The 144,179-nt window shown below is 40.9% G+C and overlaps 1 protein-coding gene and 1 long non-coding RNA gene across 7 annotated transcripts; one reads left to right on the top strand and one right to left on the bottom strand.

The window, feature by feature from the left end:
* Positions 1-38,615: 38,615 nt before the first annotated feature.
* Positions 38,616-57,031, bottom strand: SALL1 (spalt like transcription factor 1). 6 transcript variants are annotated; one of them, XM_043526250.1, is made up of 4 exons: positions 56,882-57,031; positions 55,529-55,621; positions 42,510-45,922; positions 38,616-41,446 (listed from the first exon to the last, which is right to left on the bottom strand). In XM_043526250.1, exons 2-4 carry the CDS (start codon positions 55,602-55,604, stop codon positions 41,006-41,008), a joined length of 3,930 nt encoding a protein of 1,309 aa, XP_043382185.1. In that variant the 5' UTR covers positions 55,605-55,621; positions 56,882-57,031; the 3' UTR covers positions 38,616-41,005. The 6 variants fall into 6 exon arrangements, with proteins under 6 accessions (XP_043382185.1, XP_037734064.1, XP_007059723.1 ...); XM_037878136.2 differs by lacking the exon at positions 56,882-57,031 and adding an exon at positions 56,329-56,567; XM_007059661.4 differs by lacking the exon at positions 56,882-57,031 and having other exon boundaries at positions 55,529-55,964.
* LOC122462561 lies at positions 55,403-126,656 on the top strand. Its single transcript, XR_006285190.1, has 4 exons — positions 55,403-55,455; positions 118,988-119,230; positions 122,268-122,346; positions 123,092-126,656. It is a non-coding gene; the product is annotated as an uncharacterized LOC122462561 (long non-coding RNA).
* The last annotated feature ends 17,523 nt before the right edge of the window (positions 126,657-144,179 follow it).

Raw genomic sequence — 144,179 nt, 5'->3', positions numbered from 1 at the left:
GAAGGCAGGCACGTTCCAATTGTGATCCATGGAGGCTCTGTAAACTTCTCAGTTATGTTTTGATTCACACAAGCCTGGCCACAAGAGAATTTATGGATGTTGGGGACATAGTGTGCCCTTTTGCCCTATCTAGTCATAAATCACACATACCTATATGTATTACACACTGCATATATAATTTACTAGAGCTTCCAAGAGTTACTTGCAACATTGACTCTATGCTCTCCTGCTGTGTTGCTTGATTTATGTACACAAATAAGTATAAAAGCACAATGTGTCACAGCAAGTAAAGCTACTCAAAAATATTTAACGCAGATATTTCCTCTCACCCATGTAGAGGCCAAGAAATACTAACAATCATTTTTTAAAAAGGTGTTCTTTGTAAGTGATTCATTTTACTCAAGCAACTTACAATAAATATACACAAAGGTGACCATTAATAGCGGATATTTCGAAGCTACAATGGGTGTCCTCATTTTGCCCAGTTTAAAATCCATTCCAAAATTATGAGGTCATGACTCACTAGGGGAGACTGTGAAAAATTCAACTAAGAGAAAAAAAATCTTGGAGGGAAAAAGAAAGACTGGTCAACAGGTAGAGTGATAGGTAGATAACCTTGTCCTCACTGAAGTCAGTAGCAAAACTTCCATTGACTTCTCTAGGGCCAAGATTTCACCCTGCAAGTTTGAAATAATGAGGGGAAGTGACACAAGTAGAGGACTTCATCAATTTCTACAAGCCTAGCTTTTCAGGGATGATTGATCTATCCCTAAGATATAGCAGAGGCTTCCCTTAGCTAGATAAACATTAATTCAATTTTCTTATATTTTTAAAGTTTACATGATATCTGCTGGACGGGATGCTTAGTGGTGTAAAGATCAGCTTTAAAATATTTAGACTCCTTCAACTCACATATTCAAATCTAGACAGCACTTATACCACCTTTCATCTTCACGGGCAATAGATTGAGTTCACTGTAATTTACTGTGTGGATTTTTCAAACAAAACCTGGCCTAAAATTAAAGGAGCTGAAACACGCTCCTATATGTATTGTAAATGCTCTCAAATGAAGCGCTTGCTGTAACCCAGAGCTGGCAAGAACTAGAGTACTTGATGGTCACATACTTGATGTTGAATGACTCAATCTAGAACTTTGTAAAGTACATTCAAAATGTTTTCCATTGAGAGTTTGTCCAAATCTGCTGATGTTGGAGAGAGCATGGAGATAAAACAACATTATTCCATATCATGTGAATATGTTCCCAAACTGATTCATGGTCAAAGGTAAAACAATTCATGACTGAAACAACAGGTATTCTGGTTCTAATACCTGAGAGAGAGAGAGAGTGTGTGTGTGTGTGTGTATTGGGCACACATCCCTCTCCCACCTATACATAACTGATACTGATCAACTTGATTACGCCACTGCATTTAACCACCAAATGTGCACTTGTCTTACACTGTCTCACTCATATCTGGCTATTAATATGGTCCCCTCTGAAAATGGTACTGAGTGTTTTGGTCATAAAAGGACAACGTGCACAAATGCTACAAAATCTGGAGTCCAATTTGGGACATGCGCAGTTTAATGTTAGATATTGAAAACATAGGAACCCATATTATATGGCACTCAGTAGAAAATTCTTTGCATAAAGTATACTTAATACATTTACACCTGAAAATTATATCACTCTTACAATTTGCCATTTCCATTTTGTTTTAGTTTGTTTCTTTCAGCTGTTGATTTAACCAAAAGAGCGTGTTTCCATGCATGAGTCATAATGTATATAGCTATTATTTAGGCAAAAGGTATTTCACTAGTTATTACCGAAGTTATAAATTAAGGGTGTCTTTCTGGTCACTTTAATCAAAGCACAGCGTCTCTCACAGCCTGTAATTCGGAAACCCTCCAGGATGGGAATACATAGTAGAACTAAAGTAACTAGTGCCACCATTGAGCTTTTGGGTTCCAGTTTTGTCACTGAATTTCCTTTCTGCTGTTTAAACTTTTAGGAGCTACATTGTGCCTGGTTCAGCACAGCCCAGCCCTAGAACCAAAATGCCTCCCAGAGCTTTCAAGTTTGCAGGTGCAAACAAACTGCTACACTCACTTAAAGGGTGCAACGCACCCCCTCTTCTAGCTGGCATGCAATAGGAAGGGAGAAGCAGAACTTTGATTCAACCTACTCCCTGACCCCGGGACAATATTACCATAGCAGGATTGCATTCTGCTAAGCACAGAGGCTGCAATTCTGACCAACCCTTAGCTGGGTCATTCAAGAGTGGAAAGATTCCTTATCCTTTCCCACACTGTGTAAGGCGGGGTAGTCAAGAGACAGACCGCGGGCCAAATCCAGACCTCCAGATGCTTTTGAATGGACCCTGAAATCTTTTTCTTTACTTATTATCATTGTAGTTATTTTTTAATTATTTTCTCTGGAGTCTGGACCTTGACCAAAAATCTGGACCTTGACAAAAACTCATTGACTACCCCTGGTGTAAGGCATGGGTAGAATTGGGAAAAGGGACACAGAAATACCCATCAGCTGATCTCCAAAGCCTCAGTAATGTCTGCCTGAGTTTGCAGAGAACTGAAACAATCACTCTGCTCTGTAAAATGCCCCATTTATTTCCATGGATACGAACTCAGATGCGATGACAATACTTTAATATAACACTATGGTTACATATTTCACTGCTCATCAATGCATGTAAGAAGAGAGGAAGTATCGGATTATGAAGATCTACATCAGCATTTCTCAAAATGTGGAAGCTTCGGGAAATGTAGAAATTAAGATAAATTGTCCCTTACCAACACATGGCAGAATTAACAGATGAACATTTGTTTTCATTTTCCTGAAGTGAGGGGTTCAGTTCTCAAAAGTCCGGAAAACGCTTGCTCAGAGAACCAATTTGAAGAAAAAGGAGGAAAAAAGGATTTTCCCCACTCCCCAAACCTTTACTAGGCTCAAACTTGAACCAAATCTTTTCTCATGTAGTGTAGTGTCAGATAACTTTTCTATTTTCCCCTTTGTTTTTTGACACCTTAGCCATACAGAACAAAAAGCAGAAGTGCTAAAATAAAGGTTTTGTGAGATTTCTTGATCCATTTTGCAGGCTTAATTGGCCAAGCATCTGAAATCGGGATGGTTATCCAACGAAAACATGAACTCAAACTTTTGAGGTATATTCATCTCTGTATATAAGGAAGCTGAAAAAGTCCAAACACTGATTGTGTACATTACACAGCATGCACTAGAGTGTCTTCATCCATGAATAATGTGGAGAAAATGGTTGGTTTCACTCTCCAGAGGAGGAGGAGGAGGAAGCCTGTTAATCAGCCTGTTAATATTTTTGATGCCACCACTTTCAATGCTTTAAAATCAGATGCCACCACAGCATCTCCCTACATGCTACTGCACACGGTGAGCCGATAGGGTAGGAGACACAATATGAATTTTCTTGAGTTGAGACAAGGATACTGTAATAATCATTCATTTTATCATTATTTATAAAGGTGATCAGTAAATGTTAATGCAGTTCTTCTATCTCCTCCACATTATCTTGCCAAAGCCCAATTGATTTAACCTAATGAGGACAGATAGAAGAAATTACCCAGTCAGTAGATGCTGCAGAGACTAACACCATCCAGGAAGGAAAGATAAGCAAAATGTGAGACCTTCATAAAGATACAATCATGTCAAATGACTTTTTAGCCTAAAAGAAATCCAAAACAGCAACAAAACTACAACAAAAAACATTCAACTTCCAGAGTAGTTGTTTGCTAACTCATATAACTAACAACAGTGCAATTCTAAAACTAAACACAGATAACATTAATACAGTGGAATCAAAATTAGAATGAGTAATATTGTATGCCAAAATTCAAAAAGTGGCCAAATTCGGACACCCTTACTCACATTGAGTAACACCGTACTACTCAATCAATCCCATAGAAATCAATGGAACTAGTCATTTGTGGCCATGTTAGTCATGCTAGGTAGTACCTTATTCTACAAGTAGCCCCGCTCAGTAAAACTGCTCATGTGAGTACGGTTATCCGAATATGGTCCATTTTAAGGTATTACTCACAGCGGCAGAGTTGTGCCTATAGAAAGCAGTCAAGAACCACAATTTAAGAACAACAACACTGTGATGCTAATAAACAACTTCTTTTTACTTATATTTGCCAATAATATCCCTAAAGTCCTATAAGAATTCAAAGTGAATAAGAATAATAAAAGGATAATTCATTGTTAAGAAGAAAAAATAAAAATATAAAAACCAAAATAAAACAAAAAGCCCCACATCCAAAAAATCTAGGGCCAGATTGTGAAGTTCATACTCTCACTGGTGAGGAGTTTACTCATCTGAGTAGTCAGTGGGACTATGCAGGTGATTAACTCTTCATCAATGTGAGTGAGAGGTTCACAATCCAGCCCACAAAAATTAAGGGCACACAACGGTGGAAATTGCAAACAGCATGTGATTTTTTTTTTTTTTGCTAATTCCACCTGTCACTGAGAATGCAGAATTACAAATGATCCTTGCTAAATAGCACAATACTAAAGAAGGGTATGATGGGGAAAATAGCCAGTGGTTATTTCTGCTGTTTGTGTTAATTATTTCAAGCTAAAAGATGTCAAACTTTGTTCTTACCCAAGTGTAAATCCAGAGTTATTCCCCAACTGTTTCTAAATATGAAATTCTATGATGACATCTTATATTTGGATTTTATTTTGTATTAATGAGTAAATATTACATAAGTATCCCAAAGTTCCTTTAGAAATCAATTAATATATAAAATCTTACATTTGGTTAGGAACGGGAAAACGGTCAGGTATTTTTAAAGGCTGACGTGCAACAAGTTAGCCTTATGGCTCTACCCAGCTCAAACCTGTGTGTCTCATTGCTACAAAAAACACACTTTTTTTTTTTTTTTTTTTTTTTGCCACTTCTTCATGATTTTCAGGTGCCCCTACCTGGAATTCTGTTGGCTGAGATTTTTTAACCAGCGTGGCTAAGGTTAGGTTTCCAAACAGGTGGCCTGAGCACCCAGTAGTTCTCACGTGCTTGAAGCTCAGTCCAGGTAAGTCAGAGGTGATTTGTTGAGGCAGGGGAAACGGTGAGAGGAAACAGAAAAGATCTCTTATGTTGGCTGATGGGTTGGGCCAGTTTTTGTTACTATACAGGGGTTCTACTGGAACCTTAGCTACCTCTGGATATCCAGATAGGAGGATCCATCATCATTTCGCAAAGAGGCTATACCCTTTCCTTCACAATTATCCATATTTTTGTGACCTCCAGACTGAATCATTGCAGCAAGCTCTATGTAGGGTTTCCCTGGAAAGCACGTGGAAACTTCAGTTAGTGCAAAATATAGCTGCCCACTTACTTTGGGGTGTTTCTAGTATAGAGCAATTATACCTATGCTATAGAGACTCCACTGATTTCCAGATTGCTTCAGGGGCATTTCAAGATATCGGCATAAGTCTGATCAACCAACAAATTTCTTAAAATTACTGGTGATTTCACTGCCTACCCTGAAACTCCTTAAAGGGATTCTGCTTTCAGAGGGTGGATGATCAGCACTTATTCAAAATCAGGCCCATCTAACTTGCTGCTCAAGTTAGACACCCAAAAATTGAGGTGCCCAAAATCACTGGTCACTTTTTAAAATCTTGGCCTAAAACCGCTTTTTGGCTGGGGTCCTATTTATACAAAAGTAGTTTTTATATTATACATATATTACACCCAGAGAGGAACAAACAAAGTGAAATCTCTTTTATTCTCACCGAATCACTGCACTATTAATGGTGTTTCGCTATATCTGAGTTCCTGTAAGTAGGTTCCTATGTATAGTCAGTTTGATCTATTCCTGTTTTTGTAGGTGAACTGTTTAGCCTTGCAAATGTTGCATTTCAGATAGGCACTGGTTGATTCCTCATGTTCAGTGACTGCTTATAAATTTTGATAAAAAAAATCTACTGCATTTTTAACTAAGAAAAACAAAAAGTTTAAAATCATCATATCAGGTGAAAGTGATCATTCTCTGAACAGTGGCCATAAACAAAAGGAAAATCTCTCTTACTTATGCAACCGGTGATTGACATTGATCTTTTTAGGTTGACATGAAAAGAGGCTTTGGGGGTCTGGAGAGAATAGCATTTTAATTAAGATTCACAAGGGTTTGCAGTCACACAGGAGATGTAAGCATGAACTATTACATATAGAATAATCATTTAGAACAGTACTTTCCCCCCAAACAAACAGATGATTCCTCTAAAGGAAAGAGGACAAGTTTGTCTAACTTTTCAGGTGTATACATTTTAAAAATACTGAGAAAAACCTCACAATTCAGAAAAGCAATATCCGTCAAGGACAACAATGTGCAAACCCTAAATACATCTAAACAAGATAGTGAAAACAAGACAGTGCATTACACTTACATGGATTTAAGTTAACTGAAGAAGATAGAACAAGAAAGAAGAGTTCTTGCCACTGATGTGTGGCCTTTTTGAATGAAGGGGCTTTTCATTAACAAAGTAACAGGAGATATCATCTTTCCCTGAGTAGGAATCATTCACTATTAGCACAATGTGTTATTATTGGGTTTCTTAATTGAAATGTAAATTTTGGGAACACTCTGACCCAATTTACTCCCAGGGAAAAAAAAAAGGGCAAAAATCTCATTTTCAAAGCTCTACATAGGCACTTCAGTATTATTAATGATTCAGCTGTGTTGCTACATGGACCAGACCAGTACTCTGCTGACAATATTTTCCAGCATTCAAAAGAGAGTACACACTCATACAACACTGTCAATTGTTACATGAAGTAGCACCCTCCACACACACCCAATCTATTTCTTAGACTGAAATCATCACCATTCAAACAACAAATTTTGTCATTTTATTTGAAAAACATAATGGTGCCTCCTCTCATACAGAAATAACCCAGCTTTTCTCTTGGTGAATCTATTTGCAAAATATAAATGCCCTTTTCTTTCCCTCCCTCCAACTGCGGCTCAACCTAGAACTATATGAGATAACTCACATCCAGGTTGTCCAAAAAGTACATCACTGAGTTGCCGAAATTAAGAGTGCATTTGCTACCTTGCAGGATGACCACTGAGGCCTGGAACACTGTACTGTGCCCTGGCTGAACTCCCTGTAATGGAGGTATGAACAAAGCCTTGAGTTTTTACACCTGGAAAGAAGGCATAGCCCTTGACTCTCAAGTTGAGGTTTTCTGGGGAAAGGTAGTTCAGGAATAAGGTAGTCATTTTTTCCCTGGTGATCATGCGTTATCTGGTCAGTCGACTTTTAAAAAAAAATGAAAAGGAATCTTTTGATTTCTTTAGCTGAGAGATAAGGGGTATAGGCCATTTCTAAAACCAGACACAATGAACAGCCAGGAGTGCCTGATCATTCCAGTGGGAGCAGGAAAAAGTTTGGCAGGGAACATGAGCTCTGGTCTATAACCTTCTATTCTCCTCTGTAATGCAATAGATAAAACAGTAGTTAAATGAACTTCTGGCTATTTGTCTTCTGTATTTAACTAAAATTGTTTTGGAATTCTTTCGCTAAAAAGAGGCTTTTTAAAGATATCGTCATTGAGATTGAAATATCTCAACCTTTCACTGAAGCAGACTGTGAAGCATGGCATTCACATAGATCCACAGTATTAATAATCCCAAGCATTCAAAAACCAGGTCAGTCCCCCCAAAATCAAGAGATTGACTTAAAGATTATTGTTATTTTAATAAATAAATAAATAAATCTGGGGGTTTCAACCCAGGTTTTTTCTATTTGTTTTCTGCTTTTTGAGCCTTCAGGAATCACGTTTTCAAGCTTTTCCTCACAAATCACGAAGGCTAGAAATGTATTTTTTTTTAATGAAAGCTGATTTAATTATGTAATCACACAACTCCAGGAAATGAGATTTCAAGAAAAACACCAAATACCATCAGAATCGCCATAAAATTATGAGAGCTGGCAACATTGTGTCCTTCCCTTTCAGTTATTATAAAAAGCTCTAATAAATCTCTCCTACCTAAAAGCCAGAAATGCAAACTTGGCCCTTAGAGATGCCCTTAGGGACAAAAGAAGAGGATGAGCAGGTTGGGAATTTTTTGGTGTGTGTCCCCTAGTAGTCAGTGTGTACTCACCCTGGATGTGGGAGGCCTGGTTTCATGTCCCTGCTCTGCCAGGTTATTGGGTATTCTGGGTGAGCCTCTCTCAATCTCTCCTACTAAAGTTGTTCCACTTTGTACAAATAATAAATACTCATGGGGGGAAGAGAGCAAGTGATAGGCTATAGCCTGGCTCAGGTACTCACCTGGGATTTGGAGACCTAGGATCAAGTCCCTGATTCACCAATAATCACCCACCAACAGACAAAGCGGGGGTGGGAGGGAAGATGGGCTTTACAGCAATCCATGCAGGCTAATTAATCCAGGCCTCAGTATGCCAAGGGAAGAAATGAGGGGCCCTCCCAGAGAACATCCTACCTAGTGCTCAAACTGAGGGAGCACCAGCCTGAAAACTTGCTCGGCTTCCCACTGTGGCATTAGTCTATGGGCAGCAAGGGGTACCCTTGTAGCAATTTAGGTGTTTACCCCTAGTTACCCAAGTTAATGGGATACAAACATGCTGCGGACTGAGAAAGAAAGAAAAAGAATGGATAGACTCCAGAGAGATGTGACATGCTTGTGCAAAGGAGAAAGCATGAGAGGATTCTCACCAATCCTGTGAAATGAGACCGCTACAAAAAGGGACAAGAACCACTGATCTATCTCCTCTTTGTGCATCAGCCACAAGTAGGTGGCATAGCCCACAAACAACTGAGGACAACCAACATCCTGAGCATATGCGTGCAAGCCCACAGTAACCAATACATTATGTAAGGCCCTGCTTAAGTGTACAACTGTCAGTTTGGGAGCGTCGGAAGGGAATCTTAGCCTTCCCTTGGAACCCCCAGGCTCTTGCGGGTTTAAATCAGGCCATAAATGTTACTTAAAACCAAATTATGTGAGTTTTGGGGTTGAAATCTAAATAAAAAGAGAGAAAAAGATTTTGAGGGTCGTCAGAAGCTGAGGAGGGAAGTTTGATTCATAATGCGTTGAGTCACACTTCTTTAAGATTTAGTCTCAGGAGAGTCTTTTTTAAAAGCAGTTTAATATTCCAGAGCAAGAGCTGAAGGCTAGCATGAATATTATTATTTGCTATTGGATGATATGTAGTGAAATCCGAGATTTTTTTTCCCAGCAAACTTGGCATTTCTGTATTTCTCCTATAGAAAGAATGATCAAGCACTCATAACAAGAATGCACGAGGGAAAGAAAGAAGTGATGGATGGCAGGCCAGGGAGAAATAAAGCCATAAAAATAGTAAATACCTAAATGGGATTTGCTCTTTCAGTGACTCAAGCACCAAAGTTATATTTTTACAAACCATGGCCTCATTAAACTAAAAATATGTCTGGCTCCTGCACTGTGTAAGGCCATGGAAGTCCCAAAACAAAATCAATTTATTGTTATACATTTCCCCCTTCAATTTTGCCTTTTGCTTCTGACTATGGGCCAAATTCCATCTTCTGTCCTTGGAGAGAAAGAGAGAGACCCCCACACACACACACCCCTCCTTGAAGACAACAGGAGTTCCAAGAATGGATTTTAGGAAAGAATTTTGTCTTATAGTTTTATATTTTCAAGTTTAAAAATTGGTCTGTTTTTCAATTGTAGTTTTTTTTAAAAGGGAAATTGAAATAGACTTGTATTTTTGTGACAGGGGCTCAAACTCAAAACCTTTGCTGTACAGTAACTTGAAGACATAAAAGCCAACAACCAGGCATGATACTGGGTGTTCATATTATCTCCAAAGTCCAAATACAAGTAAAACAGAAAAAACACATACAGTGAAACTGTGGTCTCCTATGTCTCAATAATGGTATATCTGGATCTGCCCATAATGAGAACTGATATAAATGAATTAAAACAGACAAAATGTAACCCTCACTCCTCTGAGCTATGTGGGGGAAGAGAAGTGTAATAGTAGCTGCTGATTGGAGGGTCCCAGAACAATTCTCTCTCATTTACCAGGGTAGGATGGCTCAGGGAAGACTGTGCTTAGTAGGGGCTTAATCTTAAAAGGGCCTGAATACTCTGGCTCTGATCCAGTAACGCATTTTAAGAACCTACTTAACTTTAAGCAAGTGAGTATTCCCATTGGTTTCAAAGTTACTACTCATGTGCTTAAAAGTTAAGCAGGTGCTAAGGGTGCTCCTGGATCAGGGCCATCCCCTTGGAGTATCAGTCACTATGTACATTTATTATAGCGATGAGTTGCTATAAATATCCAGATAAATGCTGCAGGAAAGTAAACAGAGGGTGTGATGCAATGCTTATTGAAGTCAATGGGAGTCTTTCCACGGACTTAAGTGAGCTTTGGGTCAAACCCACACAGTAGTGCTCCTTGCTGCGGCAAAATGCAAGAGGTAAACACCAGAATCTCAGCTTTCATTTAAAAAAAAAAAAAAAAAAAGTAACCCCCTAGCTGTTATGGTTGCAAATAAAATCTGAAAAATGTGAACTGACTCAACCAATGCAGCATTGCCGCATTCATCTCTGGGTTAACTCAGATACCCAGTGAAGAGAATTTAAATGTCCACATTATTAACTACTGTCAATAGTTCAATTAATAGTGAAATTCTTCATGTAAGGCAGGATATGGAGAGTCACACATCTGTACAGTTTACCACTTTGGTTCTACTTCCTTCTTTTGCCCCAGTCAAGAAGCAACCAAGCAAAGTCCATGGGCATACTGAATCCCGCCCAGAGGGTGAGCAATGCTCAAAAAGCCCAGCAGAGCTCAGAAAGAACATCTTACTCTTCTGAACATACGTACAATCTACAGTGAGTGGTGGCTCCTTCTAGTGCACAGCTTATTTTAGGGTCAGAGCTTAAGACATTACCACCAGCTTTTTTCCTAAGTCTCACTCCCGTGAGAGGAAGGGGAGGGTAGGAGCAGCATGTGCTTCTTCTACAACCCGACAACTTTGTATAGAGCAGTGGTTCTCAACCAGGGGTATGCGTACCCCTGGGGGTATGCAGAGGCCTTCCAGGAGGTACATCAACAGGACTATAACAGGGTTTAAAAGAGAACTGGATAAATTCATGGAGGTTAAGTCCATTAATGGCTATTATCCAGGATGCGTAAGGAACGGGATCCCTAGCCTCTGTTTGTCAGAGGGTGGAGATGGATGGCAGGAGAGAGAGATCACTTGATCATTATCTGTTAGGTTCACTCCCTCTGGGGCACCTGGCATTGGCCACTGTCAGTAGACAGGATATTGGGCTGGATGGACCTTTGGTCTGACCCACTATGGCCATTCTTATGTTCTTATCAACTCATCTAGACATTTGCCTAGTTTTACAACCGGCTACATAAAAAGCACTAGCAAAGTCAGTACAAACTACAATTTCATACAGACAATGAGAAAGTAAGCAATTTTTGACGAATAGTGTGGTGTGACACATTTGAATTTTTATCTCTGATTTTGTAAACAAGTAGTTTTTAAGTGGAGGTGAAACTTGGAGTATGCAAGACAAATCAGACTCCTGAAAGGGGTACAGTAGTCTGGGAAGCTTGAGAACCGCTGGTACAGAGGGGCCGGAGACATGGACATGGGCCCAGGCCATCTGGCTATGTCCCACTGGGTCCTGTAGCACTGAAAGACACAGGCTGAGCCCTCAGCATTATGCATTCATTCCTACCCTATCCTTTTCCTGCACAGGTATACTGGAAGAAGGTTCCTGCACTTCTTCCCTCACTAATTCATTCACACAAGCCAGGGCAGATTTTTCCCCAAGAAACACTTGGGACCAGATTGTGAATCTCTTACTTCAACTAGTGAGCATTTACCTACACAAACAGTACCCCTGACTTCAATATAAGTAACTGCTCACTAAAGGATGTAAGGGATTCATATTCTGACCCTTGGAAGGTCTCTCTCCTAGATTTAAAAAACTTGTAAAACTAGTCAAACAAATAAGGTAACAAGTCTATTACTTCTGTATATGAATATGCCAGCATTGGTGTTAATTAAAGCAAAACCATATTGCTATTTTTCCAAAGAAACTTCTGTACTTCAATAGATTCTAATAGATAATGTGACACAAATTAACTATTCCTGTCAGCAGGGAAGTTCAGTAAAAAGCACAACAATAATAACTAAAAAAAAAAAAAAAAGGCTCAGCAAGCTTGGAAATCCATAGAGCAGGAATTAAATGCTATAATCAGGTTGTTTGTGCAACCATTTAGCATCTCATTTTCTTGCTGTGCAAGCTGAGGGACCGCTTGAGACAGGCCATCTTGGAGAGTAACAAAGTGCACCAATAACTAACATGGGATTAAAAGAATATTGATGGTCCATGACAAGCTGCTTCCTGAGAAATGTTTCTTGGTCAAATAGCAGCAATCATTAAATATATGAGGGTCAGTCAATTTAATCTGCTCTTTTTATATGGATTGATTAGTTTAGTAAAGTAACAGAGCTAGGAGACAATTAATGTGACCATAGTTTTTCATGCCATGATGGTAGCCCGTCATTTTTAAAGTGACTACTTAAAAGATGATCTTCTACACTAATACATACAAGTCATACACATTTTAGTAACTGTGTACAGCACTGGTAGGGACTGAGACTATTAAGAGTGCTACATAAATATACTATAATGATTTTCTGGATTGTATAAGAGCATCTTTTACCCAGAGGGTCCCAACGTGCTTTATAAACTTGACTTAAATAGTTAAAATTTACAAATTGTAGTCCAAATCCTGCAATTGGCTCCACACATCTGTGCCCTTGTGCAGCTCATTACAGGGTCATGCTTAGATCTAGAAACTAGTACACACCACTAAAATGTATCCATCACTTGCAAGAAATGTGGCTACTCTTCAAAAGTGCACAGCAACATTACACAAAAGTTCAGGGCATGAAGGGAAGAAGAATTCTCATTATATCCTATGGAAAACTCTTACAGAATTTAAGACTGGTGAAACAAATTGGGTTCAATAGAAACTGTTTTTAAAAGAGAACGGGATCCTTCCTATAGAATTTTCAAACCCACATGAAGAATTTAATAAAGCATTATATCATGCCTAATGAATACTATAGGCTGGTTTACAACTTCTATTCAAAACTCAAAGAACTTTTCCGTAAAGAATAATCATTTGAAACACCAGGAAGAATTGTAGGTAGGTAAACTGTAATCAGAACTGGGCCATGACGCCAGAGCTAACGCTTCCATTCTTGGTGGAAAATGCCATGAAACCTCAAGTCAAGTCTCGGGGCTGCTCTAAGCCATATTCAGTTGTCCATGGCCACAACAGACCACTCCAGCAGCCGGGGAAATGGATTCAAGATCTCCAAGACTTCCTATTTCCAGACTGGCTAGAAATACCATAGGAATGGACTTTCCAGGGTTTGCTCAAATAGCTGCTCATACTGGAGCCAGCATTTTCCTGTAAAGATCTTTCAGCACTGCACTATTCTCAGGTGTTCACCTCTTGGCCCTCTCTGACAGTTGTTTGACAGATGATGCAAATTGTCTGGCACACGTTTTAAAGTTGGACATTTAAGAAAACAAATTACAGCCAATGTCTTTGACGTAATGCTTTGTGACACCAATAGTTAGGGAGAGTGACATTGTCGGAAAATAATTTAGGTTGAAAGCTTTTGGAACAGTTCATGTTCCAAGGTGACTTTGCACTATAGTTTGCTACTTTTGTAAGTGATTCGTGATATGCTTTCTGGGTGAGATGCAAAGCCCATGCAGGTCAATAACTGTTTCCATAGACTTCCAGGCATTTTGGAGCAAGCCGTCAACGAGAAGTGAGCTGTAGCTCACGAAAGCTTATACTCAAATAAATTGGTTAGTCTCTAAGGTGCCACACGTACTCCTTTTCTTTTTGCAATCTCACAACGTAGACCATTCAGCAAAAGTTCTTACAGAATCTGATCTCACAATTAGTCCCTCAGTATTTCTTTCTCTAGTATTGGTAGCTGACCCTATATTTCCAGTTTCCTTCTTTGACTTTAAAGAAGGAGAGACAGGCCTGCCGACAGCAATTCCGGGCCCCAGGGCAGAACAGCCAATGGGTGCTCTTTTGGCATGGCCAGGGCTTCCACATGCCCGGCCGGCTGCCTTCACTGCCTGCAGTACCACCCTAGGCCCACCTAGGAGCCTTGCAGCCTGCCTGGGTGATTTAAAAGGGCCCGGGGCTCCTGACCACTGCCACTGTGGTCAAGAGCCCCAGGCCCTTTTAAATCGCCTTTTAAATTGCCTGGACAATTGCCCCCGTCAGCTGGCCTGAGGAGAAAGCTTTTCGTTGGGCTGCAACTAGAGAGACATATGCCACCCATCTGCCTCAATGGGCTGGGGAACTTGATAGGGCCAGCTGTGAAGGGGGGCAGTCCCAGCAGCAAGGGATATACTGAGGGACACCAAGTAGATTCTCCCCTCAGGTGTTTCTGGCACCGATTGGCCTCCAGGGTGAGGGGAAAAGGGTACTGATTGGCCAGGAATTCCCAGCTCCCAGGATTTAATCTGGAGTAGGGGCCATGTAGAGCCTCTTTTGGCTCCGTTCCAGCATCCCCACCCTAGCCACCCTGAACTAGGAATGGGAATCCAGTGAAAGAGATGCTATGGGTCTAGCCAATCACCCCTTTGGAGGTCAGGAAGGAATTTGTTCTCCCATGGGCCAATTGGCAGAGGACTAGGGAGTTTTTCACGTCCCTCACAACACCTTCAAGGCACAGTGGGTTAAATAGGGACGTGTTTAGTGCCTAACACATGCACTTGGGTTGAGTTGTTAATTTGTCACAACTTGCAGCGGCCCATAAAAGGGTAAAATGAACAGTTCCCAGAGATAAAAGACCTGGGATTTTGGTGATGGGCCTTGGGCTCATGAGATAGGGTGAGACCGGGTGGCCTGCTATTGGAGAGTGTAGGTGATGGGCAGGTAGCACAACCCTCCCTCCATCCCCACCCCCCATGTTAAAGTTTAACAAAAGTTGCAGCCTGACACTTGATTCCATACATGTGTTTGTCCTTATTTTGCCACTGTTTCTATGTCAGGTACACCACCAACCATCATGCCTCATCTTTTAAACCTGCAAGAAATTTTTTTAACTTTCTCGTATCTCTACAAGTCCTGATCTTTTTCCAGTCAGTTCGGTAGGGAAGGAGAAGGTGAGAGAGAAAGCAAAGATGGATCCTTGATGTTGTTCGGGTTGGCAGCAATTGAGATTATGCTATTCTTCTGGAGGCACTCTTTTGATGTGCAATACCTTGCCCCAAAGACATTGGACAACACAGCTGCAGAGCTGGTAATATGGTCCTCAGGTTTCGTCAATGAAGCAAAAATCTGGAAGAATGAGACCAGAGTAGTATCTATGAACCTAATATCTCACTACAGATTCTCCAGGTTTTTTGAGATTATAATTGAGTTTTGTCTCAGAACAGAAGCCAATTATAATGAGGTTAGGGAATGTAAAGTATCCAAACACATATGTAGCCTACGTATATTAGCTGTGGCTCAGTTAAAACACTGCATGAAATGAGAAGGTCTTCAATAGTGGAAGAGAAAATGACATCAGAGGACCTGACTGTCATTTACTCTATGCCCCTTTACGCTGTTGTTATATGGAACTATAAATTACTCCCACCTTAAGCCCCTTTTACACTATCAATGTGGTCTGAAGTGTAAATGATAATCAGGTTCAGTGAGTTTTTGCAGAAGTAATCAGAGAGTCTTAAGGGACAATAGTGCTCTTCTGCAACACATTACTAATATTTGACGTCTGGAGACAAACCTATTTTATATAAAGCACATTCTGGAACAATTTAATGACAGAACCACACGGGGTTCAGTTTGTGCCCTTTACTCAATCAAAACCTAAGTGAAAAACATAGTTAATGCAAACTTACGGCTGCACTGTTAAAAATGACAAAGTGTGAAAATGCAAAACTTAAGATTCCGAGACCTAACTCAGATAAATGGCACATCATGTATGTAATGTAGCGATGGGACAGACCCACAAAATTTAGAACCTGATTTGGATGTGATGCTGAACTTCCCTAAAATTCAAAGTGTCTGGATTCAGTGTTCCAGTTCTAGTCCATATTTATCTTATGGTATGCCATTAACATCATAAACAGTGTGAGGAATGGAGGCAGAATATGGCTCCATATTACTGAGTAATAACTCACTCCATGGTGAGAGGTTCTATTGAAAGCAAGGAGACTGCACATAGTGTAAGGTATTACTCAATGTGAGGAAAGTTTGGAAGAACCTGGTCCAGAGTAAGGAGTGCAGTTTACTGGGGGGAGAGGGAGGGGAAGTAATATACAATGTGGCTGAGTTAACATTGATATTGGAACCTTCACTTTGGTATCCTTGGCTGTTTGTGGTTTACATTGCATTAAATTGTTTAATTATTTATTATTTCCGAAGAGCATATAACTTTCTGTAACAGCTTATTTAAACAGCAATATGCAAAGATTTCACATCAGATGGTTTAGGATTCTTCAAGCTAGCAATTTAGCTCAGATTGCACTGGGATTGCTGTCTTCTATTAAACATGAAGCCATTGTCCCTGACATGAAATGAGAAACACATACCGGAACCAACCACAGACGCAACCATCCTCCAGTGGTCATTTTGAGTCATTACACTCCAGCAGCAACTCTGCCCACAGCATCACCCCCTCACCCCACATAAAAGAGATTTAGCCAACCCAGCAGACTAAGGCAGATTGTCCCTTCCACTGAGGTGGAAGGGACAGTCACCAGAACGCGTTGGGGAAGTGGAAGAGAAAAATAGTAAGATCGTAGTTATGTCCCCAACTTCACCAAAAAACGTGCAAAAAGTAAATTGACTGAGCTATTGTCAGTAACTATGTCTTGGATGCATGTCAAGGTAGCTGATGTAGCCCGATGACCAAACCTCGTTGTACAGGAAAGAAACATGTCTTCATATCTGTTCACCCTCCTTCTGCCAACTTACTAAGGATGTTCAATACAAAAATCTTTGCCTGGTTTTCATTTTAGTTTTGCAGTTCACCTTAAGGGTATTTAAAGTAGGTCTTCAGAAGAGTAAATATATCATGCACAAAAATAAAAAACCAATTGTAACCCATTAATTCTGCCTTTTAATTTCTTGTTTTTCTAGACCCTTCTTATTTTACTTTTGTTTAATTTTACACCGAACCTAACCACACAGTCCTTGCTCAGGCAAAACTTCCATTGTTTTCAGAGGAAGTTTTGCTTGAGGAGTGACTGCATAATTGGATCTCTTATGTGACCTAAATGTTTCCCAGCATTGTTCTTGGGACAGGTTTTCCCATTGCTCATAAATGAGATTTTATTTAATAAAGAAATAAACAAATGTGGAAACATTTTTAGGTTTTGAATTTCAAAGACAGAAGTCATCATTCTTTTAGGCAGGTGTGCCTTTCTTGGCAGCTGCTAAAGATTAGCAAATTACAAGTTCAGGATTTTTTTTTTTTAAATATGGCTAAAGAATAAAATCTTTAGTCTGGCAATTTGAAGTCAAACTGCCACAATGAGCACCTGTTGAGAAAGCCCATTATTAGAAGCTGGGAGTTCTGGGTGAAAAGATCACTGTGAATTAATTTTGATTGCTTCACAAAACTCTGCATAACAAATGGTCTCTGATGGGGGTATCAAGGGACTTCCATTTGAAGGGTGGGGAGATTTTGTTTCTAGGAAGGTAATATAATCTCTGCAGTGACATTAAAACACATCAGTGGCTGCACTTGCCTGAGTCCCTCTCCTGAAACAGATTGTATGCGCTTAGGTTACCAGGTATTATGCTTTGGGAGGGAAAAAGAGAAACAACTGATATCAAAATCTTTTCTAAAGGATTAGCTAAAAAGCATATGGTCAGAGATCCATGACTCCTGGATTGTTAAAGCAGTTATCTACTTATATGTTTCATCCACAGGCATATTTCTCTATGTGCTGGACTGTTACATTAATTGCTAAAGTGAAGGGGAAAAAAATCAAACCATAAATTAACCAAATAATGCAGCAAGTAAATATTTTGCTAGAAAGTAACATATATTCTAATAGGTGTCAGAGTAACAGCCGTGTTAGTCTGTATTCGTAAAAAGAAAAGGAGTACTTGTGGCACCTTAGAGACTAACTATTCTAATAGGGATACTAGCAATGATACAAAGAGAATGGATATCTAGCAAATATTTATCTCTACTGGGGTAGAGGCTACTGAATATTAAGCAGCAATTTCCTCTCTCTCCGAAAAGAGTCTGCATCTGAATTATGCAAAAATGCTACCTGTCTGTCATTTCCTGATTAAATGTAAAGCCAAGCTTCCCATCTGTTTGTGCGAATGAAAAGAGTAATATTCTATCAACTACTTTGTATGATCACTTTATTTAAGAGTTTCCTGCAGAATGATCTCCAAAATGATCTCATTCTTTCTAGAACAAAAAGAATTACCTAGCCAGCTCTATGCTCTTAGCTAATAATCATGATTTGATCAACTTTATGCTTCAGTTGTCAACACTTGACCATTAATACTACACAAGTTACAAGGTTCACTAATCCTCTTGCCAAAAGGAAGCAAAGCCGACTTCCAAAATGCAAAAGCTGCAAAAGTTATTTGCATATAAAGATGGAAAAAATGCCCCAGATGTGTCATATCCTGCCGTCATTTTATATAAGTGATTCCACTTTTAAAGTTGGATCATACTTTAGGTCCTGTCTACACTGGGGATTTTAACTGCATCTATGCAAGACCTTTGATAGGTTTGGATTCCATATCGCTACAATGGGCCTGCATCATCCTCACTGAAGCCAGATAGTGCCACTATCGTAAGAGCAGGATTGGGCCCAGTATTTCTGTTCACTAAACATATCAATTAATCCTAACCATGGGTCAGATCCTGCATTTCACTCACTCCTGATATCAGTGGGGAATTCTGCATGAGTGAGGACCATGGTTTTGAACTGAATAGCAAAGGTCTCATCCTCCAAGCTATTAAGGCACCTCTCTGTTGCTTTGCTAAGGCAGAGGAGCACAAAAGCCTGGACACGTGAACAGAGAAACCCTGAGCCTGCTCTAATGCATACCAGAGGCCAGCCCAGCAGCAGGAAAGCCCCAGGATAGGAAGACAGAAAAGTGGCTTAACGCCACTATTGCAGTCCTCAACCCTTCCTGAGCTGCGCCAGAGCAGGGAGAAAGGTGGAAACCTAATTCAAGACCAATAGGGAAGGGATGAACTCAAGGATCTGCACAATGGAGTTTTCCCTGGCCTGATCCTTTCCTCGCCCCATCCAGCTTTCCCCTCGGCGCTGATGCAGAGGGAGCCTTACAGAGATGGACCCAAGGCCATGCAGGGGCATATATACCCAACCCCTTATGCAGAAGAACAGCACCCATCCTGCTGTTTATGGAGCCTCCACCTCTACAAATGTGGGAAATGGGTATGCCACATACGGCTTCTGTAAACACTAGAAGTACAGAAAGATACAGAAAAACCTATAACCAAAACATGATTTTTCTCTCGCCTCATTTGAACGCTTGTTTTTGTTTTAAGTTATGCAAATAATAAAGTAAGACAAGTGCCGACATACAAATGTTGGGAAAATGCCTGGCCCCTGGCAATATAAAGTGACTATGGATGCATTATCAGTGAAAACTACGGGAGAAACTTTGCAAGGAACAGACTCCAAACTCGGAAAGGTTACAAGGTTCATATGACTCAATAACATTAACTCAAGTGAAGGGTATGCACTAGACACACAAAGTTACATAAAGGGCCAAAGTCTGCCTTGCACCCCTGTATCGAGATCATTGGTACTGCACAGTGATAGCCAGAGCATAATTCTCCCCAGCGTGATGATTTGAACATTTATCAAATTTTGAAGTCTATCAAATGTCTTTTTTTAAGTAGCATATATATTTATTCCCTCGCTGTTTCAAAGTCTCTTCATCAATATCTAATGAAAGCCACAGAGCAATGAAAACAAGTGACCAGGAAAATAGTCCAAACAACTTGTTTTAATTAAAAAAAAATAAAATAAAAGAAACATACTCCCAATAAATGCCCCTCCAATTTTATTACAAAATTATTTTAAAAAGCAGAGCATTTAAGGCTCTATTAGAAAAATAAGAACAGTGGGAAATATGTAAACACGTCCCTCTGTTTCTTTTTCACACGACTACAAAACAAACTACAAATCTCCGATGTTGAAAAGTTCTTCCTTAAGTTAATAAAATCTGTCAGCTTCCATAATGGTTGATTGGAAGAAAGTCCACAGGTGCAGTATTCTGTTGTTCACAGCTTGGGAAGTCAAAGCTTATAATAAAAAGCCCTCTGCGTTATGGTCCTCCTTCCCCATCAATTCACATCAAGTATTATTAGAATCATCTGCCACCTCAGTGCTGCTTCCTCTGTGCTCAAACTGCAGAAGCAACAGTGACATTTTACTGCTCTGCAGGTGCTGCTGTGTGTGGTCATGAACACAGAAGTGTGGCCTGCTATTGTTCTCCAGTAGCACTTTGATCTCAAGCACAAAAAGCTGCATAGCTGGATGCCCTATTCATTTTTATGCTGGGCTTCTATGGGTAAGAGAAAGAAGAGGTGACAAGAGATGGGCAATCCATAATATTTATTTCAACAACTGCTTCAAATCTTTTTAAACGTCATAAGAACATGGCTCATTAAACTACAACAGCCTTGAAATTGTGTTATAAAACCGCAAAACAAAAATCAATACATCTGCTAGAAAGGAGGTAATGAAATATATCGAGTTGGCTGAAAAGTGGTGTGTATGAATCATAATACTATTATGTACACATCACTTCTATTTCCAATACTTAAAGTTAACAAACTAGGGAGTGCTTTCTTCTCCATCACTTAAACAGGTGCTACAAGGTAAGGTTTATCAAAGTTATTTTCCAAAGCCATTCGTTCTGCTATAAATAACACTGGGGAGGGAGCGGGTTTAGTAAAGGGAGATCAATTCAACACATATTTGCTATCTGAGCTTCAGCTGTTGTCGTATTACTTCACAGTCTAATCAATACTCTCCTCCATAAGGGCAACGGAAAAAGCCGCAACATCACCCTGATGAGTCGCTGTAGGTTTATTACTGGACTAAAAGCATGTAGTGTTTCTAATCTTAATAAAGATTATTTTTGGTAGCAGCATCTCGGCCACTCTTAAATACTGTAACCCTCCTTCTAACATCTTGTGTGATGACTTCAATTGTTTTCCATCTGCTTTTCAACTGTGTTGTATGAACGCTTCTAAAAACAACCCCCCAAATAATCACCCAGGAAATTATTCAGAATTATTTTTCATTGACTTTAAATTGAAGTTATCGCTCTCCTGGTGAATTCAAACAAAGATGATGTTTTTATGTTTTAACACATAGAGAAGTAGGGATATTGCTATAAAACCCAATCACTGGGAGGCTTGGGGATGGAGGTAGGGGAGAGGAGTCTGATGATTAAATCATCCAGATCCCCAGATGGAAATGTTGCTTTATCACCCATGCATTATACTGTATAATCTCAGATTTCAGAGTAGCAGCCGTGTTAGTCTGTATCCACAAAAAGAACAGGAGTACTTGTGGCACCTTAGAGACTAACCAATTTATTTGAGCATAAGCTTTCGTGAGCTACAGTGGATCTGCATGCATCCGATGAAGTCAGCTGTAGCTCACGAAAGCTTATGCTGAAATAAATTGGTTAGTCTCTAAGGTACCACAAGTCCTCCTTTTCTTTTTACTATATATCTCTAGTTTTTAAGTGAAGTGAAACTTGGGGTACGCAAGACAAATCAGCCTCCTGAAAGGGGTACAGTACTCTGGAAAGGTTGACAACCACTGCACTAATACATCTTCTCCGGGACTTATTCTAACATTCCAAATGGCTACGCAGCTCACACAGCCAACTCGCCCCCCCGGCTCCAAACAACCTGCCAGTGTACTGATTTCTATTTCCTCTAACTGTGGAATTTACCCGTAAAGATATACTGGCTTCTGGTGAAAGGGAGAAAATATTCAGTCTCTGACTAGTGATATGTTTATAGTTCACTACCTCACAACCCAAGAGGACTAGAAATGGGAGATTTATACCTCGGATCCTTTGCACTTAATTCAAGCCCTGGTAGGTCCTGTGGTACCATGACATCATTATTTACAGAAAATACATTTTAGGTCGATTGTAGAGATTCCTGAACCGTGTTAGTAATAAAGTTCCTCTTTCTCAAAGTTCTGTACAGTTGGATTTAAGCTACCAAGACCCTTGGCTATTACATAAAAATACATACTTTAAGCCTCTCTAAAACATTTGTAGAATAGTTTGCTATCGCCTTTACGGCAAGTACAGGATACGTAATGGTGAAGGGTGGTACGAAGACTGTTTTGATTCACAGATGCATTACCACAACCAAGACTCATACTGGTAAAAGAAATGATAAAACTTTGTCTCTGATGATCTTAAAGTACTTTGCATGAACATAACAGGGCGAGGTCAACAATATTAGGGTCCCCTTCTGGACCCATCCAGTACCCATGGTTCCCGCCCTGGCAAGTAATACAAGCCTGGAGAAAGCCCTTTGCTGGAGCACCATCGCTACTAGGGATGATCACCTCTGTGTATGTGTGCATGTGTGTGTGGAGGGAAGCCTCAAGGAAGCTTCACACTAGCAAATCACCATCCACAGCGGTAGAGAAGGGCATAAGGAAGCCTCCCTTATGGGTGACATTAGCTATACGGCTGGGAGAAAATGCTAAGAAGCACCCACACTTAGAGGCAGCATCAGTCACATAGGCCCCCAAATCCCCTCATGTTCTGTGGAGGGGGTGGGAAGAAAGCAGCCATTTACACACTGACTAAGGACCTGCACTGCACACTCAAAGAGGCCTCCCTCCTGCATGAGGCTCAGCAACTCAATCCTTCTCCTAGCATGTGGAATGAGGAACTGCCTATGGGCCTGTTCAGACGAGACAGTACACGGCCACCTGCCGGCACAGTTTGTAAGGGACAAACAGCTACCACTTAACCTCCTGAAACCCTCCCACCCCGGAGCAGAATCCAATAGCTGTTTAAAAGTACAGAGCAATACCCACAAAAATGTTCTGGACAGGAAGCAAAGAACACTGTATCCAAATACAACTGGAGGGGGCGGGGGGTTAAAGTGGAATTCAGATTTGCTAGAAAACCAGGATTAACTGCTTTAACACACACACACACACACGGAGGGGCCCTGAATCTCAGCTACAGCTAAACTGAATTTGGACTGGGCGCTGTAGGGAACAGACTGGGCTTTATGCCATCTTTGTACCTCTCTGATTTGTAGACCACCAGAGTGGCCCAGATGCAAGCTAGAGTAGTTCTATATGCTTCTCTAACAGCTGTTGCAGCAGCCTAGTGTACTCCTGTCACATCCCTCCTGTTATACTCCTTCCACCCAGCTGCACCCTTGGCATGCCCTGTGCTGGGGACTGCAAGGAGGAAAGCGGGCGGCCATTCTGCTGTCCTATGCCACCCAAGATACCCCTATGCTGGGGGGCCTGTTCCATCTGCAATGTGGCCTTTTTATGCTGGGGGGTCATGGCAGACCCTAGATTCAGGACCAGGATCTTTAATGACCTTAACTGGTCAGAGCTTCATTTTTTACATCTCATCTGAAAGACAGCACCTCCGGCAGCCACGATCACCACCATGCTAGAGCATTGGTTCAGCAGAGACTTAAGGGAAAGGTCAGCTTCTGAATCACCAGCATGGCTATCTGCAGCATACAGATATGCTTTGGAGGTCTCCGATCCATGTACTGACCCCTTCCAACCCTACTTAGCTTTTACTATGTAATGATATAGAGAGTAGATGCTACAGCTGCAGGCTATTGATATTTAATCTTTAATTTATTGTTACTTTATTGTTTCCTATAAATTCTCATGTCTTTCACATGCTGCTGCTAAGACCTCTGCCATTAATTGTTAGCCTTGCATAGAGCAATAATTCCACTCCAGACAAAGAAAACTCACGCCTAGTCACCGAGAAAGAGAGAGAGAGAGAGAGAGACATCACATCACCATAGGATTCCCTTCTCATACCAAGCCTTTTACAGTTAATAATTATACAGCAACTTTGTCTGCTTAAGTTCAAATACCCTCCCCCACTGAAGACTGCCATGTCAACATACAATAGCCTTCACTGGAACATTAAGGGCCAAGAGTCCATTACACAGAGCTTCCTGCGGTTACATTATCTGACTCTGCTTGAATAAATCATGACTCTCAAAATCAGCTGCATCTCACCCACCCCTGCATATATGCAAACCCTAGTCCTACAGCAAGTTGAATCACTCTACTAGTATTTACTAATAATTTTTAATATCAGAGTCACAGGACTGAGCTGTCACTAAGCTATCCATTGCTATGGAATTTGGGGCTGACATTTTCAAAGCTGACTGATATTCAGTGTCCCATTTGTGGGTGACTAACAGGAAATACTCTTAAAGGGGCCTGAATTTTACACAGCAAGTGTTCAGTGCTTTCTAAAATTAGGGCCCCTTTCTGGTTTCCCAAGATGAGCACCCAAAAACAGAAATGCTAAAAGTCACTAGTCACTCTTGAAAATTTAGGCCAAGGGCTTTTTGTTGCCCAGGTTCTTAATTTTGTTTTATTCTTGTTGTTATTGTTCTCAACATCTGATTTTTCAGATATGAAAAAAGCACTTTGAGATAAGTACCTCATAAAACCAGGACTTTATGCTTTTAGCTGACGATTACTTCAGACTCCTGATGAAATTAAACCCATTCAGCTTTGTTTCTCTTTGTTTCAGGAGGGCAGCGGGGAGAAGAAAAAGCAGCAGCAAATACCTACAATCAGGCAGAAGTGGCCGGCGTTTCAATGGCTAGCTACACCAAAAGAAAAGGAGGACTTGTGGCACCTCAGAGAAGAACAAATTTATTTGAGCATAAGCTTTCGTGAGCTACAGCTCACTTCATCACGAAAGCTTATGCTCAAATAAATTTGTTAGTCTCTAAGGTGCCACAAGTCCTCCTTTTCTTTTTGCGGATACAGACTAACACAGCTGCTACTCTGAAACCTGTCATAGCTACACAAAGTTATCCTTTCAAACCAGGCAAGGCTGGCACTGCCATGGAAGCGATAAGGATGGGCAAAGAGTTCAGTAAAACTGAGAGAAGCCCCGACCCTAACAAAGCATTTTAATGGTTCTGAAATACTAAGCATTAATTTTCCCTACTGCTAGTTTCCAACACTGAGAAGGGAATAGGCATAACCTTGGCTGCATTCCCACAATGCACCAGCCAACACAGCTTCACCAGTGCAGTATCATAATTTGCTGCTGGTATAATAGTAGTAATACCTGTCTCTTATATAGCACTTTGTAATCAATAAATCTCAAAGCAAGGTCAGTATCATTATCCCCATTATATAGATGGAGAAACTGAGGCCCAGAATGGGAAATGGTTTGCCCAAAGTCACCCAGTGACGGAGCCGGGAATAGAACCCAGTTCATCGCACTGCAACTCCAGTGCACCATCTACTCCAAAACACTGCCTCCAGTAAATTACTACTTCTGTTATTCCCCCTGCCCCAGAACAATCTGGGGAGGAATTGTGACCACAATTCTAGTTCTGCGTTGTCTTACTACACATTCTAACCCAGACTTTTTGATAACCCAAATATTTTGCCTCCCAATTAGATATTAAAATTCCATCTGCTTAGTTTTACTGTTACATTCACCAAATAATAAATCTGTGGGGAATAAAGTGAAACCATACACATGCAAAAATCACCTGTAGTCCAGACTAAAACTCATTTGTGATAAACATCACTTAAACTGACAATGAACTATATTCCTGTTCTTGTCAAGGCACAGAGTGCAATAAATATTGCCCCTGCGTTGGGTCTGAGCGAGTGGTATTTGTATTATCCACAAGGAGAATTTTGTATCAGATTGTGGTTACATCCAATATCTCAGTGAAAGGTACAGTAATCTCTCGAGACGCTTCACAGAAATAGATGGTAAAACTGGTTCTCACAAATGCAACAACAAATTTAAATGCACATAAAACTACTTTGGCTTTTCAACAGCATTCATCATAGTTACTTTCCCTGATAACTTACAAACATGGGGAGCTCGCAGGCAGAATGCTGCCAGTTCTGAGTGAGACTTTAGGAGGGTGAGAGTGAGACTTTAGGAGGGTTGTTTTTAGGCACTGCTATAACTATTTAGATTCCAATATACAGTAGCTGCTTACTATACAAACACACAGAAAGAGAGCCCCTTCCCTGAAGAGCTTCCAATTTCAATACACAAGACAGACAAAGAGTGGGAGCTGAGAAAGTATCATTAGCCCCATTTCATAGTGGTACAGAGATATTGAGTGACTTGGCCAAGGTCACATATGGGCAAAGCTAGGAATTCAACTCGGATTTCCTTAGTCACAGGGTATGTCTACACTACAGAAAAAGTCTGCTCTGAACTCATGTGAGCTAACCTGTATTAACTAACATGGACTGAAATAGCAGTAAAGATACAGTGGTGTTCAGTGATCACACAGCATTTAAAGTGTTTGCAAGAGCTCTGCTTTATTCTGCGTCCTGTTCTAACTGCCAGTGCCAGTGCATAACAACAAGAGCTTCACAACCTCGCCCAGACGGTCTGGGAAGCTCGGCCCTTAAAGGCACTAATACCACTTCTTCCCTCCCAAGAAAAAAAACTAAGAACAACAAGAGCTTCACACATACCTCCCAACATTTTAAGTAGCTAAAACAGCCTGGGTCCTGGCCCGCCTGTGGGTGAGAGGCCAGGGGAGGGGGGAGAAAGGGAGCCGCAGACCAAGCCTTCCTGCACTCACCCCACACTAGCGGCTCCTACATCTCCTGTCCTGCAGGGCTGGCTGGGCTCAGTTCCCGCACCAGGTGTTGCAACCTGGTACACAGGGTCCATGTCACAGTACCACTAAAGTCTGGCCCAGCCCCCCTGACTGGGGCAACTGAACCAAGCGAGTGGCATTGTAACCTGGTGCATGGGGTCACAATGTCACTCAAAATTTGGCCCAGCTGTCCCCCCAGCAAGGGGCAGGCCACACCTGAGCAGCAGGTTGCAAGGCCCAGAGCGGGAAGCTGAGCCCCACCAGCCAGTCTTGCAGGACAGCAGGTTTTGTGGGTCAGCAAAACCCTGCACTGTTCACTGCGACCTGCCCAGGCTTTCTGTTTGGGAAGCTCAGTCTTTAAGGCACAGACCCCGACTAGGTATGTCTATACAGCAATCATGGGTGGCAGAAAGCCTGAGCAACTACTCATGTGCCTAGCCCGCACGGAATCCACTGCTGCAGCATGTGAGCTAGGGGGATTAAAACTAGTACGGGTGTGTCTACATGAACTGCAATTATACCGTAGGATTGCAGTGTAGATACACCCAATACCATAATGGTCACTTGCTTTTAATTTGGGTTAGCAGCTTGATTACAGCCTGCAAGGCTATGTCTCCACTACAGCTGGGGGAGATCCTCCCAGCCCGGGTAGTCAGACTCACACTAGCTCAGATAGTGTGGACACTGCTGCTCGGGTGAAAGTTCAGGTTCTCAAGCCCACCCAACCACCTGGGTCTGAGCTCAGGTGGCTAGCCTGAGCCTCTGCCCATGTCACAACATCAATGCTGCTATTTTTAGCACGTTAGCCCAAGCACTGGCTAGTGCTGCAATGTCTACACTAGCGGCAAAGAGTCCTGTGGCACCTTATGGACTAACAGACGTATTGGAGCATAAGCTTTCGTGGGTGAATACCCACTTTTTCAGATGCATGGAGTGGAAATTTCCAGAGGCAGGTATAAATATGCAAGCAAGAATCAGGCTAGGGATAATGAGGTCTACACTGACATACTAGTGTGCTAGCTCAACCTGAGCTACCATGAGTCTGTCTATCCGGGCTGGGAAGCATGCTCCCAGCTGCAGCCTAAGGGAGCCTGGGGCTGAATGCAAACTGCTAACCCAAATTAAAACCAAAGTAGCTGTGTCTTCACTGCTATTTTAACCCAGCTTAGCTAACCCAAGTTAAGAGCACACCTTTTATTTTTTCAGTACAGTGTAGACATACCAAAAGTCTAGTGCTTTACCACAAGACCAACCTTCCTTTAGACATATTCATGCAAACTTTCAGGGCTCCAAAGCACAGTTATGCACAATTAACATGTTAGTAAACTCAATTCAAACATGTTGTATATATTTATAATCAAAAATATATATACACACCAAACCAACCGGGCAACATAACAGTCTTAAAGAAAAAAAATATCTAAATAGCGCCAACAGAAACTCAGTTTAAGATTAAATTATTTGAATATCTGCTGCTATCCTCTCTTCATCTGCCCTGTTTTAAGAGCTTTTACAAAAGCTGGACACTTTTCCCCCAACCCATTTTACCTTTTTTTCCATTTGACAAATACTGATTTATTTCCTCCATGTTTAAATGCATTGTAATCCACTCCAACTGTTTTGTTTGCTTTCTTGTTTGTGCTTTACTGTTGATGTCAACATGCATATGCGTAGTTCTGGGAATAGAGGATTGGATAATTAACTGCTTTTGCAAAGCCAACAGAGAGAACACAAGAGCACAACCCATTGTTTTGTATGGGTCACACCCTAGAAAGGCTGCTTGCAAGTATCTCACGCAGCAGGGGGCTGAAAAAAACTAATAGATACTAGGGAGCCGATGGAAGCTAAACTGATTTAAGCAAGGGTTAAACCAGTTTCATTGTATCTACGTTACGGGTTTGCCCTGGTATAAATGGATTGACTTCAAATTGATTTAGTTAAAGCAATGCCGTTTTTCTAGTATTGACAAGCCACAGCACAAGGAGGTGAGCTGTGCTTGTGTTATCTCCTTGGCATTAGTTACACACGGGTGAATCCTAGTTTAGCAGTATTGTATTGTGTGTGTCAGTATCTTGTCAGCATGCAGTAAAAAGAAAACCCAAGAGTATATAGTTTGCAGTGGCTTTTCCTGGAGTAATCAGGATCAGGTGAGATCTTTGCAGTCTTTCATCCACTGCATTCATTCTAGGCCCATAGAGACAGTAGCAGTAGTTAGCTGTGCTTAAAAAGTCACAAAACTCCCACGTATATACTCTTTAAAAATGCTTAAACTTTGATTATTATCCATAGAAAATGGATTCCAAAAAGTAAGCAAACTAACTAGAAGCCTAACCAGCTCAGAAGACAGCACAATTCTCATTAGCAGCTCTCTCATGGCTCTTCAAATTGAACGCTGTATCCAGATTAGTCAACTAAACAAAGCTGCAGACTACTTGCAAAACTATATCACTTTTTTACTTCTCTTAGGCTCTTCTAACTAACAGGAAGACATCAGCTCACGTGAACTCCAGTTTGGGGTATGTTAGGGTACACGTGTGCAAATTCCTTGTGCTGTAGTGGACCGGTATTGAACTCTTTTTCAGTTGGTGCGGCAGCCCCCTACCTTTGTCCCCCTGCTGTCTGAGTGCCTGTGAGAACCCTGCACAGACAATGGGTGGCAGAGCACATTTAGGGCCATTGCATCAACTTTGTGCACACAATTACACACATTCTATTCATTCTATTTTGGGGGGGGTCGCCCAAGTACCTTTTTCTTTCTCTATTTTAAAATATCCTTTCTAGTTGTATCATTCTATCCTAACACATTTTGTTCACATCTTTGATATTGTTTCCAGTCAAAGTGTTAGTTTTCCCCTCATCCCATCAACCTCCACAAGGGGTATGTCAAGGGGCACTTCACTGCCTCACAGCAGGGAGTCAGACACAGCTGGTGTAACTAATATGGCTAATGAGGACATGCTATGCTACAGCAAACCTCTTAAGGTACAACTCAGCACCACCAAGGACACCACAAGTCAGAGGGAAGCACCAAAGGTGCTTCCGCTGCTAGGCTCCATAGGCACTAGGATCTTGTAGGTCCCTGAGAAACACGAAAATGAAAGGATAGTTTACTAGGGCTGACAGAAAAGGCAAGGATGCAAATACCCCAGGTACAGTGACTTAGGCCGTTCAAATACTAGGTAAAACAACAGCTCCCAGACTGGCCCCAGGGGGGCAAACCCACAGAGTTACGGCTCCCCAGGCTGTCTCCAGCCCCTCCTCTAACATGCAGCTTCCTGGCCAGGATCGGTCCCTGGTGTAGCTCTTTGGGGACAATCCTACGTTGCTACCTGCTACTGTGACAGCATTTCCCACAACAGCAGGCTGCCCCAAATTTGGGCAACAATTGGTTTACAAGCCACCCACCACCACACACACGAGTCCCTGTTCTACCTAGCTGCCCTGTGCAAGGATGGAAACCCTGTCTTTGGGGCCAACACCCAGTAAAAGCACAATGACCATTTCAAGGCTAATCCCCAGGATTTAAGGCATTTGAGGCTGCACTAGCCTTCTCCAGGCTCCTGTCTCTCTGAGTGCCTGAGCTAGCTATTGACTCTGGGAACTTGAAAGTCCCTGGCTACTCTTCCCCTAAGGTCCTTCCCCACCCTCTGCTGCTTCTCCACAAGTTCTTTGCCAGACCTGTTCCGCTCGTGGTTCTCCAGCTCCTGCTGCAGTCTGCTCCTCAGCTCAGCTTCCTGCCCTGCTCACCTGCAGCTCTCCAGGCATCCCCAGGAGTCTTTTCCTGCATCAGCCTTTTCCTTTCAAAGCGTTTCCACCTGCTCCCCGTATTGGCCAGGTAGGGCAATGGGCTCTTCCAACCCCAGAGCTTCATAAATCCAGCAGGAAGAAAATAGTTGGTGTTAGAGACCCATGGCTAAGGCCCCAGCTCCCGGAATTCTGTGATTACATCATCCTCTCAGGATCCATGAAAGGAAGTAAGTCTCTAGCCCTCCTGAGTACAAAGAAACACTTGAAAACGTGAGGCAAATGTAACCAAAGCACTGGTGGGTCTGCCTGAGGCTGCAGAGAGCCGGAGATGATAGTTCTGGATGCGAGAACTGCCCTATTCCTCTCCATGGGCTGTCAGCTCCATGACCCATTGCTCAGGGGAGAGAGCGAGAGCAGCGACAGCACATAGCAGAGGACTCTTGTGTATGACAGCAGGAGGACGAGAGTGCAGTCCACCCACCGTAGCATACACACCCCAGCTGATGTGGTAAATACTGGGGGCTCCCCTGCTGCCATCTCTGCCTCTCTGGGGAGAAGAAGGGGACCTCATGTGCTGCCCCTGCTTCCCTGGGAGGGGGCTCCTGGCCACTGCCACACCAAGTAGCGTTCTAGGCAACATTGCAGGGGCAGGGCTGTTGGGACAGACCATTGTGGGGGGAGACAACATGTGATGGTGGGCCTATGATCCTGGATTGCCTTAATCCAACCTCAGGACTAGGGATATTCCATGCTTTCACCTCCCCTCTTCTTTTCACCTCTTCTGCACTTTCATTCATTCTCGGGGCACCTCTTGTGATTGAACCAACAGTCCTGTGCTTTCAAAGAGCTGCAAAATGGCACTGTGAAACTGCCACAAAGGGCATGAAAGCCTGATGCATCTTGACCTTTTCCATCTCACCCTAAGGCTGGGGACTTAACTACTCTAACCTTTTATGAGTATTATTTTTAAAGTGCTAGTCATGGTGGGAGATCCAGTGCAGACAAAGCGCAGGAGGTAGCAATTGGTTCCATTGGTGATTGCAACAGTGGGACATTTTAAGAAAACAAGCTGGTATATACAAGACCAAAGGAGCCTTCATAGCCTTGTCTTCACTAGGAAAAAAAGGTTTATTTTAAACAGGTATTAGCTGTTGTAATAATTAATCTGTTAAATTTTTAGTAGCATAGCCAAGGCACGCGGTAGTCTTAACACGCGAGCTGGTCAAGGTAAATCATCCCCTCTCAGGGATACTCACTGTCAAAGATAGTTTTTCAGCATGGCCTTTGCTTTCCTTATATTCGTTAACCAATTAGTCTAGTCCCACTGGCTCAACTTTGAAGCATTTTTTAAAATATATGTAACCGTGGGAAAAGGACATGACAGGGAGTGAAGGTGGTGGGCAGTAGGGATCAATTGGCTATATTGTGTCACAACACTCCACTGTTTCTCTTTTGAATTTTTCTCACAGATGCCTCTCTAGTTGCAACACCTGATGCCAGACTTCTAAAGTAGCTGTAGGGTTTATGCTAAACACAATTGACATGCTGCATTTTTAAGAACTTTCAAGAACAAAAATAAATCTTTGTGCTTGGGTGCCGGCCTGCTCTTTAGACCTGTTTGCACACATGATAAGTGCACAGGATAATGTGGAGACATTTCCCATTTCAAAGCTAAACTGATACCGGAAGTTTCAGGACTAATCACTGCATTTAGGACCTATCTGTAGTAGTGCTTATGACTATGTGTGAGACTAATATGGTGGCAACATGTTTCTTGTCCCCAACTAGCCTCTTAGAGAACGTATTTCAACCATGTCTGGAAATTCCAGTGAGTAAGGAGAGTCTGTAACATGGTTTAGATTAGCATGACTGCAAAAGAAAAAACAAAACAAAAAACTTTTTGTCACTGGACAGGGAAACCATACTAGCGACAACTGTGTTGGAAAGCAGTTGACAACACAGTTCTAAACTCTGGCACTGATAGTCCCACATTCCTACCATGCCCCCAGAGTCTTCCCTGTATGCCACTGTCCTTTGGGTTGGCTACACGCACGCAGCTGTGGCCATACCCCATCAGCTGCTTTCTGAGCACACCTCACTCACCAGCTTCCCTCCCTCTGTGCCCACTCACTGGTGCTTTCCCACTGCTATTGTGGGCCCTGAACCTACTCTGCTTACCTGCAGCCTTTGCCTCCGGCTGCTCTGAGAGGGAGAAGGACATAGGAGGTAGAGCAAACAAAGGAAGGGGAAGAAAGGGGGGACAAAGATGGTAATGGAGGGAGAGTCGGACTGTGGAAAGAAGCTGTATTAGGGTGATGGAAACATCCTGGGAGCAATCTAGGGTCACAACAGAGCAAACTTACCTTCCATATAATTGTAATTAACGTCAAGCACCCTGCTTACTGATCAGCTTGTATTTACCTACACGTGTACGTTACCTGTAAACTAAAATGTAAAACTATATAAGTGCCCAAAGTGTATGTTTAAATACGTGTGGGAAGCTTTACACAGCATAGTAATAGCAGCTATAACCCTATTCAGTTTAAGTTACTCTCTCCTTACTGTTCTTTCCATTGCTTCCTCTGCCTGTTCCCAAACATCTACTGCTTCTGAACACTTTGCCTGGAGGCAAAGAGCCACAGGTTTCACTGTATTTGAAACCTTTCATCATTCTATTTTAGACTCAGCTGCTAACTCAAATACAAATTGCTTCCGGCTTGTACAGCTACTTTACCAGCAGTTTGCAACACATTATTTCAACTCCTGTCTCTGGCCCTGTGGAAGAGGGAAAACAGATGGAGCATGATATTGGGGGAGGGGGGCTTTCAAAACCGAGCACATATCGAAGAGGGGCAGAAAACGGGATGGCGCATGGCGCCCTGCAAACAGGTGCACCTTCCATTCAACAAAACAGGACTTCACCAAGGCAGGTAGCGCAGGATTTCATCACCGGCATGGCGCTGCATTCAGTTACCCCCCCGCCCTGATCGCTGCCTTGCCCAGCTGCGGGGATCCTGGAAGAGATTCCCTATGCAAGCTAACTCGTGTCCCTGTCTCTGGAGTGACACCGTTCCCCCTGGCCGGCTGCTTTCCTTTAGCTGATCTGTTGATCTGAGCTGCGCTTGGGGAGATCGCCTCCCTCCCCTCCCCATCACTGCTCCAGCATTGTCTGCCTCCAGCTCCTTCCTTTGCGGCCGGGGGACACGGGGGAGGCACTGAATACAGATCTGCTCTAGTCGAGTCCTTAACTTTGTTGTGAATATCACCTGCCAGTTGTAAACCCTCCCCTGCAAGCCAAGATTTGAGAAAGAATTCAGCCCCCCGCCCAGTACCCGCCTGCCAACCAATGGAGCAGCTGTTAATGCCTGTCCCGCAGCTAGACTGGGTGCAACGGGGAAAAGGGGGGACTTACATGGGGGCTGTGCGCAGGCATCTTGGTGGCCCTTTTCCTTACATCCCCGTCCTCTCATTGGCTCCTTTCCCCTCTGCTATGACAGGGCGCACAATGGGATTTGTACCGGACACTCACCGGTTTACACTCCCCGCCATGTTCCTTTGAAACACCCCCCGGGCCTTAAGGATCGGGGTTCATCGACAGACGTGCTCTGCAGAAACAATTCCCAACCCATCTCTTACCAAAAACACACATTTAGTGATGGGTTCCCTCCCCCGACCCAGTAATTAACAGCCGGGCTCAGCCAGCAGCCAGAGAATTGGTGCGGGCAGCGTTGATGGAAGAGCTCAGGACAAGCGACCTAGCCAGTTCGTACTTTACAAACAGGTTTGGGTTCAACAACGTGCGTGCGAACAGACACCGCGTGTAGACATTTGGCTGGTGTTTTTGTCTCTTCGTTTGGGGGAGGAGGGAGGCTTTTCAAAAAATGCCCCTTTCCCAGACGTTGAGATCCAAACTTTGAAAGGCATACATTATCTTTCAGGATCAAAAAACTCCCGCTAATGCAATTAATGTGGAGTGTGTATAACTATGTCGTTTTAAAATAGCTCATAAAAACTGTGGTGGAAAGGGGAAAGAGGAGGGGGAACCGGGTCTAATGAGGAGAATCCGGGGCGAAAGCCACACTGATTCTTGTGACAGTTGTGACTCAGGATTAATCTAATGCTCACGCATGAGAAATCCTGGCCCAAGGCCCCGCACTAGGGTGGACGCTCCCAGCTGAGCAGGGACTCAGGATATGCTTTCAACTTGCCCGAGGACCCCTGGGGGGAACAGGGTTCGTTTCATTCCCGTGCCTGTCTCTCTAAGAGCTGGTGTCAAATAATGCCCGATTTAACAGTTTGCATTTAAAGAAGGCAGAAAAATCTGCTCCATCCCCTTCCACTGGTCCCTGCGCAAAACTCGGAGGCAGCTGGCCCTGGGAGAGAGAAACGGGGACGATGTCGGCCTAGGGGTAGGTGGCATGAGGCAGTAGGACAAGGGGGGGGGTGTGCAAGTCGGGTTCCTGCACAAACGCGGGGCAGCTGATGTGGTGCAAGGGGCCTCTGGAAAGACCAGGCAGGTGGCACTGGGAGCTGGCAACTGGGTGCGGGGCGCTCGGCCCCCCTGGTCGGCGACACGCTGCGCTGGAGAATTGGAGCCCAGCTGTGAGGCCGCAGAGGGAGGCCAGGTGTGAACCTGACTTGCAGGGAGCGGCAGGAGCTGTGCAACTGAAGGCAAGGGGAAGAGTGTGTGTGTGTGTGTGGGGGGGGGGGGGGGGGCCGGTAAGACCTTCCAGGAAAAATGGGGCAGTGTATTTCGGACCCAGGAAGGGAAGGCTCCCGGTGCAAAGCCATGCCCCGCTCTCTGGGAGGCTTGCGGCCAGTCATCAACCCCGCCACGCAAAGCGACTTCAGCAGGAGACTTCCCTCCAGCCGGTGTAAAAGCAGCTTCTGCCCTGCGCTCGGTTAACACGGATACATCATGATCTCCTCCCGCTCGGGGCGCAGCCCCGTGGTGGGAGTCTCTCCCCCCAGCTCTGGGATCAGAAACACACCGCTGAATGTGTCAGGTGTGGGCAGCGAAGACACCGCCTTCAGGTGGTCTCGCCTTTCGGGCTCATTACGGAAAATCTCCCCCTTCCCCTTGAGTTACAGTCAGTCACTTCGGATCGGGAGGGCGGCGAGCCAGGCAGCCCTACCTCCGCAAGAGCCTGCAGTGGGGAATAGAGGAAAGCCCCCCCCCCACCCACCCACCCACCCACCCACACACATACCCCCCTACACATGCCTCCCCTCCTTCCCCATCAGCGGGGGGCTCGTTGCGGGGCCTGGGGAAGGGGGCGAACCCCAGCCCAAAGAAAGGTCCCTGTCTCCCCACTGCAGTGCCCCTTGCACCCAGACCTGCCCGCACCCAGCTGACACGTGCTCCAGCGTCTCCTGCAGCCTCGCGTCGCGCTTGGGCTGGTTACACCGGGGAGGGAGGAGACACAATTAAAGGGAGCCTGGGTCTGGAGATTTCGGAGCGAGCCGCAGAGTCCGCTCACCCGCGCCCCAAGAACCAAACCCCGGGGCTTTGCTTGGGGGGAGGGAGGGAGAGAAATCTCATCTAGAGCCCGCCTACGTGATTAATGCCCCTGCGGGGCTCAGGTCCCCAGGCAGAGGGAAAAGCCGCCCCTCCAAATGACAGACAGGAATCGGATTTTAACGTAAAGGCTGCCCTCGGGGGAGATAAGCACTCCGGCGTGCAGCCAGCCCCGGTGACCGCGGAGAGGGGGCGTTCACACGGGAGCGCGGAACAGAGTCACTGCCCTAGATATACAGAGAGGGGGCAAACATGAAGAGGGTGTAGCTCTTTTTAAAAAATCCAGGCAAGAGAGAGTTTACACCTCTCCAGCTGCATGCGCCTACCCCCCCCGCAAGAACCCGCCGCTGCACTGGTTCTCCGGGGGGCCAGGGACAAGCAGCGGGGCTGGGGACGGCAGTCACGGGGGACTGTCCTGTGTAGACCGGTTTTAAATGATCGGGGGGAGAAGAGCCCAAGCCCGGCAACCCAGCTGCGCGCGTTCTCCGCCCAACCCCTCTAGGGCCCGGCGGTGGGTGTGTCACATCTTCCACCACGCCCCTTGTTTCCCAAAGGGACAGCGCCCCGCACTCCCAGGGGATTTCTTTCTCCCGCACCCTGAAACTCAGGAAAGAGGGATCTAATTCACCTCCTCTTTGCCCTCCAGGGGGAGGGGGAAAAGACAGTTGGGACATTCCCAGGCACCCCTCCCTTTTTTGAGAAAACGAGCTGGGATATTTCTTGTACTGCCCTTGCCTAAGCCCCGCTGGGGCAGTTAGCAGCTAAATCTTGCTGTAAAATAAAATCTTCCCTAATATCCCCCCTTCCCCCTACAACGTCCCTGCTCTCCTCCCCTTCACTGTTTCCACCCTTGCTTCGACAGGCCTCTGCCTACATTGGTCCAGACCTCTTCTGCTCCTTCCTCTGGGATCTTTAGACACAAGGCACCAAAGGCTAGCTCTGAGTTTTCATGGTGTTAAATAAACCAGCCAAATGCGAAGGGACAGGATCCGGGGCTGGGGTCCTCCCACGTCCACCTGGTGCTGAAGGCCAGAACGAATCTGAACCCATCACTAATAAGAAACTGATCTATTGTTAACGTTCCTGGGCAGTATGTCTTAGGGCAGAAATATTTAGGTCGGGAGGCAAAAAAACAACAACAAAAAAAACCCCACCAAACTGGTTTATGGGTGAAAAGGGTGGAAGAAAAGGAGGCCATTGTACGTCTATGTACCTAGCTATGAGCCCCCCTGTACAGAGCCATGCACTTGTTGTGTAGGAATATAGGGGAAGCTGCCCGGCAGAGCCAAACCTCTTCTAGAAGGATAAAGCAGCAGGTGGATAATCTCAGTAACTCACACCTGCTGATGCTTCTGGAAGCAGAGGAGGGAGAAGTGTACGCCCAGTCTCTCGTGATTGAAATCAATGGAGTAACTCCGTTAGGGAGAGAATTATGCCTTACATTTATAATTCCCTTCTCTTTAAAAGAATACCCCCCTTTCAATATAGGGTCTGATCCTTCCTCCTCTACCCAATCACTGGGAGTTGTGCTCAGACTAATCACACACGCACAGACTCTATTTCCAGTACCGCAGGAGCCAGCCCGCACCAACTACAGAAGAAAAAAAAAAAAAATCCACCCTTAGATAGTATTTAAAGCACAGTCCTGTATAGCTCAGTCTAGTAAAGCTTAGCATTACAGCTCAACAAGCAGTTACCCTGTGTTGCAGTGGCTGCTCCAGCTGCTGCCCTAGAGGGGGGTCAAACATGTTAACTTCTTCCCCAGTGCCCAGCTGAGCAGGAAAGGGGAAGCAAAAGGAGTATGACAAGGACCAAGCAGCTACTCTACTCTACCTCTTAGCATCCTAAACCAGCTGTTAAGCAGCCAATTAGGAGTTGAGGGTTACCTTACATCAGAAGAAGAATAAAAAGGACCATATGCAGTTAGTTCCGATGTATTCCAGAAAAGCATTACAGCTAAAAGCTTTAGAGCCTTTCCCAACACATCCCATAACAGTTTTGTATTTGTGATTATTTTCTAGACCAAATGCTAAAAAGACATTATAGACAACACGCTACTCATAGCTGAGTGCTACCCCCTGCTGTGGAGTTTGTCATTAATCACAAAGTTTACCACACCCTGACAAGAGTTCATCTATACTGGCTGGAAGCAGTGCATAGCTCTTCCCACAGAGAAGTTTGCAAGTGTAGGGCCAAATTCTTTTCAGCAGTCACCGCAGCAGAGAACTGACCTGTTTGCTATCTCACCCTTTTCTTCCCCAAGAGGTCAAAGGTATTAACCGTGCCTTAATGGTTTTCCCTCTGCATGGCAGTAGGGACCCCCCCCCCTTTATTATTATTATTATTATTTTTAAAAGGAGGACTGAGTTTTACATGGCTGAATACTGCCCCCAGTGAAAGTCACAGGTAAAGCTCCAATGAACAGGTTAGGTTCTAAAGATGAACAACCCCCCTGCCCATTTAAAGTTCAAAGTCTGCTAGAACTTTTTTTCTGCCACTTGGTGACACAAAAGTAAAGGTATTCTAAAAAGGTAATTCATATTTAATGTCATTAATTAAATCATTAGTCTGTTTAATTTGTCTTTTTGAGGCTAAAATGACTCAAAATGCTTAGATACTCACATTGATGATACACACTACCTCTAGTGTACATTTACATGTTAACAAATCTGCATATTTATGTACCAGATGAGTCACATAGAAACTACCAGTAAAAGACATACATTTTTCTAAAGGCATTAGTGTTTATAGTGTATTTAGGATGCATAGTCATTAAAATGAAAAAGAAAATTCCCTATGAAAAATAGTTACTGCACAGGAGATAATTTTCAAGTTAAGTCTCAGCATTATACTGTACATTCTCCCCTACCTCCAACTCAAGATAACAGAAGTAATTAGGCTACAAGGGCCTACATTCTCTGTCAAAATGACATTAAAAAAATAAAAATATTTGAATTATTGGCATGCAAAAATACACAATATACATAAAACTAGAGATTCTCATTTGTTTTAAACCTGTATAATTTAAAAACTGCCAAAATGATTGTTTTACTTCAAAGTTTAAAAAAAAAAATCAAAAAACCCTCTCCTAGACAAAAATTGTGGACCCCAATCTTGCGTCCCAAAACTCCCATTAAAGTCAATGATAGCTGTGGGTGCATAAGGAATACTGGATCAAACCTGTAGGGAGCAGGGCCATACTGATTCCTCCTCCCTGCCCCCAATAAATACATGAAGGTTTTTAGTGTACATTTTAAATCTGACAAAGCAGCATAAACATGCCTCAATCATACAGTCTCACAGAATAAAGTAAATATCAAATATAAAACATTTGAACCAAGTGAAGCCTTAAATCCAATATAAAATTTCCTTCAAAGGAAACTTACCTAGTCTCGATAAGGCCCTTGTTAGCAGCATTTTTTATAAAGAGATGAAGAATGCCAAAATATCTACAATTTGATGATTGGGAGTAGTGACATCACTGAATAGTTAAAGGACAAGGTTCCCATTCTTAGTGGATATGCAAATATATACTAACCATTAATAGGCAATACACATATGTATACCACACATACATATAGATACACACACATATACATACCTGGATAGTCCTCTAATACCCAGGGGTAAGGTTAAATAATACATTCAGAGACATTACTAAATACAAATACACTTTAAAAACACAGAGACAACATTTTATCTGTTGCAAAAATGTATTTGATTACTCAAGTAAAATTACAGTATCTCTGTTGTTAGTATTAAATGTTAAAGAAACTGGACCTCTTTTCCTTTCAACTTTCCAAGAAAGTGCATGTAACAGTCCAAAGTTGTGTTTTCCCCGCCCCCATATCTAATACAAAATAAACAAACACTATCCTTGTTCCCTTGGTCAAGAAGTAGGGCTTGGTCTTGCAAGGAACATATGTACATTTTAATGAAAGTGATATTTCTTATTGTATATACAGGAGCATCTACAATTGTCCATGGAAGGTTGTTCAAGATGCTATACTTAGCAGCATTGTGAAAGTCCAGCACATTTTCCGTAATGAATATACCTACAAGGCAAAATGTTACGTCTCAGTTTCAACTACCAAAACAACACTTTTGTATCTTCTCTAATAATCTGCGTGCTTATTACTGTACAGAAACTTATGAACATTTAAGACGACTCAAGTAAAAAGCACAATACAAACAGTTCAAAACGAAAAATGTTAAATCTAAAAAAATTAAAGCAGTTTTAATTTTATAATAAAAATCAAAAACTGAGCTTGTAAAGGACTCACACTGTTCAGTCTATATTCTCAGCTTTCAGTCCTTTTCTTAATTCTGTTTGGAAAATTAAACAATGTGTTGCTGATAAAATTTCCAGCGAGATCAAAGTATACATTTATATACAGACTTTTATTAGAGATCTAATGCATCACTGAGGCGGTGCATCAATACCAGAGTTCATGTTAAACTGGATATAGAAAATAAGTTAATGCCAGAAAAAGATCACCTAGCAGAACAGACTTGCAACTGCCATAAATGTTACAGCAAGTTTACAGCACTCTAGTCGATTAGTATTTAGTTCAAAATACAGGAGACCAAAGTTAATGCTTGCATTTGTTTGCAAAGCAAGGTTATATCACTAATAAATAAGCTCTCTTAGAACTCTAGAAGTAGAACATGGTACAAAAGAATGTCTTTATAACTCGTAGTTTGTAGACTTGTAGAAAGCAACCCTAGGTTGCACTATTTGCAGGAATGTTATTGATAAGGTTTATTCTAATTTGTTACAATTTCTTTGTTGTCTTCCACAAAACGTGTAAAACGGAAGTTTGTCCCATTTTCATTGCTTGCCATTTTCTCCAGACCAGCTAGAGGTGCATTAGGTTCAGAATTCTGGAGCTTCTCCAGGCTTCCAGTCAACCCACTAATAGGTGAACTGCCACCATTGCCCAGGCTTCCAGGAATTGGAGGGATGCCACCATTCTGAATAACTGAGATCTCATTGGTCTTCATAGCCAAGCCATTGGAGAGTGCAGCTGCATACTGATTCCAGAAGCTGGAAGGGTCTCCGTTTCCTGACCTTGCAGCCAAATCTTTCTGAAACATTTCTGGGAATTTTACAGGATTGCCTCCTAGAAATGTCATGGGACCGTCCACGGAAAGTCGTCTGCCTCGTCTCGCAGGAGTGCTGTTCCACATGTGAGTGCCCATGTGAACCTGCAAGAAGGGAGTGGGTGGGGGAAGGAAGATGGTTAGCAGTGGAATTCATTCTGCCTGATCAAATATACCTTAACACAAAACAAAGAAGACAGTCCATGTGTCTATTCTTATTTATGTAAAGAACACCACTGAAGGTAAAGGATGTAATATTCCAGTTCAGATCAGTAACAACAAATAAGATTCATCTGCACCTAGCTACCAGCATTATGCAGAATGCCCAGCTTTTCCCTCCTGAACAATACATTGCTTATTACTCTTTTTCATTACATGTATTTAGTTTATAATAGCCTTATATTATTCAGTCAATTGCAGCTAGCTACTTTCAGGATTAAAATTGCTATGTCCACTTTCATTGCAGTGGTAAGTATTGTATTTGACACACTTTACCCTATAAATGTCCTTTTCAGACAGGAAGAAAGTATCCTTTACAGATTGCTCATCGGAGAGCCTTGTGTATAGACAGAATAGCCTGAAAGTAATTATTCATCTCACATTACTGGCAGAAATCTCTAGAGAAATACTCTGTCAACAGAAACATGTACACAGTAAAGTGCTCAACTAGTGTTCTAGAACTTAAGTATATTTGCTTTTTCAACACATCAGTAGGAAATGTTAGTTATATAATCAATTAAAATAATGCCTAATAGTTCAAGAATTATTAGTTAGAAAAGTCTGTTGTGCAGGATAGTTATGAAAATAGTATATTTAAGATGAAATGCTTAATAAGTAATGTACATTGTACAGTTCATGTATATCTTTAAACAAACACCCCCTAGCAACATTCGGCTATCCTGTTTCACAGGCTACATGGTGAGTTTGGTGCGTTTTAATCAAACCAGAAATAGCTTGCTACATTTTACTCTTCAATCCTGTTCAAAACACCAGGCACTCAGCATGAGACAATCTACTGGTGCCAAAGCTAACCATTTAAAACCATTTTCCATACCCCAGATATCTAAAAGTAGCATAGTTTACAACACTGCAGATGTAAATGTAAAAAAAACCCAACCAACCAACCCCAAACCATGCAACAGCATAACAGCAGCAAGAAGGAAAGTACCTTAAGATTGCCTTTTGTCGTGAAAGCTCTTCCACATATAGTGCAGGCAAAAGGCTTTTCGCCAGTGTGTGTCCTTTCATGAATCTGCAAAGCACTAGAAGATGAAAATGTTTTCCCACATGTGTTGCAGTAGTGCTGTTTGGGAGTTCTTCGGGGTAGAGCTGGAAGCAGAACTGGTGATGTGGCAGAAGATGGCAAAGGCCCCAGAGGAACAAGACCAGGCGGTGTTTCTTTGCTATCCTGAGGAGAGCCATGCAGAAAGCCATTAACCTCAGTCTTTATGAGAGATGACAATGAATTAGCAGGTATAACTGAAGAGTTCTGATTAGGGCCAATATTGGAACTGGGCTCAAAAAGCTGTGATGGCAGATCTCGCATTTGATGTGTCAACATATGCTGCTTCAAATTACCCTTTGTGGAAAAGCCACGATTGCAAACTGTGCAAATAAATGGTCTCTCTTTGGTATGACTTCTGTAATGAATGTCCAAGGCACTCTGACAAGCAAATGTTTTGCCACAAATGTCACACGCTGTGTTTTTAAATTTACCTCTATCTCTGAACGGAAAGAGCATACTCAAAGATTCTTCTTTAATTATTTTATCTGTGTTACTAGATGTCAAGTCCAAAGCACCACCATTAGCAGGGGTTGGAGACAAACCATTGGCAAACTCACTTGGTAAAGCTCTCACTTGTTTCTCTTCAATACATGGTGATTTGTGGTAATCATTAGTGCTGTTGGATGGGGACAAGGCCTGCATAGAAGAGGTAGACTCTGAGAGAGCAGGACTTCCAGCACTTTGGCTTTCCATATCACCACCAATAGATGACGAATCATTTGTCGTAACATCCCCTTCCACTGACCCATTTTCAACTGATTTTAAGCTAGCTTGAAGTTGTTCAGCAAGTCCTGCGTTGATCATCTTCATCTGATTTTCTAAAGCAGCAATACTTGACATTTCCAGTGGCAGAGGGGAAGAAGATAAGCTGTCTTGGGACACATCAACAGACTTCGGGGTATCTGGCACGCTGCTGTCAGGACAGTCTTCCATGTTCTCATCTGAGAAGTTGTCTAGATCATCAAAATTCTTCTCATCGAAAGATCCTGTGTCAGATTCCATTGACTCTGGATAGTTTTCTGCAATAGGCGTATTGGGAATCTGTCCTCCCATATGCATTCTGATATGCTGCTGTAGCACGACAGCATTGGTGAACTTTTTCTGACAGATCGGGCATGAATGTTGTACTCTCAGCGGGGGCATGGCACGATGAACACTGTAATGAGTCTTTAAATTTCCTTTAGTAGTGAAAGCACGACCACAAATTTTACATTTAAATGGCCGTTCACCAGTATGTGTGCGATAATGCATCTTTAATGCACTCTGGCAACTGAGAACTCGATGGCAAATAATACACTCATTAGGATCGGTTGCCTTTTTGTCAATATTTTCTACCAGCTGCTGCAATTTTGATGTTTCTGATGCTGACGTTGAATCTAGTAGTCCTCCAAATGGAAACTTTGCCTTGAATTGCTCTGACATTAGAGGCATCAGTGGATTTGTAAAAGTGACAATAGTGTTGGAGCCGGTGTCTGCTGCCGGTGAGCTCACCGAGCTGTTAATATTGGTGAAGGAGTTTGACGTATGAGTGTTTTCTTCTGTTTTACCATTTGCGATAGGCAAAGCAGCCACCTCTGCCTCATCTGAATGTCCATTTGAACTTTTTGCAGCAGGATCAGCTACTCCCGAGTCGCTTTTGACAGAACATGGAGGGCTAGCCGAATGATGGCTAATGGGAATAGGTTGAGGCTCCTCAGTTTTGATAAATGGTGTCAAGCTTGGAATTGTTGGTGGGAGTGGCAGGCCAACAGAAGTAGTCAAAGTAGACAAAACTGGCTTGCTGTCCAGCCAGCTGGTTACAGGTTTCTCTGGTGGGATAGACATCCCATAAGGAATACCTGTGCTTGTAGGAATATTGTCCAAATGCTCTGGCACTGGGTATGGATTCATTTGAATATGAGGGTATTTTTCTTTATGACGCTGAAAGTGGACTTTTAAGTTTCCCTTTGTGGAGAATCTGTTTCCACATATGTTGCATTTGAAGGGCCTCTCGCCAGTGTGAGAACGTAAGTGAATCTGCAAGGCACTGTCACTCCCAAAGACTTTCGCACAGAACCTGCATTTATGTTTAAAGAATGCCTCATCAGAAGTACTTTTTGCTTCAAAAGCAGTTACATTTGGTGGCTTGCTTTTTCTTTGCTGTGCCAAGGCAGTCAAGGAGTTTAAATCCTCTGCAGGTGTTCCAAGATTGGACAAGGGGTTGGAGAAAACCGAGTTATTAGGGGCGGATTGAGGTAGAAGTGGATTAGATGCAGGACTTAATAAACTGCTTATTGCAAAAGCTGGTGAAGATGATGCTGATACTGGTGGGTTGCTGAGCTGTGAACCACCAACATTTGAAGCCACTTTTTCTGAGGACGGTGTTGTAACTGCTGCTGTCAGTATGTTAATATTTGGAGAAGAGCCACTACTGGATGGAATTATAATATTGCCAGAGTTGCTCTGAGGTAGCTGTATAGGGGGTAGTTGTTTCAAACCACTGATGCTGGCAGATTGACTAGCAAGGCTTTGTGCTAATCCAGCTGCCGCAGCCAGCTGCTGGGATAAATGGGAACTTAATGTGGACAAGGGGTTGGCAGATGTTCGTAAAGTACCTTGAGAAGGGCTAGAAGATGTTGACATGTCTGTGTTTTGGGAAGCCAACAATAATATTTGGTGACGAATTTGTTCAATCAGTTGCAACTGGTGGATCTGCTGTTGCTGTAAAGCCAACAGTTGCTCCATTAGGGCAGGTACAGCAAGCTTATTATTTGACGCACCATTACATCTTGCTTCCTGTGAGAACTGTGCTACTGCCACTTTTGTACTTTGAAGATTTTCTATGATGACATTGCTATTTATCACTGAAAAGTTGCCTACTGCGGTCAGATCCCCTATGTGAGGTAGAGAGGTTGTTATAGCTGAGGTACCCATTGTGGAGCTGTTACTGCTTGTAATACTATTGTTGACGCTCTTGGAACTGCTACTGCTATTGTTAATGCTGGAAGCCTCCACATCCATGGATTCTTCCTTGTCAAGTTTGTTATGCTCTGAAAGGTCACTGCAGTCGACTTGATCTGTGTTATTAACTAGGTCATTCATCTGTTCATCAGGATTATCAGAAGGGGAACGAGGAGGGAAGGTTTCAGAAGGAGAAGCTGGATTTTCATTCACAATTAAAACTAATTGATTTTTAGTACAGTTCTTCTTGTGTTGCAGGAGATCTGATAATTCAAAGAACTCAGCACAGCACCTGCCACAGACATGGGCATCCTTGTTCTTAGTGGTTCGATTTGCGTGACCCTTTTCTGTGTCTCCTAAAACATCAAAAGATGATGGATTAGAAACTGAGCAGAAACACAGAAATTTCTCTGGGACATTTTTATTTTAATCTACTGTTTTTAACTCTCAGACTACAACACGCAAAGATTGTATGTGAAAACAAATCAATACTAATGCTTCACAAATATTGCTCATGACGGATTTTTAAGACTGTGCACAGGTGTTGTAACAATCCCTATGTCTTAGATGATCATTTCCTTCAGATAATCCATCAAAATATAAAATACTATAAACTGAAAACATTCGAGTATAATGAAATTCCATAGCAAAGTATTGATTTCCAATATTTCATACTGCTTATTGTCTAGTTGTCCACTAAGCACAAATCAACCATTTGAAGGACCCATTAGACTCAAGTTCCTGTCAACCTTGTTCATTTTCAACGGATTCAAAGATATCTGTGACAGTTGCCCCTGTCACTAAACTAATTTGTAGTCATTCAAGGTCCCAATCAGTTGTTGACAAGAAAAAAGTGCATATCACTAAGCTACAGACTGACAACTCAAAAAAAAAAAAAAAAATCATCATTTTTGAGTTTCTACACAAGACCTAAGCTAACTTGGATTGTATAGCAAAGATTAGCTTTCATATCAAAAGTTAATTCCACTGCAACTGGAGACCTGGAGCTGCATAAAAAAGAAAAATCCTCAATAAAAGGAGAAATATTAATATTTCATGAATAAAGTTTTTTTTTCTAAACCCATTTATTATGCTTTGACACATGTTTGGATTTAAATCTGCTACTCTTCATCAAAAGAGCTCCTTTTGGGATAGATTCAGAATTCCGTTACTGGAACTACTCCAGATTTACGCTAGTATAATTAAGGAAATACTGTGGATTTATACTAGCCAAACTGAGATCAGGATCTGACCTCAAATCTATAAGCCCTGCATAAGTTTTATATTTCTGAACAAACATCAAGAAAGATGATCAGTTAAAAGGAAATGTTCACATAGAATAAGAAATAAGCCTTTATTCTAAGTTTGATAATTCTGTGCAATTTTACTTGTCTAAATGCATTTAAAAACCTATTTGCTCTTAACTGTTGTCAATTGTTTAACAGATTGTACTGAACCTCTCATTATAAAATCCTTTCATTTCATGTTTGTTTCCACTAGTTGCTCACATTTCTTATCACTAGGATCCATTTGTAAATTAAACATTAAAAAATCTCTGACTCTAAACTAGCTGATCCTATTCAAAGACAGGATGGCTCCCTATTGTTTGCTCAGCATGAGGACACCAACTTCTGTTGTACAAATGGTGTGTGGTCATCTTGGAAGGCTGTGAAAAAAAAAACTGTTTAATTCAAGGATTACCTCCCTGCATGTTTCTCTCCAGTACTAAAATCAGATAATAGGCGGTTTCCATTACTTCCAAATTAAATATCAAAGAAAAGTAAAATAAAAGTTCCCGTAAAAAGTTGAGAAACAAACTAATGATTTGTCTTAACAAATGAGAATTTGAAAATAAAGAGCCATTTCTTTTATAATGCAGACAAAGTGAGATGTGATGCAGATTATTAGCATTATTTTTTGTTTAAGATTTTGTTCCCTCTCTCTTTACCCAAGTATATATTGTATGTACTATGATGTAGAGCTTAGCATGAACACCAAAAAATTGCATGATATCTGTTGCAATTGATAGTTTAATGAACTAGTTGGTTCCATATTTTATAGATTTTTACTGATGCATATCTCAAAAGAGTTAAATCTAGGTGTGAAAATATGTTTATATATACACACACACACACACCTGTATTAACAAGCTATACGGTATGAGAAGAAAGCAACAATTATGATTCACTTTTTAAGTTAAAGTTCACTCATACTAATTAGTGTTGGATTCCAATACACATTTTATGTACTTTTAGAAATATGTTATTGTTTAGTGTGCAAAAATGAAGCAAAATATTAAATGAAATTTATTAAAGTTGTGTACTTTTCTTTAGTCATTGTGCAATTTAACTCCGGATAAAAATAATATGACAAACATTCCACTTAAGGCTTTTTATTTTGACAACCTATTTCAAATGATGCATCCATTTCAGAAGCTTATTTTAAACTAGGAAATGCAATTCCTAATATATTCAACAGAAATGTTATTTCTTTCTCTTTGCCATTTCCATATGTAATGGTTATGTTTCCATCTACTTTTACAGCCAATTATGAAGGAACAAAAGCTATTCTGTTTGTTCACACATTTTCAACAAAATGCATTAAAACTATTATGTCAGCATGTTCTATTAAGCTCTGCATTCAGTGGAAAATACTTTTCAACCAGATCACATTTATCAAAACATAAAGCCACTTTAAAACACAGTTTTGCTTGGTCAGCTGTGCTTAGATAAATAATGGCAGATTCAGAACTAAATAACTAGCAAGGGAAATCAGAAAACTGACTTAATCAATTAAACACATTATAACAATTTGCTTCAAATATTTAGCACTTCTGCATGGAGATTAAAGAATATTTTACTTCTTTAGTTATTCTTAGTTCTTTTTTACTTGCAAAGTATCTGATACTCTTGCTATACAAAGAAAGGTATGTGTACAAAATAACCTAACTGCTACTTTTCCATATCAGAAACTTACTAGTGTTCTAGTACAATACAATACATATTAAAACGTGAAAAAGTATGTGTATATATTTATATTTTAAAATAGGTTAAGCACGTGAATACTGCGGAAGTTAAGATGTCTGTCATATCATAAGAACAACAATAAACTACATCGATAGATCAAGCAAAAATAATATTGGGGGCTTAAATTTTTGTAACATTTTTCCATCTTGATATTTGATCATGAATTGTATTCACTGGGTTAAATTTTTGTTTTCTTAAATGCAAAAAATAGGCTTCTCTATATTAAAATAGATCTTAATTTTACAGTTACCTGTAGATTATAATGACTTTCACGGGGGACGAGGTGGGGGCGGGGGGGAGAAGAGATGTGGCACTATTAAGTAATAATAGAGGTTTAAAATGACAGATCTTGAAAAGTAGATTTTGTAAAATTGATAGACATACAGCATGCTTTCTACTGTATATTTAATCTTTACTGTATTCTAATCACATCTGTTAGCTTTCTAAGTATTTCCTTGAATGATCTGTTCTAAATAATAGTAATTGGTGACTTGACTAAATAAAGTTTCTTTGTTGTGCCTATCATGGTGAAGAAACCTTCCATCTTGCTTTTATGTATCCTGTAGAGAATTAACAGTAAAATTAAATCTATATAGCTACCCACTGCAGAAAATTCAAACCACAGTAATTATGAAAAAAGTCCACAACTTTTTAAAAGACATTAGTGACACTTTGTATTGCAAGTCCCTTGTCAGATGTTGATTTTTCAGTTTACAGGTTTCTTAAGGATCATGAAGAATTTCTGGTGTTCAATCTAGATTATTCATCTCAAACATTACTCATTTCAAACCTGGGAATTTTGAACCACTTGAGATGCATATTCTAGAATGAGAACCAAAACATTCCATAATCCTTAAATTTGTAAAATGAAAAGGGGGGGGCGGGGGAGATCTGCCTTGCATAGCGAGATGACTGAACAAGGACTTACAGTTCAAAACCTTCTATATTTTGTTTTAAGTGTATTTATGTTTTCAAAATGATTTCTCACCAAAATTTCGATAATAATGACATGCTTCTGTGTCTATAAAGTTTTAGCAACCCTCTTTCTCAGTTAAGCAACTCAAAAATGCACTCTTAATCCCAGTTTGCATGAATATTTTAAAATGTCCCTGGTGAATAAAAATATTTTAATTAACTGCCCCCTTAATTGATCTACTAAGTGGGAAATTTAAAATCATGAGATGTTATTCTGAAGAAAAAACAATTTATAATATATTGAGGGGGGGGGTGTTCACATTCAATTCAGTTTCTTAACTTTTCTGTGTTGTAACTTGTAATTTGCTCAAACTATGTGTTCATATATTAAATTCATTCAAACAAGGATTCTACAATTTAATAATCAAAAACAAACCAAAAAAGATTACCAAGCTATCTTAAAACTAAGAACAAATCCATCTAATGAACACAATTAAAAAATGTCTTCCCTACGGATGAATCAAAATGAACACTAGATGGGGTTCCAGTTGCAATAGTTTCTTCAAAAAGTTGAGTGTAGTTTCACTGTTCCAGTGACACGTAAAAGAAAGGCTCCTTAAGGCTATATCTAAACTTTGGCTACATAAACATTGGCAAAAGGACAAGAAACCAAATCCCTGTTGTTTGGAGGGTAAAACGGAGCTATGGGAACTACCTGTCAATCTCCTCTTCGGGGGTCTGGCATCTAAGGGGACAGGGGAATAGGGTTAGCTAAAGAAGCAAAGCTGATAAGGCAAAGCTAAAATAAACTACTAACTTCCTGCTATGCGACCAGTAAGACTCAATTCGGGGGTCACTGGCAAGATATTGAAGTACATATTGTGATCTGAACCCTGTCACCTTTCAATGGAAGGAAGCTAGCAAAGGTTAAAACAGCTAACACTTAAGTTTCTCCTAGCACCACTCATACGAACTTTCTTGACTATATGGTCATGTAGCAACCACTTCAGTTGTATATTCCAATTTTTAATTCTTAAAGAAGATTTTACGGGATATAAGTTGTCATGCACCTTAAACGGTTAGAAAAAAAACAGCAATCGGTGCATTCTTGGATGATTCTTCACTAGCAAATGTCTGTTTTGCTTTTTACTAACAATTTCAATAAGCTTAATTGTATTTTTCCCCTAATAAGATTGCTTCAGTAAAAATGACTGTTTCCACATATGGTTAAAACTGACTTGCACAGAAAACTTGAAGATGGTTAAATATATGAAAAGCACACTTTGTAGATACCTAGTTGTGACTTATCACCACAAGTTATAATAGGTGCATGATAAACACACAAAAAATATGGGAGAGTTGGAGAGAAAGAGTGAGCGTGAAGGGAACCCCACACAACATGGGCCTGATTTCATACTTTGTATGCCAATTTATCCCCACTGACTTCAGTAGAACTGCTCCCGACTTACATCAGCGTAAGCAATATCTGATAAGGCCCACTACATCTAGTGCGCTGCTTTGCAAAAATGTAAGAAATATATATAAATTGTAATCAAGACTGATCAAATACAGTTCTCTCACAGATTATGTAATATGCTAAAAGAAGTCTGACTAAACATGTACTACTTCCAAGCATTCTGTCTTGCAAGTGTTATTAAATAAACAACAAAATAACCATAGTTTTTAATAGCTGCCTGGGCCCACAGGTCATTCTGGGAACCATCCTACTGCTACAGTGAATAATGAAATTCTATTATTTACTATCATCAGATGAACTGGTTCCTCTATATGGAAGAGAAGCAAGTATTATATCTGCAGCAAATGCTAGCTGTACTGCTCTTCTGATAGAACCTTTGCCTGGAAAAGTTATGCTCCAAAATAATATTCTGTTGTATGATTAGGCCAGGAAGCTCCTACAATCTTAAAAAACCCCAAAACACAAAAAACATAAACCAACCCCCAGCAACAACAACAACAACAAAAACAAAGAAAAAAAGCAGCCCAAAATGTAAGAAGAAAAGATCACACAATCTCAGTTATTAACCAAAAGAAATAATCCAACTGCCTTTTGTACATTTTCCACCAGTAATTAGTTACTTGTTGAATATCATTTATGTCAAAAGTCGCTTCTATTAGTCTGATTTCTGTCCTGCTTATGCCAGTACAAAGGTATTATGCGTGCACATTCACAGGATATAATGAAGCCAAGCTTCCTTATTCAATGACTGCACCAAAATTCATTTGAAATATTTAATCTTCAGAGTAAGGATGTACTATATTTACCCTAAACTTTTTCAGAACACTTTCTTTCAATCAAATGTATGTAGTTTCTTTTCAAACTACTTTCTATTGACCCTTAACTGTGAATACATGTCAGAGAGTTTCCTAAACTAGAACTCAAAACAGATAAGACAAATTCGACAGAAACATGATTTTTCATTTATTCTCTTAAATATTCCTTCATTTCACATTATTGCAAGTGTTGTTAAAGTAGCAGTGATGCCAAACTTGTCTGATTCCTGAAATTGTAACTGAGCTAACAAGCCTGAATTCACTGCATCAAAAAAGAGGAATGGGGGATTTTTGTTTGTTTTGTTTTTCGCAATTTTGAGGCATATCGTGAAAAAATGTTTTACACCTTATCTCAAATGTATCCACTATAAATTTAAGAACTTCTCAAACGCATAAAGCATTCCTTTAATTCACTAACAGGGTTAGTTTTATACGAATATTGCAACAGCATTCTAAATCCTGTAACACTATTACAAAACATACCCTCCAGGCAACGTAGACAAAACTTATTGTCCAAGCATGTAAAACAGTCATAACCTAAAACAATTACTACTGAAAGGAGGGAAAAGGCTCCTAACAGGGTTTCTAATAGTCTACTGCTTTTTCTAGAGAATGAGCCAACATTTTAAAAAAATATATATAGATACAAAAAAAAGATATTTACTTATTTAACTTAAGTTACTAGCCAGCAAAAACCAAATGAAAGATTATCTAAATGCCATCATTTTAGGCGAAATCCAACTATTCTAAGTACATCATTTAGTAACAGGCAAGAAAGCTCCACAGTTAACATTCCTTTCTCACACCCCCAGTGTCTTGCATCTGAAAACGTGCAAAATCAGATCAAAAGACTAAAAATAGGAAAGAAAGAAAGGGGAGGGAGTGCAGGCGCGATTTTATTAAGATACTTGAAGGTGCTTTTATCAGTGTCCTTTAGCAAAAATTAAAAAAATAAAAATAAAGACTTTATCAAGAGATGCAATTAAACAAATGGAAGATGTGAAAAATAGCCCTTTGATTCTCCAGCGAGATAAGTTAACTTCCATCTATGCTCTCCCTCTCTGCTTACTTTGTAAAGTTCAAAGTTCTTTTTAGGACACCAGTGAAAGGATAAATAAAACCTAACCTTTCCCCAGCTCATGCTTGAAATTTCAAAGCTGAAGGGGGGGAAAAAAAACCATTTAAAGATAAAATAAATGTCTTAAAGTGAAATTAAATGAATTGAACCCCGTGGCAAAATAGCAATGCATCCAAACAAATGAAAATTCACCACCACCACCCCCCCAAAAAAAATCAAACGTTTCCTTCCAGAAAACAAACTACTTCACAGAAACGTTTAAACAGTTAAAAGAAATGGGTGCTATTTATTTATTATGATAATGATGATGCCAAGAAAGGTGTCTCAATATTTAAAAAAACTGAATGATAACAAAGCTACCATAGCATCCTTCCAGCTTTCCCAGGGAGACCCGATTTACTCTGCAGATCTTGGTATCTTATGTTAAATTTGTTCCCAAACTCCTCAGCAGCCCCCGTGCAATTTGTGGGGAGGGAAGGGAAAGGGGGAGCTGATAAATGGAAAATGAATTAGAAGGACAGTTCAGAGATCACAGCTCCCATGTCCCCAAACCTACCTCAGTGGCGACCCTGATATGCATGGTGCTGAAAAGGGGGGTGGGGGGGTTGTTTCCTGGCTGCTGCTTTAATGACTAATGCAGGGGGTTAATGGGGCTGAGGGAGAGCAGCTCCGGGCTCCTCTCCATGACTCACATCGCACACTGGCACGTCAGCTTCTGGCCAAGTCCCTCCGCAGCCAGCAATGCGTTCGCGTTAGAAGCGTGGAGAGTTTGAAAAGGGGGAAGAGTTAGAGCTTTGCTCGGAAACGAAAAGGAACCCAACACCCCGAGCGGCTCTGGAAGTCAAAGGTGCTGCCTAGCCTCGGGGCTGAGGAGTGCCATCATGCCCAGCCCCAGCCCGGCCAAGGAAAAGGAAACGAGTTATTTATTCAGGGCCAACGCTCTTCATCCCCCTCCGATTTGCCCAGAGCACCGCATTACCCCCCCACCCCGGCCCAGGACAGAGAGAATCGCTCCGGAGATGACCCCTCCAGCTTCTTCTTCCAACAAGAGACTTTGTTGCCGAGATCTCAGCCACACTCTCCTACCCACCAAAACCGGCCACAATTTCCAGAGCGTCAGGAAGTGCCCTGCAGAAATGCAAGGACCCCCCCCCACCCCCTTTCCAACTTTCCATCTCGTCCTCCCTCGCCTGGCATTATCCACATCTACAGCCAGCCTCTCGAACGGACACCCGGTAACAGTTTTCATGTAACTTCCTGAACGGCCTGTTTATTTATGGCCCCCCCTTTCCCATTTCAAAATCTGCCCCAAGCGGCCCCCCAAGGTGTGAGTCCCGCTGGTCGGCAGGAGCAGAACTGCCCGGCCGGGGAGAAGATCCAGAGGGAGCCAAACGGGGGGCAGGATTCCCCTCCCGTGCCCTCCGGCGGCTCATCCTTCCTCGGGCTCCCTCGCCCCCGGCTCGGAAACCAACGCACCCGCCGAGGTGCGCTGTGCAGGGCAGGGCAGGGGAGCGGGCCTGCCTTTGGGACACGGAGAACCTCCGCCACCTCCACCCCGGGCCCTCGAGCCTCAGTGATCAGCCAGGCGCTTCCCAATCGCCCACTTTCTTACTTGGAGTTTCCCCAGACCACTTGCCCCCGGCCCCCCCATTCAGCCGGTTTATAAAGTGCAAGCAGACACAGGTACAAGAACCCCCCCTGCTTCAATAAAACTGCCTTTCCCAGCACCAACGCAGGGCTTCTGGACCCCCCCTTTAAAAAAAAAATCACAGGCTCTCCAGAGCCAGCCACCCTGGTTCCTCCCTTACCGGCTTCACACTTAAAAAAAAAAAAAAAAAAAAAAAAAGCCCCAAAGGAAGAAAGGAAACAAGCAGCCACCCCACAACTAAAGGCCAGCTGCAAAGCCGCCCTCGCCGGAGCCGCTGCGAGCCCGGATCCCGCAGATGCCAGGCAGCCAAAGCGAAGAGGGAGAAAAGTTACCAGGGGCAGGGAGGGAGCTCAGCCAGCGCGTCAGTGTGCGAGAAAGACTTTTATCTCCAGCCCGCAAACTTTTCCCCCCTTTAAAAGAGGGGTTTCAAATGCTCCAGAGGCGAGGGCTGCCTGGCAGCGCAGGTTTCCCAGCCATACCGGGACTCCAGGGGGAAAAGGGGGCACGCAGGAAAAAGTAGGAAAGGGGCTTTTTCCCTTTTTATGGGGGGGGGGGGGAGAGAGAGAGAAAGTAAGTGCGGTCAGGTCGGTGCATCCTTAGGAAACACACACCCCAACCCAAACCTGACTTCTGTCCCGCTCCTCACCAGCCTCCGGGGTGTGGGCTACAGAGGGGGTGTGGGGGAGAAATTCATCTCTTCTGGGGTCAGACTGCCAGATCATCAAAAAAAAAAGGGGGGGGGGAGGAGAGAGAGAGAGAGACACACACAAAAATGCAACACATACAGGAAACAGAAGGTTAATAAAATCATACCAACCCATCCTCAACCAGGGCAAAAATAGTAATTAAAAAAAAAAATACAACCAAAAAACTCCGGCAGCTCCAGCGCTCTCTCCCCTCGCCCGGTGCAGTTTCCTAGCGGTCTCTAAGGTAAGTTGATCTATTTTGCGGGTGCGTGTTTGTGTTAAAATGCGTGCGAGAGAGAGAGATGGGAAGAACTCACCATTTCGCTGGGATAATAAGGCCAGCTCGGGGTCGGACTGGAAATGCTGAGGCTTCGCCTGCTTCCTCCGCGACATGCTGGCTCAAACATCAGCTGGGGCAGAATAAAAAATTACTAAAAAAAAATCTTCTCAAAATTACGGAAATCGAGCCTCCCCCCTCCCCAAGCCACGCCGCACCGCGCATGTGTCCTGCTATAATTATGATTATCAATAATGCATTGCGATTAATCATAGAGGGGCTCTTTGAAAGGCGATTGGCACATGGCCAGCTCTATTCAAACCCGCTCGCCTTAATCAATTAGGCGCTGATTTGCTGGAGACCCTTGTCTCTCCGCCGCTCCCACCCAATGAGTCGATCCATGTGGCAGGGGAGGGGGCTGGCTTTCCCCAAAGCTGTTTGGATACAGTTTAACCCGCTTAGCAACCAGCTGGGACTGTTTCACGCCATCCCTGTTACTATAGGAATGTGTCGAAAGCCTCTGCCCGCCCCCCCTCGCTGCTGTCCCGAGCTCCCGGGCTGCGGGTTGTTTTTGTTTCTCGTTACAAAGGGGGCCAGGAGGAAAATGAAATCATGTCTTCCCCGAGCGCACCGGCAGCAAGAGTCGCGGCTGGTCGCTCCCCCAAGAAGCCCAGGCAGCGAGAGAAAGGACCCCCCCCCCCCGCCCCGGGAGCGGATCGCCCAGCTGCCGGGCAGCTCTCGGTCTCTGCCCGTGCACCAGGGACAGCGGGGCCGGGGCCGGGGGTGGGTGGGTGTGTGTGTGTTGGGCCGGGCGGGCAGGCCGGGCTTTCCCCCAGCTACCTTGCCCCGCTCTCCGTCAGCGCCACCGCCTCTGCCGGGGACCGTCCCAGCCCGGCTCCGCGGCCAAGTTTTGTGTCTTGTTTTAACCTCGGCCCCCATCCCAGATGCACCTTCCAGCGTCTCCCCGGCCCCTCGGGGGAGGGCTGGGGGGGCGGAGATGCCGGCAATGGGGCGCGGGGGTGGGGGGGTCGGGGCAGCGGCCGACGGGCTGGTGGCCACCGCACACGTTTCCCAGGACAATTACTGCAAAGTTTGTGCCCGGCTACGTCACGAGCCCGGCCGGGGGCGGCTCCGCCCCTGGCGGCGGTTGGCGCAGGCCGACGTCAATCTCCGGGAGAGGGCGGCCGGAGCAGGCGGGCGGCGGAAACCCGCCGATTCATCTCCCCGGCGGAGTCCGGGGCACTGGGGGGGCGGAGTCCGGAGGGGACGGGGCCGCTCGACACGTTCCCAGGCTGGGGGCACGTCGGCTCTGCCCCCTCCCCACGGGGCTGTGAATTCGGATGGACACCCACACACACACACACACACACCCCCCAGCCCGAAGCGAACTCACTCCTGACTTTCGTTTTCTTCTCGGGCTGCCGAGAGTCCGAGGCTGAGCCGCGCCGGGCTTCCAGCCCCAGCTCCCGGGCAGCCGCCTGCAGCCTGGGGACGCGAGCCCCGCTGCTGGGCGCAGCCTCCCCGCCAGAGCCCCGGGAGGTCGGTGCCTCGCCCGCCTCGGTGTGGGGCCAGACCCGGGTGGCCAGCGAGGCGGGCTCCGGGGTAGGCAGCTGTGCAGGGTGTGTGTCGTCTAACTCCGGAGGCGTACTTTGAACTCCAGGAGTCCGAACTGGGCTCATGACAGAGCAGCGCTTCTGGTGGGCCAACACGTTTCAGAATGGACCCCCCCTGCTCCCCCCGCCCCCAGGTGGATGGACGTTTGTGTGTCTGTCTGCCTCCTTCATATGCCCGCGTCCGGGCGCGCGCCCGCCCGCTCGTAGGTTGTAACAATAGATTAGCCACATCCGTGGTGTCTGCTGGACGTGTAGCAATTGCAAACATCCTGCTCAAATGGCGCTCGGGCAGCCCGCATGCAATCGTCAACCCATGGCACCATCATCGCGGAATAAAAAAGTTCCGTTCCCAAGTTAGGAAGGGTCTAGCCAGCCCCAGGATTGATACATTGCACCCCCACAAATGCACCTACAGTACAACGCGGACCGAGCATGTTGGGTTTATAGGTAGCTATGGAGCCCTTTGTATTCCTCGTTCCTCTCTGCACGTCAAATTCCTCCGTACTGTATACGAAAAGTTGATGTGCAGGGTTATCTCGGTCTGAAGACGAGCGAGCGAGCTGCTGCTGTAGTCAGTTTCTGTTTCTGGGCCATTCACAGCACCCTCCTCCCACCCTCCCCTCTGGATTATTTACTCTGTGATTGAAACTACTCCTTTCCCCCGGTATCAATATTAACAAACTCTGTAAAAGCAAGAGGCTGATCAGATACAACTCATTTCAATTTCAAATGAGCCGGTGAAACCTAGAGAGCGAGAATCTCTCTCTCCAGTCGAGGAACCGGCTCACTCGGATTTTCTTCTCCCTATTATTAAACGAACTAGACTTTAAAATGTTTACCAAGGTGGGTGACAAAACATCAGTAACCCCCTCTCCCCCCCAAGTGCCAACCAAATATTTAGTCAGCTTTAGCAAACCGGACACGGAATGTGCTTTTCGCTTCTGTATAGGATGGGTCTCCCCCCCGCCCCCCTTTCCTCTCCCCGCAGTATTTGGTACAGTAGATTTTGATAAAAAGACAAACGAAGCTGTCAGTGGGGATGATGTTGAAGAATGAAGATAATAATGTTGCTATAGGTGGTATTTCAGATGCCATTATTTTTCACTGAATATTTAAAGAGATCTTTCGGCAGAGATGGATATATTCAGTGGTAGGTGTCAGCCTCCTTACCCTCACACACTGGGAAATATACCGAATATAACCATATAGAAACTTACATGATACATGTATACATACGTATACACGTATCTGCATATAACACCCACATAAGCCCTACTCACGAGAATGTCTGCATTTAGAATTATATCAATCACTCGATTAGCTCCCTACGCCTTTAAATCCAGTTACTGTCTGAAAATTATTCGCATTTACAATTTCATTATATATTTGTTGATTAAATTGGGTTGTTTTAAAGCACTTTCCCATAGCGCTATGCATTTGGTGTCTGTACGTGCCCATTGTGAGCCTGCAATTAAAAAACAACAACAAGGGTTTGGCGAAAGACTAATTTGGAGAGATAAAGTTTAATAACTTTTTTTTTTCGTTTCTCTGCTCCCTCGCCATTGTAAAAACAGACGCTTAGTGTTTAATTTAGGGTCACTTGATTATTTATTGTTTGTTTTCTTCCCCTTTGCTGGGGGCCGGAGATATGGGGGGCGGGGGGGCCGGCGGCAGAGTGATGTTTGCAGGGAGAGAAGAATTGGTCTTTATTGTTGTTGATAGCAATACATCAATTAAATGTCATTGCCGTGAACAGAAGTTGTGAGTGTTCACAAACGTAAATACTGTGATTTTGTTGTTGCTGTTCCCCCCCCTTGAAGGTCCAGATGACAGCGACAGAATTCCCCCCCAGCACCCACAGATCTTGGAGATTTTTCTTAGGTTATTTTTTTTAAAAAAATTGGGGTGGGGGGAACCCATCAATGCAAATCAGCCCTTGGTTGGAAAACAACCGTGCTGGGGATCGATTTCCAGTTCATTGAGATGAGCACTGAAGGGAGATTGTAAACAGGGGATAATTTGCAGTTCATTCGGGTGAGAGACGATTTCAATGAGATGCAGCACACTGGACTGGATTATTGTTATTAAGGGTTGCGATCAGACATAACAACCTTAGCACTCAGGGGTTAAAAGCTACACAATACCCATATACTTATAATGCATCGTTAATAACGATCTGGAAGAAAATCCAATTGATTTCATATTTTCTGCAAATTTGCACCACCGGTGCAGCTTGTAAAGCGGCATTTACTTAGATACAGATCGGTCTCTTCGCAGAGCCAACCCCGAACAATCAACCTTTAACCTGTGGAAACATTGTCTCTGCCCTAAAAATTAATACACTTTAAGGGAAACACCGTCAGGGGAAAATTCATTCGTTCACGCTCTCAGACGGCAAAAATACCTGCTTTTACTGAGCAAGGGTGGTTTTCTGTTTATTGAGAAAAGATACCGTGCAAACCAGATTTTAAATATTGCTGTATGTGACCGCTAAACTGCTAATACCAAGCCGTCCCACAGCTAACACTGCTCACATGCATTTTAGAAATGTGGGTAATTAGGGGCTTCCAGATGCTGCTGTCAGATGGGAACTTGGCTTTGTGCGCCGGTATATAATAAACTTTTGAGACAATCCTGGGGCGCAGCTATCCAGGAGCAGCTAGGAACTGCTCTCTGGAATTGTTTTATTGTCAATAGCCTGGAATCCCGCTATTCAATACGCGCATTTCAACCCTTGTGACCGTGTGGGTTTAGGTAGGACTACTTTTGTGGACAATGCTGTCAACAACCCTTCCCCCTCCCTTTTTTTTTTTTTTTTGATTTATTTTCTAATGATCATTCCTTAAGAAAAAGAAAAAGGGCCAGAATGGAATCCTTCTCCATTATTACTGACAACTAATAATTGATCATTGCTCACAAGCGCAAGCTTTTAGCCAGATAATTGAATCGTAAGCAATACGGGTTGAGCTAAAGGCAGGGGGGTGGGAAAGGAAAAAAACAACAAACAAACCCCAACCCCAAAACAAAACAAATATAAGAGCACCAAAGTGAAGGGGTGATTTATTTATTTATTTTTGCCAAGATAAGAGATGAAAATGATGAATGCCACATTACCAGCCAAGGTGGAATTATTTAATTCAATTCTTTCTTTGCCCATTTGCTGCCTTTTGTTTGACCCGCTGGCCAGCAAAATTTTACACCTAGCCATCCCTTTTGAGCTTATTGATGAAGGTGCTTCTGAAATGATTATCAAGAGATTTACAGCTATCACTCCCCACCTACGGGAGAAGTAATAAAATCAATCCCTCAATCAATCAGACCCACCCCGCCCCCCGTGCATATCTTTTTAATCTATTCTTTTAGCTGTTTTATTACAATGCAATCATTAAATATATTTGTTTCAAATTTAACAAAAATGCCCTTGAAGGACACTGCCAATTTAGATATATTAATAACTAAGTAAACAGGCTAGATGAAACTAGAGAGCTAGTAAACAGACTAGGGAAAGTGTTTTTCCAGGAAGATGGTTGGAAGCTGAGAAAAATAAAATGCATAGATAGAGGAATGAAACTATCAGCAATGTTCAATATAACTGCACAAAGGAGGTTTTTGTATGTTCAGTCCCCAAGAAGGAGGTGGGGGAAGAAAAAGAAACATTGCAGGAGTTTCATGCATATTTCTTTTGTTTCTCTGTACATTTATTTTATAAAAGAGTTTTGGCAAAACTATACCCACCATAAATCCTATCCTATTATACTAGATATAATACCTTTGTGTGATATTATGTCTTAATTTCTGTGTTAAGAATAAACCTGGAATTTTTTTGCCATGTAATAAATTCTTTTTTTAGTCAATTCCTTTAGTTTGACATTATAACTGATTTATTGCAAGGGCACAATTGTATTCTTTTATATAGTATGTTCTACATTAATAATAAAATGCTACTTAGATTAGTAACAATGAATTAAAGAATATTTTAGGTAGGTTGTAAAAGTGTAAAAAATCATTGAAATAGCTTGGAATTCAGTGGTCACTGCCAGTATGGACAAAATTAGTAGGGAATCTCTAGGGAACTGAGAATTATCTTTGATGCCAAAGGGGATTTTTTTTTCACAAGCCACATCCCCTTATAGCCCAGTTTAATTTGTGTATCAAAGCCACATAAAGCTACAGTGTACCTCCAGCAGAAACAGAGAAGTTTAGAAATGAAATGACACATAGTTCTCCAACCTTATATAAACTGGTTGAAATCCCACATCGGGAATCAAAGACATATTCCACTTTCATGAGCTGTACCATACCACAAAAGTAACTTTGTATGGAATAAAAAAGTATGACGCAAATAGGTACACATCAAGAAAATAGCCTTAAATAAACCCTGATATCAGTTTATGAGGTGGCCATTCGCTAAGTATGGCCTCCCAGGCGTTCTTCTTTGAGAACAGTGCCTTCATGTGAGGAACACGTCATCTTTTCAGATTGCGTTGAAACTAGCCAACTAATAGTGAGAGCCTTAGTTTGGATTTTTTAAAAATCCCTTAATTATCACAATTATTTAATAGCATATAAAGCATTATTGAAAAGAGTAGAAAATATGCCTATGGGAGCCATTAAAAAAAAGACAGAAAAGAGATGGTTGGGGGGTGAAATTGCATCTGGCATTAGTAAGAAGAAAATCTATTGTTCTTTTTACTTGGTTTCTCCTTCAGGATTTGCTTATCTTTGAAACACAATTCTGCAAGGTTTCTCTAGTCTGTCCAAATAAAAACACAGGGCCAAAATTTCATGACAGTTGCCTAATAACTTACACATGAGTTCCTACAACTACAAGGTAATCATCTAGCCTGGGGTAAGACCCATTGTCACAAACTGATTGCTGTTCTTTCCAGAATAATCCTGTCAATTCATATTTACCAACAGTGTGAGTTTCCTACCTATATTTTGATGACTCACTTTAGTTGATGAATAATAAATTATTACAGACTAAAAGTGTCTCAGACCCCAGAGGGAAATGTTGCTTGAGTTAGTCCCAGATTTCATGCCTAATTAAATAAACCTGACAAGCTAACTCATTTTCTTAACACAATTTTCGAAAGTTTCAACAAATATGGTACTAGTACTTTAAAGTACATAAACTTCATTTGCATAATATTAAGGTGCACTAACTTACTGTGTGATGTTTACAATTTGAGAACTATCATGCTGTTTGTATCTACACAAGAAGTTGGTTTTGCAGAGTTTGGTTCCAATAAAATAAATATGCTGTGAATAATACTTTACATTCCATTACTGAACTAAATACCTTCTTCATGGTCCAAACTCTGCACTCAATTCAACCCAGCCCTGTCAATTGAATTGATTTGGTGTGGCTGAGGGTAAAATGTTGTGTGTAAATATATTTTTCCTTACTATTTGACAAGAGTATTTTCTGTTGTAATAGGGAGTCTCTTCTTATGCATGGGCCCCAATGTAATAGGGAGATTTTCTTGTGCACCCACCTGCTCTGCCTTTCACAATTTTGCAGATCACCTCCCCTTCCACTCATGAACATATGACATCCGTGTAGAAACTACAGCATTTGCCCACTTTCAAAACAACATTAAGACAGTACTGACTGCATTTGTAGCTGTCCTTTAAAGCAGTTCAGCAGCTGGAAACAATGAAGAGGGGCAGGAGCGTGTGACAAGCCAACTCTCTGTGGACCACCAGCAAGTGCTACCCAGGCCACCAGTGATCCACAGGCAAATCTGAGAATGGCCGCTCTATAAAAATCAGAAATCAGTTACCATCTAGGAGGTGAAAGTCTCCCTTCCCTGCATATCAGACTTTGTGCATGGAAATCTGCAAGAAGCGAATAGAATTCACCTCCACCCCACGACTCATAAACTAGAAAAGTGGCCTCTATCCCTTTACATTCCCTATGTGGCAGGCTTGGAGCTACTAGTATAACTGCAGTGGGTGTCCCAAGCTCTACGCTGAACTATTTCTTTTTCTTGCCTTTCATTGATGTCTTTGCCCTACTTACATTTAGAACCAAATTTTGCCTAAAATGAAATTAACAGGGTTTCAGGGTACAAGAGTCAGAGCAGAATTTGGCCCTCAGTAATACAATAGTTTTGTTAGATCTAACTGGTTCTCTCCCAAACTTCCCATAGATTCATTAGGATCACTTGGGCTCAGTCCTATCCAATATTTATGGGCCCAATGATCCCAGTGGAAGTATGGTCTGAATACAGATTTAGGGTGTGATCCAAAGCCCACTGAAGCCCATGGGCATCATCCCAGTGCCGTCAACGAGCACTGGATCACTCACTGAGTAATGACGGTAGCCTAGGCCAATACATACACAGTTCTTATAGGTCATATATCATACAGCTAGAAAAAACGTTTACACAAACCCCAATACTAATGCTACATTTATTTCTAATTTGCTGAATATCATGCATAATTAGTTGCAAACTCATAAAAGGACATATTTCTTGCCCTGAGGGGGTCTTCAATCTAACAGACCAAGCCTAAACTCTTCATTGATGAAATTCATTCCTGTGCAGAAAGCATGGGGTTTTTTGTAGGACTTAAGTGGAGCAAAGGTCTTGTGCACTGGGGCACATGTCACCCTGTGCAAGCACAGCTACAAGGGGAGTTCTGTTGTCTGAGCAGCGCAAGATCAGGCCCATTATCAGATCCATATTAACACAGGCAACTTTTCAAACGCAAGATGGTACGGAGTTGTCAGAAGTGACAATAATCAATGCTTAGAAAAACTGCCCGATAGCATGATGCCTCCACCTCTATTTTAATCTAAAAATAAATCAACAAAAATACCTTTCCAATCTCACCAGTTTTAAGGGGTTAAAAATAACTTCATGCGTCTTTACAATAGGCTCAGCCCTGCTTCTGCAGCAGTTGTCGATGCTCCAGTTTTTATGCAGCATTGAGGCAGAAGCAAAGCTATCATATTTTAAAGTGACAGTTTTAGAATCTATTCTTATTATAACTCTACTGAAGTCAATGGAGTTATACCAAGGATGAATTTGGTTTATTTCCCCCCCTTTGCATCCACTACAAAATCCTATGGTTAATTCCATAATAAAGTAAAATTACTGATCTTGTTTTTTCTAAATTGCAAATTCTGTTCCCACCCTTGCTTTTCAGTCCTAGAAATTTTTAGAGTAAAATCCAGTTTCTCCCAGTGCTGCTTCTCACAGGACTTCCAGGACTGCAACTCCTTTGCCCCAGTTGTCATGAATTACTCTAGAGTCGGACCAGCTCTGAGTGCGCTCTGGTTAAAAAAGTGACATGGACATGAGCCTAATGGGTGAGAGATGAGTAAGCCTACATTCATGAGACCCAGCATTATCAACACCATGCAGACAGAACAGGCAGCTGCCTGGGGCTGCAAAATGTTTGGTAACACTTTGCTGTGCTAGTGACTGTGAATTGTAAAGGGCCTATGTTAAATAATTTGCCAAAATCCTGGGGCTGGTGCTGCCTGCCCTGTTCATGGAAGCCTGCAGGAGTTTGTTCACTGGTATTCACATGCTGGGCAAACAGCTCACTGCCTCTCTAAACAAAGTGAATATGGCATTTGAGGTATACTGTTCCTTAATGCACCTGTAATCCGAGGTAATCCTGGTTCTTCAAGGAGATTATACAACAAAGGTGTAAATACTAGATAACGAAAGACAGAAACTGTTATTGGCTGTCGATATGCATTCACTTGTTCTGATGGGACACAATGATTATAGATCCACTGAACAATATGGAAAACCAATAATGCAAAACAAAATGTTGTAATTTGGTAGAATATCCTTTGCATTTCTTCTTATCCTCATTTCCTTACTGTCATGCTCTTAACATCAATCAAGGTGATAACTGTAATGTCTAGAAACAGCTAGAATTTAATCTGGAAGAATTACACACAAGTATACCAGTACTGGAATTATATCTGTTTAAAGGAGTCACGTATCACTACAGAGAATGCACTGTTCTGTGCTTGTGGTATTGGCATATATCTCAATGGTTATACTAATTTCAGTTTAGAAATACAGCACTGGCAGAATAATCTTTGGAAATACAAATGTTATAAAATTAAAGATAGAAAAAATCTTAATATGCTGACGTGCAACACAGTAGCTGTTTTCACTGTGCCCAATAAAGATCAAATATGAGCCAGAACCAAACCCTGGTTCCAAATAAACCCAGAACTTTGGATCCAGACTTTTCAGCTCATGTCCATCTCTAATATGTATCAATTTGACCTACCTCTATGGTGGAGGTGCAGTGTGTACATACCAAGTATCTATAAATAGCATCATCATCATAGGTCAGATTGGGCCTTTTGGATCTCTGTGAGGAGGATCCTTTGTCTCTGTGGAGTATTCCCCGCACCCTCAGTGTAAAAAGGCAGGAGTCAGCTGTTGCCTCAGAAGGATTTTTTCCCATGGAAATGAGAGAGGACTCCTTGCAAGTCCAAGGATCCATGCAGGAGAAGTGGAGGCCCTATCAGACTAAGAAGGGAGAAGGGAGTGTGTACACCATACTGCTGCCTTGAAACCAGCCAAGATTCCCCAGGAAATGTAATACCCCCTCAGAATCCGTACACTTTCATGGCCTCCTTCCACAGTACAGATCCCCCTTCAGCTGGGGCAGCCATGGTCAGACTGGTCCCGAGGAGCGATGCTACACTACCAAGTATTGGGGCCAAAGTTGCCAGGAAGCACAGGGCCTCTGTGCTGATGATCCTGTATCTCCTGTGATCTCAGGATACCTATGTGGTTTGTGGGCCAGATTCCTGTCTCCATGATAGAAGACTACAGGGGAAACTCTGTGAGCTACATGAGTGTTACTGCACAGGGATCTGATCTGGCCCAGTAATAATACTAACACTTTGCACTGACGTGGAACACTTACTGAGTAGCTGCAGCATACTGTGTCCTAGATTCCACATAAATGACATGATAATTAGACTACATTATTTGCATGGTTCTTAACTTATTTAATCATTTCAAATGATCAGTATTATTAGTATTTGATTATGTAAAGAACTAGATGGTTCTGGACTGACATGGCATGGCAGATTAACAGTCTTTGAGGTCCCATTTGTTTTATGTATGGCATTTTATTTCACTTTGGAAAGGGCCAGAATGTCGGACTTGCTTTGTACAAGATTGTAGCACCACCAGCTAAAACTTTCTTCCTCAAGCTAAGTTCATTTTAAATTGTTATGCTTAACAAACTTCCAAATGGGAGTCTAATTGTTGATAGACATTTTGCATTGCATGTGTCTATCACTTTGATTTAATATGCATTTTCAATTAAATTAAAGGAAAGGCCTCTAAAGTGGCAATTTAACAGCAAGACATGTTGTGAATTCCAGATATTACAAATATCCAATTTTCAGTTTCCTATGTGTAAAAATAACCCTCAGAAAAATCAGAGTATTTTTATGGCTGAATTATCAAAAGCCTTATACCTTTTAAAATATTACCCATTTTTAAAATTTATTCTTGTTGATCTAAAGCAAACCAATTCTTCCCCATTTGTGTAAAATTTCAGCCGTGTGTGATTTTTTTTCTTCATTAACGATGAAAGAAATCAGGTTTTATGTGGAAATCCTGTCTCTGGTCTATTTTACCTAGTAGTATGATTTAATTTTCTCTTAGAGAAAACACACATCTGAATTTCTCTAAGTAATAGGTACTTCTTGTCATGTTTGATAAGAGCCATTTAAAAGGAATTCTAAATATACTCTGAAAGATGAGAGAGCAAAACCAGCTCTTATGTGTCCCTAAAAGAACACAAAACCAGGCATAGGAGAGCATATACAGTACAAAGGAGACCTGTTTTATATCAAGTCTACTTTTGAAATGATCACAATTGCAGTTAACCTATAGGCCAAAGTACTGATGGCTGACAGTAGCACAATCATAATCATTTTGAAACTTTATTTTAATTTACTTAAAAGGTTAGACAAAAAATATTTTCAAATATATGCATTTTCTTTTAAATTTTATTACAAAAAATCTTTGCATTGTCCTTTTTTTAATATAAATTGCTTGAGATGATTTTGTCCTTAGTGGTGCTGCAGGGTGTCCCCAAACCTATGCTTGATGGCAAGGATAAACATTCATTAAACTTCAAAGCTGCCAAAAGCTCTAGTTATTTTGATTTAGGGGAATAATTTAAATTAATCCCCACGTTTGTGTAGAAAATATGTAAAGTAATCCATTTCTCTGTCTGTCTCCAGCTTTGAGTCACTTACACTCTTACAAAATGCTTTGCTAACATTTCCCGTCTTGAATAATTTGGGGAGAAAATGAATGCTTCGTATCTTGTAAAAGAATGCTGCTTTTGTGACACTAGACAACAAATATAACTCAGGGCTGTGTGCTTATATCATAGCATAACTGCTGTTGAGATACATGCACAAGAGAAGCTTGTCAATGGGCATATTAAAACCTAATTCAGTAAACATTATTTGTAGCCAAAGAGCCAGTGGTGTTCTTTTAAGAGCTTTAAGAACTGGGGCCCCAAAAGGCCAACTCATGTGCTCAAGGACTTGCTCACTCAGAGCCTAGAGAAGGCCTATGGTCAAGCATTAAGCATGTATTTTCTTTTTCTAATTAGTTGCTCCTAAATGGGGCAAAGCTATCCAGGAAGCGTACGGTATAGGACAAATGGATCACTCTTACATTTTTGAAAATTTTAAAGTTAACACAATCATCCTCTGAAAGTGTCATTTGGACTGTGTGCTGTGATGTGCACTGAAAGAAAAATGAATCAGAACCTCAACTGTTGTAAATCCATGTAGCTCTTCTGAAGTCAATGGAGCGACATCAATTTACGCTGGCTGAGGTGGTGGCCTAATACTTGCATTCAAATATGCAGGCTGCAGCACTTTCCCTGAGCTGTATGGACATTTGTTGAAATTGAACTGTAAAGGTACAGGGGTGGTATGATGGAAAACCAAAACAATTTAGAACCTCATCCCCAAGTCCTTTCTTTTCCAAAACTCCCATTGACTTGAATGGGAGTTTTGGCTGAGTAAGAACTACACGATCAGACCCTTACTACTGTATGAAATGAAGCAGTCAGTTTTGTCTGTACTTATGAACTTGTAACAGTCAGATTGTCCTGCATTGACTTATGCAATGTACTGTACATGAATGATCAGAAATGTTTACAAAATGAATTAGTTTGACTCCAGCTTTCTAGCCGGAAAGTAATCAAAGTGAAGAGCCAAGCTATTTCTGAAATTCCAGCTTCTCCAAACTTGAAATACTGCATGCTTCATCTTTCTGCCTATTGGGGAAAAATATATATACTCTATACTGTGGTCCCATTGAATATAGTTCATAATAATACTTCAAAGCATAGTACAAACATTAATTACTTAAAAAAAGAAAGGGAGTACTTGTGGCACCTTAGAGACTAACCAATTTATTTGAGCATAAGCTGTAGCTCACGAAAGCTTATGCTCAAATAAATTGGTTAGTCTCTAAGGTGCCACAAGTACTCCCTTTCTTTTTTCGAATACAGACTAACAAGACTGTTACTCTGAAACCTGTCATTAATTACTTAATCCTCATGCTGCCCCATGGGGTTAGTAAGTATTATTATTACAGTATATGATCTGGCTATTAAAATAATTTTAAAAATTGAAATTGACAACCAGTGAATGACTAGTCCCTGATTTGTAGCTATTTTGCTGTATTAAGTGTTTCTTAGTTTTTTCTTTAACTTCCTCTGAAGTGTATACACACTCCTAGACACATGTAATCAGGACTCTTCTAATGTAAATATTTTCTTTATAGGCTTGTTCAGGGTTGGGAGCCCTCACCATTAAATCTTGGAAACTGATTTATTTTGTCCTCTTAATTTAATTTTAACCATCTTAATTTAGAATTTAGCAAAATCAGAACGGTCTCTAGATGAACATCAGGTTTTGTTGGATAGTACATGGAAATGATTATTTCAGAAAACAACAACATTATTTAAAATGTTTCTTTGGGCTGGATGGAGCCTCAAAAAAAATTATTGGCCCTTCCCAAGAATGTCAGCCTCAAAGTTTGAGAAGCATCACTTGATATGATGCTGGCAATTGTCACGGGCCAGGGCCAGGCTCCTCAGCTAGAGTAAACTGTTGTACCGCCAAAGAAATCAGATATCAAATGAAGCTACATTGATTTACATCAGCTGAGGAGCTGGCCTATCTGTCCCACCCATGCCATTGTTGTTTTGCAATCACCAAAGAGTTCAGTTCCGTGGGTCAGATCCTCAGGTGATATAAATGGACACAGCTTTACTCGCTATCTGACATCAGTGCAGCTCTCACAATTTATTCCAGCTGAGGATCTGGTCCGGCATGTCTTAATGGCATGTGTTTATGAGGCACCTGAGGACCTGATTTTGCACTCGTCCATCGAGCAGAACTCCCACTGTGTAAAGACTATAGGCTGAGGCCCCTTTTTAGTTCATGTTTCCAGACTACATTTAAGAACTCACAGGAGCGGTGAGAACAAATAACATTTTCATAAAACAGCGTGGCAGGATATTTCTAGCATTAACCAAAACGTTTCTAAAATGAGAGGTCACTAAAGGGTTACATTTGGTGCTTAAGTAGTTTAACTTACAGTCCATATTTGTGGCTTTTGCCATCTCAGAGTTCCTATGAGAGCACGCAGAATTTCATCAGTGATCTTTCTCCATTTTATAACATTATGCCAACCATTCGGCCTTACACCCCTCTAACCTGCATCAATTATCCACATGAAAATACTATAACACTCTCCCCCCGCCCCACACCTCAAAAGCAAGTATCAAAAGAAAGAATGACAGTGGCTAGTTTGCACACTTGAAATGGTTTATTTGTTGCAATCCTGTGCACAAGATGTTTATCAGTAACCACCAGACAGCCATGCAGAAGAAAGAGCCTTAATTCTGTCTGAGACAGCCTCTTATTGCTATTGATAGTTAGCATCAGTGTCCAGTCTGAGAAATGGAACTGCTGCAGGCAACTTCAGTCAAGACATCCTATTGATCTACTGCTTCCTTTGCCTCCCTGAAGCTAGAGGAGAAAAATAAAAAAGGGAGGAAAAGCTTGCCGTATAAGGGGCGATGGAGCAATCTATGCCTTACAATCATTCAAAAGGGGTGTGTATGTGCATGGATATTCCTGATATTCAGCACCTCAAACAATTGTAACTCATGCACACAGCCATGATAAATATAAATGTCAACATATTGGCAATGTCCTTTATATAAGAGGTGTCACTGGAACTACATTTTTAGCATGAAACATTTTTGCGGCATTTTATTTTTCATTGACTTATTGTGCTTCTATTATACTCTGTCTAACACAATCAATCTAAAGCATAATATCTGAGACGCCTATTCATAAATAATACATATTTGGGTCATTTTCATTCGTATCCTACAATGAAGATTTACAAGCCAAAAAACAAACAAAAAAAGAAACAATGCGTGGAATGCTCTAATTCAGTGGATAAGAATATATTGCCGTGATCAATTAATATGTTTTTCTGTGCATTAGGTGGACATCTTTATGGTACATACATAAGGGTTTATAATTTAGAGGCAGAATCAGCTCTAAGGCTCCAACATAAAATGCTCAAAGAGAAACTTTTCCAAAGATTTTTTTTGAGAGCGTGCTAAATGCAGTAGACTCAAGCACAACAATAACCTGTATCTTGTGTGAGCGTATTGTTTAGCTGAGCCCTGCCTATTACCTTTGGCATTTAATAATACACAAAAGTTGACCACATTACATGACGCACCTAAGAAATAATAGTACTTTATTGTGCCATTCATCCAAAGACCTCAACATACATTATACAAAGGTAGGCAAATATTATTATCCCCATTTTACAGATTGGGTAACTGAGGCACAGAAAAATTGAAAGAGAAACATTTTTTGAAAAGGCCACACACACAATCAAGTGCATTTTTTTTATGTGCATGAGTCGCTTGTGTGTGAATCACCCTGAGTGCAGGAAAGGGCTCCACTAAAATCCAGTGATAAAAGTCTTCATCTTTTCCGTTTCCAATTTCTCAGGAAAAAACGGAATCTCTGCCTGTGTCCCAAAGTGAATGAGTATTCAGGATATGTGCTGTGCCAGAGGAGCAGCACGAGGGGCTGGAAGGATCTGCACTTAGGGTTGCCAACCCTCCAGGATTGGCCTGGAGTCTCCAGAAATTAAAGATTAATCTTTAATTAAAGATTATGTCATGTGATGAAATTTCCAGGAATACATCCAACCAAAACTGACAACCCTATCTGCCTGCAGGGGAGGGTGTGTGTGTGTGTGTGTGAATGAGAGTGACAGGCTCCCCCTCCCTGCCTCCACATTACCTGGACTATGTGTTGGGTGCCATACTGGTTTCATTCCACTGCAAACAGGGAGGCAGGATGGAAGGCTCAGAGGGAGCACGCAATCTCTGCACAGAATGGGATGCAGCTCTGCAAGACAGTATGCAGGTGGCAAGAGAGTAAGAGGCATTGCTGGGTGGAGGTGGGGAAAGAGTGGGCTGCTATGGGAATTTTTCATCCTTACCCTGTTGGGCTGGGAGGCATGGTTTGGGAAGGGCCCACAGAGTGTACTCCCGGCACCACAAGATGGATTCCATCCCTGTGCATCTGCTCAGTGCTTGGCTGGGCATTCAGTTCTGGGCTTAGTGCATACGGGGTTATTAGATTAGCCTTTCAGATCTGGAAATTTGCTTCAAATGTATTTCAGATCAAAAGTGAAATGAATTTAGCTGCTACCACAAAAGCAATTTTATGTTTCATAGGCCTTTTAAAACATGTTTCCATAGAAAATAAAAACAATAGGGAAAAAAGGCCTCATTTCATTTCCCCTTTTTATAGTTTGACTTTGAAAAGGTTTTGTGTGAGAGTTGTACGTGCCTTCCAGTGTCAAAAGATGTGGTACCGGCACACGCAAATGGCCCAAACCATGGAACTGTTACAGTGAACCAGAACCTATTAACCTGAGAATCCTGCCAGAAGCAATATAGTCCAGGTATTTTGTACCAAACATATTTGATAGTCCTTTTAATATTACATGAAAGCAAGTGCAAGTTCACTCGATGAGCATTGTGTGTTCATCAGATCTGGGGATGATCCTTACAGAATTGTGTACCATCTGAAAACAGTGATTATTTATAAATCCCTGCTTTGTTTGAATTCAAGTGCAGGAACAGAAAAACAAAATAGGTGTTTTCCTTTTTGGTGGTAACAAGAAAAACTAAGAAAGTTCTGAGGTTCATCCTGGTTTGAATAAACACCCAACTTTTCAGATACTTATAATTGTCTGAACCACACAAACTCTTAAATCTGCACAACTGAGTTCCCATCCTGCAATATAATTGATAAAGGCAGACCCTTGTGCACATAAAAAGTCCCACTTATTTCAACAGGATTTGGGGTGGGTGCGGTCCACATTCATGTAGGTCAGACTCCAGGATTGGAGCCTGGATTGGAAATCTCTGTAGAATAGCCTCTCTCATAGCACACAGCACGACTGCTTTGGCTAAAGCTGAAAGCACAAGGTTTGAAAGAAGTTTATCCCCCATTTTATTTAATGCCAAAAAATGTTTGTTTGGGGTTTGGTTGGAATTTTAGACAAAGTTTGGTTCAGTTCTTATGGTACATCTGAATCAAATTGTCCATCTCTATTTCTTTGGTTTTACCACAAAAACAGAACAAAAACCATTTTATAACTATGCTAAAGAGTAAAAAAAAATAAAAATTTAAAAGCCATTCTGGTGGTACTGTAAACAATGCATGAATGTTAAAATGGAGATTGCAATCATAGTGAACATCAGGATGTTTAGCATCAGTTAACAGACATCAAATAGATATCAGGGGACAGATTTCAGGGTCTACTTGTCCTTAAATTCCATACAGTGAGCATATGGTCATGTTTTACAACAAAGAACTGAAATCAGTCTCAGGGAATCTTTACCTGAATATGAGCAGACATGCAGTAAGAAGATGACTTCCAAGGAAATTTCAAAACTATATTATCAGAACATCCCAGAGGGGTGTGAGATCTTGTCTTGCGGGACAGTAGAGTTAACACAGCTAGCAGAGGAGGAAAACATCAGAGGAAAACAAATTGACAGTCTGTATCAAAGATAATCAAATCCAGACATGTGCAATCCCAGTGGAGGATTCAAGGTAAGCTAAAAAGGTTCTGTAGTATTAAATGCTGTTAAAGCAGCCTGTACAAATAGAAGAGAACACCTCTCGTGATCTCTACAGATCAGTGATTTTCAATGTTTTTTCATTTGCAGACCCCTAAAAAATTTTGAATAGAGGTGCAGACCCTTTTGGAAACCTTAGACATGGTCTGTGGAACCCCAGGGGTCTGCGGACCACAGATTGAAAACCACTGCTATAGATATAAGAGCCAGATTCTCAGCTGGCGTAAGTCTATGTAGCTCCATTGACGTCCTGAGAGCTATGCTGATTTATACCAGCTGAGGATCTAGCCCAGAAGGTTGTTGAACATTGTAGCACTGCCACCAGCATTATACCATGGTGTAAAAACTGAGTAAAGAATTCAGAGAGTCTATGTGCAGTTAACCAGGAAACCAGTTAGTTCACAATAGCACAATTTAGCACGTTTGCCAAAAAAGGCAGGTTTTATATGATTCTGGTGGAAAAGTGCAATGTTGCCAGTAGCATGGCCAAAACATTTGCTTTGAAAAGGAGGAATCTTATTTCCAAGGTCAACCGGAGGTTTTCTGGGTTCAGTGTGAAATGTTTTGTGGGGCCAAAGAAATATTTCCTGGGTTGTACGGAGCAGGGAGGAGATGTGTAGTTTGAACATGTTTCAAGTCAGCCTGGGAGGTCTTTTTGTTTTTAAATATTTGCATCTCCTCAGACAATTTTTGCGTGTGAGAGAGAACCTAGAAATGGAGAAAATGACTACTTCAGTGGATTTCAGCTGGGCTGCTCCAGGGACACTGCTTTGTTTGCATCCTCCTCCAAAATGCTTTTCTTCAAGACATTTTCTTTCCACCACATCTGATGAATTGATACAGCAGACGCTTGCCTAATGTTTCTCAACCCTTTTTTGGTAAAACAAAAAGTTTCTGGATTGAGCAATGGCTTCCTTCGTGTGGCCACTGACAACAGAAGTGCTGAAAGAATGGCCTCCTATGCAGTGAGTAGAGTGAGAGGCAGAGTCTCTTGGGAGTGGGCATAAATTAATTGGCAGCACATACATATTAGCTTCACAATGAGCAGGTGATTGGAAGTTGTGCTACTACATGCTAGAGATCATCATCTGGAGGGAGAAACTATCACAGGAGTCGCAGTGAAAGGTTAAAAGAAATATCCAGGAACAATCATATTTTAAAAAAAGAGAGAACTTCTTACATCTACCAAAGGAGCTTGGGGGGGAATTAATGTCCCTGAGTCAGAAAGACTGAGAACAAGTGAAATACTACTACAGGAGTTGCCAGTATGCCTGGAGAGACAATATTGCACTTGCAGTTTAACCAGGCAAGTGCCAAGAATCCTCTTGCAGATGCTGTGAAGCTGCTTTCAAATACAGGAATGTACTCTGAACCCAGTGCTCAGGCCCTCTCTGGCCTTCTTATTTGCTGATTATACCAAGGAAACCTATAGTGAGGTGTTATGTCCTGAAACCAGACAGAAGCCGAGGAATCGATGTTTAACGTAAAACAGCAAATACAAAGAGATCTCCCTCCACAAAATCAGGCAAATTACGCAGAGTGGAGTAAAGAATCTAAATGGGAGAAAAGAGCAGAGGGGTGCTTGGGGGAAGTAGAGATGGTCCCTTGGGTAATATGTGATGGGATGCATAGTCTTTGTCGGGGGTAAAAGATTCAGTGAAAATGTAATGAAGGAATGATCAGATGTAGTCAGATCAGAGACAGTTAAATAAAGGAATGTGCTAACCTAAGATAAATGTGAAAAACTGGACCTGCGTATAGTGTAATGGTGCAGCCACCTTGAATGATTCAGGATTCAGAGAGGGAGAATCCCCTTGGATCACCCCCCTAAATCTATATAAATTCAATCTGAAGGGCTGGTAAGCAAAGAAACAAAATAAGAAAATGGAAGGGAAAAGAGAGAGGGCCTGATTCCCATTTACATTAAGGCTCTAGCAGGTAAAGGGGCCTTATAGTGCATTTAAAGCACAGTTACACCCACTTTTAGATCCTTTCATGCTGCTGAATGGCATAAAGGGACATTTGTGGAAATGAGAATCAGACTCAATGAACCTGCAGTATCTATGAACAAGAAAGCTGCTGTTCAAGGAATCTGAGGAGGGCAGCATGAAAAGAACTTGAAAGATGTAAACCTCTCTGGTTGGGTTATGTTTCTGCTGGTCACGTGACTCTAGTAAGACTGAACCAGGGATTTTCCATCGCCAGGCAAGCAGGATTTTGCAAAAGGAGGAGCTCAACAGAGCAAATAAGTGCTGTGGATAGAGCCCATATCGATCTCTTCCAAATATTTTGGTAAATCTCCATCCTTAATGCATCCTAGGGTAGGGGAGCAGCTGGAAGCCCAGTGAATAACTTCTTGGGTATCCCCAAGTTTGGATATGACTATAGGAAGTTTGAAGTTTGGAGGCTGGGAGCATTGCAGACTTTCAAAAGCAGCCTCCAATTTGCAGCCCCCAAACTGAAAGTCCACATTTTTAGGCACACAATATTAGAGGCTTAAATTTTTGCTTAACCTGAAAAGTTGGATTTGCATGTACAAATAGTATTTATCCATGCAAATTTGGAAGTCAGATCTCCAACTAATCTAGTGGGTGCTAAAAACTGGCCTTTGGGGAATGAAAATAGTTGGATGTTGCGGTTTGCAAATTTAGAAAATGAATTGTGGTCACCATAAACAATTTTGGCCATGGAAGTCTCTGAGGGTGAAGACTGTGTTCTGTATTGCTCACTTCCTGAGATTAGTTTAACCATAGATTGCAATACAGTCTTAGTGGAGGCTATTTGCACTGCTCAACTTGAAAAATGGTGCCGCGCCCGTATCTGTTTGTGTCAAGCATGCAGTTACAATGATGGAGGACTGAGGGGATGAACCTGAGGGAGTCAGAACGAAGGAGCTGGTTAAAACCCTTTGACCCCACTCTGTCAAGTTAATTTTCCTCTGAATCATACCTGTCTTTCTGTCATCTTAGATACCTCCAAAGTGCCTATCCCGACAGTATTTAAGCACTATGCAATGATTAAAACACATGGAACATGCCCACAAAGGGCATCAAGCTCAGTAGCTCCTTCCTTTCCCAGTGGATGAAGCACTGTTTCAGAGCAGGAGGCAAATGGGTATATGTATTCTCTTGGCATGTGCCTGTGCTCAAATGGGTGATGAAGCTGAGCCCACAACTCTGGTGTCTGGGGAAGCCTGTTGCAAAAACAGGGGCAAAAGGGGGCAGGAGGAAGGAATAGGAACCAGCTTTATGAGCTAGCAAATGTAATGATGGACGGCTACGTGCCAATAGAAGGCATAAATGTGATTGAGTTTGCACAGTTGGAACTATTAAGGGTTATTTTACTTTTAATTCTCTATGGTATTTTCTCTTATTCCTTCCTTACTGAGACCCTTGGTTTTCACTTGCTTGATGCCTGGATGAAGTTGTCATACCCCAAAAGGTGATTTCAGTTCTTGGATGCCAGGAAACCTTTTCACTGATCAAAACACAGCTGCACACACTTGCTTGATCTGTTAATGGGTGCCACAACTCTGGGGTATGTCTGCCTATATCTGTGAAAATAGATATAATTAGTATAACAGATATCATACATATATGCAAATCCAGGAGGTAAAAATGATTCATAATAAGACAAGCTTTTCATTTACCAAACCTAATCAAACTATCTGAATAGCATAATCAAACACATATGACCTATATTCGGAATACTGCCGTTGTAGCAACTTCAATGCACTCTTGAGCTATTGTTTTAACATGGTCTTTTTTTAAAAAATGCAACTTTTTAAAAATGTATTTTGATTTTTTTTTAAAGCTAATTTAATCACCTGCTCTCAGGGCATCTCTCGTCCGGCTAAGTTGTTTCCATTACTTCCCACAAGTGGGCAAGATGTATGATGTAAGTCCACAGGGCCACATGAATTGCCATTCTGGACACAGATCATAGGTTTTAAGACAGTGAAGACAGCAAATTGCTACCTAGTTTATATACATTGTTTTCAGTATAAGACAGTGAGCAGAATATTTCCTTGTAGCTAATCCTTCTATATATACTGAAATGCATACAACAGCCTTACTACCATACAAAGAAACTGACAACAATTGCAGTGTCTTTGTTACATTAGTAAATTTAATATTACAATTATCTCTCTTTCTTCTTGTCTTCCAGGTCCTATCTGGTCAGATCTAGCAAGCACTAAGCCCTGCTTGAGCAAAGAACCTAAGCATGTGAATAGTCAAATTGACATCAATGAAACTACTCACATATTTAAAGTTAAGCACCTGCTTGAGTTCTTTGTTGGACTGGGGACCTAAATGATTAAACCTCTGATCAAAAGCCAACTGAAGTCAATGGAAGTCTTTCCTCTAACTTCAGAAGGCTTTGGATCAGGGCCTAAATGTGAACAATTTTGCATAATAAAACCACCCCCACTACATAAATAACAATGCCACCACTACATAAATAACTATAACAATATTGTTATGATTTCTAACAATACATATTAGAAGGGTAGGTGTTCAGCATTATTTGAAGCCCAACAAAGTTTTGTCTGGGATAAGTGCTACTAAGTGGCCTTTCTTGTAATATAAGAAATGAAAACAGAATTGATTTACTGATGGTTTCTTTTTTTGATTTGAAGACTTGTTTCACAACAGTTAATTTTGAACTTTTAATTTTATTTCCTTCCAAAGTGTCTGAGCAAAAGAATTTTTATGGTTTTCATCATAAGCTCCAACAGTGAGACATTTCATCAGACAAAGCTTTGAGTGCAGGCAGATGTCTGCAATACATAGCAGTTTTTCTTTAGGATGTAACCAAATTAGCACAAATATCTTGGACAGTTATGGGCAGAGCCCAGCTTCCATTTAGGCACCTAGATGAACCAGTTATCTGTGTTTCACACTTTTGAAATTCTGACCATTGGAAGATATAAGCTTGGTACCTAAATATTATGGGGATGTCCACATTGGAGACTATTATTTCATCTTACAAAATGTATTTACACAAAGGAAAGTGGCATCCAACTAGGCTGCATCTGATGTGGTTTTGTTTTCATTATTAAGACCATTTTTAGTATTTTGAATTCCCCTCAAAATTGGACATGATTGTGAATGATTTTGGGTTTCTGAACAGATAACGGTGACAGATTTCTGTACACAGCACCGTATTTTCGATGATAGAAGAATGATACCTACGGTAGTTCAAACGTGTACAGAAGCCCCTTTGAGTCATTTGTCACTTGCTGCTTTTGACTTACTATAGGTTTGATTCTTTGTCCATGGATGTCAGGGGATGGATCACTTTATGATGACCTGTTCTGTTCATTCCCTCTGAAACAACTGGCATTGGCCACTGGGCCAGATGGACCTTTGGTCTGACCCAGTATGGCCATTCTTATGTCAATGGTGAAGGTCCCACTGACTTCAGTGGTGCTAGATCAAGCACTATTTGCTCATCACGACGCCACAGGGTCAATCTTGTGAGGTACCAAGTGTGTCTCTTGATAGCAATGGAGCTAAGGTCACACAGTGACTCTTAAGAGATGCTCAGTATTCTGTAGGATTGGGCCCAGCATGTTTCCCTATCACATTTGTCTTTCATTGTCTATACAAATTGTAAAATGAAAAGAAGTACTTGTGGCACCTTAGAGACTAACAAATTTATTTGAGCATAAGCTTTCGTGAGCTACAGCTCACTTCATCGAATGCATGCAGTGGAAAATACAGTGGGAGATTTATATACACAGAGAACATGAAACAATGGGTGTTACCATACACACTGTAACAAGAGTGATCAGGTAAGGTGAGCTATTACCAGCAGGAGAGCGGGGGGGAGGGGGAGAGAAACCTTTTGTAGTGATAATAAGGTGGGCCATTTCCAGCAGTTGACAAGAACTTGTGAGGAACAGGTGAGGGGGAAAGAAACATGGGGAAATAGTTTTACTTTGTAAATGACACATCCACTCCCAGTCTTTATTCAAGCCTAAGTTAATTGTATCCAGTTTGCAAATTAATTCCAATTCAGCAGTCTCTCATTGGAGTCTATTTTTGCAGTTTTTTTTGTTGAAGAATTGCCACTTTTAGGTCTGTAATCGAGTGACCAAAAAGATTGAAGTGTCCTCCAACTGGTTTTTGAATGTTATAATTCTTGACGTCTGATTTGTGTCCATTTATTCTTTTACGTAGAGACTGTCCAGTTTGGCCAATGTACTTGGCAGAGGGGCATTGCTAACACATGATGGCATATATCACACTGGTAGATGTGCAGGTGAACGAGCCTCTGATAGCGTGGCTGATGTGATTAGGCCCTATGATGGTGTCCCCAGAAGAGTACCCAGAAGTTACCTACTACAGGACAGGCCCAACAAAAAAAATAACAGAACGCCACTAGCCATCACCTTCAGCCCCCAACTAAAACCTCTCCAATGCATCATCAAGGATCTACAACCTATCCTGAAGGACGACCCATCACTCTCACAGATCTTGGGAGACAGGCCAGTCCTTGCCTACAGACAGCCCCCCAACCTGAAGCAAATACTCACCAGCAACCACACACCACACAACAAAACCACTAACCCAGGTACCTATCCTTGCAACAAAGCCCGTTGCCAGCTGTGTTCACATATCTATTCAGGGGACACCATCAAAGGGCCTAATCGCATGAGCTACACTATCAGAGGCTCGTTCACCTGCACATCTACCAATGTGATATATGCCATCATGTGCCAGCAATGCCCCTCTGCCATGTACATTGGCCAAACTGGAGTTTAACAAACTAAATTTGTTAGTCTCTAAGGCGCCACAAGTCCTCCTTTTCTTTTTGCGGATACAGACTAACATGGCTGCTACTCTAAAACCTGTCATTATACAAATTGTGATTTTCTAGCTTGCTACTGTACTTCTGTTGTTGAAAGGGATGATAATGTTTGTTTGCTTCCTTGTCTGTGTTCATGAGGAAGTGAGACGAAAAAATGTAAATCCTTTTTGAAGGGAGACTGCCAAGCAAGAAAATCCTTTGTCTGTCTGTCTTAGGTATTTCCAAGTCACCTCTCAAACTGGTACAGCTACAGCTACAATTCCTGGTGATGCACACGCCTTGCTTTCAGAGCCATACATACAAGTTTATGATGCCGGACGTGGAGTGAACAATTAATAGTTACTTAGCTGATGGCATGATGACATTTCTGATTACAGTAATACTCAGCTTCACAGATTTTCTCATTTTTAAGCCTAAAAACCTTGACAATGCCTCTTTTTAAGCAATAATTATTAAATAGAAACAGTCAAGTTAAACTATCATGCTGGATGCATATAGGGATTGATTCCGCGCCTACAAAAGTCCCATTGTTTTCCGTGGTGCTAGACCAGGCCTATAATGTTTGTGTAAATAGTACTTAGTAGTAATCTGTCTAACTTCTTGATGATTATTCATATAAACATTTTTAATGCATATTTCTTGAGGAAAACTTAGTGGAATAAAAGTGTATGTACACACTTTTACTTTATCAGTAAGGTCCCAATTCCAGGCCAACACTTAAACACATGCTTAATTTTAGGCATGTGCTTAAGTCTCATTGAGTTTGATGAGATGAACACATGAGTTTAAAGTTAAGCAAATGCTAAAGTGATGTTCCGAATGGGGATGCTTTCCTGAATTAGAACTAAATATATTCTAGTTCTACCACAAACTACTGGACTTATTGATGCAAGAATCATGGGGTGAAATGCTACGGGCGGGGCTGCCGGGATGTCAGACCAGATCATCATAACACTCCTTCTAACTGACCTTAATATCTATTCATCTAACCCTTAGTCATCTACTTCTGCTCCTGACTACAGATGCCCAACATTTGCACTCTTACAATAATAATAAGTAATAGTAACAGATAACTAATTAACTAGGGTTTCAAAGTACTTGTCATCAGGTGGCCTGATCCTGTGTGGCCCCTCGGGCCAGTGCCTGCTTCAGTTCTCCCCTGCCAGGGGCTTCTTCAAAGACCTCCTTTGTCCATTCACTTCTCTGGTTCTCGTTTATTAAATTAACACACATTCACACTAAAGTTCTCAAGTCCCACCCCCCACCAAGTCCCTCCAGTCCATCTATTTACCTCCTTCTCAGGTATCTCCCAGGCCTTTCCTTCCTGAGTCGAACTCCCCAAGTTCCAGGTGTCTCTGCTGGAACCTCTGTGCTCCCAGATGCCTTTGTATTCTACTCTGGTCTTCTGGAAAATCCCTTCTCTCTACAGCTTCCAGCCAGTCTTTATAGAGAATTAGCTGATCCCTGCGCAGGTGTGCCTCCTTCGTAACTAACCAGGGTTGGCTGGCCCCAGGCCTCTAGCTCTTAAAAGGGCAAGCCGTCCTCTTACGGTACTTTATAAACACGTATCAATTAATTCATATCATACCCCGTGAGGTAGGGAACTTGGGGATAGAGGCACTGATGCTATGGCACCTTTCCCCACAGTCTACCTGCCGACTCTTTGATCCTCTGTGTATCTTGTCTGTGATTTTTGCTCTTCTTCTGCACCACACCAATGTGGGAAGAATTTGGGCCTAGAGAAATGCATGTTTAGATTTCATACATCTCCGACCCTGAATTAACAGGATAGTCAGAGAAAGAAACAAGGGGGGAGGGGGGCAGGGTGGTGTAAATTATCACAGGTGCTGAAATCAGCAACTGATGTCAATGGGCTTATGAAAGTTTACACTGGGATCTGGCCAGACAATAACAGAAGAAAATAAGGCCCCAATTCAACAAAACACTTAAGCACGTGCTTGGCTTTAAGGATATGCGTAAATTCCATTCCCTTTCAACATACACTTAAATGCTTTGCTGAATCAGGGCTGGACAGTCAAACATGAGAGAGATTTAGGTGGGCTGCCCAATAACAAGGAAAATGGGTGGGTAGGTTTCATCCCATAATTTCATTTCTAAACTTGTTAATCAGGTCACCTGAGTTCAACAGCCAACTCATCAGAGTTACTTATTATGATCTAAACTCATGCAAATATTTTCCTATTTATATTTAAAATATTCAGAAGCCTCTGATTTATTCCTCATAGGACACTATCAGCCATGCACACAGTTGATCAGTTTTGGCAGTAATGGGCTATGCCAGAAAAATCACAGTTTCACAATGCTATTTGGTGCTATTACAGCCTAATGCCTCCGTAATAGGCAGCTCACTGTGGCTGCTGGAATGATAACATATATATCTGCCTGAATAATAGTTTTGGTAATATTTAAAATGACTAGCTCCTTAGGATAATTATATTGTTAATAGGATATGTCAGCCAAAAACTGAAAACTCAAGAGGAAAAGAGACAAACTTAAAATGCCAGATGAAATAATAATATTAATACATTTAATATGTCTTGGAAAAAGCTTATGGAGTAACAAAAATTCGGAGAGTTCTCATTCACTGCTGTATTATTCTATAAAAATCGGTACAGTTACCCCAACGTAAAACTGGAGTAACAAAAGGATGAATCTGCTACCGAATCTTTTACTTAAACAGCGATAGCTGAGACATAAACCATAGTCCGGTTGTGCACTTTAACAAAGTGGGTTTATGCATAGTCTATAACAAAATGTATAAGATACTGGCTTTTAAAAATAATCATTTGGTTTCAAATTCGAGTTTCAAAATATATGACAAATTCTTGACCCTGCCTGTAAAAATCCCCAAGTCACGAGCCAGTGGGATAAAAATCTTTTAATTGAAAAAAAAAAAGGCTTGTTGATGAGTTTGCTACACCGTTAAAATGTTTAACCACAGCCTGGAGCTACAGCAGGCATTACATCTGATGTTAGTATTTATTAGAGCGTCTGGAAAGTACGCAACAAAATGCGAGCTGGAGTATTTTCTGTTTGTTTTTGAAGGAGATGCACCAACTAACTAAATGTAAAATAAGACCAGTTTCTTAGAGCTGAAGTTATGCAAGTAGACTGGGGACAGGTGTATTGTTTGAGAGGGAGAGAAATATTTTGCTCCAAGTACAGATAATTTAAAGTTGCCCCAAAAATACTCAATAGCAAACGATACAAGGAAATGGGTTAGAGAGAAATAAATATGACTCTGGTGATTTGCCTAAAACTAAATTAGGGAAGGGAAAAGGGCAAGATACACCAAACCTACAGCCCATTCTGAACCCATGCTTTGAACACATGTCCTGAATAAAAGTCAGAAATCCTTGTTCTGCTTTTGGCTGTGGTTACGGGTGCTTTATCCAGACAGCGTGCAGTGGGCTCGCTGGTTTCAATTGTCTACAGCATTCCAAAATACTTTTTTCTCCTGTGAGGTTGTCTGTGCATATTTTCAGCAGACATTAAGCAAATCAAATGACTTGCACTGCAGGATAAATACCTTCCAGTTAGTTAGAGACATTTCACTCTGGCTAGTTGTTATTAATTGGCTGTTGCAATCTACTGAGATTGCACTAATGAACACAATCACTTCACCCAGTCTAATATTGGTAGTGCACTAGGACAAATCCTGCCTTCTCCTTCTTTCCCCTGGAAAGCCCCAGATGCTGTTGAAAGCATTCTGCTCTGGGGAGAAAAGTTGGGGATTCTATGAAGGGTGGGGAATGGTCCACAGTGGCTGTGCCTGTGCATATTGTGATTTGGGGTAAGCCAAAGCAGGACTGCTGAATTCATAAGATTGGCCAGCCAAAGCCCTCCATGAGGGGCAGGAGGTGCATTGGTAACAGGAGCTACTGCAACCTCAGGGTTGCAGTGATCGCTGAGGAGCAGCCTAAGGGATGAGGGGGGAAAATTCCTTTGCCTTCTCCACAAAAAAGCATAGCTTAGAAACGTCAAACTCTGCAAAATCGATGTAACTACATTTCCCTATCACTGTTCCTCCCCTCCTTTTGCATGTTACACCCAATCGCAGTGTCTTATCTTAAATTAGCACATAAGAGCTTCAGGAACAGGAACTGGTCTTCTTATACAATGGTACAAAGTATAACACAAGGAGGCCCACAATCCTGAGTAGGGCTTCTAGGCATTACTGGGATACAAATACTAATATACATAGTTACCCTGTTCCAAGCCCAGGCATGGTGTGTGAATGGGAAAGATTCAGTCCCAAATAATATGTGTAGAGAATATTAATTCTTTTTTGTAATTGTCCTTAATGGCTCCGTATACATAGAGAATTACTTTGATGAACCACACTGCCTAGAACAATGTGAGAAACTTGCATGTACCATGGAAAGCATATGATTCCATGATTCATTAAACCTTATTTATTATGTGTAATTAGGCACCTCTTAGCTGAACCCAGGTCTCCAGAGATGATAATACTTAGAACTTACATAGTGCTTTTCATCTTCAAAGTGCTTTACAAACATTAGCTAATTAACAACATAATAAGACATGAAAGGCCAGCGTACTTACCCACTGTGCTGTCTAGCCCTTGTATAATTCACATTTTGATGTTTTAAAATATAAGAAGCATTTTGGGGAAGGGGAACTTTACTCGCTTTTTTCTGTTAAGAATCACAAGTGTCTGTGCAAATAAAATAAGTAAAGAGGTGACGAAATCCCCAGAGTACTTCTCTTCCTTGTTACTATTTATTGCTCCTGGTGTATGGTAGAAAGAAATATCTGATTATTCTTACAGACTCTATTCAGTCCACAGCTGCTTGTGGCACTCTGAGCATTTGGAGCCACCATGATGGTTCCTTATGTGAGGCTGTTTTCCCTGAGACTCAGTTGCTTCTCTGGGGTCACCTAAGGCCACAATCTCCTGAGGGCAAGCAGGAGACAGTCAGTGGGGCTATTGGACTCTAGCAGGTGACCAGGCTGTGAGGGGGAAAGCCTTTTTTTAAACACAAAAGTCATCAATAAGAGCAAAGGAAGACATAGGAAAGTACTGGCCAGGTACATTTCTTTCTGTAAAAATGTCCATGTTTTCATTCCCTTCCCCTCTTTATATGATTTAATGTAAGATTTTTGCAGGGCCTATTATACTTCAGATTTCACATTTGTTGGATTACCTAGAGGCATACTGATGTTAACCATGCTGAGATGTGGGTAGAGTATTTCAGGCTTATTTCTAAATTAACATTTCTTCCTGTGTGGCATTCGGTGGTATAACGTATTGTAGAATGCTTAGCCCCACAATCAGTATCCTTCTAATTTTAATGCTATATAGACACATGGAGGGCAAACTAAAAGAGGAACAAATGATCTATAATCCCATTCAGTTTTAGTAACCAGTCTTTCTAATGATCAGTCCATTTCAATGATCATTTTTGAAAACGCAGAATGGCTGTGTGTTGTCTGAGCATATATATGGGTTTACTTAAGGATCACCCAGCCACCAGTTAAAAGACCAGACAACATCACGGCAGTATCTCTCTTCCCACTCCAAACAACGCCTACTGCTGCCCATTTGGGGCTTCTATTGTACCAAAATGTAGAGAATTTGCAGACCAGTGAAAAATATATAAAGCAAAGCAGAGAGAGCTGGCAAAATACTACACATCCCCAAGACTGCCAACACAAAATGCCTCAAACAAAGAAATGATTCGGAGTGACTGGCTGTATCTAGTCAGAACCTATATTGCAAGTGACAAAGGGGTGCACCAAGGACCTGGAAGTGGGACATGTGCTCCTAGGCTGGACTCAGCGGGCCCTTCTTTAATGCAGCTGAGCGTTCCAGCTCCTGAAAGCCAACAATCTTGCCGGGAAAATGGGCATATGAGATTCTGTCACAAACATGGGGTCTAATTAAAACAGTTATAATGTAAAAATACTAAATGTAGAACAGAATTGTCAAAAAGTTTTATACCTAAAGTGTGAATACTAACTTTTCCATGCTTATTTGTGTAACACTACATTTGAATTTGCCTGAAGAAGTGTTGAATAAAGTTGGTATTGCAAAGATAGGTGGGTATTTGATGGTACTGTTGGTCATGGTTGTGCTCAGTAAAACCGGCTATGCTGATCAATGGATTATCAGAATCAAATGACACACTTCCCAAATCAGCTCTTACCCCATAGTACCTAGAAGACACTGCAAAACTCCACCAAACAGCAGTGTTCCCTAAAATATTTACATATTCAACCTTTTACTGCTTTCCTGTTTATAGCTTAGAATTACACAGGTCTGGCGTGAAAAATAAAGCGGTTTTTATAAATCAAAGGCTACACTGAGTTTCCGTAAAGTGAATTCAGTAAAGCAAAACAGGGAAAAACAATTTTGATATTAGCAAAAGGGTCATTTAAATCTTGTCAATAATCTACTAGTATGATGCCTCTAGTTATTTCTGAATGATTTGCTGCTAAAATAATTGTAGAACACATGCTTTCGTTCTCGTAGCACAATGCTCCTTTCTTTCTTTTTTGTTTTTGTTTGTTTGTTGTTTGTTTGTTTGTTTTTGCAGGGAAATATGGGCGATCAGTTTATATGCATCAGTCTCTTTAGAATTTTACAACTTTTTTTTTTCCAGTCTAAGAATAGCCTAAGAATAGGGTACTGTATGCTGCACAGTTATACTAATGAAGAAGGTGGTTATAATAAGGCTGAAATAACTGGCCTTTTTCTGAGCTTTTAGACAGTTAATATTTGGTAACTCTAACAGGTCTCTGTTGAGCTAAGTACAGCACAAGACAGTGATAATGGGTATTCTCCAGCTCCTCTCTAATAGTCATAACAGCTATTCTGTGGACTAGTTTAACCTTAATTATTACTTATGCTGTTGTCACTGTGATGTGCTCATTATTTTCTCTTTCATAAATGGGCTGCTCTGTTGATGACCTTTTGACAAGAGTTGCCTATAGAAATAACCCTGGTTTTCATTTGGTACATTTAACCTCAAAAGCCAGGATCAAGAAAGGAAAACTAGATTTCACGCTGGAAGGTAACTGAACCTATTATTTATATGAGCTTTGATACATTTTACTACTTTCACCAAATGCAGGTGATGCTCCAACACCACCCACTTCAATAGCTTACCTGAGTGTTTTTTTGGATTTTGGTATCTTTACTATGATAATGACCTAGGTTAGGGTGTAGATTCTGCAAGGAATTCCCTAGGTCTCCCTTTCATCTAATTTATCTATCTATCTATCTATCTATCTACCTAATCAGAAGTCAGAGAAACTTCTTTCAGAACAGCTCTGTTCTTCAGTGCCCTTTCTTAGTAACAGCCTCTTGTACTGCATGACGTTCTGGAACTTCGATCCCATAACATAATTGCTGACTTGTGTGAGACATTTTGGGGCTACCTTTTTAGAAAACATGCTTGTTGAAGGACCTCATCTTGTTGATTGAAATTACAAGATTGTTAGAGAGCAACCCAAACAAAAAGTGATAACTCCCACTCAAAAAGCCCATGTAACTGGGGAGCATTTATCAGGACAAACCCAGACAAACAAAGACTTTTTTTACATGTATCATAGACAGTCTGACTCCCTCAACCATGGTTCAGCTTTTATAGCTCCTGACATTTCTCCCACTAGCCACTACTTCAGTTAAAAACACAAACACAAAACCCCCAGTAGCCCTTAATGCACTAGAGATGATGCAGACCTGCAGAACTTCCCTTCTCTTTGTGTAGGAACGTTCCTCTGGAACAAGACTCAGGGGTAAAATGGCATCTTCCCTTGTAACCGCAGCGTATTCAGGGATTTAGTCCCTTTCAAGCTAGTAGATAAACATTTAGCTTTATTATACTTAAAATTGACATGTTGCTACCTATCTCCTTTGCCAATGCATTTCATTTCCAGTCTGAAGAAGAACTACGGCTGAGTGGCTGGAGCAATCTGACAAGAAAATGAAAGAGAGAGATAGAGAGAGAGAGAGAGAGAGAGAGAGATGATGACTGGCCAGCCTTGGGAAAGAAGAGCGAAATAGCAAAACAGAAAAACCATTCATTCAGAAATCCAGGTTCTCCTCATGCCCCTTGGATGTTTATAAATGACACCTTTTTAGGAGCTCGTTTCATTATATCTAAGGTCATCCCTTAACCCAATGGGATTTAAACCCTATTACACTAGGTGATGTGCCAGTGACAGGGTTAGTGATTGAACAGGTAACAGAGGATACATCCCACCATTTTGTTTCCTCAGGGGTACATGAGTAAAGCAAGGTCTATAGGGAGATGTTTACAGTGCTGGCTTTCGGTCTCATTGCCCTTTGCTGTGGCAAACATCCCATCCGTGGCACTAGCAAAGCTCCCCCAGTCTTTCCACAGTGGCTGGATGGAATGTAGAGTGGTTAGTTCTAGTCTGCACGCTTGGCTGTTAGAACTAGACAGTTCAGGATGTGAAAGCACTCACACTGGTCCTCCCATTCTGCCAGGGTGCACATAACCTTCCCTTTTCATTTCTTTTGCACTTTCACTACCACATTCAGACTCTTTGGGAGAATAAAACAATCCTTTTCTATTAGATTCTTCTCCAGCTGATTCCAAACAGTGTAATAATCCAGTTACCCATTAGAGGAAGCAGCAGAAATTCTGGCTCTGAATCTTATCTAAGTACTTACATGGGTTTATTAATGCAGCATTTGAGGGTTCTCCAAGTATTTATAGATTTATCCTAACAGATATTTTTATCCCCATTCTACATATGGGAAACCGAGGCACAGAGAGATTACATTATAGGAGCTGGGAACAGAACCTAGCTTTCATGAACAAGAACCACAAGACGATTCTTCCTTCTGCCCCACTTCACTTTGCCAGTACTTTCAACTTTCCTTGTAGTTTCACTCTGGAAGGTCGTTTGAACGGACTTGAATGAAAGAAGAGAAAAAAGAGATCAGAGCCAATAGAGAAAGCAGGCAATAAAGGTAATGCAGATGCTTGTCCTTCAATCTGACTGTCACACCAACGGCAAGATGGGGCTCTTTGTATGCTAGCAGATAGCAATTGCAAAGGGCTACTGGGAGGCTCTATATTGGCTGGACAAGATGGAGTGAGCTACTTCAATCAGGCAATGCAGCAAGTAAAGATGGTGATGACAGCATATGGAATATCATGGATGGCTGGACTGGCAGAATATCATCTATGTATCCATGTATTTCCTAAGGTGGCTAGCACTATCATGTCTAAGCACCCATTTAACAATAGTGACAGTTAATGAGCTATAGATAAATCTCAGCCTATTACGTTTGGTTTTAGGTCAATCTTCCCTTGTTTACACCTTTGCCCATTTTTTCCTCAACCATTGGGTCACAGTAGCATTTTCTCAGAAATTATGAATGTAACTTTGTGACTTGTGGCAGTGGCAGGAGTGTAGCTCTGTGTACCTGTCGATGCTTATTCAACGGAGCTCCTTGCAGAAAAACAATACAGCCAATTGGTGAGACTTGTTATGAAGCTGCAAAGTTGGTGCCTTTTCATAATATTTGGAATTAAACTCTGAGGGGGCGGCAGTGCAACTGCTCTGTGCACCTGCTACTTCATTCGTGGTCAGAACTGTTTGCAGTAAAGAGAGTTCCCCTAACCAAGATAATCTGCCACAAAACCTGAAACTCAGTTTATTTTCCATGTAGTTCGTATTTAGTAAAGAGGCTGCAAGAGCTTAGCTTTGTGTGTCTGCTAGTTCTTTTCAAGAATAAGGCTTGTGAGACTCAATTAGTGAGGCCTATAATGCTTTCGGAAAGTTGTCCTTTAAACCACATTTTCAGAGATAGAAACACAAGCATTTGGAGCGGCATCTTTCTGCTGTGTCATGCAAACTAATGCTTGTCGTCCTCCAGTCAGCAGAGGCTCCCTTCCATTCATTCTGTTTCCTTCTATTTTTAAATGTATTCTCACCAGTCAGGCTATGATTGCCAGCTTATAGACTCACTTGTAAGACAACAGCTTCTCTCAAGACTTTGTGCATAAAGAATCAAAATAAGTTTGGGGTTTTTTTTGGTCACTTGTCCTGAGCTCCTGTACAAAGAGATTTTCCCGCTCATTTGTTTCATCTTTCTCAGTCATATACCTACCCTCTATTCATGTCACTCCCAAAGGACGTGTGCTGACTTACACTCCATGTGGCCCCTGAGGTCAGTACAAGTCAGAGCAGTGGATCTTATGGAATTTTGCCCATGGCTTCTAAAAAGGCAATAATTCCAGGTAGGACATTTCAACATTGGTCAATAGATTCTCCTATTAACAAGCTACTGAGTCCTGGCTAACACACACACACACACACACACACACACAAGGCAAGGTTACTTCTCAAGCTATCCCGACACCGCTGCATTTAGACTCCTAACAAAATATATTTTATTATTGGGCATCTCATGAAAGAACCAGGATTCTAGAGGGGATAGCAGGCATCATCATGATGATGATCTAGGGTTTATTCTATATAATTTTTGTTTGAATTATTCTAGAATGGGAGTTGGCTGGGGCAAGCATAAAGGTGGACACAAACAACAGAGCTTTTGACTTGACACTTGGGAGAGTTTGCTTGTGACTCAAACTCTTGGAAGAGGAAATGGCATTTAGAGCAATCCACAACTCCTGCAGAGTCATACTAGTGTAGAAGCAGACTGGAATACATCTAGTTTGAAGATTTATTAGTTCAATTACTGTTTTGGGAGCAGAGGCCCTAATAAATTATTAGATATGCTATTGGGAAACTGATTGCTGATGAAAGGAAGAAGGCTGACTTCGTTAAATATACATAATCAGTGCTATGGCTCATTTCTGGTTGATGTATATTTACTTTTATTGTTTTTCTGTATAAGATTTTTGTTCTGTTAATATTTGCATATATTGGTGAAAGCAAGTTACTTCATGTTCTCAAGTTTGGTTGTACGTGTGTGTGGCTTTTAAGAAAAGGCGCTAGAAAGTCACTATAGGGCCTATTTTGGGCTGCCTTTGAGTCACTCTTAATGATAAGAAATAATTACACAAAAATAGTTAGGGAAACACACTGATCCTCATTCTGCTCTTACCATAGCTGAAACCTGTAGTAACACCACTGAGATCAATGAAGTTACACTAAGAAGAGAAGAGAATCACATCCTTTGCTTTGAGGAGGTAAAGTGAGTGGGTGCCACTCAAGTGCAACACAAAAAATCATAAAGAAACTATGAGTTATTTGCTGCATATTAAACTAGTACTAGTGGGTGACAACCAGGACCCTGCCCCAACACATGCTTTACGGTGTCTCAAGGCAAGTTGGGAAAATTTAGGTGGGTAGAAAAAGAGCCCTCCAAAAAACTGCAGTTAAAATATTCAGCGGCATTGAGCCAAATCACTTTGGCCAGATTCTTCCACCCTTCCCCAAGATGAGTAGTGCTTTACTCCCCTTGGGGCGCTACTCACCATGAGAAAAGGTGGCCTTTTAGTAACATTGTTTTACTGTGTAGACTTATCTTCTATGGCTGCAAAATATCGTTGCATTTCTTATAAGGATGATTCCTTCAGGAAAAAAGAAGTTTTTAGAAGTATGGAAGACAAAATGATAATATGCACCCATGCCAAGGATTGTGTGAGAATAACATGAGCTCTTTACCACCACATGCTGCACTGGGAAATTTACTCGCAGACACACCTTGACCGAGAAAAAATAGATGGGGAATTTCAGAGTAGCAGCCGTGTTAGTCTGTATTCGCAAAAAGAAAAGGAGTACTTGTGGCACCTTAGAGACTAACAAATTTATTTGCGCATAAGCTTTCGTGAGCTGCAGCTCACTTCATCGGATGCATGGGGAATTGTAAGAAATAACTTGCTTCATCTGATAATAAATGTGCTTTGCAGAAATACACCACGATGCATGAGGGAATATATAGTTATAGTTTCCCAAGGTTTAAGCTTACTTTTCCCAATCAGCGTGAGACTAGACAGTTTTTCAAAGCTGCTGCAAATAGTATTCCTCTAATGGATAATGATAGTTTTAAAATACATGGTTTTTGCTTATGTCACACTAGAACATTTTTGAACACCAACACAGACAGCCTCAATGGTCCTGTTAACTTCCCCAATGTAAATACCATAGCAATTATTATAAAGATAAATATTTACATGCTGGGAGAGGAGAGACAACTGGCTGGAAAATGACTGCTTAGAGAAATAAAGGAGTCATCCAATGAAAATGAGAAAGAGAGGTCTTCTTTAATAGACACAAGTCCTGCAACTACTATACAAGAGGAAGTTTAAAGGAAATTTACTAGCTTGTCCAAGTTCAGGTTCACAGAAGCATCAGTCATAAGGAAGTGAGACCAGGTTTAGAACAACATGCTATAGACTTTTGAAATGCCTGCTCTCAGAGCCCAGACACACGTGATCGGTAAGTTTGAAGAGCCCTTTACAGTCAGGACAGTATCAGTTAGCTCCTGCATGCGCCACACTGTTTCAGACAATGTGCTCAGCTTTGAACAAATTATGCATACAGAAACATTTGCATCTATAGGCATAGGAACTAATCCTACAAAGGACAGACCTGTACAGTATCAGGGCCATAGAGAAGGTTTACCTTTATGTTTGAGCAAGTCAAAGGTCAGAGCCAAAGTAAAGCATGAGAAATCCAAGGCTGATGAATTTTGCTTCTGGAACTAAAATTAGCCTATGCCCTTAGAGTGAGTTACGAAAACCTTCCTGGTGATTATAATGAGAATATGGGATGAACATAGATGAGAATTTCTGCTGTATTCCCATTTTAAATTATTATAATTAGATTAAAGGTTCCCACAGAAATTAATTTATTATAGCAATGTGTTACAGAGTTTAAGAAAAACATTTTGAATGGTCTGTTTTATAAACGTCTTCAAACCTAAAATTCACTGACTGTATGAACTGGAGATCACAGAACAGAGTATTCAGTTAAAGCTAAATAAATCTGTGTTGGTTTTGCTTCTTTCATAATAGTAAGCCAGATCCTCAGCTGGTGTAAATCAATGGAGCTCCATTGACTTCAGCGGAGCTATGTAGATTTGTATTGGCTGAGAAACTGTTTAAAGCAGATATGTTTGCTTAAGAAAAAGATATTAGAAGTCAACATTTTGCAGCAGTCTTAGATATACTGTCGGTGAATAATTAAAATCAGGGTGAAAAGGAGTCCCCTGCAGAGAAGATATTCAGTTCTGCCATCTAAGTGGGAAATGTTTTATGCGTGACTAATAATGCAGTTTATGGTTTTCTTGTAATGCATTGTCCTAACTTTAATCTTGAATCATTTATCAAGATTCTCTATTGTACTATATTAATGGGTTGCTTTAAAAGAGCCATGACAAAAATAATCTGTGCCTTAAGCAAAATCGCCATTTGTTTTTTCCTCTGACAGGAAAAAAAAACAACCCTCCACTCTTTACTGAAGATGAGTTTTTGAGTCTGGCTCAGGTAAAGCATGCAAAAGTTCAGATGCTTATCTGAATAATCTGAACTACTTGGGCCAAATTCATTCCTGAAGTAAGCAGGCATGATGCCACTGAAGACAAATGGAATTAGACCCATTTACACTGTGGATGACTTTTTTTCTTGCATCTAAAAGTATAGTATGAAATTCTACCAGGAGTCATACCTTTATGTCAGTGGTTCTCACACTTATGAGATTATTAACCTCCTCCCCCCCAAGTACATATACCTCCACCCAGCTCTGAAGGCAGAGCAGAGAGCAGCGGGCTGGGTGCCCAGCTCTGAAGGCAGCGCTGTACCCACAGCAGCACAGAAGTAAGGGAGGCAATGTGACAAGTGATGCCCTCCCCACAGCTTGAGAACCACTGCACTAAATTATTTAAGCTCAGAGAGGCTGTGTGGGTGTGGGGGCTGTTTTTGGCCCTTACACTGCAAGGACCTGATTCTGATTTCACTGATATCAGTAGAATAACTCCATACACATGTAGAACTGGTATAAGTGAGTTCACAAACAGGCCCTAAATCTTGTCTGTGTGTGATTTCTGACACACCAATTGCTTCTGTGTCTGTGCAGAAGCCACAAGAAATAGCCTACTGTGCTGTGTTTCATATTTTCTGGGTCCAATCCCAGTAAGGCACTGGAAGGGAATATCCCTTATCCAAACCTTTCAAAAACGTTTGGGGTCAAGTTTGATACTAAAAATTAGCTGGCGATTTAAGAGCAGCGATTCTCATTTTATCCAGACTTCCTGACCTGGCCTTTCTTTGTATCCAGGGAAGTCTTACTATTATTGCTAAGAAAAGGTAGTTTTTGTTTATTGTAAAGGAAAATTGTTGATCACTGGGGAGCCAAGGAAATATTGTGTCAGAGTTCAGTTTGCTTTATCCCTTGGTTAATTAGAATCCTACTCACAGAATGTACTCCACAGTGGAAAGTACTGGAGAGACGTCTTCAAACAGTTAGAACTAATTTTACTGGATAAGATATTTCACTTAAATATTTTTATTTGTATCTCTATCTCAAAATATTTTGGGGTCGGTGGCTGGAGGGAAGAAATGTAACGAGCAGTCTAGTCTATACTGCTTCCGTTTGGCTTTGGGGCTAAGACCAAGGGAAAGTTCTAGTTTTATATTGGCTGTGTCATCTTTTGGGGATTTGGGGCCCAATGTTCTACCTATCAACTTCTCTAGGAAGACCTCATGCCCCTGCAATGACATGGCCTTATCCATCAAACAGGCATTTTCATTCTGTAAACAGTTTGATCCTGTTGCTATGGGAAAGGAAGCTCCAGGAAAGAAACAAAAATGCCAGTCTCAAAGGGACATTGTGAGTCTTAATTCATTGCTGTTTATATAATGTGTTAGCATCCTCAGGGCTTGTCTACACTTAAAATGCTACAGTAGCACACCTGTGCAGCTGCAGCACCACAGTGTAGACACTATCTATGCCGATAGGAGGGTAATCCACTTCCCACAGAGGCGGTAGCTAGGCTGACAGGAGTTCCTTTGACCTAGTGTTGTCTGCCTGGGGATTTAGGTCGGCTTAACAACACCGCTCGGGGGTGTGGATTTTTTGCACCGCTGACTGATATAGTTAAAAGCAACCTAATTTTCTAGTGTAGACCAGGCCTCAGACAGGAGGTGTTGTAGATGTAAACCATATTTATTATTATTAATTATTATTATTATACTATCTCAGCTCCTGTCTTTCTTTACCCCAATTTTCCTCCTACAAACATCTCATGCAACGTATACAAGTAACATTTATTATATTTATGGACGTCTTATTGACATCAGTTGGAATAAAATGAGTTCAGGAGGAGCAGCAATAAGTGTAGTCTATGCCTCAAAAGAAAACAGAATGTATTAAATCTATTTTGCAACAAATTCTCTCATTAAATAAAATTTAGGGAATTTCACAGAAAATGTTGATTTTTATATCTTACTCTAATGGTGAACATGTTGAAAAATTCTGTTGATATCTTTAAAAGTTCTGATGCTGAGGAAATTTACAGATGGGCCCATTCTCCCCATGTTAGTTCTTAATGTAATTATATAGACATGTTCACTTTGTGTTTGATGAAGGCACTTGCCTTTACCGGTGACACATAACAGCACATGCCCCCATTTAATTTGCTAACATGTATGTGCAATGACTAAATATTTGTAATATACGGAATGCATTGTCACTTATTTTACTGCTCTCCCCCAGACAATACTTCCTTTCTTTGCTGGTTTCCTGAAAAGTGTGTGGATTGAAATAAAACTCCCAGTTCTAAAGAACTGAAACTCCTTCATACTTATATGACTTAATCCAAAAGTAACTATATTTTTAGTACTTAAGTTTTCATTAAAATTTACAAAACGCCCTTGACTGTACACTGATTTATTGTTGTATTAGGTAAAACTAAACACACTGTATAAAATACCATGTTACTCCACTTGTAGTCTGATCTAACATGTTATCGGTGATTGCAAGTACATTTTATAGCCCCAGCTGCTGAATCGAAAAGAAAAAAAAAAGGTGATACAAACATCAATCTCCAGGATAAAATCAGACCACTTTCTACCACAGTTTGACCTTAGTGATGCCTTTGGATAGTCTTACTTGTCTAAGTCCTCACAACAATTACCAAGGGACAGTTAGAAAATGCAGCTTTAATGGTGAGGGCTGGAATTACTACCTGCATCAAAGACTTAAACCCCAACCCTGGAGATTTCCAAGCATCGGAAGAATTTGACGTAGCTCTGATACTGCTATAAGAAATAAATGGAATAAGGCTGCAGAAACCATTCATATATTTTATTTGTGTTCTTTATCATCTGTACCCCTGAACTCTGTAGTGTCATTAGCTGATATAAAAAGCTATAAATAAAAACACCTACAGATAACTAGACCTTAAGATATATGCTATAGTTTGCAATATTTTATTTATAGTACAAGGAGACACAGTTAATTACAGGTCACAGAAACATTAATTTATGTCATAACACAAGTTACAGTCCAAGAAAGAAGCCAGCTTATTTTTGGACTGCCACAATTTAGCCTTATAGTGCCTCTGTTAATTCCAAATGCCACAATTATCCTAATAGAGCCTCTGTTAATTCCAAATCCCACTGCATGTTAATAGAATGCAGTAAAAAGCAAAGCAATTCAGTAGAATAAGTGTCTCTAGTCAGCCTATTTCACAGTCCTGAATAGAATATTCACATCAAAATAACCAAAAAAATGCATCATCTGTGATACAAAATACAGAAGGTTAAAAAGAATGGGGTGAAAGCAATCATTAAAAGGCTATTTTGAATAAAAAAGCAATTGGATTTATATTAGGAATGTATTTAATAAATCATATTTGTTTAGAAGTATCAGAATTACCTGTTAATTTATACAAACCCTTTATTAAGAAAGCAGTCATTTTAATTTTTAAAACTACATTGATGACCTAGAAAAGAAATATAAAATATCCTTATATTCAACATAGAGTAACAAAAAAGCTAAAGAGACAGCAACCCTTTAAGCTATTCTAATGTATATAAGATGATTATTACGATAAACATTATGTGAAGAAGGCTGGAGTTAATTATATTACATATAAGGAGAAGCTGATCATCCTACAATTTATAATTTATGGCTCCCTAATTCGCATTTATGATCAAAGGTATTCAATTTTCAGGACTTGTAAAATAACATGATTTGAGCAGTTATAAAGATGATATGCATTTATCTAACTTCAAAACTATGTTTCAGTCTTTTCAAAATTAGTTACATACAATTTCAGGAAATACACTAGATAGTCTCATGCAACTTATAATTGTCGCAGTAAAATGGTAAAGTCATTTTTGGAAAGGAAATATCACTATTTTCAGTAGAAGGCATTGATTTGTCAAATTTTACACAAATACATGAAAGCAGTAGGGCATTACATATTTGAAATACAGAATTTGTAAGCCTATGTTTAGATTCACCTCAGGGGAAAAATGCATACACACTATAGCTTCCCTCTAAGAAAAAATTGGCATGATACTTTGCTTTGTATTAGGATCTGACTACCATTGAAGAGCAGACAATCTCTGCTGTACAAGACTAAGATCTGCAGGTCTGCTTTATAGCCAGTGATAAACATAACTTTAGTATTCACAATATTATCGCTTTTTTTCTATGGTAAAAAAACCCCAGACGAACCCAACCCTCTTGCAGAATTTGGAGCTCTTTAACGACTGTATTAACACTTAGACATTACCAACGTGTATTTTCATCCAGTGTTCCTGCAGCTAGGCCAGTCTTGGACTTTCTAAATCTCTAACAAACAACTTTTTGGTATCTCTTCACTATAGATTTAATTGTATATGACGAAAGGGGAGCGCTTAGCAGAATACAGGAGAAACCCTTCCAGGACAATCTCCCTATGAAGATATATAACAAGAATATGTACTTTGAATAGAGGAAAAACAAGTCTTCACTTCTATTGGATTTATATACGAAAACTACATGCAATGAAATAATTCATTACAGATCTTGAATATCTCACAGTGTTAAACAACTTATGGCCTGATCCCGTATAGTGGTGAGAACATGTAACTCTCCTGTTGAAGTAAATGCGGTTTCTCAGTACTTCGCTTTTCTTAGGATCAGGCCAGAGGTGAGACACAATCTGAGATGATCTTGGTTTAGAAATGGTGTTAAAATACAATTTATTTTTATAATATGATTTTACAGCCTACTGAACAGAGATCTGTTTCATCGTTCCCTTTACTTCACCACATATTCCTAATGTTTGTTCATTCTAATTAGTTGCTTACAATGTAGAACTCTAAGAACATTCATAGGGGTTAAAAGAGAATACATTAAATTTACAAACAGTGTTGCTGTACCATGACTGTTAAGCAGAAATGCAACAATATTAACTCTTTACTTTTAACAGTTCACGACACCACTATACCCAGTTAACCTACTTGCAGACAGGAAAACTAAAACAAAGATCAAGAAACACCTGAAAAGCCACCCACTGTAACAAAAGCTTCCTGGATAGCTTATATCAGCACAAGTTTCATTACAATCAAAGAACTCACCTTTCACTGCCAGTGCTGATGTCTTCTCCAGCACGGTCTGTGCCCATGTGCATGCCTGAACTTTATTTGCTCGTATAACATCTGTCTAATTTAGGTCCAAATTTTGTCCTGTGTATCCGCATGCAGCTTCTACTAGAGACAAAGAGTGAAATCCTGACTCTACTGAAGTCAATGAGAGTTTTGCCATTTACTTTAAAAAGGGGCCAGAATTTCACCCAATAGGAGTTCTGTATGTGCGCCTGAGTGAAGAATTTGGCCCTTATTGTAAGCTCTTTGGGGCAGGGAATGTATCCTCTTATGTGTTTATTATTTATATAGTGCCAAGCCCATACAAATACTAATACAATTTGGACTGAACCCTGTGATACATTAGTTAGGCCTTTACCCCTCATTTGCAAAAGCTTTAAATGTAAAGGGACCGGTATTTTTGGAATGAGGAAAGACATTTATTTATCTAAAATGCCAATGACTATTTGATCTGATATATTTCTAAGTATATAACATGTTAGAATCTTCAGGCTGACAGGCCCCATAAAATGTAAGATTACTAAGTACTGTATGATAGCTGCAGATAGAACAGATTTTGTTTTCCGTACAATCTTATAGCACATCTGTGCTTATATCAGTGAAAGTATAGTTACTGTGTGCATTCATGGTAACAGTGGTTATTTATGTAGCTTCATTGGTGTGCACTGTGTATGCAGAAGGAAGGGCCAAATGTACGTGTAATTCCATTGAAGTCAGCACCTGAGTTACAGTGGGGACGAATTTTGGCCCAGAGCAGATGTCACCAGAATTAAGAGTAAAGTGGGAAGGGAAGTTGTGTTTGGAGGAGGGATCTGAAGGAAGAACCTTGTATTTCAGCCTGGGTCTAGCAGGAGAATAGCAGTGTTCTAAATAAAGTGCTGTCAGTTTATTTTATTGTGGGAGGGGAGAGAGGGAGGGAATGCACGAACCCATCCCCTATTTTAAATGAAGTTCTGTGTACTTTTTGCAGCAGCTTTTCAGAGAAATGGTGCATAATTCTTAGAAAGTCAGTTTGGCATTGCTGCTGTTTGATTAAGGAACCACTCTTATGATTCCCCTTTGCTCTGGAAGTGGAATTATTTTCTATTCACCCGCTTAGTTTTTGTTGCTGTTCTGACTAAAGGTTAATGTTTCACTGCTGGGCTGAGTGAAGATCACCAGTTTCCTATTACAGTTTGTTTTGTTTTTTCCCATCCATGAGTCTGATTTCAGCAGGTTTTGACTAATCCAATTCTCTGAATGCTAGCCACCATACAATACGTTTTATTCATGTAGAACAAAATGATTCCACAAATAAGTGTTGGTTTTGTTTTTTTTAAGCTGATTGGGTCAGGAACTGTCCACGCAGCCAGAAGAGTCAGTCTCTGGCTGTACATGTGCTGATTGGCAGTCCTCCTGGGGAAAACACAGAAAGAAGAGATACAGTAATCTTGCATTACTGAACTAGGATATGACACGGGAACTACAGCTCCCTTTTGACAGGGCCTGCTGTTTGCAGTGGATCTGACAATGAGCCAGGCTATGGAATAGCCAGTTTCTGATACAGATGAACACATAGAATAAGAACATGAGAATTTAAGGGGAGGGGGGGAGAGGAAAGCTATTCAGTCATCTAGCTTGTTTGAATCTACATCCAATCGTCAGACCAATGCAAATCAAATGAAAAAAGGATCTTCCAACCCAAACATTCAGCTCCCATTCCAGAGATTCAGTCTTTATCTTAACTACTGCACAGAATTTGAAGTATGAAGTCATTTTTGAAGGCCTCTCTTTTATGCACTTGCCCAAAAGAAAATGAGAGTAAAACCACAGAATTCTTCAAATTGATCTGCTATTGTGAGCCTGTGCTCCCATTCAGAGTGACTAATTGGATAATTTAGCCATAAAACCAGCCTAAACAATGTTACTCTGTTGAAAGTCCACCTTTCTGCCAAGTTGGCAGCTAGTTAAACTAAGATCATTTGAACTTGTATTTGCAAAGTTTTGTCTGAAACCCAGGGTCATTAAGACTATTTTTGTAATATACTAAATGAAAGCATTAACCATAAATGTTCAGTTCAAGAAAGGAGATCCTCAGCACTGAACAATTTGGCTAAGTAAATATCTAGATAAACTGTAAAGCCCAAAACTCTTTTCTCAAAAGTAATATGGAGATGTTTTAGTTCTTTGAACTAGAATAAGTCACTAGAAGAGTAAGAGGAAGCATTGAGCTAAAGAAGGAAGCCGAGCCAGAAAGGCAGAGGTAGCAGCCTATTTCTCTTTGTTATCAAGTGAAATGACTCCACAAATATGACAATAAATCACTGCAGGAATCAATCTGAGTGGAGGCAACTGCTCCATGCTGATAATGCATCAATCAATATTTAATGTTTACACTTTAATTAATCCGCACGTAGGAAGCATTCTTTCAGTGACAAAAAAGTGATGAGAAATAAAACACCTTTTATATCAAACAGCGACGAATGGCTGCCTATCTGTTAGGCTTTGATTGGGCCCTCAATTGATCATTGTAGCCTTTTTCGATTGCACCAGTGTACAATGTCACATCTGGGTATAAAACAAACACAGGCACTGTGGGGAAAGGAGAGGGAGGAGGGGGAGCTTCAGAATCTGGTTTTGGATGATTACAACTTAATCAGAACAAAGGAAGGCTGATACCAAAGTATGGATTCTTTGAAAAGACAGAGGAAAGGCAAATAAAATATAGGATTTTCAAAATTTGTGGCAGGCACCTATCTTAACAGACTTCTGTTGTGCTCCACAAATGGTGATATATAGCTCTTTAGAGAGACAAAAATCTGCCACTAAACAAAATCGCCACCTCTGACACATTTCTTATGAAAGCTGCCAGTGAAGATATCCTTTTATTTTGTTGCTGTTCATTTGTGATAGCATGCATGTGTGAGGTGCTGTACAAACATAAAGGAAGGCACAATCTATTCCCCAGATAACTTACTTTTTTTTTTTTTTGCACAATCTATTAAATTTTTGTGACCTATGATTTCTTCTTTTTTTTTAAATAAGTCTGATTCAGTGTTCATTGAAGTCAGGGGAACGACGGCTATTGACTTCAGTAGGCATTGGATTGGTCTGTAAATGAACAGCACTGTGACGAATGGTAATTAAAGACAACTGAAAAGACCATGACACTAGTATCAAAAGCTTTTAATTTATTCTTTAAAAACCCCTCTCTAGATCCTAGGTTTTCTCCTTTATTTTTATGCTATTTTTTGTTTATTTTTCCAAAGCATAACATTCATTAAGATAGCTTATAATAGATACAAGAATTTGTTTAACAAAAATATAACTTTCTCAAGCTAGGCTCAAGCCCAAAGGTTTGGATCTGAATCTAGATTCAAACTTCCTCAAAATTCAGGTAGTTTGAATCCTGAGTTTTGGTTTAGCCTGTTACAGAATCTGCTATAGAATAGAAAAGTGCCTTGTCATGCCATTGTAAGCTTTTATGTAGCATGCCCTACTGAAATTAAAAATTAAAGATATCAAGCTGGGAAGGGTTGCAAGTGCTTTGGAGGATAGGATTAAAATTCAAAATGATCTGGACAAACTGGAGAAATGCTCTGAAGTAAATAGGATGAAATTCAATAAGGACAAAAGCAAAGTACTCCACTTGAAGGAACAATCAGTTGCACACATATAAAATGGGAAATGACTGCCTATTAAGGAGTACTGCAGAAAGGGATCTGGGGGTCATAGGATCATGAGCTAAATATCAGTCAACAGTGTAACGCTGTTGCAAAAAAAGCAAACTTCATTCTGAGATGTATTAGCAGGAGTGTTGTAAGTAAGACACGAGAAGTAATTCTTCTGCTCTACTCTGCACTCATTAGGCCTCATCTGGAGTATTGTGTCCAGTTCTGGGTGCCACATTTCAGGAAAGATGTGGACAAATTGGAGAAAATCCAGGGAAGAGCAACAAAAATGATTAAAGGTCTAGAAAACATGACCTGTGAGGGAAGATTGAAAGAATTGTTTTGTTTAGTCTGGAGAAGAGAAGACAGAGAGGGGACATAACAGTTTTCAAGTACATAAAAGGTAATTAAAATGAGGAGAGAGAAAAATTGTTCTCCTTAACCTCTGAGGATAGGACAAGAAGCAATGGGATTAAATTGCAGCAAGGGCTATTTAAATTGGACATTAGGAAAAACTTCCTAACTATCAGAGTGGTTAAGCACTGGAATAAATTGCCTAGGGAGGTTGTGGAATCTCCATCATTGGAGATTTTTAAAAGCAGGTTGGACAAACACCTGTCAGGGATGGTCTAGATAATACTTAGTCCTGCCATGAGTTCAGAGGACTGGACTAGATGACCTCTGGAGGTCCTTTTCTGTCCTATCATTCTATGATTCTAACTAAGTGTCTTGACTCTAAACTATTTTTCATGAAAAAAATATCAGCAGTTTATCAACCATCAATGGAGAAATCCTGCTCAAGATCTGGTAACAACATATGCTGACCCAACCTTTGGATTGAGCTTTGGATCTGAACTTCCCAGAAGATCTGGATATTGGTTTGGGCCTAGCTCTAATACTCATACCAAAATAGAAGGGATATCAAACACGAAGAAACCTAAACACAGTGATCTTAGGCTATGTCTACACTACGCCACAGTGTGGACTACGGGGGTGTGAACTGCAGCATGCAATCAATTTTGGACATTGCTGGTGCAAACTAAAAGGTATCTAGCTCTGTCTGAAGAGGACAACGTTAACATGGACCATGTTAACATGAACTAGGTACCTTTTAATTCATGCCAGCATCATCCAAATGGGCAGTTACAGTGCAGCACGTAGGTGTGCACTGCAATTCTCAGTAGTAGTCATGTAGCCATGCAGTCACAAGCCATCATAGTTGGATAAATTCAGGCCAGATGTTTTTGGATTCCACCCGTGTGCTGTTAGGATTCAACAATACTCTTTTCACGATTCATCAAATTGCTCCAGCCACTTCACAAATCCATGAGTAACACACAGAAGTATCAGCTTTGGAAGTGTTAACATTTTAGATGCAAAGGCCCTGATCTAGCAAAGCCTTAAAGCGTGAATGACATCATGAAACTGTCATTTCTTCTTTACAAGGTTTGAAATTCGGTAACATACTGTGTTCTAAGTGTTTGTAATGGGGTCCTCTACTCACCATGGGGGCGCCTCCTTGTGCCTGTGTCTGGGGAATAGCTCCACCTGGGTCTGATGCCCCTTCTCGTCTCTCATTTGCTCTGTGGCCCTTCTCATGCTCCAGAAGTTGCAGGGCTTCCTCTTCAAGACTTGGGATGCTTCCTCTTCGTGGCTTGACCCTCCGGCCAGGTCACTATAGTTTTTCCCTTCCATGGTATCAAAGCTCACTGATTCGCTGACTGGGTATGGTTTCCAGCAGTCCTCCAGTTCAAGGCAGTGCCTCTTCCCCAGTGGCTGGTAGAGGAGCCCAGGTCCGCCCTCTACTCTGGGTTCAAGCTCAGGGACCCTTGAATCAGTAACTAAGGTTGGCACCATCCCATACCTTGCTGCTGTTTCTCTGAGGTTTTTCCTTCCCCACCTCTATCTGGCTTCTGCTCCATCATCCTTCTGGGTAAACCCTCCTTCAGGGTGACAATCCCAGGGCTTCTACTCTCCCCCTGCATTTTCTCCCTTCTCTCTCTCTAAGCCAGAGAGCGACTGCAGACTTCCACAGTGCAGCTTCCTTCTGCTTTGATGTCCTAGGCTTATACCAGCCCTGCCTGCTACTGCCTAGCTGACTCCATCCTCAATCAGTGCATGCCTATCAACCTAACTCTTCTCCAGGTGTGGCCTATCGGGTTACTTAACCCCTTCTGAGCCACATTAACCCTTTCCAGGTGAGTGTGGGGGTGAATGCCCCATCATGGTGTTCTTAAAGAAAATGAAAAAACAAAGCATATGAAATTCAACTGAAAATGTAATAATGAAACCATTCTTAGGTAAAGCCTCTAAAAATTAATGTTGTTAATTTCCAACGCCATGTCCAGTGATAACCTATCATACCTACATATATTTTCTTCTTCACACAAAGTGTCATGTTTGGATAAAGAAAAAAACTAGGATTTCACCAGCTTTACAGAAAATGTTTTAGCAACATGTGCTCTGTAAAATCCATAGGTACACCTCGTAAATAGCTTTTTGGCTGATTTTACTAACAAAGCCTGCAGAATGGACACACCACCGCCACACCAAGAAAAGAGTTGACTTCTGTAGTTTATTTTTCCATAAAGCCTTTTCCCCCATCCCATGCAAATTAGATGAACAAGCTAAAAAGGGCATGGCCAAAAGAGAAGAATACCCTGTTGTGATGCCTGATCAACTAAATACTGAAAAAAAGAAAACGCTACTGTGTGCACATCAAAATGCCCTAGGGCAGTTTTCAATGGCATAGTTAATGTTTATGGAATAAAGACCTACTTATGGCACATGGAATCATGGTTTCTCTCACCATGACACCACACACCAAAAGCATCACTTGCATGGTACATCCCTGTCCTCAAGGAAATAATGCAATGCACTTTCCGTACTTAATATTGTCGCTGAGAGACAGAAAAACAACTGATTACATTTTCTGATAATCTTATGCTTTAGATGTGTACAGGATCCTATGCGTGAATCATTAGCACCCACACAGATAAGGTCAAATCGTGGGCCCCTGGATTTGGCATGGAGCTTAAGGGAGATGAACAGTCTGGCCTTCAGAGACATTTCTGGATCCTGAGGAGGTAACACTCCTTTAATATGGCTACAAAGCCTTCACACAAATATGCAGCCCCCATATCTGCCCTTCTCAGCCCAGGAGCCCATGAATTTGCCCCACCTAAACGATGTGGGATGAGGAGGAGGAGCCAGGGGGTTCCCTGGGTGAACAGACAGGCAGCTACAGAACACCTCGAAGGGATGGCTGCACACCCCTAACAGCGCTGTCCCTGGCCCACATTTCTGCAGTGGAGCTCTCTCCTTGCATAGCACTCAGAGGGAGTGTGCATCCCTTCTATCACCCTGTTGCCCAGCCCCCATTAGCCTGAGGACCAGAGGAGCTAAAGCTGTGCCCCACAAAGTGAGGATGGAGGCACTGCTGTTTGGTATATTTAAAACTAAGCTGGAAAGAACCCAGATACATGGACAATAAGGCATAATCTTGCAGTGGCAGGGAGATGAACTAGGGCTTTGCCATATCGTATTCACTTTTAGCATCGTATGACACACAGGTAGTCACACACAAAACAACAGAGCACAACAAAGCAGTGTTTCAAAATTCACATTAAATGGGTTTAGTTCAGTCCTCAACGGAGTTACACTGGTGTGAAAGAATTAGGCCCATGGAATTTTACAACCTGTGCTTATGAAATAACTTCCCTCCAGCCTAAAGAAGTAGGGACTAATTTCACAGCCCTAAATGCTCTTATTTTTGTCAGTGCAAAGGATTGGGTTCCAGCTGATGTAAATCGGCATTGCTCCATTAAAATAAATAGAATAACACCAGCTGGGGAGCTGGTCCATATATTTTTTTAAACACAGGATAAACATTAATTCTAGGCCTGGAAAGCCAGGGCACCTCGAGAAACCCTTAACCATGATAAGCACTAGGCAACGAACTATAAGAATTGACCCATCTTTTTAGATAGCGGAGAAGCTAGAAATAAAAATGGATTTTAAATAATGGAGGAGAAGGATATATAATGAAAACTGTGCTCTGGTCTATTCATACGAGTAAGGGCTTGCAGGATTGGGTCTTCTGGGCTCTGAATCAAGTAAAGGAGAAACTTAATATTTTGAACTTAATATTAATATTTTGAAATATATTAATTCATAAAGTTGCCACAGAAATTATGTTATTAATTTAGAATCTTGAACAGTTGGCTGATTCGTTTTTGGTAAACAGTTTTGCTTCACTTTGAAGGGCAATATTCAGGATTGCTTACCCTGGCTAAATGCCCGCTGACTTCGCAGTGCCTCTCAGTCTCATTTAGCCTAATTTCTGTTACCTATTCCTGAAGCATCACACTTTTGCTTTAACTTTTAGCCTGCCCTGCAGTGTTGTCCCCTGTAGTTTGGATAATTGCTTTGGTTCATACTCATCCAATTACAGATAAATATTTGAACCGACATAGAATTATCTGAGGGGTAGCCATGTTAGTCATGTTATCCACAAAAACAACGAGGAGTCTGGTGGCACCTTAGGCCTGGTCTACACTGGGGGGCGGGGGGAGGGAGGGGATCGATCTAAATTACGCAACTTCAGCTACGTGAATAATGTAGCTAAAGTCGATGTACTTAGACCTACTCACTATGGTGTCTTCACTACAGTGAGTCGACTGCTGCTGCACCCCCGTCGACTCTGCCTGCGTGTCTCGTGGCGCTGGAGTACAGGAGTTGACGGGAGAGCACTCGGGGGTTGATTTATCACATCTAGACTAGACGCGATAAATCGATCCCCGCTGGATCAATCACTGCCCGCTGATCCGGTGGGTAGTATAGACATACCCTTAAAGACTAACAGATTTATTTGGGCATAAGCTTTCGTGGGTAAAAAAACCACTTCTGATGCATCTGAAGAAGTGAGTTTTTTACCCATGAAAGCTTATGCCCAAATGAATCTGTTAGTCTTTAAGGTGCCACCAGACTCCTCATTATTTTTATAGAAGTATCTATTATCTAATGGAAGCCCTTACCAAGTTATAGCTTTAGTTCATGAGACTCAAGTGTACCAAAAAAGTGGAAACCAGAAAGAAAACTGATCATACTTAGTCCTGCCTCAGTGCAGGGGACTGGACTAGATGACTTAACGAGGTCTCTTCCAATCCTACATTTCTATGATTCTCTGGTTTGTTCACATTACAACTGAAATCCTGGCTCCACTGAAGTCAGTGGCCAAAGTTCTATTGATTTCAATGGAGCCTAACAGGTCTTCCAGTTTGTGTATTGTCAAACAAACCAGAGCTGGTGTCTGGTGGAACATGGTACCACGTTTGCTGCTCCGGGAACCCTGCTTGGTACAATTGCTGCATGCCAACTCGAGGAAACCATTGATACTGTTGAACAACAAAAGAAAAGTTCCATTATTCTCCCTCCTACTTCACCACTGCTGAAAGGCTCAGAGTTTATTATACAGCTAATGAGAACGAGCAAATTTGCAGCAGGAGAGATCTACCACCTGTGCTAGTCAACATTCAGCCAACATAGCCTGAGTTGCCAGCTGCAGATGGAAACCAAGAGTAGTGGCTCTGGTTCAAGTACTAAGTCAGTTTTGGAGGTATAATATTAGTGCCAGTGGACCCATTTAGGAGTGGAGGGGCAGTATTTTGGTACTCCTCACAGTAATAGATTTTAGGCCATGTTTAGCTTTGTTAGTTATGTTTTTCATAATATTCTAGTTAGTGCCCAGAGGCCTAATTTGTAATTCTAATAATAAAAAGTATTCTAAAGCCCTGGCCAAACACAAGCAGGTTCTAATTCTATTTCCCCTCAAAGAAAAGAGATAAGCTGTTAAACTCCAGCTTCTTTAAATATTTCCTCTTTGTGACATACACAAAAATCTGAATCCAACAGTGCTCACCCATAACAGTTTTAACTCAATCTACCTGATCTTGTATAAAGTTTTACCTTCTATACTTTCTTTTTACTATGTTACTTGCTGCATTATGACAACTGATATGCTGGTTAGACAAGGATTTTTGCAAGATGAATTGCAGTTACAGCAGCAAACAGTTCTATAAAGAGGAACTCTTGATCCCACAAAGTTTTTCTTTACGCATAGGCTTTTCTATGGTGCTCATCACTACAATATCTTAGCACCACATAAACATTGATTAATATAATCATCCCACTCCTCTCCGTGAGATAGGCCACTACTGTTATCCCCATTCTACAGCTGAGAAATTGAGGCATAGCGCAATCAAGCAACAGAGGGCGATGGCAGAGTCAGGATCTGACTCCACATCCCCTCAGTGCCTTAACCACAAGACCATCTTCCTCACTTGGCAGCTGCTTATTTCCTACACTTCATTTCTGTCCCTTCCATAACTGATCACTTAAAAAATGAATGACTGGCTTTAGCTGCCCTTCTCTTGGACTAGCAAGACAAGAATACTGTAATTTTTATTATGAGGAACAACTATTTTCTCTGTCTTCCAGCCTTCAATATTCTTTATTAACTTTAAACAGGCAAGCCCAGAGGCCTTTGTGCTTGACTAATTGGGACTAACCAATTTACTGATTGATTGATATATTTACAACAACTTGGTGAGCCCATCTGCCAAATGGTTTTTTTGGAAGCTCCTGGAGTTCTGCAGGTCTGCCATGGGTAATAATATGTATAGGCAGCAAGGTTTTCCCTGGCTAGATGGGAGGCAGGGAGGTCAGATGGGCGGGAGTAAGGGCAGGTGAAGAAAAGAGAGAAAGGTCAGGTTGAAGTCGATGCAACACCTTTTCAAATTATTTTACTTCTGGTTTTATATTAACAGCTACAGTGGACAACTCTAGGGATTGTACTGGCACATATGACTCGGAAGGACTGAAGTCAAAAGACAGCCATTGAAGAGCAGTAAATAAAGTCATAATGCTGGTCTACAAACAAAACCAGTTAAACAACAGATGTGATAAAGAACTGATTTAGGTCATGTCTACACTTACAGCGCTGCAATGGCACCAGTGCAAATGCGCCGCTCTACCGTTTTGTGAAGACGCTATCCACCCTGACAGGAGAGCTTCTCCCATCAGCATTGGTACTTCACCTCCCCAGGAGGTGGTGGAGAAGCCCTCCCAGCAACATATCACTGTCTATACTGGAGGATAGGTCGGCATAACTACATCATTCAAAGGTGTGGATTTGCCATACTCCTAAGTGACGTAGTAATACTGACATAAATTGGTAGTGTAGACCATGCCTTAGTTAAACTGCCCCAAATGTGTGTGTGGACTCTCCTATTAGTTTTAACCTGGCTTAGCTTGCTCCTCAGGTAAGAGAAATTTAAAGTGATGTAAGAATGTCCACACACACAGTCGCATGAGTTTAGCTAAATTGTTAAACCTTTGCCATTTGTGTGTGTGTGTGGAACAGACCATAGGGGGCCAAATTAACCTCCTGATATATAACTTCTCTGATATTAACAGAGTTATGCCAAGTTGGAAATTGCCCTGGAACCTCATAAATCAAAATTATCTCATAAGTAGGTTTTGGTGGTTTTTTTGTTTTTTGTTTTTAAAAAGCTCAGATTATTAGGTCCTGAGTATTAAATTTCAACTCTCTGTCAAGAATAGACCCAACTGGAGAACAAGAAAAAATCTGGATGAAAAGTTGGAGCATTTGAGACGTATTGGAACAGTTATCAATTTGGCAACAATCCCAGGTTAGATACAGAGGTTAGCTGAACTATCCAGCAGTTATTGCTATATTTGCCATGTTTGCAAATAAGCATTTTGGGGGAACATTTCATTATTTTTCCTTCACTTCCAATTCCAGGATCTTGCATCCTGTGCCAAAAAAATACTGAGAATTCCAGTATTTGTATAACTGTAGTTTCCCAATGTGAACACAGTTACTAGGACACATTTAACACAACAGTAAAACAATTCAAATTTGTGCTGCTATTGAGCTCACGTTAACGGAAAGTATTTTCAGTTTGGGTTCTTAGTAGCTTACTTAAGGATATTGAATATGTATCCTATTAAAGAACTAATACTTACATCATGTGTAGATTAATAGCTTTCTACTGGACCCCTAGTCACCGTGATTTCTTAATAAAACTTTTTAAAAAATAGAAATTAACCTAACCTCTTTGCTGACAGTGCTGTAGTTGAAATGGAAGAGACAACAGGGAAGCGCTGCTCACCTTATTTAGATTGGGTAATTAAAGACAGCTAATAGGAATGAAGATGGAAAACATACTAAAGGACCAAGCCTGCAAACACTTATGCAACTGTGTCTTATTCACGTGAGCTGTTAAAGACAGTGGCCCAAATTCTGCGGTCCTTAAGCAAAACTCCTCTTGCCTTCAATGTGAGTTTTTCTTAACTAAAGATCACAGAATTTAGTCCAATGGACTACTCCTTTGAGGAAGAATTGGGCCCACACTTTTAACAAGGGGTTTCGTAGTTCACAAAGAGATGATTAAGATCTTCCTTTGAAAAACACAAAATGTATAGTTCCTTTTTTAGGGTTATAACAGCACAGATACTCATAGCCTGTGGATTTCAGAGCATTAATTGCTAATCCACAACTGAACTGAAAGGTTTTGGTTTGTTTTTTAGTTAAACTTGCCAACCTTCAGTTCCCAGTAAGTCATATTTAAGTTTCTTAGCAAAATACTTTATTTAAGGAATTGCCACTTTGTGAAAGATCCATTTCTCATGGTCATCTATCCTTCCATATTTGTTATGCTCGTTTCCATGAATATGTCTAATAATCTGTGATTTGCTTACATGCAAAACCTAGGGGTCTTTTTTTAAAATGAAAAGCGTATACCTCTCCCTGAGAAGTCAAACCATGAAGTCTTGGAAACTAAACCACAATATAAAAGTTTCTACTTTCCTTACATGACGTTCAAGGATTGCTGTTTATCAGTGACAAATAGAAAGTACTTAGTATAATTATTATGGCTCCTCAGTAAAAATCAGATTCTAGCCGTAGGTGATTGCAGCTATAAAGTTTCCCAAATAGGAACAATGAGCCCTATGAAACTAATGAAAAAAATCGCCAACTTCCTCACTCCAAAGTCTGATTTTTACAAGGACTCCATTTCTTTTAGGTTGCCAAAAACGAACAGTTTATTTGAATCTAAGTTAGGTCTTCAGGAAAAGAATTGTAATGTAAAATTGAATAATGTTGTACCACCGACAGGATAATTAAGCAGTTTCAAAATCCAACAATATTTAGGTTGCTTTTACTGTAGCATATCCCAGTAATGGAAATATAGAAGTCCTATTCTAATGTTAGCTTAGCTAAAGATACCAAACATCTAGTGGTACCCCATGCCATATCACTGTACTGTAATCAGGTGAATTAGAAATGTAATGACTGCTTTGACACAAACTGGTATTTAATATGCTGAAATGTACCAGATTTTTCCCTTCCCCAGGCATTAGTAAAATCCTTAAGAAAATTAAAATCCAGGTTATAGCTAAATTCCTTTGAAACTGGGATTTAAATAAAAGTGTTTCTTTGGTGTAAGAATTTTTTGCGCAATTACATTTTTATAAGGTTAAAGTTAAAAATAAATCCAAAATCTTTTTAGGAGAGAACATTTAAAAACAGACTCAATGTGTTCAGAAACCCATCACACATGTGCCTGTCAAACAGATGCTGCCCCATAAATTAATTTAAGCAACTCTCTTCTCCAATCAGAGAAGAGAAAAGAGCTGTTAAGGGCAGTTTATGGGGTGGCATTGTTTTGACTGACAAATCTTTCATGCTCTGATTCTGTCATTCACATCAATTATATTTCTCAAACATCTTTTTGAAAATGAAATGAAAATGTCTATCACTTGGTATAGCAAAGAAATTGGAAAACTGTTGATTTTTAGTTGGCTCCATCCATGCAGAAGTGGATCCTGGTTTTAAAAATTGTTTATCAGTGATTAAAAACAAGGATGGGACAAAACTTCTGCCGTCATCAGTTAGAAAAGAATCGGCCCCCAAATGTCAAAGTATTCACCTCATCCCTTTCTTCTAACATTCCTTCTTCATAGTATTATTTATCATTAGAGCAGCTCTAACAAAATGGTGTTGTCTAGTGGGACTTTGAAAAATAAATAAAAAAAGAAAAATGTGAGGTATAGCAGAAGATTTGCTAGCATTTTAAAGACAGGCAACATTCGTTTTTCCCATTGTTTTGTTCCAATTGTACAAATTTAATTTGCCAGCTTTTTTTTTTTTTTTAAATCCACACAATTGCTAGAAAAGGAATTAGTAGATGTAAGGGGGTTATTAAACATTGGCATTCACCCATTGCTCTTACACAGAAAAGGCAGCACTGGAAAAGACAAAGCTGATTAATATGAATGGCAGCTAACCTAAAAACTAAAACTTGAACAGAATGGTGTATGCTAATCTTGCTCAAATACAATTATGAAAGCTGAATTTGCTGGTGTTTGTCATTACTGTGCAGGCTGAGGGTTTATGTGAATGACATCTCTACAGTGCTAGGCAATCCAGTAAGAAACAAAGAATTTTATCCACACTGTCAATTTCCCAACTGCCCTGTCCATCCAGAGCAGCTTGAATAGCAAAAGACTTTACAATCTAGGGTTATTTGTGATAAACTTTGTCCAGAAACAGCCCATTCATTACAAGAAATTTCCTTAATCCTCAAGTTGCCTGTAAGGAAAAGACTGAAATTCTGTGTTGTTTATTTGCTCTGTTGGGTCCACAACCAAAATCATTCAACATGTTAGCCACATTAATAAAATCAAAAATCTTAATAGTCAGCCTTAGTCATGTCATTATTTATAGATGTTTGCTTACCAGTGTATCTGGAGACATAAGGAAAACCTTAATAGCTCTGGCCACTCATTAGCAAAGTACCATGGAGCCCTAATCCCATAAAGATATTAAACTATTTTTCCTTACAACAGCAACAAATGGAGGGAATTCTCATTACTTATTAAGATGTGGTACATTCTTTGCATATTGAGTTTCTTCTTATACTTTGAACTCTTATCCCTCATCATTCTATTTCTGAGACTAAGATCAAAGTAGATTGGCCTTACAGAGCTACAGAGGAGTGGACGCATTTCAGAGAATATTAATGCTCTCTTGAAGAGCAAAGCAGGGAAAGAGGTGTAATCCCCTAAAGAGCTAGCCCTGGGAGTCTAGTAATACTGAATAACTGTAGCATGCTCGATGGATCAGCTGTTAAAGAGTGTAGCCTCACCAACGTGGAGCTGCTTCTCCTAGTTTAACAATGTGGCCCAATTCCCAAAGCAGTAGTGAGACTAAGTTTTTTTGGAACTGGTGAATCATGTAAATGTGGATTCTGGCAGATTGGCATAGAGCAATGTGTTTTATAGTAGAAAAATAAGTGGCCAATTCTGTATTTTGCATTTCACTGTGCCTTGATTTTCCGGCCTCTATAATTTGGGCTGATGACTTCTCTCCTCTCCTCTGGTTTTAGACATTACCTTTTGGTACTTTGCCTACTCAAAGGTTATTGTTATCGATGAGCTGGCTGGACGTACTGGTGTGGGATCAGATAGTGTTCTCCCTTGATCTCCCACTTCCAGCAGCTGATCCTGACATACAAGCTTTATTTTTTGCCTTTGGACTTCTTGCCAGACTTTTAAAGAGGAATTACTTTAGACCCTTGTTAAAGCTAAGAGTAAACATGCTAAGTACTAAGGCATTTGTTGGGTATCATTATATGAGAAGAAGAAATGTTATATTCATTACAGAGGAAAATCTAGCAATAAAAAGTATTACCTGCATTTATAGCCCTTGTAACCTAATTTCTGTGACAAAGCGAAGAAGTAAAAACATTCCATTCTGCCTTTCAGTGACCCCTATAAGAAACCCCCCATGGAGTCATTTAGGATAGTAATTTGAGTGAAAATACATGCAGTCTTTACTTTGCTTGCTCTTCTTAAATTAAAAAAAGCTTAGCAATGGTAAACATAACAGCATTTTAAGATGATTGCAAAATGCCTTCAAATTAGTAAGTAATTAAAAGAAATAATAACTTAAAAGACATTTTGCACAGCATAAAAGAGTGACAAAACATGGAGGAGTGTTGTGCAAATATTAAATTGTACATAAAATACCCCTTCAGTGTATGCTGCCAGTAAAACCCAAGGCACTGCAGGTCATTAAAATGTCAGACTTGGGGCAGAGTGGAAAAATGCTGTGTTTAAAAGTAAACATGTAGCCCTTTTATAATTATTTCCCCTTAAAGTTAACTGTGCAAAAGGTCTGAAAGCAAGAAAAAAAGAGTTTGCTCTTTCTGTGTTTCCAATGAACAGCGCTGCATCATCAGGCTGAAGGGTCAAACTATGATCCCAATCCTGCCCCCCATCCATGTAGTCAGTGGAGGTCTTGCCATTGATTCCAATGGGAACAGGATTGAGCTCTACTTAGGGAACTTCATTCATTTTCTTTTAGCCAGCTTTCAAAAAAAAAAAGAAAACAGGATTGTACTCATCCATGGTGTAAACCCACTCACTTTACTCCAAGAATGAACTGGATACACACTAGTTTTAGAAAACACAGGGAGCCCAATAATCAAACATGCATTCCTTAATAGGATATCAAAATGACACAAACAATCTCATACTGACAGATTAATGCCTGCTCCACTCACCTTTGTGATATGTGTCCAAATGTGGGGTTTGAGCATCATATTAAGGAGTTCAGACTACCTACTGGGCCCAATCCCTTACTCCTCATACTAGCTAAAAACCCGCATTGAAGTCAATGGAAGGTTTAGCCTGAATACAGTGTGTGAAATCTTATCCTGCTTGGGTATAGCTAGGAGGTAATCTAACGTTACTTAGCTGAATCATCAGTTTAGTTTTTACTAGCTCATTGCAAATGAATCAATAGACAGCAATAGAATTACTTAGTTTACATTTGTGTCAATAAAAGGAGAATTGGGGCTTGTATCTTTAGATTTTACCAAGCATGTTTCCACACTGAAAACACAAAATGGTGAGACATATGCTGTTGTATTCTGCTGTTTCTTGTCTGATTTCCAGAGCTCTCTAAGTCAGTCACAAAGACCAATGAGTCAGAAGGATATCAATCACATTCCAGTTTTGTTTCCCTCCTACTGGAAGAAAGTGGATCGTGGCTCTGAATAAAAATGTTCCCTCTCATTAATTTTGTATATTTTAAGCAAAATGTCTGGAGATGAAGTCGATAAATGTTTGCCCTGTATCATTTACTGAGTTGAGTGTCTAAGCCAATGCCAAAAGGTGCTTAATACCCCAGTTAAATACATTTAACTGAGAGAAGAACTGGACTCATAAAATTCAGATAAATGCAATGCTTATGAAATAAGTTTACTACTTTAAAACTAGAACTTCAAATTTGGGGCTAAATTCTGTACTTGGATGCATGTTTTTCATTTCAGTCAATGAGGACTGGGCACATGCATCTAAATTTGCCCCTTTGGGTATGTCTACACAGCTGCTGGGAACGAATCTTGCAGCCAGGGTCATCAGACTTGTGCTAGTATGCTAAAAAATACCAATGTGGATATTGCAGCTCAGACTCTGAAGCTTTGGGGGAGGGGGAGGGAGTTTCCACAGCCCAAGCTGGAACATCAAAGGAATGTCTACACAACTATTTTTAGTGCACTAGCCCAAAGCCTGTGAGCGTGAATCTGTTGACCCAGGAGTTGTGTAGACATACCCTTAGTATCTCCTTTCCTTAAAACTACCTAATAATATTGCTGAAAGTGTATGATGTCAGGATTACAATCAGCAATTAAATCAACATCCCTCTGGTTTCTGTCTGACGAATGCAGAGCTCAAAGGGCAGGTTTACACTGAGGGGTTAAGTCAACCTAAGTTATGCAACTCCAGCTATGTGAATAACGTAGCTGGAGTTGATGTGCCTTAGGTCAACTTATTGCTGTGTCTACACCGTGCTCGTTCAACAGGAGAAACTCTCACGTCGACTTATCTTATGCTTCTCGTTCCAGTGGCGTATCAGAGTTGACGGGCGAGTGATCAACTGTCTATTTAGTGGGTCTTCACTGGACCTGCTAAATCGACCCCTGGTGGATCGATTGCTACAGTGTGGATCCGCAGTAAGTGTAGACAAGCCCAAAGTTAAGTAAGAGACACGAATGAAACAGAAAATACCACTGTGAGATTCAATGTTCAGTTAACCCTTCAATGATTCTTTAACACGCCTCTGCTTCAGAAACAGTTTTCATGAAAAGAAAAGATTATACATGATATAAATATATATGAATTTGTGTGATAAAATGTACCATACTCAAAGTGCAAATATATGGAAGAATATACTTTCTCTCGGATATTTAATTTCCAATATTTTTATTTATAATACCTATATTCTAATATATTTGAAGGAAAATCAAATGTATTAGAAAGTGGACCATATTTAACCTTGGTATAAGTGAATGAGTCAAAACCTCAGCAGAAGAATCCAAAGACTTAAATCTTGTAGACAGTCTAAGACAGTGGTGGGCAACTTGCGGCCCGTCAGCGTAATCCACTGGAGGGCCGCAAGATAGTTTGTTTACATTGACCGTCTGCAAGTACAGCCACCCGCAGCCCCCAGTGGCCGGGAATGGTGAACTGCAGCCACTGGGAGCTGTGGGCGGCCGTGCCTAAGGATGGTCAGTGTAAACAAACTGTTTTGCGGCCCACGAGCGGGTTACCCTGACAGGCCGCATGTGGCCCACGGGCTGCAGGTTGCCCATCGCTAGTCTAAGACTTAACTGTCTACATCAGGCATCTGATCCAGAGCTGAGTAACTCATCTATAATGAAGAACATTTGAATTTCACTTCCTTTTTCCATTCATGAATTGTCCCAATTCTATTTATTTAAATTTTTTCAGAAGTGATGGCTCCAGTTCAGCAAAGAACTTAAAGCTCCTGAGTAGCTCTACGGAGGTCAATGAGAGAACTCAAATGGGTGAAGTTAAGCATGCAGCTAATAGATCATTGGTGTATGTAAAAAGCACCCTTTGCTGGTTTGCTTCATACCACAAATGCCATCATTACTGCCTTTTGACTTAGAAAACTAACAAAGTCCAATTCAGAATTGCAAATATGAATGTAAAATGTTTATGTTAAGCTTAAACTCAATGGACTTTTCATAGATTCATAGAGTTTAAGGCCAGAAGAGACCATTAGATCATCTAGTCCGATCTCCCGTATGACACAGGCCATTCCGTTTCACCCAGTTACCCCTTTACCCGTGTCTGCTACAAAGCTGGCAGAAAGTGAATATAATATCAGGGCAAATCTGTATGACCTTCAGATAAAAAAAGTTAACTCTCTTATGTGGCTTCCTTCTTATTCTCCATGTTTTCTTCTCATTTGCTCTTTATCTAAGGGAAGCTTTTCTTGGTTTCTTTTAAAATATCTGTTTCCACTCTCATTTTTCTTTTTTTAATGTCACTTTTTTCTTTCAGACTTTTCTAACTTTTTCCAGCTTTTGTTTCTTTCAAGAAACTATCCCTTTGCCATTCAGTTTCCTCCCTCAGTTTAACATTTGCACTTTTCCTTCTCTTTCCCCTTCTACTTCAATCGCCTCCCATGCAGAAAACCTCTTTTCCCAGCACTTCACTTTCCCCAACATTGGAAGCCCTTCCCAGGTTCTCTGTTCTCCTGATCCCCATCCCCATCCCCTGCCCTTACATTGCCCCTCCCATTCAGGGCCAAAAGCCCCTGTGTAATTTGTTCCCTCTATTCTCATTCACCTGTTGGCTCTTTTCATTGGATCTTCTCCCTAGCTGCCCTCTGTCCCATTCTACATTAGCTGTGCCAAAGGCTCTTATGGCTACATCCACCCACTCATAGCCTGGCTTTTCTGTCTCTCTCTAGTTCCTTCCCCCACTCACACTGTGAACGGTTTCAGGGAGGATCACAGCAGGGAAATGGATGGGCAGAGCTACTTCCAATGCCCCCTGCTCATAGGGCCACCTGCAAGAGGGGAAGAAGCTGTCCAGCTTGGTCAGTTCTGTGCTTCCTCCCTCTTCTGAAATCTGCACAGGACCAGGGAGAGTGGGAGAGGAGGCGGTGCTCTTTGGGAGCCGGAGGGTGCAGATTTGTAGGTGCCGGGAGAAGGGGACAACAGCATGGTTGTTCCCTCAAACTAAAATTTGAGATGACTTGTCATCCAGTGAAAGGAAAGGACATAACACCATTTTCCTCTCCCCTCCCTTTCACTTTTTCATACAACCCTCAGTGACCCTGTCTTCTGTCCCTAGCATTTAATGTAATTATTAACTCTGCCTCCCATATGCCCCACTCCCTTTTTGTCTCTGCATCCCCTCCTCCAGTTTCCCCACCCTCCCCCCCAGCTCCAATTCTGATTTGTTTTCCTGCCTGTTTTCTGCATTCTCTGTTACCTTCCAATGGGTATTTCAGTGATGAATGCAGCATGCTTTAGATAATATTTATGTAGAGCTAGATTGTAGAGTTACCGCTAGTCCTGAGAAAGGGGGAGCATGAAGTTGTACTGCCCCAGGAGAAGAACAGGGACCAAATTGTGACTCATACTTACTGTTTGGTACTTGACTTCCCTACCTTGTTTCTCTGGGCCAGGAGAGGGGAGTTAATCCGTGTCAGCCCTTTACGTGGTGCCGATTACTTTCCTGTGGGCCAGCTCAGCCTTTCTGGCCAGGGTGTGTGACTGTGGGGCTGCTGTGCAGGTGTTCCCTCCCTACTTCTGCCTATCCATCCTATCTACGTGGGAGAGGCCCTGTGGAGGTTGTTTGTGCTGCTGCACTCTATCCCATGATGCAGAGGAGCAAGAGGATGCCTGCAGCTCCTTAGTACCTTGCTCAGGTATGTAATCTTGTCCTTAATTAATGAAAGAAATAACTTATAAAGGGAACACAGTAGTGAGGCTACTGGTTTTATTCTCTCAGTTTCTGCACCTGGTCCCTGTCTCTCCATGCATGAATCAATGGGTGGTGTGACACTGCACAGTGCCCTGAAGGATGTGTGGCACCTCGAGCATCCTGCTGAAGAGTAGCCCTCTCCAGCATATCTCCACTTTTAATTGTGTTTTTTTAAATTCCCCGATTGAACAAATTCTAACGTGTACAATGTTGTTTGTATTGTTACTACAGTGCCAACAGGTTTCAATCAGTATTCATGGACATGCCAACAGTTTTTTGGATCTACTGTAATGTAAAATGTCATTAGGTGTCTCCATATCTTTAACAGTCTCATCAGTCTTTTTATATTGTACGAAACAGGCTCAATCCACAAAGTTTGTGTTTTCCTGATGCATCTGTGCTCACTTCACTCTTCTATGCTTGCTTGTTTATCTCACTCACATTCTCAGTTACCTTTAGTAGCTATCTACAATTATTTCATAAAATCTTACCACTTTTCTGTGATCACTGAATGTGAACAAAGTGACTTTTTTTTTTATTCACGATAGCTTTTTCTGGACAGCAACTCTTTTGCCAGTTTCTAACAGAGTCTTTGTTTTCTAAATTCAATAAAAGTCTTCTGCCTTTGTAATAATATTGTATCTGTTGTGACCTGTCTAACCTGTTTGCCAAAATCTTTTGATTATGTCTCATATCTGGTAATTGAGTATGAATATGCCTATTTATTTAACCTTAGAGATACGAGGACTTATTTTTGCTGGTGGGTTGTTTGTCGGACTGCAGAACTAATGGTGTTACAGCACCCCAAGATTCTGAAACATGAGCAATTGAGATGGAAGAGATATTTTGGTCAGATTATTTCACACTAGGGCTGTCAAGCGATTAAAAAAACTAATCGCGATTAATGGTGCGATTAATCACACTGTTAAACATTAATAGAATACCATTTATTTAAATATTTTTGGATTTTTCCACATTTTCAAATATATTGATTTCAATTATAATGCAGAATATGAAGTGTACAGTGCTCACTTGATATTTATTTTTGATTACAAATATTTGCACTGTAAACAACAAAAGAAATAGTATTTTTCAATTCACCTAATACAAGTACTGTAATGCAAGCTCTTTATCATGAAAGTTGAACTTACAAAAGTAGAATTACGTACAAAAAATAACTGCATACAAAAATAAAACAATGTAAAACTTTAGAGCCTACAAGTCCACTCAGTCCTTTTCTTGTTCAGCCAATCGCTCAGACAAACAAGTTTGTTTAGATTTGCAGGAGATAATGCTGCCTGATTCTTGTTCACAATGTCACCTGAAAGCGAGAACAGGCATTCTCATGGCATTGTTGTAGCTGGCATCTCAAGATATTTACATGCCAGATGTGCTAAAGATTCATATGTCCCTTGATGCTTCAACCACCATTCCAGGGGACATGCATCCATGCTGATGATGGGTTCTGCTCGATAACAATCCAAAGCAGAGCGGACTGACGCATGTTCATTTAATCATCTGAGTCAGATGCCACCAGCAGAAGGTTGGTTTTCTTTTTTGGTGGTTTGGGTTCTGTAGTTTGTGCATCGGAGTGTTGCTCTTTTAAGACTTCTGATTGAATCCACACCTCATCCCTCTCAGATTTTGGAAGGCACTTCAGATTCTTAAACCTAGGGTCAAGTGCTGTTGCTATCTTTAGAAATCTCACATTGGTACCTTCTTTGCATTTTGTCAAATCTGCAGTGAAAGTGTTCTTAAAATGAACAACATGTGCTGGGTCATCATCCGAGACTGCTATAACATGAAATATATGGCAGAATGCGAGTAAAACAGAACAAGAGATATACTATTCTTCCTCAAGGAGTTCAGTCACAAATTTAATTAAAGCATTTTTTTTTAACAAGCGTCATCAGCATGGAAGCATGTCCTCTGGAATGGTGGCTGAAGCATGAAGGGGCATATGAACGTTTAGTATATGAGGCATGTAGATACCTTGCAATGCTGACTAGAAAAGTCCCATGTGAATGTCTGTTCTCATTTTCTGGTGACATTATAAATACGAAGTGGGCAGCATAAATGTAAACAAACTTGTTTGTCTTAACGATTGGCTGAACGAGAAGTAGGACTGAGTGGACTTGTAGGCGCTAAGGTTTTGCATTGTTTTGTTTTTTGAGTGCAGTTATGTAACAAAAAAATTTACATTTGTAAGTTTCACTTTCACAATAAAGAGATTGCACTAGAGTACTTGTATAAGGTGAACTGAAAAATACTGTTTCTTTTGTTTATTATTATTTTTACCCTGCAAATATTTGTAAAAAAAATTTAATATAAAGTGAGCAGAATACACTTTGTATTCTGTGTTGTAACTGAAATCAATATATTTGAAAATGTAAAAAGTCATCCAAAATATTTAATAAATTTCAATTGGTATTCTATTGTTTAACAGTGCGATTAAAACTGCAATTAATCATGATTAATTTTTTTGAGTTAATTGCATGAGTTAACTACAATTAATCGACAGCCCTATTTCAAACCCTTTCTTTTGTTGTGGTATTTTTTGTTTGTTTTTTGTTGGTTTTGGTTAACCTGTATTTAGATCAAAGTTCTCACAAACAATTACAATGTTGCCAACTATTGTGATTATATTGTGAGGGCTATGACACTTCGAGTTATTCTTAAAACCCCTGTTCCTGGAGTTATGTGAATATTTGAGAATTGCAGCTTTTTTCTTTTTTAAGTAAGTTTTTAGCTTTCATGCTTGTGGAGAAAAGCATGAAAATGTGACACTCCTTTCCCACTGTACCATGAAGGATCAAAACCAAAAGGCAAATAAAAGAACCTTAAATGTATTTTTAACCTCATGTTTTTTAACACAATCTTGTGACTTTTTGGGGGGGAAGGGGAAGAGGGGAGGCTGACATGATATTTGAATGTTTACCTCTCAATTGCAGTATTCTAATCTTTTGTTGTGAAATTTCCAGTTCTCTTCTCCTCTAGAGACAAAGGAACCATCCAGCAAAACCAGAGAAGCAAAGAATTCATGTTCTCGATATTTCTGAGGTAAAAACAAGCAGAAAAAAACCCTCTGAAAAACAAAGGAAAACAAAATCCCCGCAACTCTCAAGCCTTTCAGTTTTCTTTCTACCCCATGAGGATGCAAAAAAGGCCAGGGACACATTTTTTTTCTTCTTCATTTGCAGGTTACCTTTAAACCATGTGATGTGAGATTTATATGTGAATTGGAGTATTTTTCTAAAGCAGTAAATTGCCTGTTTTGACATGCTAGGCTCTCCACCACAGCCCAACCTCTTATTTAAACTAGAAGTGAGGCAATGGGGACAGATAATGACCTCTTCATTAATAAGCCCACTACTTTTAATTACTTTTAGATTTAGGAGAAATGTAACAGGTTTTATAAAAGCGCCTCCTGCTTAATTAGCAAAAATCTCCTTTTTTTAGGAAAATGGGGTTGTGTGATAGAAAGAAGGAAGTCATACTGAGAAAGATGTAATTCTTCACACCCTCTCTGTGGCGTAATGGGAAGTTTGACCCTGTTTCAGCAAGGTACTTAAGCATATGCTTAATTTTAAGCATGTTAGTTGACCTACCGATATCCAGCATGTGCTTAAGTAACTTGCTGAACTGGGGCTTTAAATATGTCCACTATTAATGACAATGTAGAATGTAACCAAATTCTTTTTTAAAATTATTATTATTTTGGGAAGAGACTAAACTCCCAATGAAGTCAATGGATAAAAGTGGCTGGGGAGTGTATGTATTAAGATAAACATTTTTCTTTTGACAGAAACTCATTCAGAAGCAAACCAGGTCAAGGGATGATTTACGAAACTGTAATTGTCATATGGTGTTAATGTGATAGCTGGTTTCAACTGACATCTGTGAGAAACAGTTGGACATACCTCTTCTTCTACATGAACTAGAGTTTCTAATTAATTATGCAAAGCTGAAAACAAACAAGAGTATACTGAAAAATAATAGCTAAAATCTAAGATAAGGTGCACTCTCACACCTTGTTCTGTTATTGATACCCTTTGCATTGACCACAATGGTTTCATTTTGACAATGGACTTTTACCAGCAATAACATATATTACTGATAGCACTATTACTGATTCTAAGACTCTATTATGTTATGTTTACAATCTCTGTAAAGCTAATACATTAATATGAGCAAAATCATGCAACAAGCAACGTGTAACTTTCATGAAATTGGCATTCATTAACATGGGTTACTTTGCATACAATACAAAATTTCCTTCGGTATTAGGCAAGTTGTCTTTTTTCAATGTATTTGTTTCAATGATCTATCAAGTTTATTGTGTACAACAGAAACAAAAAATCCTGCATCTGTTTCTCTTTCATTATATGAGAGCATTGAACATACAACACAAGGTTATGTTCAACACCCAAGTCTTTTCTTGTTGTCATAGTTCTCTTCCAAACCACTGATAGCACAGTGTCCTCTATTCATGTAATCAAATGTTATACCATCACTTTCATCAAGACATCAGGCACGTTGAGTTATCCATGTGACCACCAAGGAGCATATCATCCCAATTTGCATATCACAGAATATCATTTTTTCATTTTCATAAACATATCTGAGTAGAATCATCCCATGGTTTAGTAACCCTTTACAACTGTGGCACTTTCCTGGGCTTTTACACCTTTAATCTCATTCTGGAATATGTTTTTTTCTTTTAAAGAGAAATTGTCTTCTCAGCTATAACTCAGTAGAAAAATCTTGTACAGAAATACTATTTTGTAAACTCTTTGGGACAGGGAATCTCTCACTGTTTGCACAGCATCTAGCACAATGGGCCCTGATCTCAGCTGGACCTTTGGGCATGCACTGCTGCAAAACAAATATTAAATAGAATGCTAAATATAATAATATTGATTAAGGGCCAGATTTTCAGAAGTCTGCAAACAAACAAGAGAAGGTGCCAAAGTATGAGTAGGAAGAAATCACACCATGAATTGCCTTCTAGAGCCTTTCAGCAGTCTTGGCACTCATGGCTTAACTTTCCCCACCTGAGACCTTCTGCTTTGGGGATATCCTCCTTCAGCATAGACAATCTAATCATGAGTTGCTGGGACTGTCTGAGGTCCCCCAAAAGTGAGGGACCCCAAGCAGTGCTTTGGTCCTGCCTCCACTGTGTAACACTGACTTCACCTGCAAAATCTCAGATATGAAGACAATTGTTTTGATCTGTAAATCACATGCTTCCATGCATTAACAGCCTATTTGCATGTGTAGCAACAGGATTTGCATGCACATGTTCAGGATTTTGTAGGCAAACCAGCTGCATGCCCTCCCCTTGCACAGACCTTTGGAAATCAGCCCCTATATGTGTACGCTTAGAAGTGAATGTGTTTGAAAGCAAAGTAGTTGCAAAGTAGTTCCTCTTCTACTTGTCTACCAAGGCATGAGGTACAAAAATTCTTCTTAATGACATCACAAAAACGGAAAGCAATGCTACTGCATTTTTTAAAGAAAGACTACACAAAATTGCAGTGATTGCATCATGGTCAATGACTGAATTATCATCATAGTTGCTGAAAACTATCAAAGTCTCAGAGGTTTGTTATTTGTAATACTGAGGTTCTGATCAAATAGTATAAAGGACTGATTTAACTAGTGATTAGATTAGAGTGCAGAACTATGTAATTACAGTGACATTAGAAGAAACTCCATCATTCAGTGACTGAGACTAATCTGTCTTACCCTGGCACATCAAACTCCAGCATGCTTGTCCAAGGCCCAAGTGTAGAGACATCAAGAGCAAAAGAGATGAAGGCAGCATTCTTATATGTATCAGGCGACAGCTTCAAGAGTGCATAGAGCATGTTCTTCTGAAGTAAGCAATCAAGCTGATCTATTCCTGGCCCTCACACACCAGAGGAAGTACTTTCTGTGTTGCCTAATAACTTATAAACCATCCAGTAAGCATTGTGAGTTCTGCAGTTCCCACATAGGGTTTGAAGAAAAGGAGTTAATTGGGCCATATTGGAAATACAGAGTTAGCATCTGATCCTCAGATGGCATAAATTGATGTAGGTCCATCGTTTTCATGGAGCTACACTGATTTACATCAGCTGAGGATCAGGGTTTTGGGTCCAACTCTGCCACATTTATTCACACACTAAATAATACCTTACTACGTGAAGAATCCCATTTCCATTCAAATGGGACCGACTACTCACTTAGTAAGGTACCACCCAATGGACTAGCTTGTGAACTCCTTACTTCCTGTTGTCGGGTGGTTAGTTGCATGATTAGTCCCATTTACTCCATTGAGACTACTTGTGTAAGTGAGTAAAGGCTTCACAACCCAGCCCAAGGTGAATAAAAATGCCCAAATCAGGCTTTAATAAGTACTCAGGCTGGTCACTAACCTGTTGCAAGCTAGCAAGGTGACAACTGTAAACAAGGTGATGCAACTGGTAAAAGACTCATATAATTCTGGGGTGTCATATGTAAGACAGGTGAGAGAATAATTCTGCTCAACTTGGCACTGGTGAGGCCTCCACGGGAGTACCGTGTCCAGTTCTGGAAGATGTGTACGAAGAGGAGAGCAGCAAACCTGATAAAAGGTTTAGAAAACCTGACCTATGTGGAGAGGTTTAAAAAACTGGGCATGTGTAGTCTTGAGAAAAGAAGGCAGAGGGGGTATGACATTGGCACACCTGGTGCCAGCTCATGCCAAGGCCCAGGGAACTGAACACTGACAAATGCACAGCTGGAAACCAGTCTGACTTACCTGTGGGTTCGTGTAGTTATAATAGATATTAGGGTTATAACAATGTGTTTCGATTTTATGGAATGCTTGTAAAAGGCTGCATGTTTTATCCTACTTATAATATCTGTATCCCATGGTATAAAGTTATATTAAGTGTTTGCATTGTAAACCTCTGTAATTGTGTAACTCACCAAACAGGAAAGGAAGCATTAATTAAAGTGCTCAACTTGCACACAAGTCAAACAAAGGCAAATGAAGCATTGTGTAGCATCAAAGGACAGTGATCTGGTTGATTGCATTCCTCACTCCCTCCAGGAAGCATAGGCTTGCACATTAACTCATCCCATCTGCTTGGATTCTGGGGTGAAGGGGATAAAAATCCCTGACAAGAAGAAACTGGGATCTTTATGCTGTCTGGACTCTGAGGTGCAAAGATTCCTAAACATATGCAAGAGATCCCCATGCTGCTTGGCATGAGTCAGCTCTAAAGGGCATAGAGAGCTTTAACTCTAAGTCTGTAACTCATTTGTGTGTGTATGTTTCCTGTTTTAACCTTGTCAATAACTTTCATTTCTTTTCTTAGTTAATAAATCTTTAGTTAGTTTATTATAGGATTGGCTACAGGTGTTGTCTTTGGTTTGAGATCTGAGTACAACTGACCTGGGATAAGTGACTACTTCTTTGGGACTGGGAGTAATCTGAATATTATTGAGATTCTATCACATAGTCTAGCTTGCCTGGGTGGCAAGATAAACTGGAATGCCCAAGGGGACTGTCTTTGACTCTATGGTAAGGCCATTACTGTGCTTTTGTTACTGAGTTGGTGAAATCTAATTATACAACATACAACCAGTTTGGAGTTTCTGTCCTGACTCACGGTCACGAGCCACTCCAGACACTGTGATGGGGGGCGGAGAGGGCACTATATAACATGGTTACAATATGTTGAGGGCTGTTATAAAGACAGATGGTGATCAACGGTTCTCCATGTCTACTGAAGACGGGACAAGAAGTCATTGACTTAATCTGCAGAAAGATAGATGTGGGTTAGCTATTAGGAAAAACTTTCTAACTATAAGGATAGTTAAGTATTAAAGGATAGTTAAGTATTAAATAGGTTGCCAGGAATCCCTGTCCTTGGATGTTTTTAAGAACACATTAGACAAATACATGTCAAGGATGTTCTAAGTTTACTTGGTCCAGTCTACACATGGGGGGATAGACTAGATGACCTCTTGAGAGCCCGTCCAACTGTACATTTTTATGATGCTATGATAGGTACTAGTACTACAAGCTGCATATTTTAAATTCTGTCTTTGGCAAATGTTTTGCAGCCATTGTAACTTTTCTGCCACAGAGAAGAACTGCAAGATAAAAACATATGTCAATAATTTAATCATATTGTCCATGGGGTATCAACAGTCTAAAGAGAATACAAAGAGTTCAGTGCAAAATACCAGAATAACAAAGAGCAGGAATTAGGATGTGCACTCTGCCTTTCCATTGTTCATGTATTATGTGTTGCATCAAGTTGGGCTATATCCTATTACGCTTCCTTATGACAAGCAAATGTAAAACAATCCCATAGAATGGGATAGGAGGAAAATTTAACAAAATGTGCATTCTTCGGTTATGATTTGCTGTGTACCAATATCACAAAAGTACTTGGGTTACCTATAGGGAAACACAAATTCACAGGATTTTCTTGGCACATACTGTACCACATTACAATAGCCTATTGATTTGCATATTCTTTCTGATTATTATCTGGTAATTGAGCTAAGTAAGTAAATACATACTGTAATTACCATGTACCCTACAGTAGCATCTAGTCTGAGGAATAGAATTAACCATGTATTTATCCTATAGCTACATAGCAATCTGCATTATATAAGAAATGAACAGTAGTTTATATATAAAGATAATAAAAGACATGGCTTACCCACTCTGAGTCGCAGGGATGCCACACAGGCATATGCATCCTAGCAGATGGATCGCATTGCTGAGCTGAGGACTACTGTTATATTATCATTTCTTCTACCAGGTTAGGTAGTAAACAACCATTCTAAGCCCACGGAATGTGTTCAGAAAATAATGCCTTGTGTTGCAACATAAATAAATTGCTTGCCAACTGCTTTGCCAACAAACTGGCAACCTCAGAGATGATTCTCTCATATCCTCAGGAAGATGATAAAACCCGTTCTGACCAAGAGCCAGTAGAAATGTTGGCAGATCATAGCTGAATGAGTGAAACCACAATAAATGATGTCCTTGATAACCAGGAAGAGATTGTCAATGACGTTTGCAAAATCCAGATACTTCTTTCACTGAGAGTGGTGGAGGAGCGGAGATTTCAGTACAATTATTTAAGTAATATATTTAATAAGTATGTATTCCATCATAATTCTAATTGATAAAAAATATTTTTCCAAGTATTCAAAAATGAATACAGATTGGAAAAACTCAGACAAAGCAGAAGCATCTACTATAGAAATACAATAATCTCAGATGCAATGTATTCCTCATTTTCTTGACAGCTATTTCCTTTACCTTTTCTCCTTCAGGTTCTGAAAGCAAAAACTGGCAGATGGATACAGGAATAACTATTCATTGTGAGAACCTCCTTTCCATGGCCAGAATGAGGGCTATATTTGACATTCTCCAGGCCTAGTGCTCTTCCAAAAGTTCACCTTCTGAAAACTCATCCATTGTAAATTCTTATTAAATGCAAAGCTCCCTTTGAATGCCCATAGATTCACAGAAATTAGGTCATGTGGCACAAACATTGTCAGTGCCGGATTGCTCCCTACACTGCCTTATCTAGAAGTTATTTTTGAAAATAATAGATTTAATTCGGCCACTTTATAATTAGTGGCATATATTTCTTCCTTTTACCAGAAGAGCCTGCACATTTCGGTATAAGACTTGCCCAATATGTTTGGGGTTTATCCCCTCAATCTGGAAAATGCATGATGTTAGTATTGCTCAAAGAACTCACTTGGGATGTCTTTGTCCCATGGTTTGCAGGGTACTATCAACCCCATTGAGGGCTCAAAGGCGCCATTTAGGCATAGCCCACAATAAAGGGGCAATGCCTCCCAGAGCTCTATTGTATTGATTTAGATGTAATATATGGCCCAAACAGTCAAAGGTGTTAGCATCACCCAGTCACTGTCCAACATTAAACAGTGTTAAACAAGGCTCGACACACAGAGAACTCAGCCTGCTTAGTGCTATAGCACAAACATGAGAATATTCATGATGCAGGTGAGATATTTATTGATTAAAACACACAAAAGGAAAGAATCAAAAGGCAAAACCCACTGAAACTGAAATTGAGTGAAGATGCAAAACAAACAATGAAAACCTATCACCCCCTCTTTTAAAAGAGGGTGATTACTGGTTAGAATCTCTTATTCTGTCTTTGGCGAGGAAGAAAGGGTCAGTTCCGTTGTTCAGATCTAATTTGGGAATAATAATCACATTCCTGCTTTTCACAAAGCAGACAGACACAAGTTGGAGGAAAGATAGGATAGTGAAGATGGGGGAAATACGGCTTCTGTTGATGTTCTCAGGTCAGTCATGGATGGATGCTTTAGGCTGGCAGGTCGGTCGGCCACAACTGCTGTTGCTCTGGCGCCTGGCTTGCCTCGTCATTTGATTGTTCTGGTCAAGTCTCTCTACTTCACTGGTGCTTTTCAGGCTGAGCAGAGCTGTGCTAGTTTCATGCAGTGCAGCTGATTTCAGGATCAAGTACAAAGCCGAGACAGAGACAGAGAGAGAGAGAGGACAGGAGTGAGATAGTGGGGGATGTAAAGGGACCCAGAAGGGAGAGGGGACGACAGAACAGGATCTCACATGTATTAGGCTGGGGTCCTGGCTGGCACAGCGATGATGGTCCCCACTGGATTACCAAGGCCTGATGTCACAGCAACAATCCTTCTGCCACAGCCATGAGGTTGGTAAAAGTTCCTTTTTTCTTCTTTAAGCTTCTTTTAAAGGGCCCAAAAGGGGCGATGGGTGGAATGGCCCATCCTTTCATTAATTTGCCCATCAATTAGGCCTAATTTTCAAAGCACCAATTTTCATCCGTTGATTTCTGGTCTCCTACTCCCTTTGTTTACCAGTCATAGTCTTAAAACACTCCTTGAGTGGTATCAATACCACCTTCTATTTAAATTAATTCAGTCTTTCCATCTCCTCAAATCTTCTTTTAAACAATTTTATGTAACAGGCCATTGCAACAATTCATGAATCTTTATCTACTTTCCATAAGTTAAAGCTCCTGTAAAGGTAGGCCTTCTAGGAGTCAATTATTACAACAGCTCCGAGGAACACAGATGCTGTGCACCTGCTACTACTCCACGTTGTGAGGTACAATTTCCTCCTTGCTACTGGGCTGGTTAGTTTGACTGACCACTGAAGGGGTGGACGGGGGGTAGAACAGAATTATGCCCCTGCCTCCTCCCCACTCCCTTTTGAGCCTTATGGCAGCCCCTGGGGAATGGGGCTAGAGCAACAGCTGCATGTGCCATGTCTGGGATTCTGCTTGGTTGCTAATGTGGGCTGCCCAAGGGGCACAGGAGAAGGCTCCTGATCTCCCCATTCCCTCATAGCACACCATGTCCTCCTCAGTCTAAAATAAAAGGTGCCAACCACACCAATACGGTTTTTCAAAAATAGGAAAAGGGACAAGTTACTCATAAACTATAATGTTTTTACGGTGAATCCCCATCCATGGTACTTGCTCGGCAACTATTTTGAAAGATATTTCACTGTATGTTTTTATTGACCAATGATGCGTTAAAAGCCTCTTCAAACTGGCTCAGATTTTTATTTGGGTAGGTTTGACTTTGGCAGGGGGGGACATACCAAAGAGTTTTGCTTTTCCCTTATAAGCCCATTAATTAGCATCAAATAAACTAAATATATAGCTGCTTTATACTTTAAAAAGAAGTTCAAGCAGCAAACAACCATATGAAGAATGTTGTCTGCAAGGCCTTGTCAGACAGTACTTCATGTAAGTTTCATGACGGCATTTACTTTTAATTGATCCTGCAGCCCTGTGCTCCTTATGGAGCGTTTTAAATCAATGTCAGCCATAAAGCGATACTAAACTGTACAAGATCCTTTTTTGGTTGCAGTTAAAGATAACTTATTTATGAGGACATGAGTAAAACTCTTAGTATATGAACGTAAATATGGCCAAAAAATTTTCAGGACTCTCCTTCTCCTGTGTTTTATAGATTGAGGAATGTCACACATCAAAATGTAGATTCTTTCTGTCTTTCTTCATGAATGATTCAGCTGGGATTTGAGAACGTTTTCCATTCACCTTGCCATTCTGGGCTGTATCCCATTTTCTCCATCTCCTTATTAGCTGGATAATACATTAGTTTATCTCAATTACAGAATATGACTTATAAATACATGGGTAAGGATCTCCCTGATCAGCATCTTAAAATGTGTTTTGGCCTTACTTTGGATGGAAAGAATAGTCCACTTTAGCATTGCTAGGATGACAGCAAATTATTTTTTCCAATAAAAGTTTTTCTATGAAACATTTGTTTTTTCATTTTCATCAACATTTTAAAATGAAAGCAGATTTTTTTCCACAAAAATTTCCCTCTCATCAAAAAGTTGAAAGAAAAATTTCAACCAGCTCCAGGCAGCAACCAGCTTATATCATGTGCAGCAGCATATGTCTTCAAACTTAACTAAAAACAGAGGAAACTGTTTACATGCAGCTTCTTTCAATATTGTGTTAACCAGTGGGAGTGCTTGCTTAGAGCAAACAAGCACCCTCATTGGCTCAAGAAACTTTGAGCCAACTTTTCATCTCATCCCTAAACTTCAATAGCTGCAATCATGTGCGCTATGTTCATTACTGGGAGTAGATGGTGACAGTGTATTCTTGGAGAGCGGTCCCGAATGCTGAACGTTGCTTTCCATATTGATTTAAATTAAATACATTTCCATGAACAGGATCCTGTATTCTAGAAGGCTGGTTCAGAAGGATTCTTACAAAGATTCGAGTCCTTTACTCCTTGGCTAAGATTTGATGCTTTTTAGAATATGCTGCAAGATTTATCCATCAGGTTTCAGACAGCACTTATCACTATAGTACCCAAGCACTTGACCTCTTGTAGCTGCCTACCAGACACTTGCCACTCAAAAATGGACTGAGAAAACCAACCTTCTTCAGAAACCTCATCAAACTGCAATCATACTGTAACCATTTGGGATACTATGAACCTGGGCTTCATCCACATTGAAAGGCCACATAGTTAAGCAGTGGAATAAATTGCTTAGGGAGGTGGTGGAATCCCCATCATTGGGGATTTTTAAGAGCAGGTTGGACAAACACCTGTCAGAGATGGTCTAGATAATACTTAGTCCTGCCATGAGTGCAGGGGACTGGACTAGATGACCTCTCGAGGCCCCTTCCAGTTCTATGATTCTATGTAGGATGGACATTGATACTTGAATATCCCATTGATAACTCTATGCAAAACTAAGTGGTTATCATTCACATGCGTTCCAGGAAACCTTTCCTCAGGGATATTGTTTCATCTCTCTACAGCATCTAAATTGTCATATACTCATAATCACTAAAGTATCTGAGTACTATTTGGGGAACGCCCAGCACTGCTTTGAGTTTTACTTTTGTACAGTATGAACCCTAACCCTAAACCAAAATACAACATTCAGACAAACACAGTAGCCCAGATCCTTAACTCAGGTAAAGTGGCATAGTGCTATTTTCTTCATTGAAGATATGCTGATAAACATCCCTTCATGTCCTGCCCCACTAGTAAGCTTAGTCATATATCCACTGTGAACCTGCTGATTGTTAACAGTTTTGCTCTGAAGCTGGTGAGTTCCATTCATTAATAACAAACCACCACCAACTATATTCCCTTGTTTGGGACCACATTTTTGCTGAAGCCCCTAATTTTAATGCCACTGGAACCCAAAAGCAGCAGAAAAATTTGGAGAAAGGTATGCATGTTCACTGGCTGGTTTCACCACAGAGCCCCAAACCAAGGAAGCTTTGAATTTTACTGTGCAAGTTACTAATGGTTCTACCCATAATATCCTCTCAGCCCTCCAGTCCCATTACAAAATATAACAAAATGTTATTTAGTCATCCAAAGCCCCTGTGCTGTAAATTAATCCAGTTTCAGGATCTGAAGCAACCATAATTATTTGGGATGTTGATTCTTTAAAGAGGTCCTCAGCATACAGCTGGGAGGCAAGTCAGGAGCAATATTTCCTGAAGAAGAAAAAAGGAAGCAAATCTTACCACGTCTCATAAACTTTAAGACCAGAAGGGATCATCATGATCATCTAGTCTGACCTTAGTAGGTTGGATACTGTGGCATAGGCTAGCCAAAGAGACGGGCCCAGACTTGTACGTGGGCAGTTAGCGTGTCACTGCAATGTCCACACTGCTATTTTTAGCATGCTAACTCATCACAGGCCACAGAACCTCACCCACCTGTTCCTGCAATAGACCCATAACCTCTGGCTGAGTTACTGAAATCTGCAAATCTTGATTTAAAGACTTCAAGTTACAGAGAATCCACCTTTAGTCTAGTTCAAACCAGCAAGTAACCTGTGCCCATGCTGCAGATGAAGGTGAAAAACTCCAGGGCGTTGGCCAATCATGCTACAGGTTAGCTACATCAGGTTCATTTGTCAATTACCTGTTTAAGGAGGGAGGAAAGAGAACATATTGTGGTATGAAATCCTGTTATCTGGCTCCAGGAAACCCGTAGCTTGGGAAAATGTGCCATCTCATATTACTCAGGTATGTAAACACACTGACATATAATTACTGCATGCACTGTGATGAAGTGTAGGATAAGAATGCTTTACAATCTTTTAAGCATTTACATTTTTCCTTTTAGCTCCTCCTAGGGAGGAATCATAGTTCCTAAGAGCTATATGGTGGTGGAAAGGATGCAAAAAAAGTCATGGCAAGGTCAACATGAAAGAACTTAAAACAGTAAAATATTGATAATGTTGTGCCTAATGCTGTATAAATCAGAGGTAAGTGATTACATTCAAGAGAAAGAGAGAGAGAGAGAGAGAGAGAGAGAGAGAGAAAGGGGGGATAAATAATGACAGGGCTATCATAAGGTTATTCCAATTTCTCTCTCATTCCTAAGATTTTAAATTTTTAAAACTGCAAATCTGGATGGTTACCAAAGCACAGATTTCACAATTTACCTAGATCCTCCCACTGCAAAGTCAACAGAGACCTACAGAAGGAAACTCATGGAGGTTCTGCTTCAGGATTATTCCCCAGATCATTGCACTGGTGTGTGAGGGGGAGCCAAGGGATGGGATTTGTCCTTGAGGAAAAAGCAGAGTTAGGGTTTGTCTTCACTGCAGCTGGGAGATTGCCTCCCTGGTAGGGTACATAGACACACGCTAGCTCTGCTGGAGCTCGAGTGCTAAAAATAGTAGCTTGGATACTGTGGCACAGGCTAGCCACCTGAATACGGATCCAAAGGCACAGGCAGACTTGTACTTGGGCAGTTAGCCTATGTCACTGCAATGTCCACACTTCTATTTTTAGCATGATAACTCAAGCAGAGCTAGCATGTCTGTCTGTCTCAGACTGGAGGCACACTCCCAGGTGCAATGCAGACACACCCTAGAGTTCTGCTGAACCTGAAAGCCACATGAATCTTGAGAGAATCATGGGTTCACCTAGCCAGAAGTTAAGGGCTTCTGCACTTGCCCCGGAGCCTCCAATCATTGCTTGTGGCGTCCCCTGCAAACCCCAATTAAAGGGATGATTTCATAGACTGGAGAACCTCTGCAGGAAAGTTAATACAACCACAGGATGTATATCTGGTAAGGCTGCTGGGGTGGGTGATGATGCACATGGGGAGCCTCTGTGCATGGAGCCAAACCACCCTACTGTGTTTCCCAAGACAACCACCATGCTTAGGAAGGAGGGTTTGGTTCTTTTATCCTCTGACAACTGAAAGGGGAAAAATCTACAATCTGCTTTTTGTAGATTATTCAAAGCAAGTATATTTGAGTCCCAATCCAACAAAGAACATGCTTAAGTTTCAGCATGTGTGCAATCTCATTGACATCAAGAGGACTAAGCATATGCTTATCGTTAAGCTTATACCATAGTGTTTTGCTGTAACAGGGCCTTTACAATTGAAATTATCTTCCGCTCAGATAATGCTGGACAGCCTCAAAGGGCCTCCATAGCTTCTGCACACGATAAAGCAGAAGGAATACAGACAGGAGGAAACTTAACTAAATACCTCTTGTTACAGTTATATAGCCTTGCTTCCCATTCCTCTGACAACTTGGTGCCAGGATTTAAACCTTGGATGCACAGCCCACTTCTAGAGGCAGTTAAAAATATACACAAAGGGGAGGCTTTTCCTGGAAAGAGGGAAAAGGAAGGCTAGACACACACACACAATAAAACAGTTGTATGCATAAATGACATCCTTAAACAATAAAATGAGTCAGATAGTCCTAACAGAGGCTGAAAACTGTTCTTTTCCCAAGGAGTAAAGGACCTGAAAGATTCTTCCTGGAACAGTGTTCCAGGCTACAGAATCCCATTTATGAAAATGTATTTATCTGGGCATTTACCGTGTGAACCTTTCCAAGATAAGCATACACTTTAGAGAGCCAACAGAACCGGTTAGTTATTGTGTAGGGAATGGCATTTCCTATGAGATGCATCTGTGAGATGCAAACTCCTGAGAGCTGAGGAGTAGAGCTGTGCAAGAGGTGGCCATTTCTGGTTGTAGGGGGTTCAGCAATTAATATTTTTGCTTGCTCACTTTGGTTTGCACCCTCTGCCTATTGCATGCTGCCCAAGATTCTCTGGTTTCAGGGCAAAACTATAAATCCCACCCTAGAACACTTGGGGAGTAAGAGGATTCACTTAAAACACAAGTGGAGTCAACCTGAAAGGTGCAAAGTTAGGCAGAGTTTTTGCATTAGCAGTGAAACTAGGCAAAACCTGGGTTTGTTGTTCTTAAATATTTGCACAGCTCTAGCATGAGTTATTTCCCCACTTGCAAAGGCTCCCCATCATAAAGGAAATCCTTGTAGTAAGAAGGACTGGAGGTAACTCCTCCAAGAGCCAGTTCAGCTCTGCTTCCTTAGTTGAGTAGCTAGGCTACGCTCTCCTTGTCCCCTTTGGCTAAAGAACACACCTTTCCCAAAGAGTGAAGGACCAGAATCTTTGCAAACACCTGCATCCCAAGGTGAATTCATACCACACACACACACACATATATGCTGCCTCTATGAAATCCTTAGAGTACACAATAACTTAGATTGGAGTAGAACAGCAAATAGGAAGTGGGAAGAGACAACAGAGGGGCATTGGCAGTATCAGAGGCAATGAGAAAGTGGGGGTGAAACAGGAGGCAATGGTAGAATAGGGGAAGGAAAAGTAGGGGAAGAGGCAACAAACCGGGGAGAAGAGGAAGCACAGGTGTACAGCCGTGTCAGACTGGGCAGGATCAAAGGGACTTATGAAGTCAAGCAGTGGGGGCAAGCACCATGACAGGAACAAAATCAATATTTCCTTCCAGTCATCCTCTCAAACAGACAAATCTCCTTCTAAAAACTTTGTGTGAAATTTAACAGCACTGCCAAGGGATGAGGCGGGAAGGTTGGACTCGTCTTTGGTCAGGCAAGCTCCCACGATCACCACAGACAGGCACAGTGGTCTCATCACATTGCCTCAGAAATATGATCCCGAAGAAAACAAAACCTGAGGACGCATAGAAATTTTCATGGAGTTTTTCTGTTTGGAAGGTGAGAAGAGGCTCTGATTTGGGATGGCCTGACACTCAGGGTCAGGTCCTGCTTTTCAGGTAATATTCCTATTGGCAAATGCAAATACCCTCATCAACTAAATACCAGTTTCTATGCTCTTTCCCCTCCTGCACATCCTCTTCTCACCAAATCAGACTCCTTTCTCCTTATTTTTCCTCATCATGTGGCTCCCCAACATCTCCGAGGCAAATTCATCTTTGAGGAGCTGTCTAGTAGGCCCACTGCTCCCTTAAAATAAGGTAAATAGCCCTGACCATTGCTTCTGCAGCTGGGAAACACTCTGGTCTGGTGAAACAGGGCGAGGGAATATTCATGAGCTGCATATCACTCAAAGGTGGATGCAAAATGAAACCAGTATCTCTGTGCTGTACAACCTGTTCAGTCTTAGATCACCCCATTTTTACTTTTCATTGTTTCTTTGGCAGTAACACTGGTAGTTCAGACTCAACATTTTTCATCCAAATCTCCTTCCTAAAATACAGAGAGAGACTTTGAATTAATTGGATTCAGAGTAGCAGCCGTGTTAGTCTGTATCTGCAAAAAGAACGAGGAGTACTTGTGGCACCTTAGACACTAACAAAATTATTTGAGCATAAGTTTTCGTGAAAGCTTATGGAGCTGTGTGTTTCGTGAAAGCTTATGCTCAAATAAATTGGTTAGTCTCTAAGGTGTCCCAAGTCCTCCTGTTCTTTTTTGAATTCATTGTGAGAGGTAAAAGCGAATTCCTTCCTGTCACCCAAACCAACCTCCGATTTGAACGATACATTTCAGTTGTGTGTGCCTGGTGACATGCAGTAAAACACCAGCATCTTACTGTACTGGATACTAATTAGAAAAAGAAATGTGTTCGATGTCAGGCTTCAAGAAAGCAAACTTAACATCTGACAGCAACTGGAGAATGATCGCCATAATCAAGCATTGTCCCTGCTTAGATCTCTGCCAAACAATCTCACTTTCTTCCAGCTAATGCTCCATAAGAGACGATCTTTCTTTACTGTTCCAAAGAAACATGTTGTCAGTTCCCACTTGCTGGCATTGCCAGAAATAAAACCACAGTTGATCAGACGCAATAGGTCAGGGAAGTAATGCTGTGCTTCTAGGCTGTGTAACAGGGGAATCGCTAACATTTATCCCCCTCCCCTCAAACTGCAGTCATTTTGTTATGCTTTTATTAAACAATGAGATTTTTAAAGCTAGAAATATGTCCTTTTTTGGAATTTAACAAGGAGGCAAAATTCAGGCTTGCTGCCAGGCTGAAAGTTCGATATCATTTGGAAAACAAAATATATTAGAACAGCTTTTGGGGTGAAAGAAAACGCAGATGTCAGTCTAGTGACACAGAGTAATCTATTTGCTCAGTGCTTGTATTTTGCTACCAATTTTGTATTTTTCAAAAAGGACAATAAAAGAATTGTGCTCTCTGCTAATTAATGACAAGCTGGTAAAAGCATCTATCCATTGTTCCATTTATTTCTTCATTTCCAGCAGTTAACAGCCCTGTTCTGAAATGAATCAATGTCGTTTACACAATGCTGTCACCCCTATTGTTTCTTTATCATCCTTGCATTTTCATAAATCGGAGGTGTTAATTCCTTAATGGCTTTTCTCAGAGCTTTAAAATGTATGCAAAATGGTAATCCGCCTCCTAAACAATTCATGTTTACATAGGCACACTTTTAAATATGTTTACTATCAAAATGAATCCTTTGTTTGGATCGAGCCCTATCTGTTTGTTTTCCAAACACTGAATCATAGCAGGTATGTGGAGTCTAATTTTAATTAGCAACACCATCAGGTAACACTATTTTTTTGGAACACCCCCCAACTGGTTCCATTCACAGGTGAAAGGCCCTGTATTTTTCCCATAAGAGCTGTTGGGGAATATAAATTAGATTCTTAAATATAGATGAGTTTGGGTATGTCAGGGTTTGAAGGCTCTTTCAGGTTGTGATCCAAAGACCATGGATATCGGTTCAGGGCCTGAATTAGCCACCTTATTTATGTATTATCTCTTAAGGACGCAAAGAGAATTTCTGCACAATAGTTAGAGACGAGCAGAATAGAATTAAACTGCTTGTCGGAAAGGGGAATCCACTGTAGGAGCAAACTAAAAAATAAACTTAATAGGAATAAATCCTTCTTAGCAGCTGAGGTCAGTGGACAGATTTCTATGGCACTGACAGGACCATCAGATTTGATACGGTCCCCTCACATTTGACAGAAGATGGTAGCTTTTCAGTAGCTTCTTTTGGGATCATCCTTTGTTAAAAGACAATTATACCCCTGCTGTAGAATTTTCTAGGACGGTTAAAAAATAAAACACATTTTAAAAAAGGCTGTATACCTTGGAGAGATCACAATCTCTCTGGGCCTCCGATTCCCATCTGTAAAATGGGGATATATTACTACTTCCTTTCTGTCTTGTTTATTTAGGCCAATGGGACTACCCACATGTGTAAAGTAATGCCTACGTCTTAGACTGGGGCCTAAGATTGCAAGCTCTTTGGAGCAGAGACTCTTTCTTCCTCTGTACATACAGAGCCTCATATAATGAGTCTCTGAACTCATTTGGCTTCTTGGAAATATTGCAGATAATAAACAATAACGGAAAGTGCATTGTCCTCTATTACATTCTACAGGTTTTAAAAGTAATTTCTGTAGAACCCTATTGATTTAATCTCTCTCAAATCATGCCGATTTTTCCATAAGTGATTTATAAAGGTCACCCTCATCACAGACCATCTTTTCGTTCTGCGTTCGTACAGCACCTAGCACAATGGGATCCTGGTCCATGACGGGGGCTGCTAGGTGCTATAGTTCTACTACTAATAAATAAAAAAACAATAATACTTCATATTTACATCCAAAAGCCTGTTCCAAAGCCACTGAAACCAAAGAGAGTCTTTACATTGACATTAGAGGGCTTTGGAGCAGGACCCACATGAACTGTACTGAAAAAACTTTCTGAGAGTTATACACAAACAAATTTAGGCTAATTTTGTTTTTCCTGAATCAAAGCACATTTCTCTAAAAGTGGGCTCTCAAATCTATTCTGAACTAAATATGAAACAGTTTGATGGGGGAATTGTTGGCATTACAATAAATATAAAAATGAGAGAATACCTGATTTTTACCTGGGAAAATAATGTTGCCAATTCCAAGCAGTCAGAGGAAATATGTGAGAAAAAAGCATTGGTGGATAAAAGGAAGAGTTTGAGTAAAAGAACACTCTTAAATAGTATTGCTGTAGCTCTGTTTATTTCCCTTTTGTATCAAGTTAAGGAACAGATTAGACATTGCTTAGAAGTGACACTGGAGTTTTCCAATAAAATGTAGTGAGTGTAAGATCCACGTTGCTTAAAGGATGGATTCCTCAGAGTAGGCTTTGTCTACACTAGCACTTTGTCAGCAAAACTTTTGTCAGTCAGACGTGTGAAAAAAACACACCCCTGACTGACATAATTTTCACCGACTGAAGTGCCAGTGTGGACAGTGCTATGTCGGCGGGAGAGCTTCCCACTGCTCATTGGGAGTGGTTTAACCATGCTGGCAGGAGAGCTCTCTCCCACTGGCATAGAGCGACTACACAGGAGACCTTACAGCGGTGCAGGTGCAGTGATACAGTTGTGTTGCTGTAAGGTCCGTAGTGTAGACAGCCTAAGGCTGAAACAGAGAGAGAAGATCAAAGCTTGGCAGTGACCATAACATGCTGCTGCACAGCAGGTAAACACTGGAGTGGAGCAGCTGCACCAGCTCCGGCAGCTGCTGCCTCTCCTTTAGGCTCTTGTTCTGAGTTTTGTTAATCACCCATTGTTCTAGGTGGGAAAGTCAGATTAAAGAACAGGGTGAACAAAAATAGCTCCAGAGTAAACGGGTCATATGAAATACCACTGTATTAAGAAGCTATAAGGAGGAATCAGAGGTATCTAGGGGACACATCAGTAGAGGTGGGCAAAAAGGCCAATTTACAATTAACTGAGGCTAAACAAAAATTATTTTGTAATCTTACCAACTGTGAAACATCTGCCATTACTAAACACTAGAGAGTGTATGAATGTTCATATGGCAACACCTGAAGCCACAGACACACCAGGCTCTATTTCATTGCTAAGAAATGTACAGCATGGGGAAAGAAACAAGAACTCTTATTATTGGCCTTCAAATTCAAGAAATTTAAAAAACACCCTCGTGATATTTCTGACAATGCTCACAATAAAAATATTGATGCTACAGATTGCCATTTCTGTACTGTTAACCATGGGTAAAGTATGTATCAGAGAGAGCCTTGTCTACACATAGAAGTTGGAGCCCTCAGCGCTTGCTGGGGTCTCACCTAGCACTGGAATTCATTATGAAACATGTATTCTACAAAACACAATAAGAAAAGCTATTAGTATATTTCCTACCCAATCAAAGCTAGCAAGGTCTGAAAATTTTACAAGAGTTGCCTCTCTCATAAGATTCCAAGCCTAATTCCATGACCAAAAAGGTTTCGAATAAGCTTCACATACAGATCCCAAAGCATCACACAGCATGTTCCTCACAAACCTTTGAGGTCTGCCAATCATTTCTCATTATGGGCTAACTCACTCTCAGACTCTGTGGGATTTGGGGACAGAACACATCTCTGCCTTCCTGGTCGACAGAGAAGCTGTAATACAGCCCAATGTGGCAGTTATTTCAGCCCATGGGCTAGATTGGTGGCTATGCTCTACATGGCAAATATAATGCCAGTCTATAAAAGGGGAATAGGACAACCCAGGGAATTACAGACCAGTCAGCTTAACTTCTGTACCCGGAAAGATAATGGAGCAAATAATTAAGCAATCAATTTGCAAACACCTAGAAGATAATAAGGTGATAAGTAACAGTCAGCGTGGATTTGTCAAGAACAAATCAGGTCAAACCAATCTAATAGATTTCTTTGACAGGGTAACAAGCCTCGTGGACGGGGGGAAGCGGTTGATATGGTACATCTTGACTTTAGTAAGGCTTTTGATACAGTCTTGCATGATTTTCTCATAGACAAACTAGGGAAATACAACCTAGATGGAGCTTCTATGAGGTGGACGCATAACTGGTTGGAAGACGGTTCCCAGAGAGTAGCTGTCAGTATATCATATTACAAAATGGTTCCTAGCCAAGCTGGAAGGGTATATCAAGTGGAGTTCTACAGGGATCAGTTCTGGGTCCGGTTCTGTTCAATACCTTAATCAATGGTTTTGATAATGGTAAAGAGAGTACATTTATAAAGTTTGTGTATTATACCAAGCTGGGAGGGGCTGCAAGTGCTTTGGAGGATAGGATTAAAATTCAAAATGATCTGGACAAACTAGTCTGAAGTAAATAGGATGAAATTCAATAAGGATAAAAGCAAAGTATACCCCTTAGGAAGGAACAATCAGTTGCACACATACCAAATGGGAAATGACTGCCTTGGAAGGAGGAAAGGGATTTGGGGGACATAGTGGATCACAAGCTAAATATAAGTCAACAGTGTAACACTCATGGATGGCACATGGACTGGGGAAGGCTAGCCCCAGCCCTGCCTCTTCTGCGCCCCCTGCCAGGGCCTCTGGCCGCACCCTTGGCTTTTCCCCTCAGCCCTGGACTGCCGGGAGGGTGCACAGTGCACAGTCGCAGCCTCCCCAGCCCTGGAGGGCCAGCATGGCAGGTGGCTCGTGGCCCCAGCCTTCCCAGCCCCAGAGCTCCAGCAGGGCGGGCAGTGCAGCCCCAGCTTGAGCCGGGGCCACCGCACAGGGGGACTGGAGCCACAGGCAGAGCAGGAAGTTCAAGCAGGGGGGATGCTAGAGGTGGAGTGTGGGCAGGGCCACACCTGGCTGTTTGGGGAGGAACAGCATCCCCTCAGCCTATGGTACCAGCGGCACATGGTAACACCATTTGGAAAAAAAAAAAAAGCAACCATCATTCTGGAATGATGGGTGCTTTGTAAGCAAGACACAAGAAGAAATTCTTCCACTCTACTCCATTCTGATTAGGCCTCAGCTGGAGTATTGTGTCCAGTTCTGGGTGCCACATTTCAGGAAAGATGTGGACAAATTGGAGAAAGTTCAGAGAAGAGCAACAGACACGATTAAAGGTCTAAAAAACATGACCTATGAGTAAGACTGAAAAAATTGGGTTTGCTTAGTCTGAAGAAGAGAAGACCTGAAAGGGGCCATTATAACAGTTTTCAAGGAGGAGGGAAAAAAACTGTTCTCCTTAACCTCTGAGGAAAGGACTAGAAGCAATGGGCTTCTTCAAATTGCAGCCAGAGCGGTTTAGGTTGGACATTAGGAAAAACTTACTGTCAGGGTAGTTAAGCACTGGAATAAATTGCTTAGGGAGGTTGTGGAATTGCCATCATTAGAGATTTTAAGAGTAGGTTAGATAAACACCTGTCAGATGGTCTAGGTCATTGGACTATGTAGATATGAATCCATTAGCCCCTGTGTTGTACACCCCAATGACTTCCTCCATGCAGTCTATTTGAGGCAGTCTATTTCATGGTTTACGTGGAGGGCATTTTTCCCTCACAGAGGGATAACGCAGGTCCAAAGTGGCATAAATGGTCTTGTGTTGGCTATCTGCAGTGGAGTGAATTTCACTTGATATGATGGTATCAAAGAACAAAGTGTATAAATGTGACAAACACAATCTGATTGGAAAACAGATGATAAAAACGTTTCAGGGATAAATAGATTGTAGATAAAGTTGGAGGTGCCACTCTCAATTAACAGGTCAGCTGACACTGTGATCCTAATAAGTTACACACCCCTCTAACTTGAGAAAGGAAAAATAAACATGTTATATATAAATTTTAAAGTTACAAAAACTATTTCTGTAGATGTGTGTTGGTGTCAATACTCCCTTGCCCTCCACAGTAAAATCACCTTCATTTTGAAATTTCCTTTCTTATCTTGCGTCGTTCTAATGATCTCATGACACTGCCGTTGACCTGCATTGATGGGAACTGTTTTCTAAACTACAACCACAAGAGCTTTGAACTACAGAGTGGAGGCCGGGGGAAGATACATTCAGTCTCTGAAAGGCCTCAAACTTTCAAACTGCAAATCTCCAAAACAAAGCAATAAAAACTAAAGCTGCTGCCATAGAATAAACAATTGGAAAACCCTGGCTGTAGAGTGAATATGGGTGGAGAATGCTTGATTGCTGGTGATGTCTTCAGCAAGGCAAACACTAGCCACACTGCAGCATTGCCACTTTGAATATGTCTACACTGTACTCATGGGGTGTGACTGCAAGTTGAGCAGATATACCTGAGCTAGCT

This window comes from Chelonia mydas, chromosome 12, assembly GCF_015237465.2.
Source record: "Chelonia mydas isolate rCheMyd1 chromosome 12, rCheMyd1.pri.v2, whole genome shotgun sequence".
In the NCBI taxonomy this organism is placed as follows: Eukaryota; Metazoa; Chordata; order Testudines; family Cheloniidae; genus Chelonia; species Chelonia mydas.
This window is presented reverse-complemented; position numbering and strand designations above follow the sequence as displayed.

What these genes read in the sequence shown, in the direction of transcription:
- SALL1 (XM_043526250.1), bottom strand. Translation starts at nt 55,604, where the DNA reads ATGTCGCGGAGGAAGCAGGCGAAGCCTCAGCATTTCCAGTCCGACCCC. An exon ending in CTTATTATCCCAGCGAAATG is followed by an intron (nt 45,923 to 55,528) that starts GTGAGTTCTTCC and finishes TTGATGTTTTAG; the next exon opens with GAGACACAGAAAAGGGTCAC. An exon ending in CGACAAAAGGCAATCTTAAG is followed by an intron (nt 41,447 to 42,509) that starts GTACTTTCCTTC and finishes CCCTTCTTGCAG; the next exon opens with GTTCACATGGGCACTCACAT.